General features: G+C 42.9%; 1 protein-coding gene and 1 long non-coding RNA gene across 3 annotated transcripts; both read right to left on the reverse strand.

Moving 5' to 3' along the window:
- Positions 1 to 26,782: 26,782 nt before the first annotated feature.
- On the reverse strand, positions 26,783 to 91,831 carry SNCG (synuclein gamma). 2 transcript variants are annotated; one of them, XM_030203352.1, is made up of 5 exons: positions 91,447 to 91,831; positions 69,113 to 69,154; positions 64,618 to 64,745; positions 32,478 to 32,558; positions 26,783 to 27,259 (listed from the first exon to the last, which is right to left on the reverse strand). In XM_030203352.1, the coding sequence occupies exons 1-5, from the start codon at positions 91,565 to 91,567 to the stop codon at positions 27,248 to 27,250; spliced, it is 384 nt and encodes a 127-aa protein (XP_030059212.1). In that variant the 5' UTR covers positions 91,568 to 91,831; the 3' UTR covers positions 26,783 to 27,247. The 2 variants fall into 2 exon arrangements, with proteins under 2 accessions (XP_030059212.1, XP_030059213.1); XM_030203353.1 differs by lacking the exon at positions 91,447 to 91,831 and adding an exon at positions 69,457 to 69,549.
- Positions 91,832 to 92,333: 502 nt separating this feature from the next.
- On the reverse strand, positions 92,334 to 115,254 carry LOC115470313. The gene is made up of 3 exons (XR_003942180.1): positions 115,127 to 115,254; positions 94,154 to 94,309; positions 92,334 to 92,500 (listed from the first exon to the last, which is right to left on the reverse strand). It is a non-coding gene; the product is annotated as an uncharacterized LOC115470313 (long non-coding RNA).
- Between the last annotated feature and the right edge of the window lie 6,642 nt (positions 115,255 to 121,896).

Raw genomic sequence — 121,896 nt, forward strand, 5'->3', positions numbered from 1 at the left:
CTTCTTATACCTCTTTCTTTCCTATTCTTAATGCGATGGTGTTCCTTTTTGCTTACTTTGTTGTTATTGTACATCACCTTGTTATCAAATGAGGAAAGGTGATTCATTATAAAAAAACATAAACTATATGTTTTGTTTTAATTGTAAACCATATGGGTACTTTTAGCATGACCTTAAAGTCTGGGACCTTTAGCTTGACTTTAAAGTCAGAGATCCAGGGGCGACCGGGTAGGACGCATGGATGGAACGCTCTCCTCTTGTACTAGCTAAATTACTTATTACCTGTTGAAATGCCTAAGAGAAAAGGTAAACCAAAGGGACCTCCCCTCCCGAGGCTACAACCTGTCTCTGCTGGTCAACCTTCCATCGTAGCGTATATGGTATCCACACCGACGGGCGAATCCTTAGCCGCGACTGGGAAGAGTCCTGGCTTGGAGGGCGAGACTTCGCTCAGCCCATTAGGCCCAGCTACTCCCCCACCGCCACAACCCGACGGCGTCAGAGTTCCGAGTGCGGAAAGCAATAACTCGAAGGGACGGCAGACCCCGTCGAGGGAAGTGGCGTCAGCTGCTATCGAAGAGGTGGGGGAAAGATCACCAACCGTGGCGGGAAGAGAAACATCAATGGAGGGGAGCCGGATTGCTGACTCCGGAGAGGAAACTTCATTGCAAACCATGAAAATACAACCTTTGGTGAAACCCCAAGAGGTAACGCTGGAGTCTATATGGTCAGCACTTGAGGCAATGCATAAGGTCTGTACTGTGTTTATTTCTGCCTCTTTGAACACTACAGCGCAAGTAAAAGAAATAAAAGATAAACTTGAAATTATTTCCTCTAAACATAAAACTTTGGAAGGAGATTTGGCTAAAATAAAGGAGCAACAATCACAGATGGCAGGAGATCGAATGTTATATAATAGAAAAATTGAAAACTTGGAGAACTCAGTGAGGAACCTAAATATCCGGATGTTAAATTTTCCCCAGACAAATTATATGTCCGCTAGAGAAATGTTTAATAAATTCCTGAAAGATATATTTAAATATCCAGAACAATCTCTTCCTCCGTTACAAAAAATATATTACCTGGGAGATAAAAAGAAGTCTCAGTTGACTTCTCCACAAGGAGTACTGGACCAACGGGAGGTTTCTTCTGAGACTTTGGACTTATCAGGTTTTTTAGAGCAATCCACAGAAAAAATTAAAACACGAGCAACTGTAATTGTTACATTCGTGTTTTTGCAAGATAAGGAAGCGATGCTCCGTTTATACTTTTAAAATATCAAACCTGAATTTCTGGGAAGTAAAGTCCTAATTTTCCCTGATATTTCCCGTTGGACACAGTATAGAAGGAAGAAATTTTTGGAAATGAGACGAAGAACTCTGTTGATTAGTACTTCCTTTCAGCTGAGATTTCCCTGCAAGTGTTTGATAACCTTTAAAGAAAATAGATATATATTCTATGAGCCAGAACAGTTGTGTGCCTTTCTAGATACATATGCAAGACACCAAGAAAGACTGACCAATAGAATTAGCTGGACTATAAGATATAGGATAACCACCTACTCATATTTCCTTGTTATATTTTGCTGTTAAAAATTCAACTTCCAGTGTTGAAACCTTGGATCTCTCATTTTTGTGGACTATAAAGATCCAATATTTTTTTTTTGTATAAATATGATATCTTTGTGTTTAAATAACATAGTAGATTTTATGTAATATTGGTATATCAGTCAAAGATTTATGTCTTTGTAATTATCAAAAAATTAATAAAGAAACTAAACATAAAGTCTGAGATCCAGGGCAATGCATGAATAATAGTTCCAATAGTTGGACTTGATAAGTTGAATGGTCCTCAATGGTTACCATTTTCTATGATTCTCTATGAAATATCATTCGACATCTACTTAAGGGGAATTTAGATCTCTTCACTTGTGAACTATGTGCAATTGGCTCTTTCCTTCAAGTTTTCTGTGTGTGCTCTGCCTTAACCAGGCTGTACTTTACAAGGTATTATTTTTGAATTTTTATGGCCAGTTTAATTTCAGAGAATGCCCATGCCTCAATAGAGTAAACAAGCACAAATGAGTGGTGACATAAGCACTGGGAGCTATTTAAAAAGAACATAGAGTGAGGCTAGTTGAATAGGAGAAGGGAAGTAAAGAAAAGATGGTAAAACATATTGTAGACAAGGTAGAGAAGAGGGGCATAGGATAGTCAGGTACAGGTTTGTAGAGCAATATGGTGTGGGGAGAGGACTGAGAGCAGGCACTAGTAATGGTATGAGAGGAGTAGTCATCTGCTAGTTGCTATAATCAGCTCATATCTTTGCCATTTTTCTCCTGTCCTGCCCACTCCCAATGAGCCTATTTAGTCCTGACAAGAGCATACCATATCACAGCATGGCAAACCAGAGGTAACCAAAAAATAGATGGCACCATGTTGTATTGCCAAAAGAATTTTGTGTACTCATTGAGAAAGGGCAGAATGGCTTCACACTCATGCAGAGTAGTGATAATGAATCCAGGGATTAGGTGGTCTTCATCTTATATGGAGGGGGCCAAAAGTACTGAGTAAGGAGAGAATAAGTAATAAGGAACAGTTGTTTATCCCCGACTTTGATAGAATGGTGGGCTGTTAGGACAGTAAAAGCTTGACTGAGGTTGAGCTATGTGCTTCTACAGAGACCCCAAAAGATAAGAGACTGAGGGTACTAGACACAGGGGTGTTAAAAGATTTGCAAAAGGTTCTGGTGTTAAATCTTCAGTTTTAAAATATTTGCAAGAGCATCAATAGCCAGTTTCTCAAAAGCTACCACTCCTGAGGAAGATAGGTATTTGGACATATGCAACTTTTGCATCTGTCATTGTAATTAACTTTATGTTAATGTTTGGGTTGATGCTATGGCCTTAATAATGGAGATGGAGAGATTGGTCTTTGAGCAATTGGTGCATTTTTTGGATATTAATAAAATATTGGATGTGAATCAGTTCAGTTTTCACTCATACCATGACACTGAGCCATTATTGTTATCATTGTTTGATATGATACGTACTGGACAACGTTCTTTACTGGTGATTCTTGATGTTTCAGCAGCGTTTGATACTATAAACCATACTATCTTAATAAACAGATTACAATCAGTTGGAATAAGTGGTACAGTTTTAAAATGGTTCCTGCATTTCAACATCTACATCTAGAACTCACAAAGATGGAGTCTTTTTCCATTCATGGACCCACTGAGTGGAACAATTTAACATTGTGGCTTAAGTGTAAGACCAGTGAGAGGACATTTAGGAAGCAATTCAAACACTTTTTATGGTTCAAGGCTTTTCATTGCCCTCCATGATTGATGTATTTGTAATCTGTTAATTTTTTGTATTCTGTTTGTTGTTTATTTTAATGGGACTTTTTATTGAAATTTGCTCCGAGATAATGGCGGACTAGAAAAAACAATAAATCTAAATCTTTTTTAGAAAGAAGAAGTTTTAGTGCTGTACAAGGGAATGATGTGTCAGAATCTCAGTTATTATTAACAGGCATTCCACAAGGTTCATGCTTGTCTGTTGTTCTTTTTAATGTTTTTCTAGTACCCCTTTATCAATTGTTAAACTGTTATGGAATTCAGATTAGGCTATAAGCAGACCATATACAATTTCTTGTTCCTTTTGAGAAGACTGTTTATGACACATTTCATAGATTGAAGTTAATTTTGTGGTCTATTAATTGATTAATGTTTACAAATGCCTGAAATTGAATATTAATAAGACCTAGATTTTATTGTTGGTCATTTATAATTTTGATGATATTCCGACAGTTTCAATTTGAGAATGATTTAATACGTATTGTGCAAAATCTGAGGGATTTGGGTGTGATGCTTGATGAAGGATTAACAATGAAAATTCATATAAACAAAATTATCAGAGATGTTTATTTTTAAACTGTGGTTCGTGAGGTGATTGAGGAATTAATTGAAGCCACTGATGTACAGAATCTAATCACTCTGTGTTTTGATTATGCTAATGCATTGTTATTAGGACTCCAGAGAACCCAGATAAAAGCACAGCAAATAGCACAGAATTCAGTGGCCAGGGTACTGACAAGGACCAGTTTTAAAGAGTTTGCAATGTTGCCTATTGAGCAAAAGTTCCAGTTTAAAATTCTTTGTCTAATCTCTCTATATAAAACACACCTCCAACGTTCTAATGAAGCCTCACTTTCCCAATGTTCTAAAAGTGAAGTGGCTGAGATCACTTTTCCTCCATGACTGTCTGCCCCACCCACGCGTCAAACGTGATGACGTCGAGGGCGGGTCATAATGACGACAACTACCCTGTAAGCAGGGAAGCCCATTGGTTAATCTCTGTTTCCACTCCCCAATGCAAACATCATTCCCATACACTCAAAACCAAGCAAAATCACCCCTGGACCCCGTCCCCCAGCCCCCAGTCCCCCTCACCCACCCTCCCGCGACCGCTCGCTCATCGTTCCGCCGCCCTCCCTCTCCTCCCCAACTCCGGCCATGCTGCAGGAAGATTACTACACACGAGTGGAAGTGACCCAATCAACTACACTGTAAGCAAGGAAGCCCACTGGTTAATCTCTGTTTCCACTCACCAACACAGCCGTCATTCCCATACACTCAAAACCAAGCACACCTAGGAAATGCTGATCCACATTGTCATTTTTTTTTTCCTTCTTCCATCTGAAACACACCCTGGAACTGGGAGAGTGGGAGGGAGGGAGGGAGGGAAGCTGACCCTGAAATTGGGAGGGTGGAGACCATGAAACTCTGAGGGAGGGTGGGGGGGGGACCCTGAAACTGGAAGGGACCCTGGAACTCGGAGGGAGAAGGGGATGACCCTGCAACTCGGAGTGAGGGAGGGCGGATGACCCTGGAACTTGGAGGGACAGAGGGAGGGATGGAGGGGGGACCCTGGAACTCGGAGGGAAGAGGGAGGGGCCCCTGGCACACACTCTGATTCTCACACACACACTCTCTCTCACGGGGACACTTGCACCCAATCTCACTCTCTCTCTCTGTCACACACACACACACTCACACATTCACTCTCTCTCACACAGTCAATCTCACACACACTCTCTCAAACATACAAACTCTGAGGAAAACCTTGCTAGCGCCCATTTCATTTCAGTCAGAAACGGGCCTTTTCACTAGTGTTTAAGATTTTAAAACAAGAAGTCTCAGAGATATTGGCAGCTAAGTTGCATATTTACCAACCGAATCGATTGTTGAAATCAGGAACCAAAAATTTACTAGATATTCCATATCATTCGGTCTTATGAATATAGTCATAAGATTTTTTTTTTTGTTACATTTGTACCCCACGCTTTCCCACTCATGGCAGCCTCAATGTAGCTTATATGGGGCATTGGAGAGTTAAGTGACTTGCCCAGAGCCACAAGGAGCTGCCTGTGCTTAAAGTGGGAATTGAACTCAGTTCCTCAGGACCAAAGTCCACCACCCTAACCACTAGGCCACTCCTCCACATTGCTGGTCCACTTCACTGGAATAGGCTACTTTTAAGACTTAGGAATATTACAGAGTTAAAAAATTTTAAAGGAAACTTAAAAAACATTGTTGGTTATGCAAGCATACAGCTGAACATAAGAGTATATAAGAACATAAAAGTAGCCATACTGGGTCATCGAGCCCAGTATTCTGTTTCCAACAGTGGCCAATCCAGGTCACAAGTACCTGTCAGAAATCCAAATCTTGGCAACATTCCATGCTAAAATTCCCAGGGCAAGCAGTTGCTTCCCCATGTCTGTCTCAATAGCAGACTATGGACTTTTCTTACAGGAACTTGTCCTAACATTTTTTTAAACCCAGATATGCTAACTGTTATTATCACATCCTCCGGCAAAGAGTTCCAGAGCTTAACTATTCGTTCAGTGAAAAAATATTTCCTCCTATTTGTTTTGAAAGTATTTCCATGTAACTTCCCTGAGTGTCCCTAAGTCTTTCTACTTTTGGAAACAGTAAAAAATCAATTTACTTCTACTCGTTCTACACCATTCAGGTTTTTGTAGACCTCAATCATATCTCCCCTCAACCGTCTCTTTTCCAAGCTAAAGAGCCCTAATCTCTTGCCTTTCCTCATACAAAAGGAGTTCCACCCCTTTTATCATTTTGGTCGCTCTTTTTTTAAGCTTTTCTAATTCTGCTATATCTTTTTTGAGATACGGAAACCAGAACTGAACGCAATACTCAAGGTGTGGGCACACCATGCAGCAATACAGAAGCATTATAGTATTTTTGGTCGTATTCATCATCCCTTTTCCTAATAACTCCTAGCATCCTATTTGCTTTTTTGGCTGGTGCCACACACTGAGCAGAAGATTTCATCGTATTATTTACAATGACACCTAGATATTTTTCTTGAGTGCTAAACCACAAGGTGGGCCCTAGCATCTGGTAACTATGATTCAGATTATTCTTTCTAATGTGCATTACATGACATTTGTAAACTTCATCTGCCATTTGGATGCCCAGTCTTCCAGTTTCCTAAGGTCTTCCTGCAATATTTCACAGTCTGCACCAGTGGCGTAACCAGACCTCGGAAGGAGAGGGAGCCAGAGCCCAAAGTGGGGGGGGGGCACATTTTAGCCCGCCTCCCCCAGCCGCCGCTGCTTCTGATCTCCCTTTGCTGCCGCCACCACCAGGTACCTTTGCTGGTGGGGGTCCCCAACCCCTGCTAGCTGAAGCATTTTTCTGTCCCACGTTGGTCTCGCACTTGCTTCCTCTCCTGTTTTCAGTGTGCCATGCACTGCAAGCTCGTTTTAATGAAACTGGGCTCTTCTTTTATTGTGAATTGAAACATATTTAGAGTCGCAGTAAGTTTTCTCTTGATTGCCATTAACCAACTCGGAGTGCCACTTATAGAATAGCACTCAGCGTTCATTTTTTTTGGACCCCAAATCTGGGCACCATTTACTGAAATTAGTCCATAATGTATAAGAAGAGTAAGACTGCTAGGTAATAATATTCTGATTAAAGGATACATTTTGAAATCTGACTATTTTTTTTACACAGTCCCTTGGAAATACCATTTATAATTTCTTTTTCTCTTAGTAGGTCATGAGTGGAGACCCATTTTTTTTCTGTTGTTTTGTGTCCCAGATACTATCCAGCTTATAATCGAACGAGAAAAACGCCCAAGTTCCGACCTAAATCGGGAGATGGGCGTTTATCTCACAAAAACGATTAAAGCGGTATAATCGAAAGCCGATTTTGGACGTTTTCAACTGCACTCCGTCGCGGATGCGGACAAAGTTGATGGGGGCGTGTCAGAGGTGTGGCGAAGGCGGAACTGGGGCGTGGTTATCTGCCGAACAGAGATGGGCGCATTTCACAGATAATGGGACAAAAGTATGCGTTTTTAGCTAGAATTTAGGGCACTTTTCCTGGACCCTGTTTTTTCACGAATAAGGCCCCAAAAAGTGCCCTAAATGACCAGATGACCACTGGAGGGAATCGGGGATGACCTCCCCTGACTCCCCCAGTGGTCATAAACCCCCTCCCACCACAAAAAATGATGTTTCACAACTTTTTATTTTGACCCTCAAATGTCATACCCACCTCCCTGGCAGCAGTATGCAGGTCCCTGGAGCAGTTGTTAGGGGGTGCAGTGGACTTCAGGCAGGTGGACCCAGGCCCATCCCCCCCCTACCTGTTACAATTGTGCTGCTTAATGCTTAGTCGTCCAACCCCCCCCCCCCCCGAACCCACTGTACCCACATGTAGGTGCCCCCCTTCACTCCTTAGGGCTATAGTAATGGTGTAGACTTGTGGGCAGTGGGTTTTGAGGGGGATTTGGGGGGCTCTACACACAAGGGAAGGGTGCTATGCACCTGGGAGCTCTTTTACCTTTTGTTCTGTTTTTGTAAAAGTGCCCCCTAGGGTGCCTGGTTGGTGTCCTGGCATGTTAGGGGGACCAGTGCACTACGACTCCTGGCCCCTCCCACGAACAAATGCCTTGGATTTATTCGTTTTTGAGCTGGGCGATTTCATTGTCCATTATCGCTGAAAAGCAAAATCGCCCAGCTCACAACTTGGCGAATAAAACATGGACGTCTAATTGTTTCGAAAATACGCTTGGGTCCGCCCCTTCACGGACCCGTTCTCGGAGATAAACGCCCATGGAGATAGGCGTTTCTGTTCGATTATGCCCCTCCATGTCATACCTTCATTTTGTTTTTTATTTTATATTGTAGAAGTACCTGGGTTAAAAGGTCTCTGCAAAGCACACCATTTCTGCTTGTGGTGTAAAATCTTATAACAGGGTGCGGTATGTACTCACTTGTTTTTATAAAATACTAGTGTATGAGGGAGAAAAAGTGTCCTTACACCTGCTCGACATCTGGTGCAAATGAAAGCATGTATTTTATGCATGTAAGCACGTAGATTAAGGTATTTCATAATGTACATGTGTGTGTGCTAATTCCACCAACACCTCTCCCAAACTCCACCCTTGTGCACACCCCCGGCACCATCATGACATGCAATGTACTTTTACGCCAGTCAATATTTTAAAAGATATCATGTAAGTGTGTATGTGGTCACATATGTACAGGAATGGCTTTATAAAATTAACTCCTTAAGGTACAATATGCAGTTGAAAGTCTGAGCCTCAGGGCTTGAGAAATGTTTTTTTCTCTTTAGTTGAACTTAAAATATAATGTGGCAATTTTAATACAGCCAAATATTTCCTCAAATGAAATGCTTTTTTACTCTAAAATGTGTACTCATAATTTCATACAGTGTTTAATATCTGAATAAGGACATTGCCAGAACTTGTCCAGATAGTGGCAATATTCAATCTGCTGTCCAGATAACTTATTCAGAGCCTTTTATCTGTCCTAAGTTTTCCAGATAAGCTACACAGATACCAGACTGAATATTGTCACTATCCAAATAAGGACCAGGATTGCCCTCGTTCAAGTTTCAAGTTTAATAAGGCTTGATATACTGCTCTTTAAATGAACTTTCTGAGTGGCTTACAAACTATCCATAGCCATCGGAACAGGGGGAGCCACAGATGCCATGGCACCCCCCAAAAAAAAATTTTCTTCCATCCTGCTTTCTCTCCTCTCCTGCAAGGTGTTTTTTTTAACCTTCTTCCCCAGAATGGCAACACTACTGCCAGCATAATGGCACAGAGCCTTGAGCATTGGCACATGCTCAAAGCCTGCTGGCTTGCATCTCCTATGAAACACAAAGTTCAGATGAGGTGGGACCTGAGAATGTTCCGACGCTCAAAGCCCCATGTTGCTGGAATCAATGCCTTTTCTCATTCTGACTGTAGCGTTGCCACCCCAGAGGAGGAAGTAAGCAAAACACTGCATGGGGGAACAGATAAAAAAGAAAAAAGGTGCAGCAGATGGGGGATGGAGGAAACAAGAGAAGAAAAGAAATGCTGAAGACCACGGGGGGAGGGAAGGAGAGAAATGCACAAGGGGGGCAGGGAAGGAGAGAAATGCACAATTGGGGAGGGAAAGAGAAAAGTCCTGGAGAGCCAGTGGAGGGAGAGAAGGATAGAAATGCTGGAGACAACGGGGGAAGAGCAGTAAGGAAGAAGAGAAATTCTGGACACCCTAGGTTGGAAGAGTGACAAGGAGAGAAATGCTGGAGATCATGGAGGGGGATGGAAGGGAGGTAAGGAAGAAGACGACGAGACATGATGGACACCATGGGGGGAAGGTTGGGTAAGAGAGGAAAGATGGACACCATGTTGGAGGAACTATGGGATGGTAGGAAAGGGAAGGGAAGATACTGGATCTGAGGTTGGGGTGGAGTTGGTGGCAGAGCTTGGGCATCCCCAAACAAAAAAGATGTTCCACTTCCCTTGAAAATATCAATACAACAGAGAGGAAAAGAGAAGGAAACTGGAACTACATTATACAGTAAGAAAGATAGAGAAGGAATATTGTATCACAGATCCCGCCTTGGAAGCCCAGGAAGATCCTTAAGGGGAATAGGAAAGAATTAAATACTGAAGTCATCATGAAAAGGAAACTTCTTTAAGTCAGTTTTAAACTTCTCAAAAGATGATTCTAGATGGAGATGTTGGGGTAGGGAGTTCCAAAGAGAGGGATCAACCACACTAAAGATCTTTGTTCTAAAGAAATCATGGCAAATATATCAAAGAGAGAGGACTGAAAGTGAATTAGATTGGGAGGATCTGAGATTATGAGTTGGTAAGTAAGGGATGAGTAGGCGAGATAGGTACTGCAGGAAGCCAGAGTTGTGAATTTTGTGAGCAACCATGAGAATTTTAAATGTGATTCTGGGGCTCATTTTCAAAAGAGAAAAATGTCTCAAAAATGGCATAAAGGGCTAGATTCTATATATGACACCAAAAACATCAGCGCCAAAAAAGCATTATTCTCGATGGAGAAGGGTAGTTAGTGGGGTCCCTCAGGGGTCTGTGCTGGGCCCGCTGCTTTTTAACATATTTATAAATGACCTTGAGATGGGAGTAACTAGTGAGGTAATTAAATTTGCAGATGACACAAAGTTACTCAGGGTCGTCTCGTCGCGGGAGGAGTGTGAAAGATTACAAGAGGACCTCGTGAGACTGGGGGATTGGGCGTCCAAATGGCAGATGAAGTTCAGGGTTGACAAGTGCAAAGTGATGCATGTGGGAAGGAGGAACCCGAATTACAGCTATGTTATGCAAGGTTCCACGTTAGGAGTTATGGATCGAGAAAGGGATCTGGGTGTCATCGTGGATAGGACGTTGAAATCTTCTGCTCAATGTGCTGCCGCGGCTAAGAATGTTGAGTATTATTAGAAAAGGGATGGAAAACAAGCATGAGGATGTTATAATGCCGTTATATCGCTCCATGGTGCGACCGCACCTGGAGTATTGTGTTCAGTTCTGGTCGCCTCATCTCAAAAAAGATATTAAGGAATTGGAGAAGGTGCAGAGAAGGGCGACGAAAATTATAAAAGGGATGGGACAACTACCTTATGAGGAGAGGTTAAGAAGGCTAGGACTCTTTAGCCTGGAGAAAAGGCGGCTGAGGGGTGATATGATAGAGGTGTACAAAATAATGAGTGGGGTAGAGCGGACAGATGTGAAGCGTTTGTTTACGCTGTCTAACAATAATAGAACCAGGGACACAAGATGAAATTAGAATGTGGTAGGTTTAAAACAAATTGGAGAAAGTTTTTCTTTACTCAGCACGTGGTTAGACTCTGGAACTCATTGCCAGAGAAGGTAGTGACGGCAGCTGGCCTTGCTGAGTTTAATGGGGGTCTGGACAGATTCCTGAAGAAAAAGTCCATTGATCGTTATTAAATTTTGGGGTTTTGCCAGGTTCTTGTGGCCTGGATTGGCCGCTGTCAGAGACGGAGTGCTGGGCTTGATGGACCTTTGGTCTTTTCCCAGTGTGGCAGTGCTTATGCTTATGTTATTCTATAAGCCATGCTTACAGTTAGCCACGGTTTATAGAATAGGGATTATGCCTGGAAATCATGCCCAACTTTAGGCATGGCCATTTACACCAACTGAAACATGGTGCAAATGTATGCGCCTACATTAGGTGTGTATTCATGTGATTCTATAACAATTCACGTTAATTTTAGGATCACCCCCATAACACCCATGACCCTCCCATTTCTGTGCCCCCTTTTTCATTTCACTCGTACATTTTAGGCGCAGATCCTACACAAAATGCCAATTAAATCTCATTAATGCCAATAATTGCTTGTTAAAAAGCCAATTATTCATTGGCATTAATTAAATTGCACATGCAAATTGGGCACACAACCAAATTTGTGCACACTACTTTTGGCAATTTTTCTAGAATTAGGGGGAAGTGGCATTTGGATGTTTTTTCAAAACTCGAATTTGAGTGCATGCAAATCACAAGGGGGCATGGTTGGGGGGGGGGGGGGAGAGAGATTTGGATGTTCCCAAAACTTGAATGTTTTTCTGCCATACTCCTGTCTATCCCAGATAATCCTAGCTCTTACTTTTTTTTCTCCATATTTCAATTATCTAGTTTAAATCACTAAGGGGGTCTTTTATTAAAGATTAGCTCGAATTATCTGCAGCAGGACCCATAGAAATAAATTGGGACCTGCTGCAGATAACTCGAACTAACCTTTAGTAAAAGACTTCCTAAAGGCCCTGTTTACTAAGCCACACTGTAGGAACGCTAGCATTTTTAGCGCGCTCTAACACTAGAGACACCCATATATTCCTATGAGTGTCTCTACCATTAACATGTGCTAATTTTTAGCCAATGCTAAAAATGCTAGCACACCTTAGTAAACAGGGCCCTAAGTAGTTAATTATATCTGCTCCTAACTCAAATTTTGCTGGTATAATTTCTGTTAATATATTTTGAACATGCTCATGCTTTTCTAATTGTTATTTTAGCCATACTAAACCTGAGTTCTACTGGAGGAAAGGCATGTGATGATCGTCACTAGTATATCCTTCCTGCTGTTTTTTTCAAGAACTCATTACGCTATCAAGAACCTAGCATTTCAAGGTTCATGTGAATAACATTTATTATGACGAATGATATCTCTGAGATTTTTGCCCCTGACGCAGCCCTTCTTGGGCGAAACACAGCCTGTGTCGGGCAATAAGTCTGGTATTTGACATCATCAATAAACTTTTAAACATTCTTCTGTTTTGTATCTGCTGTTTTGTTGTCTACAAAGTAAAAATGTCCAGGACTAAAAGTTAGATGGTTTAGTCTAGACCTGTTCCAATCATGACTAACAAAACACACCTGCAGCGAAAAAGTGTCTATATAAGATAAAGGGAAAAAGTCTCATCAAACTGCTGCATAAACACAGTAGTCAATTGCACACAGTATAAAAAGTAATCATTGACAAAACAAAAACCATTTTTTCTTGTTTTTTTTTTTCTTTTTTTATATAATTTAGTTCAATTCACTATTCAAACAAAACAAAAAAAGAAAAAAGAACTTATGCATCAACGTCCTTAAGAATCAAATAGATGAAATGGTAAGGACTTATCTTTGTATAGTAGAATCCAGCTTATGAGACTTTTCCCCTTATCTTATATAGACACTTTTTCGCTGCAGGTGTGTTTTAAGAGATTATCAATATCAGTGGCGTTCCTAGGGGGGCTGACACCCGGGACGGATCGCCGATGCGCCCCGCCCCCTGGGTGCAACACCCCCCCCCCCCAGTGCAGCGCGACCACCCCCCCCCCGGACGAAAGGACATCCCCCTCACCCTGGTGAAAGAAAACCCCCCCGGCTACCCACTACTGGGGGGGTGCCGCGTGCCGGTCAGCTTTGTTCGTTTCCATGCTCCCTCTGCCCCGGAACAGGTTACTTCCTGTTCCGGGGCAGAGGGAGCATGGAAATGAACTAAGCTGACCGGCACGTGGCACCCCCCCAGCGGCATGCACCCGGGGCAAACCGCCCCATTGCCCCCCCCCCCCTTGGTATGCCACTGATCAATATTAGCAAGCAGTAGAATTGATCTGTGTGGATTACCAATCATGACTAAGTCATAAAAAGGTGCCCTAAATGACCAGATGACTATTGGAGGGAGTACGGTATGACTCCCCCTTACTCCCCCAGTGTTCACCGACCCCCTCCTATCCTCAAAGTTGTGAAAAAAAACAGTACATACCAGCCTCTGTGACAGCTTCAGATGTTATGGCCAGTACTATTAGAGCAGCAAGCAAGTCCCTGGAGTAGCCTAGTGGTCGGTGCAGTACGCTATAGAGAAGGGCACCCACTTCCATATCCTACTCTAACTGGTACACTAGTGGTGGAATGTGTGAGCCTTCCAAAACTCACCAAAAACCTACTGTACGTTTTTCTGATTTGAAAATGGCCATATTTGCTACTAGATTTTTGGACGTTTTCCACAAAATGTCCAAAATTGGATTTAGACCTCATATCAAAAATGCCCCTCCACATGAGTTACCAGTATCCAATGTTCCTCACATAAGAGGGGAGAGACATGGTCAAATTGTTGTGATCCTGTGAATAGTTTTATAGCTGAATTTTAGATTCTTTGGAGATGATGGAGGTCGGTGACTCTTAGGCCTTGAAAAAGACTTACAGGCATCAGTGGCGTACCTAGGGTAGTTGACACCCGGGGCCGGTCATTTTTTAACACCCCCTCCCCCCCAAATCCAGTACTAGGCATGCCGAGAATACAAAACACTCAGGACCTATAGAGCAATTCTACCATACCATAAGCAGTCATTTCTACGAGTCACACAAGGAAAAGGAAAGCATCTTAAACACTACAGTGAGCACTAGAACATCAATTCACCTATTGTAAAACGAAACCAGACAGAATAGTACAGATCGTAGATCCTGCACAGTCAATGCCAACTGAAAGCCATGTCTTTTTCACAAACACAGATACACCCTAATCCACTAAAGAATAAGTAATCATAAACTTTCTATTTAGACAAAAATTAAACTGAACCCCCAATGCCAGACTCTGCATACAATGCAACACACCACAGAAACAGAAACTGTCCCCTAGTACTGTGCAAAATATAAAGACAGCAGATGTAAATTTGAAAAAAAAACCTAACAAGTACCAATCACCACTTTACAAATTAACAAATAGAAATAAAACAAATATAGAAAGTAAAATAATACCATTTTATTGGACTAATACATTTAGCTTTCAGAGGCCAAAACCTCCGTCCTCGGGTCAGTACAGTATAGTGCTGTTACAGTATCCTATCCTGACCTGAGGAAGGGGGTTTTGTTCTCTGAAAGTTAGTCAAAATGTATTAAAATTAGTCCAATAAAAAGATTACCTTATTTACATGTTCTATTATAAACATTTAACACATCTACAATACTTTATCCTAAAGCAAAAAAAATAAAAAAAATATATTTTATTTACAGTTTGTTGTCTCTGGTTTCTGCTTTCCTCATCTTCTTTTCACCGTCTTCCTTCCATCCAGCATCTGTCTTCACTCTCTCTCTCTCTCTCTCTCTCTGCCATCCAGTGTCTGCCCTCTCTGCGGTCCCTTCCATCCACTGCCTGCCCTTTCTCTCTGCCCCTTCAATCCACCATTTGCCCTCCCTCTCCCATCCATCCAGGGTCTGCCCTCCCTCTCGCTCCCCCTTCCATCTAGGATCTGTCCCCTCTCTCTGCCCCTTTTTTCAGCCCCCAGTTCCAGCCCCCTTCTCCCCTCTGAACACCCCCACCCCAGTCCCCTTCTCCCCTCCCCTTCTCCTGTCTGAGACCCCGACCCCAGTCCCCTTCTCTCCTCTGAACACCCCCATCCCAGTCCCCTTCTCCCCTCCCCTTCTCCGCTCTGAGATCCCCACCCCAGTCCCCTTCTCCCCTCCCCCTGTCTGAGATCCCCACCCCAGTCTCCTTCTCCCCTCCCCTTTTCCCCTCTGAGACCCCCACCCCAGTCCCCTTCTCCCCTCTGAACACCCCCACCCCAGTCCCCTTCTCTTCTCCCCTCTGAGATCCCCACCCCAGTCCCCTTCTCCCCTCTGAACACCCCCACCCCAGTCCCCTTCTCTTCTCCCCTCTGAGATCCCCACCCCAGTCCCCTTCTCCCCTCCCCTGTCTGAGACCCCCACCCCAGTCCCCTTCTCCCCTCTGAACACCCCCACCCCAGTCCCTTTCGCCCCTCTCCTTCCCCACCTCAGTCCTGTTAAAACCGGCGAAGCAGCGTCGCAGGCAGCGCCTCGTGCCCTGCTTGTAAAAAAATAAAATCAAATCTCCTTCCTTCTCCTCGTCTTGACGTCGACTCGGGCCTTCCAATCAAATTGGAAGGCCTGAGTCAACGTCAAGACGAGGAGGAGAAGGAGGAAGGAGATTTGATTTTTTTTTTACAAGCAGGGCACGAGGCGCTGCCTGCGACGCTGCTTCGCCGGTTTTTTTAATGTGCGGCACCGCGGGAACGGCCAGGGGAGGCGGCGGGAGCGGAGCACCCCCCACCCACTGGCACCCGGGGCGGACCGCCCCCACCGCCCCCCCCCCCCCTTGGTACGCCACTGACAGGCATCCAGGTTGGTGATGGTAAGCATAAGCGAGTAAATGAGGATTCTTAAGGCTGATTTGGTAAATAGCTTGCGGGCCGAGTAGATCAAATGAATCTTAGAGAAGCAGTGGCCCAGCATTATTTGCATTCTGCAAAGTTGAGCTGTAATGGTATTCAGAGGCATTATCTAGAGCAGCAATGTTTCTCAAGTCCAGTCCTGGAGTACCCCTTGCCAGTCAGGTTTTCAGGATATCCACAATGAATATGCATGAACTTGATTTGCGTACACTGCCTCCTGTCCCAGCTACTACTACTACTACTACTATTTAGCATTTCTATAGCGCTACAAGGCATACGCAGCACTGCACAAACATAGAAGAAAGACAGTCCCTGCTCAAAGAGCTTACAATCTAATAGACAAAAAATAAATAAAGTAAGCAAATCAAATCAATTAATGTGAACGGGAAGGAAGAGAGGAGGGTAGGTGGAGGCGAGTGGTTTCAAGTGGTTACGAGTCAAAAGCAATGTTAAAGAGGTGGGCTTTCAGTCTAGATTTAAAGGTAGCCAAGGATGGGGCAAGACGTAGGGGCTCAGGAAGTTTATCCCAGGCGTAGGGTGCAGCGAGACAGAAGGTGCAAAGTCTGGAGTTGGCAGTAGTGGAGAAGGGAACAGATAAGAAGGATTTATCCATGGAGCGGAGTGCACGGGAAGGGGTGTAGGGAAGGATGAGTGTGGAGAGATACTGGGGAGCAGCAGAGTGAGTACATTTATAGGTTAGTAGAAGAAGTTTGAACAGGATGCGAAAACGGATAGGGAGCCAGTGAAGGGTATTGAGGAGAGGGGTAGTATGAGTAAAGCGACCCTGGCGGAAGACGAGACGGGCAGCAGAGTTTTGAACCGACTGGAGAGGGGAGAGGTGACTAAGTGGGAGGCCAGCAAGAAGCAGATTGCAGTAGTCTAAACGAGAGGTGACAAGGGTGTGGATGAGGGTTTTGGTAGAGTGCTCGGAAAAAAGGGGCAGATTTTACGGATGTTGTAAAGAAAGAAATGACAGATCTTGGCAATCTGCTGGATATGAGCAGAGAAGGAGAGAGAAGAGTCAAAGATGACCCCAAGGTTTCGAGCTGAGGAGACAGGGAGAATGAGAGAGCCATCAACAGAAATAGAAAACGGGGGGAGCGGGGAGGTGGGTTTGCGGGGGGAAATGAGAAGCTCGGTTTTGGTCATATTTAATTTCAGGTGGCGTTGAGACATCCAGACAGCAATGTCAGACAAGCACGCTGAAACTTTGGTTTGGATGCAAGGTGAGATATATGGGGTAGAAAGGTAGATTTGGGAGTCATCAGCATAGAGATAGTAGGAAAAGCCATGGGATGAGATTAATGAACCAAGGGAAGAAGTGTAGATATAAAAGAGGAGGGGACCAAGAACAGAACCCTGAGGTACGCCGACAGGCAGAGGGATAGAAGTAGAAGAGGATCCACCAGAGTGAACACTAAAGGTGCGGAGGGAGAGGTAGGAAGAGAACCAGGAAAGGACAAAGCCCTGGAATCCAAGTGAGGACAGGGTATCGAGAAGTATGCTGTGATCGACAGTGTCAAAAGCAGCGGAAAGATCAAGAAGAATGAGGATAGAATATTGACCTCTGGATTTAGCCAGTAATAGGTCATTGGAGACTTTAGTAAGCGTAGTTTCGGTTGAGTGGAGAGGGCGAAAACCAGATTGTAGTGGGTCAAGAATAGCATGTGAGGAGAGAAAATCAAGGCAGCGGCGGTGAACAGCACGCTCAAGTAATTTGGAGAGAAAAGGAAGGAGGGAGATGGGTCGGTAATTAGTTTCCCTTTACTGGACAGTAGTAAAAGGGGGCCTTGGTGCATGGCAAACCTGCACACCAATGCCACAGCAGGGGTAAAAGGGGCCCTTAACCAACTATACCCAAGACTTAGTAAATTATAAACAGACATTAATTCTCTCAGCCCAATACAATACATACATACATTGAACTTGCAAATTGGTGGGAAAATGTGGGATACAAATGCAACAAATAAATAAATAAAAAAGTTTATAATTTGGCAAGGAAGCTAAGAAGAGAGATACCTCCTTCCAAACTTTGTTGCCTGAAAGGCCAATAGCTTTTCAAACAATTTTAATCTCCTTATACCTCTAGATGTTGGAAAAAGAAAAACATTAGGAATCCTATCCTGCTTATAATCGAAAGAAAAAAATGCCTATATTGTGACCCAAATCGGGAGATAGACGTTTATCTCACAAAAACGAATAAAGCGGTATAATCGAAAGCCGAATTTGGACTTTTTCAACTGCACTCCGTCGCGGATGCGGACAAAGTTGATGGGGGCGTGTCGAAGGCATGGTGAAAGCGGAACTGGGGCGTGGTTATTGGTTGATCAGAGATGGGCGCCTTTCGCCGATAATGGAAAAAAAATATGTTTTTTTAGCGAGAATTTAGGGCACTTTTCCTGGACCCTGTTTTTCCACGAATAAGGCCCCAAAAAGTGCCCTAAATGACCAGATGACCACTGGAGGGAATTGGGGATGACCTCCCCTGTCTCCCCCAGTGGTCACAAACCCCCTCACACCACAAAATATGCCGTTTCACAACTTTTTATTTTCACCCTCAAATGTCATACCCACCTCCCTGGCAGCAGTATGCAGGTCACTGGAGCAGTTATTAGGGGGTGCAGTGGACTTCAGGCAGGTGGACCCAGGCCCCCCCCCCGTTACACTTGTGCTGGTAAATAGGAGCCCTCCAAACCGCCCCCCAAACCCACTGTACCCACATGTAGGTGCCCCCCTTCACCCCTTAGGGCTATAGTAATGGTGTAGACTTGTGGGCAGTGGGTTTTGAGGGGGATTTGGGGGGCTCAACACCCAAGGGAAGGGTGCTATGCACCTGGGAGCTGTTTTACCCTTTTTATTTTTTAAAAGTACCCCCTAGGGTGCCTGGTTGGTGTCCTGGCATGTGAGGGGGACCAGTGCAGTACGAATCCTGGCCCCTCCCACGAATAAATGTCTTGGAGTTATTCGTTTTTGAGCTGGGCGCTTTCGGTTTCCATTATCGCTGAAAAACAAAAACGCCCAGCTCAAAAAAAGATAAACGTCCATGTTTTTCGAAAATACGGTTCGGTCCGCCCCTTCACGGACCCGTTCTCGGAGATAAACGCCCATGGAGATAGGCGTTTCCATTTGATTATGCCCCTCCACGTGATTTGTATATGTTGATGAATAAAAAGTTAGCATTCTAACAATAGAGAGCAGTTGTTGTCTCTATTGGAAGCCAATGTAGTTTAATATAAAATTGAGAAACTCTATCATACCTTTTTTTTTAATAAGTCATTTTGCAGCATTCTGAATAGACTGATGTTTTTTCAATGTATATTTTGGATTCCTAAGTAAAATATATTGCAGTAATCTAACAGGCTAAAAGGGGCATTTACAATATAATGTCTATGTCTGACTTTGGACATTTTGATCAAAATATCCAGAACCTAAATAGCAAATGTAACAATTTTCAAAATAGCAAAACATCTATCTTTTTTTTTTGAGAATGGCCATTTGCTAGATATTTTTGTGCTCTCTGCATTTATCTTTTTGGTCCATTTTCGAAAAACAATTGTCCAAGTGAAAATGCACAGAATCAAGCCATTAGAATGTAGGAGGAGCCAGCATTCTTAGTAGACTGGCCACACAGACATCCCAGGAGATCAATGGGGCACCCTAGGAAGCACTGCAATGCACAACAAGTAAAAGCTTCCAGATACACATCTCACCGTTGCTCCTTTAAATTGTATAGTGAGCCCTCCAAAACCCACCAAAAACCTATTGTACCCAACTATACACTACTATAATAGCCCTTATGGCTGCTGGTGTTACCTAGATGTGGATACAATAGGTTTATGGTGCGTTTCAGACAGTGAGATATTGTTGGCATCAGAATTGGTCTCAGAAAAAGCCAATAAATCTAGTTGAAGCCCTTTCAGTGCATAACAAATAGGCCAAGAATATGATAATTCAATGCTTTTAACAAAGAGAATAAATTCTTAATAATTGAATTGTCCTCTGGTTCCAAATGTAGGTGTATATCCCCTAAAATCAGATTATAGGGTCTCTCAAGGCAATTTTGTAAGCTCCCAGTTTATTGAACTGGTTGTATTTTAAATGTAATCCACTCTGAAACTCATTTTAGGTATGAGATAAAAATAACTTCGTGGTAATTAATTTCTAAAAACAACATAAAAAAACTGATCCTTTGCCTCTGACCATTTACTAGGGGGAGAGTAAAACAATATACATGTCAATGAATTATGTAAAGTGCCGTCTTTAAATCAGCAAGCTAAAATCTCAAGAGGAGGAACTAATAAAAATCTGTAACTTCTATCTCAAAAAAGCTCTTGTAAATTAAAGTAAGACCTCCTTCCCTTTTCTTATCTGTACACAAGACAGCTATTTTATAACCTAAAGGAAGATCTCATTAATGAGAGGATGTTCATCGGAGGTCAGCCAAGTTTCAGTTAAAGAGAAATAACCTGGTTGATTCTCCTCACTCCAATCTTTAATGATGTGTTTTATTCCCCACTGAACGGATATGAGTATTGGCTCATGGAATAGGAACTGTAGAAACATCTACAGCAATGCTACGAGACAACATTTTTTAAATTTCACAGTGTAATATGGAAACTTATCTGGTCTTGTAAAGAATGAAGTCAGAGACATGGCACCCAATATAATTTTTTTAAATTCATTATTTCACTTTTTTATATATTCATATTATACATCACATCAACATAATAGTAGTCCATTAAGCACATATTTTCAGATTATCTACAAAATCCTATGCCATTTTTGCCGTATTTTCACCCATACTAATTCTTCATCAGTTCAATCTATGTAGCTGTCAGCCAGTTCACGTTCTAAGTGATATCAATGATTATGTGCATCTATAAGTACATAAGTATTGCCATACTGGGACAGACCAAAGGTACATCAAGCCCTGCATCCTGTGTCCAACAGTGGCCAATCCAGGTCACAAATACCTAGTAAGATAACAAAAAAGTACTAAACATTTTATGCTGCTTATCCCAGAAATAAGCAGTGGATTTCCCCTAAGTCCATTTTAATAATGGTCTATAGTCTTTTCCTTTAGGAAACTGTCCAAACCTTTTTTAAACCCCACTAAGCTAATCGCCTTTACCACATTCTCTGGCAATGAATTCCAGAGTTTAAATACACGTTGAATTCCAGAGTTTAATTACACATTTAATTACAGAGGGGCTACACTACATGTAGCACCTCACCACTAATTTTCATTTTACATTTTTTATCTTTAGCCTGTCCCCTTCATTTTTATTTTGTTCAGTCAATTCACTCGTAGACCTTTGCAAGTATTATTGTCTGTGCACATTTTTTAATAATGTCAAACTTGGATCAATGGTGCACTATTCACCACTTACAGTAATTTTTAAAAAATTTTTATATTGGGTGCCATCATTTTCATATCCCCGACTTTATTCTTTACAAGATCAGATAAGTTTTAACATAGTAACATAGTAGATGACGGCAGAAAAGACCTGCACGGTCCATTCAGTCTGCCCAAGAAATGTGCCACTTTTTTGTGTATACCTTACCTTGATTTGTATCTGTCTTTTTCAGGGCACAGACCGTACAAGTCTGCCCAGCACTATCCCCGCCTCCCAACCACCAGCCCCGCCTCCAACTGTGCCACTTTTTTGTGTATACCTTGCCTTGATTTGTACCTGTCTTTTTCAGGGCACAGATCGTACAAGTCTGCCCAGCACTATCCCCGCCTCCCGCCATCGGCTCTGGCACAGACCGTATAAGTCTGCCCAGCACTATCCCCACCTCCCAACCACCAGCCCCGCCTCCCACTACCGGCTCTGTTATCCAATCTCGGCTAAGCTCCTGAGGATCCATTTCTTCTGAACAGGATTCCTTTATGTTTATCCCACGCATGTTTGAATTCCGTTACCGTTTTCATCTCCACAACCTCACGCGGGAGGACATTCCAAGCATCCACCACTCTCTCCGTGAAAAAATACTTCCTGACATTTTTCTTGAGTCTGCCCCCCTTCAATCTCATTTCATGTCCTCTCGTTCTACCGCCTTCGTATCTCCGGAAAAGGTTCGTTTGCGGATTAATACCTTTCAAATATTTGAATGTCTGTATCATATCACCCCTGTTTCTCCTTTCCTCCAGGGTATACATGTTCAGGTCAGCAAGTCTCTCCTCGTACATCTTGTAACGCAAATTCCATACCATTCTCGTAGCTTTTCTTTTGGTGCATTTTTTTTCTTTTTAATGAGGTCACGTGCATGTGCAAAGTTTTTGGCTGCATTGGAGCTGGGCATACTACTTATCACAGTGAGGACCCTGTTTAGTAAGCCGCGTTATAGGCGTGTTAACATTTTTAATGTGCATTAACCATGTACATGCCTATAATATCCCTTTAGGCGCCTACACAGTTAGCGCATGCGCTAATTGTAGGCACGTTAAAAATGCTAACACGCCTTAGTTAACAGGGCCCTAAGTTCCTTCTTTTACATTTTTTAGCCATTTTTTACTCATTCAGTTTCTGTAGCGAATTTGTACTTAATCCATCTTTATATGTGTTTTTAATACTTTTATTTTCTTCCTTCAGGACTCCTTTCATTTTACACAGCTGTTCTTATATTTAGCTGTTGACTAGACTCACAGAGTCCTTTGCATGATATGGTACATAACATTGACTTCACCTTCACACTAAAAACGTGGAGGAGCACCCAAATCAGCAAATTTAGGTCGACCTTAGAGATTGTCATCCCCAGGACTTGGTCATTTCTGATTTTCAGCGATAATAGAAAGTGAGGACGCCCATTTCAGAAACAACAAAATCCAAGCCATTTGGTTGTGGGAGGAGCCAGCAGCCAAGCGTTATGTGTGGCTGCTCTGTGAATGCTAAAGACGGCTTCATACATGCAGACAAGCTGCGTGTATAATAGCCGTCTATTACCATAGAAAAGCACAAGTCCAGGTGAAAATGTCCAAGTGCTCGTTAGGAATGTCTTTTTTTTTTTTAAGAGTATGGCTGAAGGATGTCCTTTGCTATGCCTCCACCCCTGCGGTTGAGGACATCCTTTTCTATGCCTCCGTCCCTGTGACAGCAGTTGAGAACATCCTTTCCTATGCCTCCGTCTGTTCAAAATGTGGATGTTTCTGGATGTCCATGCTTTTGCTATGCCTCCAACACCCCCTTTATTTATGTGGATTTTGGATCACAAGTAGCAGCAGTGGGATTTGAACCAGCCACCTCTGGATTACAAGACCAGTACTCTAGCCACTAGGCCACTCCTCTCTACTCTCTTGAAACTTGGCATCCCTGTGGGGGGGGGGGCAGTTGAGGATGTCCAAAATGTTTGAAAGAAGGACGTCCATGCCTTCGTTATGCCTCCGCTGACATACACATACCTCCTCCCCCCCCAGGGACCTGCATACTGCCCCCCTCACAGAGACGGCCAAATTTCAAGGGCACAAAGGGGAGGAGTGGTGCAGTGGCCTAGTGGTTAGAGCACTGCTCTTGCAATCCCAAGGTGGCTGGTTCAAATTCCACTACTGCTACTGGTGATCCAAAATCCACATAAACAAAGGGGATGTCAGAGGCATGGCATGGATGTCCTTCTCACAAAAACATGGACATCTGTTGCAGGGACAGAGGCATAGTAAAGAACATCCTTTACCCATACTCTAAAAAAAAGTTTTTAAAGTTGTTTTCTTCAGGGTGGGAGGTGGACAGGGGAGGTCATCCCCAATTCCCTCTGGTGGTCATCTAGGGCAACTTTTTGTGGCTTGGTCATAAAAAAAGAGACCAAGTAAAGTGAGCCAAGTGTTCATCAGGGACGCCCTTCTTTTTTCCATTATTGCTTGAGGACGCCCATCTGTTAGGCACACCCCATTCCCACCTTCGCTACGCCTCCAACACGCCCCCGGGAACTTTGGTCGACCCCGCGACAGGAAGCAATTGGGGACACTCAAAATCGGCTTTTGATTATGCCGATTTTGGTGACCCTGAGAGAAGGACATCCATCTCCCGATTTGTGTCGAAAGATGGGCGCCCTTCTCTTTCGAAAATAAGCCTGATAGTGTTCCACTTCTTTATGTATCTTACACATTTAGAACAAATTATAGGACCTTTTTATTAAGCTGCAGTAAAAGGGGCCATGCACTTCCTACTCACTGAGGCCACTTTTAGTGTGGCTGTAAAATGGTCACATTTCCATTTGTCCCATTAATGGCCAGGTACTAATTTCCATTAGCGACTCCTATTTAGTAGGTGGAAAGAAATCATACACTAAGAATGCGCTAATCAGTTAGCATGTAGCAATTTAGCTGCGCTGATTAGCACACACTTACTCTCCGCCCTCAAACATGCCCCGGCACAAAAAAAATACAAATACTGGTGCTGAGTGGGTTATGTAATTAGCCTAAATATTATCTGATTCCTTAATATGCACCCTACTGACCAACAGTAGAAGAAGCTTTGAATCAGACATCACCTCCTGCTGCTGTGTGAAGCCATCTCATGCTAAGAACATAAGAATAGCCATACTGGGTCAGACCAATGGTCCATCTAGCCCAGTATCCTGCTTCCAACAGTGGCCAATCCAGGTTACAAATGCCTGGCAGAAACCCAATTAGTAGCAACATTCCATGCTACCAATCCTGGGGCAAGCAGTGGCTTCCCCCATATCCATCTCAATAACAGAATATGGACTTTTCCTCCAGGAACTTGTCCAAACCTGTTTTAAACCCAGATATACTAACCGCTGTTACCATATCCTCCGCAGCGAGGTCCAGAGCTTAACTAAAAATATTTCCTCTGTTTTATAAGTATTTCCATGTAATTTCATTGAGTGTCCCCTGGTGTTTGTACTTTTTAAGAGTAAAAAATCGATTCACTTTTACCTAGTGTATTTTATAGACCTCAATCATATCCCACCTCAGCCATTTCTTTTCAAACTGAAGAGCCCTAACCTCTATAGCCTTTGCTCATATGGGAGGAGTTCCATCCCATTTATCAATTTGGTTGCTCTCTCTTAGGGGGGCCTTAGGAGCAGAGGAGTAGCCTTGTGGTTAGTGCAGTGGACCTTGATCGTAGAGAACTGAGTTCAATTCCTACTGCAGCTCCTTATGACTCTGGGTAAGTCACTTAACCCTCCATTGCCCCTGATACAAAATAAGTACCTGAATATATGTAAGCCACTTTGAATGTAGTTGCAAAAACCTCAGAAAAACAGTATATCAAGTCCCATTTCCATTTCCCTTTTACTAAGGTGTGCTAAAAAATGGCTTGCGGTAATGTAGGCACGGGCTTTGGGCACACGCCGATCCATTTTCTCATGCCTGTAAAAAAGGCTTTTTTAAATTTTTGCCAAAAATGGACATGCGGCAAAATCAAAATGGCTAAATGTCCATTTTGGGTCTGAGACCTTACCGCCAGCCATTGACCTAGCGGTAAAGACTCAAGCGGTAACCGAGCTGTAATGACCTATGCACATCAAGCGCCATGGGGTGCGTCCAATATGCACATCTGAAAATAAAAATTATTTTTCTGACGTACGTATTGGACACACACCAAAAATGAAATTACCGTAAGAGCCACGTGGTAGCCCTGCAGTAACTCCATTTTGGCACACGTTGGGCACGTGTTGACGCTTACGCGGCTTAGTAAAAGGGCCCCTTAATTGCTTAGATGTTGTATGAAATGTGTATGTGGAATAATTTCATTGGATGGCATTCTTTCTTTCATATTCTTATATTTTATTGATTGTACACCGCTCTGTGCCAAACTAAGTGGTATATCAAACACTAATAAATATAAACCTAAACAAATTCATTAAAAGCCATTTGTGGACAGCTGCGGGGGTGGGGGGGTTTGTACTCTTTAGATTTCTGATTCTCTGAAAGACATGCATCAGCTCTTCCCTCACTTCCAAGCCATTTTGTTTATTTAAAACAGCAGCCAATGAATGCCACCAAGTCGGATATAGTGGCAGCTTTGCTGGTTGCAACATCAAAGGTATGATATATATTTTTCTGTTAGTTTGCACAGATATCATGCCATCAGCATTCTTCCTTCACCCTACTTCAGATAGATGTCAACAGAGTAATTTTGCATGTCTGAAATAGATAATAAGCCTCATGCATATTATAATAAGCCTAACAGTGTATTACACACTGGAGAGGATTGGCTTGTCTAAGACCCTAATAAAAGAGTGTTATTTGACTTTTATAAGACACATGTAGCCTTCTGGCAACCTTTCTCAAACAGAGGATATGCATATTTCTAGTCATCTGACAAGATAAACAACTTTGGTTGTAAATATTTCAACATTCTGAGGGAAGATGAATCAAGCCATTATGACACTGAAAGATCTTTCTTAACTCATGATCAACAGATCATGATCCACAAGTAGGAATGCACCAGAAAATACCCAGATTGGATACCGTTTCCCTGGATCATAGTTGTTGCTATTTAAGTAGCTTCCCAACTCCAAAGCTCTACTGTGAATGAGAAGCATAAGGTAGGATTCCAGCCAAGAGTGGCTGACCTTTCCCACTGACAAGTCTAGATTAATCCTATAATGCATTTATATTAATTTGGCTGAAAACAAGAAATAAAGTATATTTACTTTCATGTGTAGTTCTTCCAGCTTTTGCTAATAATGCTGACAACAAAATCAATTAACGCAATATAAAATGATACACAACAAGACAAATGGTTAGCTCAAACCCATTTTTATTTTGTGTCATTAAAAAAGAAATCATTTCCAACTAAGGATTCAAAGTGCTGACATGGATAGACCTGAGCCATTAGTCAGTTATTCCAACTAGGAGCTGAATAAATCATCCACGAACAGAACAGACAGGACAACTAGACAAGTGAAAGTGACAGAGCCATGAGAGGGGAATGAAGCCATCACAAAGGGAAGGGAATGAGTGGTGAACAGCAGAGCCATGAAGGGAGAGCTGCTACAGCCACTGAGAGTTGGTGGTAAAACACAGGACGCAGTATAAGCTGTACATACAATAGGTCTGACATGAATACATATACAGTATTGTTAGATCTATAATAGATTATTGTATGGTAGGCTTAAAAGGCAAGTGAAAGGTGATAGCACTGAACACATTTTGTCTCTGGTTTGAATGGCTTCCCTGCAATGATTTCAGTCTTCTGCAGAGACCGACTAATTTCCATGCTGAAAGAAACAAAACAAGTTGGAGAAACGTTAGTGAGTTCTTTTTTAATTCTCTTGTGTCGTATTTTCACAAACGTAATCAAATATGTTAAGAGAAAGAGAGCAGAGTTAAGGAAATCACTTAGGGCTTCTTTTACAAAGCTGCGCTAGGAATTCCCGCACAGCAAATGAGAGGAAGCCCATTCAGTTCCTATGGGCTACCTCTCATTTACCACAGGAGAATCGCTAGGGTCCCTTTCACTAAGCTGCATTAGGTGCTAATGCGTGTCTAACACACCTTAAAATGGTGTAATGCAGAACGTGCTCAGGTGTACTGCAGTAAGTTCCAAATGTGCATACATTAAAAAATATTTTTTAAATTTTTTTGAGGGGGCATGTCTGGGGGCAGAGAGTGGGTATTCCTGCTCTAATCAGTTAGGGGTACTTTTACCAAGCTGCAGTAAAAAAGGGTCCCGCTGTAGCGGCAGGGGCCATTTTCCCACACGCCAGGGCCCTTTTTACCACAGCAGGTTAAAAAAAACCCCTAAAACAAATGCTTCCCGCATGGCCATGCAGCAGAGAGTACTTACTGCTACCCATTGAGGTGGCGGCAAGGGCTCTCGTGGTAACCCAACGGTAACCAGGCAGCGATTACTACTGGGTTAGCGTAGCGGTAAAAATTACAAAAATATTTTTTTGTTGTGCTGGAAATGGTGCCTGCTCAAGGCGGAACTACTGCCAGAGGCTGTGTGGGGCCAATGGTAGATCCGGTTTTCTGAACGGCAAGACTTTAGTAAAAGGGTACCTTAGTGCAGTTACATTAGCATGTGAGCCCTTACCACCTAGAAAATGGGCTAATTGTTTTTTAATGACCGCACGCTAATGGCAACATTAGTCCATGAAAAAGAGAAAATCCACCAGGGTGGAGGAGTGCTGAAATCCCACAAAGCGTACAAGGAGAAAAGGAACAGTGGGAAATAGGCCAGGCACTCCAGGGACAAATGAAATAGACTGCAAGTTCTCAATGAAAAAATATTTAATGATAGGAGACTCGACACAGCACTGTGTTTAGACCAAAGGCCTACCTCAGGAGTCTTTTTGTTTAATCTGCAAGAAAAACACCATCCAGTGGTAAATGTACCAGATGGCATTGAAAAGGAGTGTTCTTAAAAAAGACATTTATAAAAAAAACTACAGGAAGGCATGATCGTGCTTCTAATAGAGTTGGCAAACAACTACAACCCTAGACCACCAGGGATTATAAGATAGACCGAAAACACATGGCCATTTTCGGCCAAAACTGAAAACATAGCTGAAAATTTAAATGATCTTATGGCTGAAACTGAAACCAGGCACAAAAAGGATTTGGGGCCAGTTTCGGCGCCATAACTGAAACTGAAACCGAAATTTGGTCAGCCTTTACTGTGCATGTCCTGGCCTTTGTGTCCTATTTCCTACCTAATTGTACTATCAATATTTGAGATGTGTTTAAACACCACTCAATCACTCATGCAAACTCCAAGTCCAAACGGAAACTTAGCTGTCCCTTTTGGTTGTCTTGATGCAGATATGAATGCCAGTGTCTAGTTGTGTTTTTTTTAAGTGTGAATATTATACTATAAATGCAAAATCAGAAATATACACACACTTTTCTGGCCTGCCAAATCTTGCCCATAATAAATCTCTTGGAAGCTGTGAAATGTTGTGGATCTACATACCTAAGTAGCAGCTGTCGAAAACTGTTTTTTTTTAAAAGAAAATGCACCCAAGGTACTATACAGCAAGTATAACCCAGACATAGACAACAAACAATTAATGTTTTTGACAGCTGTTTATAAACCTTGGTTAGTTACATGAGTAAATGCTGCTATTTACATTTGTTAAAATCCATGCGTGCTTTAAATTATGTAAGTCGTTTCACCAACGATTGTGCTTTGCATCACCACATGTTGCAACGCTTTTTCCTTTTGATCTTCTAGCAGCTTTTTATATGAGCTTCTCATAGTACTCAGATCATTAGATACTTATATAGATGCCACAGATTGATTTGGACTCCTGATGCAGGCAAGAGTTGCCGAAACATGGCCAGTGTCTCGTCCCGTATAAGAGCAATGATCAGCACTATTTTAAATAAAGGACTTTTAAATGTAAAAAAAGAACCTTGATTGTGACACTGCTTCTCTCCATCACGTTAATTCTGACTGACAAAGGATGAATATTGACCCATCTATTTTTAAGTCCACATTCCTTATTTTCCAGATAAAGCTACTGGCACATAAAGCAGTTGCACAGGTACATGTGTACTTTATCTTTGAAACTTGGGGAAAAGCTTGCGGAGAAGACACACCTGAAGATTTTGTCATGAAGATGGCTGAAAATCACTCAAATAAGAGGTAATTTTATAAATCTTTTTTTGCCAGTAAAACATTGGTTTATGCACATATAGGGCCAGATTCTATATATGGCACCTAAAAAATCCATGTGTCACACATTTCCACCTATGCGCAGTACATAGTTGATATCCCAGCCCCTATAACTATGCACCTCCATTTACACCAAAATAAATGTGGCATAAATCCCTGCACGTGGTTTTACGCATGCTGGGCCATATTCTCTTAGCGAGTTGTGCACGTAAATTCTAATTATTGCAAATTAGTGGTCATTATTGCTTGCTAAATGCTGTTATCAATGCTGATTAGCTTTTTAAGCCAATTAAGTTACATGCATTGCTATAGAATACACTTGAATTTCAGCATAGAACACTAGGTACCATACATAGAATCCAGAGAATAAGGTCACACCTAAAAATACACACGGTGCAAGTAGGTGTCCTCGGCAAAGGCATTTGGGCAGAGCATGACTGGAGTTGCTATCATGTGTGTACTTTATGTGCTGACATTTACACCTGCTCCTATGCAGATATAAGAACATAAGAACAGCCATACTTGGTCAGACCAATGGTCAATCTAGCCCAGTATCCTGCTTCCAACAGTGGCCAATCCAGGTCACAAGTACCCAGCAGAAACCCAATTAGTAGCAATATTCCATGCTACCAATCCCGGGGCAAGCAGTGGCTTTTCCCATGTCTATATCAATAACATACTATGGACTATTCCTCCAGGAAATTGTCCAAACTCTTTTTTAAACCCAGATATGCTAACCGCTGTTACCACATTCTCCGGAAGTGAGTTCCAGAGCTTAACTTTTCTTTGAGTGCGAAAATATTTCCTCCTATTTCTTTTAAAAGTTTTTCCATGTAATTTTATTGAGTGTCTTTGTACATTTTTGAAAGTGGAAAATCGATTCATTTCTACCCGTTCTACACTACTCAGGATTTTACAGTCCTCAATCATATCCCCTCTCAGCCATCTCTTTTCCAAGCTGAACAGCGCACAGTCTAGGCACTAGTTCTGCAACATTTGTGCTATTATTTTACACAGACACATAGGCTGCCCAGAACACACATGTACTACAGAATGCCATAATTTACATGTGTATTTTCATGCTCTGCCCAAACTCTACCCAAGCGCATGCCCCCTGGCAAAGTATGCACCATCAAAGCATGTCATGTACTTTGACACTAGTTGGTATCGTATAAAAGGAACACTGTCTTTTGCATATGTTCCTGCTGCCTAAAACCAGGTGGTTCCTTACAGAATTGCCTTCATAATGCTTACAACTTAATTCGCAAAATAGAGTGAGGAGCACCCTCTGTGTAGTCAAACACCATAAAGGAATGGTGGAGGAAAAGACCTCAGATGACTGTGGTATCCTTACAGATGCCAAATAAAATAACATCACAGCATCCAAGCCACAGTTCACAACGTCTATCATCGGTCATAAAAAACCCCAACACCACAAATAGTCTATTTTTTGTGAAAAAAAATCCTTAATAGTGCAAAACAATCTATCAAAAATTGTACAGTGACATTTATGCAACCCAATCAAAACGGATTCATCTTGGTCAAGATGAATTGCCACCACAGCTGAGCAGTTGAACAGGCTGTATTACATCAAACAAGGCCTCACCGTATTCAGTCCCCTGAGGAAGCCAGATGGTGAAACAGGTCCCCGTTGGGACCAGGATCTTACTGCTTTAGACGGCCATACATGTGGAGTTCAACCTTTAGACTGCTACATAAGCTTAGTTCAATTTTTAGTTCCCTTTTCATCTGAGGTCTTTTCCCCCACCATTCCTTTATGGTATTTGACTACACAGAGGGTGCTCCTCACTCTGTTTTGTGAATTGAGTTGTTTGACATTTATTGAATGAGTTTCCTTTAGTTTTTTTTGTTACCTTCATAATGCTTAACCATCACTAGTCGAGAGTGACTGTCAGAGGTATATAAACAATGACATTTTAAAAAGCTAAAGAGAAAGGGAGGGGCAGTTCTATAAAATAGACGTTAGCATTTTATTTATGTATCATTTATTTATTAGGATTTATTTAGGGGGTCTTGTACTAAGCCGCAGTAGCGTGTTTAGCTAGCAGTAGAAATCAGCTGGTGGTAAACGTCGAGATGCCTATTATATTCCTATGGGCGTCTTGGCATTTACCACCAGCTGATTTCTACCACAAGCTAAAAACACTACCTCGGCTTTGTAAAAGACCCCCTAACTGTCATTTTGGAAAAGAAAATGCACCCAAGGCACTGTACAGCAAGTATAACCCAGACATAGGCAACAAACAATTACTGCAGTAAAAATATTAAAATAACAGTACAAACATAGAGACAGATTTTAGACAGAAAGTGGACAGGGGAATTCACATGTCTAAGTCAGGACATGGAGAATTCCCAGACTATGTTACAAGAGACTATGACAAACATAGAGCCTCTTGTAGTATATGTGTAGGAATGCATGTTTAAGTCCCTCTAAGTACAGAGGGAGCATCAGTTTTAGAAAGCTGCATGTGGGGGGAAAATATAAATCCCCCCACCCCCCCCCCCCCCCACACACAAACATATATGTGGGAGTTGCTCCATCTGCTAAGGACCTCAATCCCATCAGCAGCAGCCCTCCCTAACAAGCCCCACCCTGATGCCAACTTGCCTCCCCCCGATAGCACATCCAACCCCTAGCGGCTCAACAAATCCTTCAAAGCAACCCTCCTGCAGTAGGGTCTGGGGGGATCTATGGTGTCTAGTGGGTGGGAGCAATGCCCAGTCTCTCCCATCTCACATCTCAGTCCAATCCAAAATGGCTGCCAAGATCTCTAGCACTAGCACTGAGGTATTACCTGTACTGTGTCTTCCATAGCCTCTAGTCCATGTTCTTCTGCAGCTATTCCTTCTGGATGAGTTGGATTAGCAAGATCCTCCTATACAGTGTACCAATTTAAAAAAATACCTTTCATTAGCAGGAATGGCTATCCATATTTATAAAACTATAATAATAATGTCAATCATAGTTTCTAAACATCACTTCTATTATAGAAGAACCAAGCTGGCACATGTCCAATTTAAATGTGCATTTTAATTGAATAACAAGCTAATTAGTGCCAATAATTGACTTTTTAACAAGCAGTTATTGGCACTAATTAGATTCAATTAACATGTACTCATGTAAATTTAGACATGGGATCCATGCCTAAATTGTACGTACAAGTCGGGAAAAGGGGCATGGAAATGGAAGGGCCATGGGCAGATCAGGGCATGACTTTTAGTTACGCATGTAATTATAGAGTAACGGATCTCTGTGTCTAAATGTAGGTGTAGGTATTTGCACAACATTTTTGTTGGTGTAAATGGCCGCACCTCAATGCAGGCGTGATCCCTGGGCTTAAGCTCTATTCTATAAATCGTGCCTAATTTTAGGCACGGTTTATAGGATATCAATATGCGCTTTTTGGCGCCAAGTTATTTAGGCACCATTTAGAGAATTCCCCCCTTTGGGGCTAAGTTGAAGGGAGAACGTATGTGCCTACTGTAGCGCTATTTTAATCGTTTTCACGCATATGTGGCCTCTTATACAATACCAACCACTGTAAAAGTACAAGCTTTCACATGGCAGCTCATACTTTGTTAGTAGGTGTGCATAGAGGCAGAGTTTAGGTGGAGCCTAAACAGCACACAGACACACATTCATAGGATATAAAGTACTTAACATTGACATTCGCACCCCAGGCAGCTCTTAACACATACTTACAACTTAAATAACTCAAACAACATTTTCTTTTGGAATAAAATTTGGCTGCAGCTTTATTTTAAATATTAATAAAATTCATTTATTTAACATCAACTTAGTAACATATCATTCTTTCCACCAGGTTAACTTCCCAATGCGGTTAATAATGTTAAGCCCTTCGGTAACGAACTGGCTCACTTTCTCCCCACTTCACATTGTGATTAATAATAATGTTAAGCCCTTCGGTAACGAACTGGCTCACCTTCTCCCCACTTCACATTGTGATTAATAATAATGTTAAGCCCTTCGGTAACGAACTGGCTCACTTTCTTCCCACCTTACCCCCCTCCCCCCATGTGACTTACGGTACCGTCAAGCCACCTCTTACTCATGGCGAGTTCATTTCCATTTCATATATTTCATAATATTCATTTAACCGCTTCTGGTGCCTCTTAACCCCTCATCCAGGCCACAAGCGGTGACAGACTCCATCTTGTCACCGCTCCCCCATAGCCAAAGCTGCAGCCAAATCCTTCTTTAAGCACTCCTCCAACAAATCTTGGAGTGCACTCAAAAAGATATCAGTTCCAATAACAGACAGATGAACTCCATCCTGCCTATACAAACCTGCACAATCTGAAGAGATCAGGTCATGTGCTAACACCAAACCCCCCAATTCTCCCCATAAATTTTGACACTTCCCAATTCACCCTGCGCCTCAAACAATCAATGTTTCTGGAAAATAACTCATCACCTCCAATAATTCTGCTTTCATTACACGAATTAACTCAACTCCCTTTACCACACATAAATCATTTCCCCCCAAATGAATACAAATTAAAACTGGAGAAGAGAATCGCCGAGCTTGCAGTAATGCTGGCAACAACTGCTTCCAAGTCATTCCACGTATGGCCAACCAGCGGATTCGAATACCGAATTCCACCAATCCCAGGTTGGATCCCCACTTTGATTCCAAAGCATGCTTGTGTGCCCAAAAGACATATGAATGTCCGCAGATCCATACACATATGTCCGGAGGCAATACATCTGCAAAAGAAACTAGAAAAATTAGCATAAACATTTTCATTTCTCATCACGAATATATCCTTTATACCTATTAAACCGCCATCTCCCCACCCGCTGAATTAAGGCCACCGAACCCCCTTCCTGGGCTACAATGGAAGCAGCACCAATCCGAAATGAGTGTATCCCATATTCCTTCAGCTCCAAGCCCATATAACTCAAACCTTTCTTCATCCTGCTGCAAATTGATACCTCATTAAAGGCCTACCATTGCTATGGACCAACCAAACATCTCCACCCACCGGCCTTACACCATTGTAATCTAATGTACATTGCACTGGACAAAATTCCAAACTCTTAGCCGCTCGCAAACTAATCCAAATGCCTTTTCCCTCTTGGTCCGTTTTGGACTTGCGCAAATATATGCGCAACACCCCCTTATTAACAATCACATCATTTCTTCTCAAACCCTCCTCTTCCATAGCTCGTGTTGAGGAAACTACCAACTCCCCAACCCTGCAAGCTGCAAAAAAGGCTACCACAAAAGCCACCTGAAATAACAGTGTTTCATATTTTGAGAAACAAACTTTTGTTAAAACTTTGCACAACTGCACAACTTGTGCATAAAATAGCGGCTTCCTCACCCTCTTTATCCGTAATTTCTTGTGTACTCAGGAAAAACCACACAATAACTTCCGGATCAAATATTTCCCAGTTGGATCCGCCCAACCCAACAACTTTGAAACAAATGCTATTGCAGCCATCGTCCGAGATACCATCCCAAACGACCATTTACTATCCACTGCAAAAGCAATAAGCCGGACCATCCTCTCTACACAGATTGGGAAAACCAAATCCCAACCTCTGTCTACCCAGAATGCTAGGAATCTCCTCCATCCAACTCCATAAGCCTTCCAAGTATTTGGAGCCAATGCACTCATCAACAGCGCCTCACAACCTCCTGCAAATTGTGCCACAAATCTTCTGACATCCGTGTAGGCTCCCAATCTGCTGACGGAGCCAAAGCTCTGAAACGATGTAACTGTAAACGAGATAAAGCATCAGCAATCTCATTACCAACACCAGACACATGTCTTGCTGTTAGCCATAAATTTAATTGCAAACATTTTAAAACAATCAATCTCAACAGCTCAACTAACAGCGGACAACGTGAATACTGCTTATTGATTGCCCATACTACCGACATGTTGTCAGAATACCAGGCAATCCTCCTGTTACACAACCTCCGCTCCCATAAACACAAAGCCACCCAAATTGGAAATAATTCCAACAAAGCTATATTCTTACACAAACCCATCTCTCTCCATCATTGAGGCCACTCTTCTGCACACCATGCCCCTCCAAAATAAATTCCAAATCCAATTGCCCCCGACGCATCTGTGAATAATTGGCAAATCAACATTGGAGACCAATACCTCTTGCCACACACAAATTCCATTAAATACTGACAAAAATTATCTCCGAATTTGCAAATCCGCTCGTACTGCCTGTGTTAAACGCACTCTAAAATGCGCCTTCCTCAAACCCACTGTTAACAAAACCAAACGTCTCGAGAAAACTCGTCCCATAGGAATCACCCTTGTTGCAAAATTAAAATGCCCCAACAACGACTGAATCTCCTTCAACTTCAACTTTTTCTTAATGTATACCCTATCAATCTCCTGACGCAAGGCCACAATCTTTCCTCTAGGCAGCCGAGATTCCATTCTCACTGAATCCAATTCTATCCCCAAAACACCAACTTGGTAACTGGGCCCTCACTTTTTTCCATAGCCAAAGGCACCCAAACTGGCATATTGGACTGTACACAATTCTGGATCAATAAAACTATTTACACCAAAACCTTCCGGATATGACAAATTATGAATCAACCTGTACGTCCCCGGCTCTTTTTTCGGTATCACACCCAATGAAGACACACTAGATTTTCCATCGGCGGGTCAACAAACAGCCCCGCTATCCTCCCAAGATTCAACTCCTTCGTCAACTTCTTCCGAACCACTTCCGCATGCTGAATCACAGATACTGAATTCTTACACTTGTGATCCAACACCGGTCCATCAAATGGGATCGGAAAACCATCTAAAAAACCGATCCACAACAAATACGCATCCCCACCACACGGATACCGATCCAACCAATGTTTTAATAGGAGAAGGAGCCTTGCCAGCCCAAACCTGGGCCTCCCATATTTCCACCTTGCCCTGCTCTACCCCGCCCCCCCAACCCTCTGGGACATTTAAACACCGGGTGGAGTCCTTGACAGACACTGCAACAGTGCCGGAATCTACAGGCCGGCCTATTACATCGTCCTGCATTAAATTGGAAACAAGCATTACCTGGACCGCTCCCTTTTCCCCCCAATCCGCTTGTCCCAGCACTTCCTCCTCCTGCCATTCCAAAACTCCCTGCTCGTACCATGCCCATTCCCCCGGTATTTCCCACTGAGCCACTACCGTACCCAGGAAATCCGGCAGAGGCTCCCGAACGAAAGGGGGGGTTAACCGCAGGTGTAAAATTAGCAATCCATAAATCAACATCTCTCACACCCCAATTTTCAGATTTGTCCTGTGCCAAACTTCGTCTAAACTGCTCATCATAATTAACCCAGGCCCAACCTCCATACAATTTATAAGCTCTCAATATTAAATCACCATATCTCAATAAACCCGGATACAATGCTGGTTTCTGCGCCCCAAGAACACTTACAAATACATGAAAACTTAACAACCAATTCATAATTGTCTTTGGAACTCTCCCTCTTTTTTTCTTTCCCTCTTCTTTTCCTCCATCCTTTCCTGTATTACCCTCCTTATCCCGCGCCAATAAAGCAAATAAATCTATATATTTGCCCTTTAAAATTCTCTGCCTCCACTTTAATGTTATATAACAGTCTAAAGGTGCAATACTACATAACGTATGCCCCATCCTAGAACCCACCAACACACCAGGCAACTGAGTATCTCCCGAAACTTGTAAACCATTCCCTCCATCCTCTTCTTCAGAAGAAGATGAAGAAGACCCTGATGAATCCCACGAATCTGAAGATTCCCACACCTGCATCGGGTCTCCAGTCCCACCCCTTCTCTGCCGTTTTTCACTATCCAGCCGCCTAACTACATGGCACAAATTACGTAAAAATTTTTTATTCTTCAACTTCTTCCTCAAACACTTCCCCCTCACCCTTTTGGACCTGCTACTCCCATCTCTAGCACCCGCACCCCTTTCTCCTCCCTCCCACCCCTTTCTACCCCTTCGAGCACACAATCCCTCTAACTCACCCATTGCTCTCCTCGAGGAAGGCCCCTCCAAAGGATCCTCCACATCAGCATTCCGCACTGGAACATCATCTTGCATCTGAATACCACCAACCAGGTCACCAATTGAAGTATCACCTTCCACCCGATAAGCCCTCTCCTGTTCCATATTCAAACCCACCTGACATCCCATATCAACCCTTTGTCCACCACCCACGTCTTCCTCACCATCTACCACTCTCCCAACATTCCCCCTGTCCTCACCAACACTCACCCTTTCAGACAAATCCATACCATGTTTCTTCTTTTCCCTCGCTTTACCACCACCCTTACCAATCTTTTTGGACCCCATTCTCCACAGTTTTTTTTTTTTTTTTTAATTACCCCAGTTCACTCAGCCAAAACCCCCAGCCCAATTCCCCAAACAAACACGCTTTTAATTAATCTAATATCTCCACAACCTTCCACCCAAAAGAAAAAACCCAACCCCCTTGATAACCCACCCTTCAGCCACCCCCTTTGATAACCCAACCTTAAAACTTCACCAACTTCCAAAAGTCTGTCCAAAAATACTTCAATCCCTCCAAAATTCTTCTCACAAACTTTCTCCCCTATCACCTTCCGATTTCCCACTTTCCTTATTCTGTAAAAACACCTCACTGACCTCCTCAAACCATCCAGCCCCTCATATCTCCATTCCCCACTGACACCCCGCTCACACACGTGTCCTCACCCACCCCCCACCGTAACACACCCGTCACTGTTCCTTCCCAACAACCCCACACATGCAATTAAAACCGCCGCGTTACCCTTCAAAAACGCCACATAATATCTCAATTCACCTCCGATTTCTTCCCCCCCCACCTCCGCGAAACCGGAAGTGCACACAAAAACCCTCGTTTCACTCACCCGCCCCCTCCCTGTCACAACCACCTCACAAATCCCACTTCTCCGTCCCTCAGGCACCAAACCGCCAACCCATTAAAATAAAATAAAAGCGCTCCGTTTTCCAACCCCCTCACCTCCGCGAAACCGGAAGTGCCGTCGCGATGTTTTCTTCGACGCAGCTACAAAGCACCAGCCTCCCCCACCTCAGGTAACCAAGAAATTCTTTTGTTTTTTGCCACTTTTTCCCTCAAAATTCTCTTTAAACTACCTCCTATACACCCTAACCCTCTCCTACCTAACTAAAACTACTTCTGAGCTCCAAATCTTTACCCTATCCTAACACTTTTCCTTTCAGCCAATCCTATCCCTGTTTTCCTACCCAATCCCCTTCCTCCCTTTCTTGTTGCTAACCTAACCACTAACTACTTCTAAACTTACTCCCTCCTGCAACCCCCCCCCCCCCTTCCCTTACTTGTTCTGGCTGCCTTAGCTTCAGCCAATGTTAACACCCTCACAGCTTAACTGTGAGGGCTTCCATATATGCACAAGCATTTATAACTGTTTAGATACATTCTCTGCCACTTACACTAGTATTTTGTAATGAAACGTAGGCACCCCTTATAGAATTACCCTCAAATTGTTTGAAGTCATTGATATTAAACATTTTGTCATGACAAAACTCTTCTATATTTGGCATAACATTGTAGACAGCAGCCCTGAAGCAGTTTTTTTTTGTGATGAAACATGGTGTGTCAGACCAGGAATACTTTCTGCAATTTGATAACATTTGGAGGGTCATTGCAGTCAAGCTTTACCAATAGAAATCAAACAAAATAAAACATGGAAAAGAAAATAAAATGATACCTTTTTTATTGGACATAACTTTGAAAGTTTTGAAAGCTTTGAAAGCTAAGAGGTTCATAATCAAAGTGATCTAACCAAGCATGAGAGGCTCCTGCCTGGTCAAATTGAACTGGCCTGCCCAGGAATAGATATTCAGTGATATGTAACTGGACAGTACAGCTGAATATCCACTCTGACCATTGTGATACTTTTCGGTTAGCATCTGGGAAGTCCAGGGGTGGAGCCGGGAGTTATCCAGACACCACCAATATTCAATGTTGGTGCCTAGGTAGTTAACTAGGTGTGTTGGACGACATAAGAAACAGTCCTAACTAACACCCAGATATTGGCATTGAATATCTAAATTGGCCAATGGTGATCAATGTTTAAAGAAATGCTAACCACCAGTGGCTGAATATTGACTGGTAAGTCATTTCTATTTGCAAAATAATTGGAAAAGAATGATGTGTTACTGGTATAGTTATATAAAGGATATTGCTAGTGGGTATTGGGAAAAAAAAAGTGTCATGTTCAGTTTTTCAGTGAGTGAACTGTGATTACAATACACTGTGTAATATTGGTGAGGAGAAAATGTCACCATAGAATCTCAACAATATACAATAATCCTCTTAAATCTTTACAATTTTATGTTTTTGAAGTAAATGATATAGTGTGATCTGGGAGCTGATTTGTGTGTTTTGGTTAGATTTACCCTTACTTTTAGTGGACTTTGTTTTTTGAAGTGTAATATATCTCAAACATGTATTCTAAAAAAATACTCAGGATTTCCAAATGTATTTCAATCCTGCTGTAGTGATAGTTATATCATACTTTAGATCCTATAGTAGGGACACACTTTCATTTAGAACACAATAAGAAAGGTTAATTGCATTTCCCTTTTTGTTTTGAAACCAAAATTTCATTCATGAACAAAATTTCATTCATTCTTTGTTTTGTATGCCAAATGGACCTCCTCCTCCTCAACTTGTAACTGAACTCACCATCACATCAAGAGAGGAAAAAAATGTTACCCATGCTTGCCCCCATCACCCAATCCCCCCATACCTCACCTCCTCTTCACAACTTACCAAGATCAAAAAGAAGTATTTTAACTTGCCTCCACTAAATATACCAGTACCTCATATTTATGACAGAGAGTACATGCAAATTTGGATGGATGATTATAAAACATGATATTTATAAGCAAGTCAACTTTAGATTCTGATTTACTCCCAGTAGGGTAAAAACATGATTGCTTTGGAACTTATCATGTATTGTATTTCCTACTATAAACTGACTTTGTTGATGGCTGAAACAAAAACAATACTATTTCAAAAGTATAGAAAAAGAAGTATTCTGGTACATTTCATAAGACTTTTTTTTATTTTACATGTTAATAGCTGAAAAATATTTCATGAAAGATAGATTCTTTAGTAAGTGGAGAAAGATTTACAGTTTTGTAGCTTTTGACCATAAAAATCCTATTTGGTGAAAGTGAAGTGAAAGCTGATTATATTAGCACTTTTCACATGTCCTGCTTCCGCTGGTGTAAATACCTAGAGCAGGATTCGGCCTTTAGAAATTTCTTTGGTGAGGTTTGGTGCCCTGTGTCTATCTAACATGCCATGGTATGGGTGAACAGTCAGCAGCTAAACAGGGGCGTAGCCAGACTTCGGTGGGAGGGGGGTCCAGAGCCCGAGGTGAGGGGGCACAGTTTAGGCCCCCCCCCCCCGGCGCCACTGACCCCCCCCCCCCGCAATTGCTGACCCCCCCCATTGCTGACCCGCCGCCACTTTTCACGACTTCCCGCCCTCTTGACCCCCCCACCGCGAACCCTCCCCCGCCGTCGCCTACCTTCGGTTTTGCTGGCGGGCGACCCCAATCCCCGCCAGCCAACATCCTCTTCGTCCTGCAGGACGTCAGCATGCAACAGAACAAAGACTTTTTTGACTGCAGGACGAAGAGGATGTCGGCTGGCTGGGATTGGGGTCCCCCGCCAGCAAAAGCGAAGGTAGGCATCGGCGGGAGAGGGTTCGCGAGGGGGTCGAGAGGGTCATCGGGAGGGGGTCCAGGAGGAAATCTATGGGGTCCCAGGCCCCCTCAGGCCCCACATAGCTACGCCACTGCAGCTAAGTGCATTCTGCTGTATCAGACAGCTCCAGTACTTCCTGGGACCAATATTCGGACCACAAGAATTAGCTGGGCTGACTCCCGCAGTCGGCGCTGAGCCCAGATATTCAATGCTGAGCCATTTCCGGTGACCAATATCCAGTTTATTTTTGGCCAGTTTCCACTTAACTGGCCAAGTCAATATTCAGCACTGGCCAGTTAAGTTGAAACCAGACAAACATAGGCCTGCTATTTCAGGAGCCCAATTTGGCTGCCAAACTTAGCCAGTGATGCGCTGAATATTAGTGGATAGCCAGCTATATCGTACGATATAGCTGGTTATCCGCTACGTGCTGACAGCAAATATTCGGCAGGAGATAACCAGCTATCTCCCATTGAATATTCGCAGATAGCCGGTTAAGCACTATTTAACTGGCCAGGACTTGTTAAATAGCGCTGAATATTGGACGGACTATCTTTAATACATGTGATCCTTTGAGATTTCTACTAGAAGGAGGCCATGATGGTTCTGAGGATTACTTTTGGCCTTCAGAGAGGCTAGAGAGTATTCAGTTGGCTCCTGTATGAGTTAAGGTTGTGTCCATGACAGTCCAATAGCAAATCATCTCCACTGGGCTCTGCCTCTCTCCCTGTCTCTAGAAGCCTGCTTTTATAACAGACACCATTGTGAGAATTCCAAAAAGGTCCTCATTTTAAGGCAGTTTTATAAAGGCAACGTGAGGTATCTACGTGCTTTTCTAAACCAGCCCCAATAGCATGCAAATGCCAATGTGCACATTGACTCCTGCTCCAAGGCCAATGTAAATGTGTGTGTACTCATGTATTTTATAAAATACTTGCATACATTGCAACTTAGGCCATTCTTTATCCAAACAATGTCTCTGGGAACATCTACATTCGCACATGTATTAACACATACCATCTTGTCAGCAAATGTGCTTCTACCACCACACAGTTTTACAAAAGACCTTTTCCATGGCTTTACACACTACCTCCCAAGTCTCTCCTTATGGAATTTATTGCCTATTGGCCAATGGCTTCCTGTCTCTGTAAGGAAGATGCCTGGCCTCCTCCTGTTCCTCAGAAGCTGGTCTTGGAAAAGTATCCAAGTGATTCTTATCAGCTATAAGCAGGCTTCAGGTTCATCAGAACTATGTCCACAGTATGCTACAAAACAATTGAGTGCTCTTATGACATCTCAGAAGTCTGTCTCTTTTTTCCCTTTAGCTTTTGCAGCAATGCTTCAGACCTTGGTCTTTCACTGCATCCACTAAACTGCTTTCCAGTCATTTTGTTTCGTTTTCCTCTCTCCACTACTTCCTTCTTATTGCCATGCCCCCTGCTTGAGGTAGGTAAAACAACTGGAGCTCCAACCTTGCCTCTCCACATTGCTGCCCCAAAGGACCTTACTTTCTTATTTTGCTCTCATTTAACTTCCCCCCCTTGTTTTCACTTGCATTTGGCTGTCCTGTTTCTACAGTTTGTTTCCTCACCACCACTTTGCAAGACATAAATCCTGTCCAGCATCGGAACCAATTGTTGCAGCACCCATGACACTGTTGCAAGGAACAGCACAGCACTGAGCTCCCCTTCCTCCCCACAGATCAGTGTGCCCTAAGAAAAAGACAACACCCAGGACAGTGCCCTTGTCAGCCTACCATAGTTCCAGCCCTGATCCTGTCACAAGCTGGTCTTCTTTATTCTAAACTTTTTGAGTGAATCTTCTTTTCATACATGTTTTCTCACCCAACAGAAAAAGCAGAGAAGGGAATAAAGATCTGCCTAAAAAGGCATCCCAAACTATAGATAATCGGCTATCCCCCTGCTGAATATTGCTAGATAGTCGGTTATGTCCCATTTAACCGGCTATGTGCCATTCCTGGCCAGTTAAATGGTTCTGAATAGCCGGGGGACCCAAAACAAAAATGAGGTTTTAATGAATTATGATTGAGCAAACAATTTGTAATACAACAGTCTAAACTCCATTTATATGAAAAAAATACAAGTGTTACAGAAGTTCAAACATGTAAATTTTGCAGACTGCTTATGGACCCATGACATGAAGTCATTCTCAACATTTTGGATCCACTACTTTAGTCACCTTTTCCCAGAGGCAATCACATATATCCCTCTTTCCAAGGTCAGACTTTGCTGGGTAGAATAACTAGAAAATATACTATCCAAAGCATACAACATTTAGATCAAAAATGTATTATTCATTTTCATGATATCTCTGTTAAAGATATGGTTGACGTAGTCAGTATTAACTGGATGAAAATAATGCTGTAGCTCCTCAGGCAAATCATGAGTTCTGCAGCAGTGTTTAGTTTCATTTCATAGTTATTATAGTTGGATCACTGCCAAATCGACTATTTTTTTCTTTATAATCTTCACTTTCTTTAGTAATGAGGTGTTGAGATCTTGACATGAATAGATAAACAAGTGAGATGTCTGTGAAGAAAATAGGAAGGCATTCTAACAAATGGAGATAAAAATAAAGCCTTTGCTGACAGATTGTGATCTAATTTTGGTTAATCTTGATATAGTAACCATGATTGAAGTTTAGTGAAGAATGTTTGTTTACATTTCTAAAGATGACAAGAATGATTATGACAAGATGGTAATTCAGTTAGTCATGAGAACTGGATTATGATTTGCATAAACTTCAATTAATATTCATCATCTCCAGAAAAAAAAAGTAATACCAGAAAATTCCAAATAGATCAAAGCAAATTTTTCCCTTGCAAAAACTGTGATTACTGCTTTCAAGGACAATTCAAAGGTTATTACCCTGCAGATAGATTGTGAGAAGTTAGCTTCTTTAATCCATTTTTTAAAATGTGAGAATTCATTCAAATTTCAATTTTGAAAGTTTGCAAATCAGAAGAAATGGTGAAACTGAAGGAAAACATGACTTTGGTAAATAAATAAGAGGCCCTTTTACTAAGGCGTGTAGGCCTAACAGGGCCTACTGCTTGCTAAAAGAGCACTATTGTGCACTAATGTGTCCCATAGTAGATTTCCACTGTGAGGAGCCCAGGAGAAGGGGCAGGGTAGTCTATAGAGAGAAAAGCCGGAGAGGTAAACCTTACCAGAAACCCCAGGAAACTACAGGTCCCAGATGCCTCGGCATAGGTTGTTCTCCCCTCTCAGGAAGTGCAGTCTTTCCCCTCCCTCTGGGCAAGAAGACCACAGCTCCCAACAGTCCCAAGATAGAGCACATGACACGGCCAAGAAGAATGCACAGCACTACAATTCCCAGGCTCCTGAGGGGGAGGGGTATGATTGGCTAGGGAGGTTTAATCATGGGGATATGATGCAGCTGGGGGAGACACAGGAGGAGGAACCCATGGACTGGCAACCCTTAGAGGGAAGACAGGGGGTTCTTCAAGAGGCAGCTGTGGATCAGGAACCTATGGATGTCTCAGCTCTGGCCAAGGTGAAAGGGGAACAATTGAAAGGGCTCATAGCAGCCTTGCTCTCTAGCTTGGTGTAGGGAGGGAGAAGGTTCCTGGGGGGGAGGAAGAACCAGATAGAAGGCTCAGCCCTGACCCATGTGGGAGGATACCGGGAGTTGGTGCTGGTATAGATATGGGAGGGGGTCCCTTCAGCCTCTGCTATACGAGAGGAGGGGTGAAGGAATAGAGGGTTGAAGCTGAAAGCAGTAAAACTGTTCCATATACAAATGAACTCTGTTTGAAGATGAGAGCAGCAAAACTGCTCTGTATATCTATATTTTCCTGGACTCTGCTTAGTGTTAGAGCTGTGGAACTGGGAGCGCATATGGGAATGCGGGTTAGGTATGAACTTTGGGTTTTGTTATGAACAGTGCTTAAAATGAGAGGGATGAACTGACATCCGTGATGTTTATTTTGCTTTTTTTCTCAGCTTACTAGAGACTGAATTCCTCTAAGGACTGCATGGACTGATATGTGGACAAGAGGAAACCCTGGATAAAGGACACTGTATTGAGCTTGAGGGGGTGAGATGCTCTAGGCTGGGACCTATGTGAATGTGGAGATGGGGGTCTGGACTTAAGCAGAGAGCCCTGCCTGGGGGGGGGGGGGGTGAACTGTACGGGGTTAAGGACCCTCACTTTGGGGTACTAATACACGGAAGGACACCAAGGTGAGATGGAGTGAAGCTACTACTACTACTTATCATTTCTATAGCGCTACTAGATGTACGCAGCACTGTACACTTGAACATGAAGAGACAGTCCCTGCTCGACAGAGCTTACAATCTAATTAGGACAGACAAACAGGACAAACAAGAGATAAGGGAATATTAAAGTGAGGATGATAAAATAAGGGTTCTGAACAAGTGAATAAGGGTTAGGAGTTAAAAGCAGCATCAAAATAGTGGGCTTTTAGCTTAGATTTGAAGATGGCCAGAGATGGAGCTTGATGTACCGGCTCAGGAAGTCTATTCCAGGCATATGGTGCAGCAAGATAAAAGGAACGGAGTCTGGAGTTAGCAGTGGAGAAGAAGGGTGCAGATAAGAGAGATTTACCCAGTGAACGGAGTTCCCAGGGAGGATTGTAGGGAGAGATAAGAGTGGAGAGGTACTGAGGAGCTGCAGAGTGAATGCATTTATAGGTCAATAAGAGGAGTTTGAACTGTATGCGGAAACGGATAGGAAGCCAGTGAAGTGACTTAAGGAGAGGACTAATATGAGCATAATGAAACTGGCGGAATATTAGTCGTGCAGCATAATTTTGAACAGATTGAAGAGGAGAGAGATGGCTAAGTGGGAGACCTGTGAGAAGCAAGTTGCAATAGTCTAAATGAGAGGTGATAAGAGTGTGGATGAGGGTTCTGGTAGTGTGCTCAGAAAGGAAAGGGTGAATTTTGGTGATATTATAGACTAAAGAAAGAAAGACAGGCTTTAGCAGTCTGCTGAATATATGCTGTAACCAAATACCACCTAGGCCTGGTTGCTCTTCCTCCTTCCTATAGGAGAAAGGACTTCACCACTTAGCACATGCTAATCCCACGCTGGAAAATATTTTTTATTTTTCAGCACAGGAGGTGTGCTCATGGGCGGAGAGTAGGCATGCCTGCACTAATTGGGTAACACAGACACACTACTGCACTCTACCTGATTAGCATGGGAGTAGCAAAGGAGCCCATATGCTGACAACAGTACTGGCCACTTTTGAGCACGGCTTGGTAAAAGGACCCCTTAATGTGGTTGATATCTCTCTTTGAAGTCTTCACTTTTGAAATTTAGAAAAGTACCCTTCCACTTTGTTGATTGCAGTTGAAAAGACATTATAGCCAGTTTTTTCAGCTCATTTGTAAATAATTCGCTGAGGAAGGGGATTGTTCCACGTAGTTGGAAAACTGCAGCAGTGCATCCACTTCTGAAGAAACCCTCATTGGACCCTAGTAAACCTAAAAGTATTGACCAGTCTTGAATTTGCCTTTTATCCCCTCTGTTTACTGAGCCACGCGGCAATGCCGACATAGCCCATTCAAAATGAATAGGCTATGTTGGCATTAGAACGCAGCTTAGTAAACGGGGGGTATGTCAGTCATGGCAGATGCAACTTTAGGAGGGGACACTCGAAGTTACATGGAAATACTTTAAAAACAAATAGAAGAAAATATGTTTTTCAGTGAACGAATAGTTAAGTTCTGGAACGTTTGGGGAGCGTGCCAGGTGCCCTTGACCTGGATTGGCCACTGTCGGTGACAGGATGCTGGGCTAGATGGACCTTTGGTCTTTCCTAGTATGGCACTACTTATGTACTTATGTACTTATGTAACTCTTTGCTGGAGGTGGTAACAGCGGTTAGCGTATCTGGGTTTAAAAACGGTTTGGACAAATTCCTGGAGGAAAAGTCCATAGTCTGCTATTGAGAAAGACATGGGAAGCAACTGCTTGCCCTGGGATTTGTAGTGTGGAGTGTTGCCACGATTTGGGTTTCTGCCAGGTACTTGTGACCTGGCTTGGCCACTATTTGGAAAACAGGATACTGGGCTAGATGGACCCAGTATGGCTACTCTTATGTTCTTATGTAATATGTAGATGAGCAGAGAGTGTTAGCTCCATATCAATCCAGGTTCAGAAAGTTTCATGGTACTGAAACACATGAAGCTTTAAGGCAGTTTAGGTGATAGGCCTCTTCTGTGGGTCCCGGCTAATATTTACCTAGGCCATCAAAGCCAGCACCCAGATATGACCCTAATTCAACATATGGCTGTTGGCATTTAAAAATGCGCTGACTGCCACTGGCTGATTATTGACAACTAAACTATTATTCTTGAATTATAGTAAACTCTGGATTTTTGTTTTTAGATACTAGTGATTGTTTGTACTGAGTCCTAGATAAATTTTGATTACCAAGATAACTCTGAGGTCTCTCTCCTCCACATTTTGGGAACACAAGGATAATAATTGTTGGGTGAGCTCTGCCTCCTCTTTTTTTCTTTTCTATTTAATAATTGAAATAACTCATTATTATAGGGTTGCCAAATTTATTAGCTTCTCTAATTTTTGTCAACATATAATCATCTGTCTGTTCTAGGATGGTGATATAGCCCTTCACACCTGGAATTTCTTTCCATAAAGATTCCAGGTTGCTATTTCCTTCTGAAATTCTATTTTGCTTCACTCAATTCCCTCTAACATATAGCACCACCTCCTCCAATTTGATCCACCCTATCATTATATTATTTGTACCCTCCCTTACGATCCCATCTTCTTACTCCTTTAGACACCCTGTCCCCCTAAAGTATTACACTCAGTTTTTTGCTTAAGCAGGTAACTCCTCACTCCTCTCGGGGAAAAGGTTCACTCCTTGCTCTTCCCTTCTCTCATGGCCTCTGAGGAACAGGAGCAAGCTCTTCACTGGGCCTGCTAGGCAGGCAACCTACTACCTATCTTTGGACCATCCATGCATTCACATTCATATTTCTTTCCAACTGTGAAGAACGTGTTCTGCTAGGATCTACCAGAATAGCCCACCCCTCATTACTCCTAAGTGATAGTATTCTAAAGTAAGGACCTACTTTTTTTTTGTTACATTTGTACCCCGCGCTATCCCACTCATGGCAGGCTCAATGCAGCTTACATGGGGCAATGGAGGGTTAAGTGACTTGCCCAGAGTCACAAGGAGCTGCCTGTGCCGGGAATTGAACTCAGTTCCTCAGGACCAAAGTCCACCACCCTAACCACTAGGCCACTCCTCCACTCCACTTGTGCTCTCAACCTAGGTGGCTTCTTATAACTGTACCCTTTGTACTTGTAAATTCTGGTACTTATACATGTAGGTTGTGCCTTTTGCTACTTACTCATTTACAGGTTGCATTCTAGAAAATTCCATGCATAACAGTGGACAAATAGGAAGCTACGTTCCTAAAAAAACATTTTTTTTTTTTACATTATAGAGGTAATTCTATACAGTAACTTCTTACAGAATACTTACTGTACATACATACCTGTAGTGGCATTACAAAATTGGGATTTACACATGTATGGTATTTCTGGTGCTAGTTATTAAATAGCAAAATTTGCATTGTTTTTACCATAACACACAGTAGTGTAAGTTACTGCAAGCTGCATGCAAAATACCTCATATTAAGTAAATCAAATAGCACAAGCTGTGTAATTCATGGCAAAATAATGCCAGCTTTCCTACTTGGGAGTGTTGTGTCACTAAAATGTGGGGCCAAGCTTTTCAAAATTAGAACAGTGCTCCTCTCCCCCCTCCTCCGAAGGCCCCTGAAGGCCATCCTCTGGAGACCCCCATTTTCCCATAGACCCCCCCCCCCCCCCCGCAAACCAGGCCTACTTCTATCAATCCCTGTGATACAGGGAATCCGGGGCAAGAACAATGTTGCCAACACCAGGTTTGAAATGGTTCAAAAGGCCCTTATATGGCAGCTTGATTGGTGGAAGTACCACAAGACTTCTGCTAATGTTCACTGACACTACTTTGAACCTAGCACCGGCAGGGGCAGGAGTGATCGGGGATCCCGCCTATCCTAGACCACATAGGGATTAATAGAGGTAGGCCCTAAGGGCCTATGGGGGAGTCTTTGGCAGGGGTCTCTGTGGTGGTGAAGCCCTTTTGGGGAGGGGGGGGGAAAGGACTGTTAATTTTGAAAATCTCCAGCCTCTAAGAAAGCTCATGTGATGTATTTAGTGTATACAGCACAGCAGAGATAAACATATATTTCGGAGCCCTTTTTTCTAAAGCTGAATGTGTACTAATGGACATTAACACATGCTAGGAGTGGCCTAGTGGTTAGAGCACCAGCCTTGCAATCCAAAGGTGGCCAGTTCAACTCCCACTGCTGCTCCTTGTGATCTTGGGCAAGTCACTTAACCCTCCATAGCCTCAGGTACAAACCTAGATTGTGAGCCCTCCTAGGACAGAGAAATATCAAGTGTACCTGAATGTAACTCACCTTGAACTACTACTGAAAAAGTTGTGAGCAAAATCTAAATAAATAAATGTTGAACATCCTATTTTGTACCTATGGACCACCTGGCACTTAGCGCACATTAAAGTCTGTTAGTGAATGCTAAACTTTAGTAAAAAGGCCCCTTTCTAATTATGATTTATGCAGTGTCATCCCTAATAATTACAAATAAAATACTGGCTCAATCGCTTTTCTGTTCCCTGACATGTTTTGTAGTACTATTCATCTTAAATAATGTCAGACAGGGATGATTAACCAAAATTAGTTGCACATCAACCTTAATTACTGCTCATGTGACCTAATGAGGTGCTATTTAGTGAATTATCTCCATTGCATAGTTATGCTTCACTTAATAACTGTTTTTAAAAACATCATTTCCTTTTATGAGACTTGACTTAGCCAGGTGTTCTAAGCATTTTTCTCACACACGCAAAATGGGAACAAACATTTTGCATTTTTAAAAGCATTTGGGTGCAGCATTCCTGGGGGGGGGGGGGAGAAGAAGGATTAGCTGCAAGTTAATCAAGTTTATTTCATTTTAGATACCACACAAAAAAAGTGAGGATAGACAAATGGCCTTCTAGATATCAAAAGGGCATGCTTGGAAGTGGATGTAGTGTCAACTTTATTGGTGTCATCAAACGTATCAGGATTTTACATGCAAACAGACTCAATATGGACCTGTTTTTTTAGCATATATAAACCGTGAGGCTCTGGAGACACAGTTGTTTTCATCTTTTACTTCAACTTTGAAACAGTTATAGAATGGGATTTTCAAAAGGCTGAGAGACTCCTGATGCAGGCGCGTAGTCACCGAAACACAGGTCTATGTCGAGTCTGTTTGCTTGTAAAATCCTGATACGTTTGACAACATCAATAAGGTTGATATTATATCCATATCCAAGTGTGCCCTTTGAGTGTCTAGAAGGCCATTTGTCCATCCCCACTTTTTCTGTGTTGTCTTTTACCTGTGGGGTTGTTTTGTCTTTTTTTGCTTTTTGTTACTGATTTAACATACCACACCATAGACATATACCGTCTGAGGGGTTCACAATACAACAAAATTAGAAAAGGAGAAGAACTACAATATGGATAGAATAGAGAATTGTAGAAAAGATAAATAACAAGAGGATTAGGAGGTAGGGGGCAGATGAATTACTGCCCTGCAGCATCTGAACGCTGAAGCATGCACCAAAGAGCCAGAGCATGAAGGGAGGTAAAGTTACACAGCCTCAGAGCCATAGGTATCTCTAAATAGGAATGTCTTTATACCCAATTTAAATCTGTCAAGGTTATATTTCAATCGAAGATAAAGTGGTAGTGAGTTCCAGAGTTTGGGGCTATTAATACAAAATAGCTTCAACCAAATTGTATCAAAACAAATCTGCCTAAATGATGGCATGAGTAATACATTTTGAGCAGGGGAACGAAGGCTTCTAGTTGGTGCATACAATATTATTAACCTCGATACATAGGGTACTTGTCCAGAGTGCAGTAATTTAAAGGTCAAAAGAATGAGCTTATAGGTGATAAGGTGAGTAACCAGCTACCAGTGCTCATTCTTAAGAGGGGGTGATTTTGTCAGTAAAGTGTAGCAGAATTTTGTACAAGCTGAAGACAACGAGAGTCTTGGATTGTTATCCCATGGGGGCATTACAATCATCTAGGCATCAGAGAATAATGCCTATAGACTGCATTTTCAAATCTACACCACATCAAGAGCTGGTGGAAAAGTCTGCAGCCACTTTGTTCTTACAGCAATTTCCAAAGGAGAGGGCATTCACGAATATGTGCCCTAGTGCAGTGGTTTTCAACCTAATCTTCAGGGACCTCCTCGCCAGTTGGGTTTTCAAGATATCCACAATGAATATGCATGAGAGAGATTTCCATGCAGTCTTCATGGTATGCAAATTGACTCTAAGCGCTATTCTATAAACTGTGCTCAGCTCGCAAATGCATATTTTTTCCAGTGCCAAATTTTGAGCACCATTTATAGAATTTCCTCCATTGTGAATACCCTGAGAACAAAGCCTTTGTATTACTCTTGACAACCAGAGCTGAAATCTTCTGGAACAATACATATAAGTCACCCTAAGGTCTTAATTTAAATATATATCAGACCCCCTTATTCTACAATACTCTTCTCCCTTAATGAGTAATCTCGAACTGTTTCAAGTCCCTTCCTACTGTGGCGTATCAGAGTAGGAAAAGCAGCTGAACTTTTATTTAATCTGGAATTATTGAGGAGAAGAGAAATCTGACATATTTAATCTCAGAAATTCTAATAATCTAACTCGAAGCTTGACAGCCTCCTGGGTGCAAAGTTACAATGGAGGCTAGAAATTTCTCCCTAGCACCTGTGATTTTCAGGCCACTACTGATGGAAGAGTAGCAATGTTCTTGCCTGCACTATGCTGCTTTCAGTGAATTTGAACTCCATTGTTGGTCTTGTGAGACTTTGAGGGGCATAATCAAATGGGGCACCCAAGTTTTCCTGAGGGCGTCCTCGCAGGACATCCCCACGAAGGGGCAGGGAAACATGTATTATCGAAACAAGATGGGCGTCCATCTTTCGTTTCGATAATACGGTCGGGGACGCCCAAATCTCCACATTTAGGTCGACCTTAGAGATGGTCGTCCCTAGAGATGGTCATCCTCAATTTTTGGCGATAATGGAAACCGAGGACACCCATCTCAAAAATGACCAAATCCAACTCATTTGGTCATGGGAGGAGCCAGCATTCGTAGTGCACTGGTCCCCCTCACATGCCAGGACATCAACCGGGCACCCTAGGGGGCACTGCACTGGACTACCTGATGTACTAACTGAACGGAAAAAGCCCTTCCCTTACCAATCCCTTAGTGATTCGGAAAAGAACGGGCATGCATGAAGGAAATCGCATGCAAATGAGCTGCTCACTGTTAGCTCATTTGCACACGATTTCCTTCCTAAGGAGGGGAAGCCAGTGCAGAGCAGCCAAGCATTGTGCATGACTGCTCTGCGCATGCCAAAGACGGCTTCATACATGCAGACAAGCTGCGTGTATAATAGCCATCTACAACCTTAAATAAACTGCCATCTATAACCTTAGAAAAATACAAGCCCAAGTGCTTGTCAAGGATGTCTTTTTTTTTTTTAAGAGTATGAGTGAAGGATGTCCTTTGCTATGCCTCTGTTCCTGCAATGGCAGTTGAGGAAGGATGTCCATGCCTGGATATTTCTGTGAGAAGGACATACATGCTTGCTATGCCTCTGACACCCCCTTTATTTATTTGGATTTTGGATCACAAATAGCAGCAGTGGGATTTGAACCAGCCACTTCTAGATTGCAAGACCAGTGCTCTATCCACTAGGCCACTCCTCCACTCCAAGCCACACCCTTGAAATTTGGCTGTCCCTGTGGGGGGGCAGTTCAGGACGTCCAAAATGTTTGAAAGAAGGATGTCCACGCCTTTGCTATGCCTCCGCTGACACACACATACCTCCCCTCCCAGGGACCTGCATACTGCTACGATGGACCTGAGTATGACATTTCAGACTGGAAAAAAAGTTTTTAAAGTTGCTTTTTTCAGGGTGGGAGGGGGTTAGTCACCACTGGGAAATTCAGGGGAGGTCATCACTGATTCCCTCCGGTGGTCATCTGGTCAGTTTGCGCACCTTTTTGAGGGTTGGTCGTAAGAAAAAATGGAACAAGTAAAGTCGCCCAAGTGCTCATCAGGGACGCCCTTCTTTTTTCCATTCTCGCTCGAGGACGCCCATCTGTTAGGCACGCCCCAGTCCCGCTTTCGCTACGCCTCCGGCATGCCCCCGGGAACTTTGGTCATCCCCGCGATGGGAAGCAGTTGGGGACGCCCAAAATCGGCTTTCAATTATGCCAATTTGAGCGACCCTGAGAGAAGGACACTCATCTCCCAATTTGTGTCGAAATATGGGTGCCCTTCTCTTTCGAAAATAAGCCTGTTTGTACTCCCCAAGACTAGCACAGGAGTTCCTGCACTGCATGACTCAAAGTCAGTGAGAAATTCAGTGCAGAGGAGAAGCACACCATATGGTGAGGAGGAATGGGAGGAAGTATAAGGAGCTTTGCATGGTTGGCAACTTGGAAGGGTGACTGGAGGAGGAAGGAAATAGTGGAGTGAGGAGTGAGACTGCTATGGATGAGGGGGATCTAAGAGGTAAACTGGTGGGTAAAATGTGCCATGAGATAGAAACTTGAGAGAGAGAGCAAGGGAATTGAGAGAGGGACACTAATGAGCACCAGGGCTGGTGCAAGTGTATTGGATGCCTTAGGAGAGCCTTCACTTTACCCCCCCCCCCCCCCCTCCAACACACACACACATTTTTTCAGGTCTCTAACCCATCAGCTTCTCTATCAAAGATTCTGATTATTAAATTCGGCAATCATGATCGTCCTGCAACATTCTATTCAACAAAACATTATGGGACATCATCCCCCAGATTCTTTATAGCGTGCCTAGAGATCTGCACAGAAATCCAAGTGTATTGTATAACAATGTGCGTAACTTAACAAGCTAATGAGCACTGATAATAGCACTTAACAAGCAATAATGAGCACTAATTGGCACTAATTAGAATTTATACGCACAACTCGTTAAGCAAATTCTGCAGCAAGTTTGCCGAACTTCTAACATGCATAGGCAAAATGGGGCATGGTTATGAGCAGGGAAATGGGCGTTTCGTGGGCATTCTAAATTTACACACACAGTTATAGAATATGGTCATGTGCACATTTTCATTGGTGTAAATGGATGCGTGTAGTTTTTATGTGCTGAGATATCAGCTAAGCATATTCTAATCTAGGCACCACTTATAGAATATGCTTAGTCAGCACTGATTTCAGCACTGTTTTTCTTAGGCACCATATATATAATCTTCCCCTATACCTCTAATTCTATAAACTTGTGTGCACAATCATATGCTTAGTGCATAACGTTGTGCGTGCAAATTGTGCAAGTTATGGAATCCTGTCTCTTGTGCACGTAACTTTGGAATAATTAGCAGTTATGCACGCAACTGGTCGTAGCTGGAATTCTGCAAATTGTGCATGCAAAATCCATAGTATACAAGTGCAAAGGGGTATGGATCTGGGCATGCCTAGCACTTATACGTGCAGGTTATGGAATACTTTCATTTACATGCCCAACTACGTGTGAGCATTTACACCAGCCACTGAGTTGCAATAGGTGTTTGCTCCTAAAGTTAGGGGCACTGCTGCTATTCTATAACAAAATTAAAATACCAAAAATCTCTCAAATCCACTGGTATCCTCAATATCAAAATCAAAAAACCAGAGACAACAAATCCACCAAAATGCAAAATATCAGTATAATAACATGCAACAGATGGAAAAACCCTCAGATATGTAACTCACCCACTTTACGGCGTCTAAAAGTACTACCGTTTATTGGATATGTTCCTTTCTTACTCATTTATAGGGCAAACTCCCAAACACCAACACAAAATCATTCCTGCTATTATTTAGCTCTATTTAACTGGCTAGGAATGGCTCCTGGTCAGTTAAATAGCACTTAACTGGCTAAATACTAATATTCAGAGTGACATAACCAGTTATCTCTGCTGAATATTAGCTCTTAGCACATTGCGGCTAACTGGCTAAATCACGCAATATAACCAGCTAGCATGAATATTTAGCGCTTCACCAGCTAAGTTTAGTGTCCAAATCGGACCGCCTAAATAGCAGGCCTATCTTTGGCCATTATAAACTCAACCGGCCAGCGCTTAATATTAATTTGCCTATTAAATTTAAGCCAGCCAAAAAAAATGGATATTCATTGCGGTCACCAGAAATGGTCCAGCACTGAATATCCAGGCTCAGTGCCGATTGCGGCATTTAGCTGGCCTGCCTCTCACAGGCTTAATATCAGTCAGAGTGGGGGGAGGGGGTTGCGTTTAACTGTATTTCTCATTTGAAATATCCCGTGTCCATTACTTACTATATCATATACAGGGTGTTTAAGGGGAGCAATCTGAAACCATTGGAGTTTATTTGCCATATAGATTCAACAAAACATTATTGGACATCATCCCCCAGATTCTATATAGCGCGCCTAGAGATCTGTGCAGAAATCCAAGTGTATTGTATAATAATGCACGTAACTTAACAAACTAATGAGCACTGATAACAGCACTTAACAAGCAATAATGAGCACTAATTGGCACTAATTAGAATTTATACACACAACTCGTTAAGCATATTCTACAACAAAGTTTGCCAAACTTCTAACATGCGTAGGCAAAATATTCATATACATGTATATATCATATGCAGGGTGTTTAAGGGGAGCAATCTGAAACCATTCGAGTTTATTTGCCATATAGATTCTATTGCACAAGAATTACTGGCACATAAGTACATTTTCAATATATGGTAATAGTAAGTAATGGATACTTGGGCTATTTCAAATGAGAAACACAGGCACAAAAAAAAACCCAATTTTCTGTGGTGCTTGGGAGTTTGCCCTATGAATGAGTAAAAAAGGAATCCACCCAATAAACATTAATATTTTTACAAGCCGTAAAGGGGGAGATTCTATATATGGCACCTGGTAAATCCACACGGAAAACATTTCCGCCTAAGTATATTCTATAACATTTCCACGTGGATTATAGTATATGCTTATCAACATCTGCTTGAGTATATTTAGTCACGAAGAATTACGCCAAGTAAAACCTGGTGTAAATACAGGTGCCAAAGTTAGGTGCAGAGCAGGTATATTTTATGTGCGTGACAAAACAAAAAAAACAAAAAGGCACACAACTGCTTACAAAACAGTAGATGAAAAACAACAAAGCAGTGGAATCAAATGTATTTATTGGAACAATACCCGACGTGGCCACGTTTCACCCTCAGGCTGCGTCAAGGGTATAAACTATCAAAAGTGTATGTAAATATATCATACACATATCAGTTCAGTTGGAAGTAGCAGATAAATGGAACTAGATTTTTGGAACTACTAGTGTGTATGATATATTTACATACACTTTTGATAGTTTATACCCCTGACGCAGCCTGAGGGCGAAACGTGGCCACGTCGGGTATTGTTCCAATAAATACATTTGATTCCACTGCTTTGTTGTTTTTCATCTACTATTTTATGTGCGTGTAAATTTTCAGAACACCCACGATCTGCCCATTCTGTGCCCATGATCACACCCCCTTTTTCACAATGTGCATAAGAATTTATGAGGACTAGGTTATAGAATGCACTTAGCGAGTTGTGTGTATAAGTTCTAATTAAAGCCAATTAGTGATGATAATTGCTTGTTAACATCCAATTAACAGCACTGATTGGCTTGTTAACCAAGTAGGTTATGCCCATTGTTATAGAATACTCTTGGATTTCCACATGGATATGTAGAATCCTGGGGGAAATAGTATCTTGTATATTATTATACTCATTTTTTATATTTTGGTGGCTTTGTTGTCCTTGGTTTTGGTATTTTTATAACAGTCACTATGGAATTGGTGCTTAGAGGACATCATTGAGCTTTTGATCATTACCCCCTATACTTCTAAATATTAAATTTTGTTTTGCAGGTAAACGTAGGTGCTGATGGTTGGTTCTTTGAGTTAATGTAACTGTCAGGACTTACGATTTTGCTTTGACTATCGCAGCTTTTTGCTGGCCTGCTAGAGGTTGCTGTCCTAGGCAACTTCCTAGTGTTGCCTAAGGGTTAGGCTGGTCCTGCTGAGGACAAAGGAAGCATCGGAAAAAAATGAGTGAGGACAGTATGGAGGAGCTGAAAGAGAGACTGGAGATAGGGTGGGTAGATGAGAGGCTCAGTGAGGACAGGGTGGGGAACTGAAAGAGATACTAGAGAAAGATCAGTGACAGTGGTGTAGCCAGAAAACAATTTTTGGGTGGGACAACAGGTAGGTTAGGGACGCACACATTTCCTCTCCCCTCCCTTCACCCACTTATGAAATTAAAAAATTAAATAACTTAGCTGGCAGGGATTCCCAAGCCCTACCATCTGAAGACATTTGCAGCCCATTAACCCATGATTAGAAAAACCATGGCAATCAGTGGCAGCGCTCTGAGCCACCAAAACTGGCATCAAGGGGATGCTAAGTTCCAACATATGAACTGAGCATGTACAAGAATTAATGCCTGCAATGCCAGCATCAGCCACTCGTAGCGCTGCTGCTGACTGCCACAGTTTTCTGACTGGGGTTTGGCAAACTAAAATTGTCTTCAGCTGGTGGGACATAGAGATCCTCACCAGCTACATGAATGGTGCACCTAGGGTTGCCAACTTTTTGAAAGAGAAAACCTGACACCTACCATTGTCCTGCCCTGCCCTGAACAAATAACTGCAGTGAGGGCAGCAATGCAGGATTCAGTACCTGTAGGGGTCAGACAACAAACAGAAGAAAGCTAAGGGTAGGCAGGTGTAGACGGATCTGCGGCACCAGCGGCCTGGGAGCAGGAGAGGGTGAGAGACTCCGGCACCGGGCCCTCCTTGGTGGCCCGGGGAATTTTGCCCCCCTGCTCCCCCCTCTCAGCGGCCCTGGCAGTGATCAGTTTTCTGCACTGCCTGCTGCCAACCTCTGGACCAGGCCCACCCATGGCTACATCTCTGGTCAGTGAATAAGACTGGTCACATGATTAGGGTTCTGAAAAGAAGAGATGGAAGGATGGTGGCTGCTGGCTCTGGGCTTTTGTTAGCATAGTGTAATGGTGCATTAAAGGCATGGCTTACTAAACTCTTAAACAAAAAATGGGAAACAGCTTTAGTAAATTAGGTCCTAAAAAAGCCACTCCTGGCTCTTCAGCTGTAGCGGAGGGTAAAAGAGGTCTCATCCTTTTGCTTTTCAACTGGTTCCTTAGATTCAGAGAAATATTTGAAGTCAAGAAACTTTTATGTAAGAGCATTAATGATTCCAGCTGTCAGCAAAACTCAGTATTGAATCCTATTCATTTGGACTAATGGGCCAGAATCAGCCCATAAGGTGCAAATAAGGTAGGAAGCACAAAATCTGCTTATACATGAATTGTCTGGCACCTTTCAACTTTGACCCAAATTAAGAATGAACTTACCCTTACCAGACTGATGTCTCTTTTAATAGGGTAGGTGCCAAGCCCAAGTTCTACATTCCCCCCAAATTTGGACTTGATTGGTGAATATTTGGGGAGAGATCATGACCCCCAGAATGAATCACTGTTATAACCCTTTAAGGCTGGTCGAAAAGTGCTAAAAAAAATACTGTGAATACCTTTAAAGAGTGTGGACTTTACCTGTTGAACAGAGGTCTTCAACATTAAAACAATGAACTTCATTCATGTGTATGTTTTTTTAAATTTAAATATGTTAGAATGAGTTATATTCTGTATTGTTACAGCTATTCATTGATTAAAAGAGCAGCTGGGGAAGGGGGTTAAACATTATTGTGAATTGTGAAAAGACAGAAATCAGGGAAGGAAATCCTGGTGTCAACAATATAACTCAGTCATGTTTAAAAAAAAAAAGGAAAAACAGCAGACAGCTTCAGGGAATACAATGTCTGGAGTTGAAGTAAACAGCACTGGAGATAAGGATGCTGGTCCCAAAGGACCGTTGATAGGGGCGTGTTTCTCTGATCACATGTTAACTGACTGCAATGCAGCAAACTCTGCTATGTCACTTCAAGGAGACTAACATGAAAGCAAAGTGAAGAGACAGACCACTGCAGACAGAAATGCACAGAAACATGCAGTGAAATGCTGATTGATCCATCACCCTTTTTTTTCCATAAAAAACATAATGATACCATAAAAAAAACTTGAAATACACCATTTTCAATTATTGTCCTCCCTAGCAAAATCTCTCTAATTTCACTCTCATTCAGGAGTGATAAAGTAGCCAGAGCTACTTCAGAAATCCTTTGCCATGGACTGTAAATCTACCCATTAGAGGTAACTCTTAAAAACAACCATGTTTCTTATTCTACCCACCCCCCACCCCACACACACACACACACATACATAGCAGGACCAGGGAGCCTCTAGATAGCCTATACCATTGTCATTTCCTTTAATTTATGACCTTAAACAGGGAGGGGTAGAGAGGAATAATAGTTTCCATTCTGCTTTGCAAGAAAGTGTAATGTTCATTCTTTCTAAAAATCCTTCTATTTAAAGCATGGTTTTTATTCCAGTGGCATAAAATAGGTCTCCAGTGCCTGGGAGCCAGTGGCTATGTTTGTGGCCCATCCCAGCATAATGCCACATCAGAAAGGCCTCGTGCTTTCAAGTGTACAGCGCTGCGTACGTCTAGTAGCGCTGTAGAAATGATAAGTAGTAGTAGGTTTTTTTTACTTTTTACTTCCTCCTCCTGCACCCCCCCCCCATCCTCCTTGCGTTAACGATGTCAGGATTCATGACCCCCTTCCCAACTCCCACCCTCATAATGCCACTTTTAATGCCCTTTTTCTTTACAAGAAAAGACATCATGGAACACATTTAGTATATGTCAATCTAAAATAGATACTTTGCATGCACTTTCTGTGGTGCTTTCCACCCACAGAGCTGTCTACAAACCACAATATAACATATGGGGTAAAGTCAGCCCCACCTAATTTTGATATAATTTTTCTTACAGTTAAATAACATTAATCAGAAAATTGAACACTGAAAGTATTGTTGAGTTCAACCTGGCTTTTCTTATACCTCTTATGAAAAGGAGGGGGTTCCAGTGTGCTCAGGACATCTGCAGTTCTATATCAGGAGGATGTCAGAGGCAACTGGAAGCAGACAAGAAGCCACTACACTGTCCATATGGAGGTAGGTTTTCCAAATCGTTACTTACGAAGAGAAAAAGCAAAGTGGTCTCTGGTATTACCCCCTACATCTATAGATTTATTATCCCTTTCTTACAGAATACAGATCGACAGGTCAATAGATGAAATGAGCAAAACCAAAATCGACTCAACCTATACCTGAAAATTTTGAGTTTCTCTGTGAGCTCTCAATGTATCACTCCAAAGTGCATCCTCTCAAAACAAACTGCAACAGTGGATAGAACCTATGGAGAAAAGTTAAACTACTGCATGCAAATAATAATAATAATAATAATAAGAAGAAGAAGAACCTTAATTCAGCTTTCTTAGAAAGGGGAATAAAACCACTAGCATGTGTGCATCAAGGGAGCCTTAGTAGATGGCTCTAGGTTTATTAAATAACCTACAGAGAGGTAGTTGGAATGTTGGCTTCTCAGGGCCGCAGCTATCTTGAATTCTACCCTATTTAATCTCTACCCTTCAAGTCGATGCTTTATCCTGGATTCCTATGCAGGTTTAGCTATTTGTTGTATAATAAGTTGCTTATTTTTATAGCCGTGACGGTGAGCCTGAGAAGATGTAATGAAAAATCACTACCATATCTAGGAAAATCGAGACAATGCAGACTGAGATAGCGAGGAGTTAAATTCTAAATGGTGCCACCTTAATACAGCTCTGTTTCATCTTCTAACCCTATTACTACCAAGTGTTTTTCCACAGTATCTCAGTTCTATATTTAGGCGCTGTGAAAGCAGGATAAAGTGATGGTACAAGTTCTTTCTTCCTTTCTGAGCTGTGTGATTATAGGGCTATTTATGCGCATTGCTAAATCCTATGCCGATAGCTATGAGATGAATCTACATTTATTTATTTTTTATTTATTGACATTTATAGCCCACATTATTCCGAAGCAAACTCGAGTTCAATGTGGCTTACAAAGAGTAATTGAACCAAGTGTATAAAGTAATTCATACTACATACGCTGGTATTCTTGGCTTAACCCTGCATCATGAATTTGTGTAATAATGGCAATGATTCTGGAGGATAATTTGCAGAAATGTCAAAAATCTTTTTGCATGTGGGCAACAAGAAACATGCAGGTAGATATTTAAATCAGTAGCGAGCCATTACAGAAAAGACTCTCCCCGTATGCCAAAAAGGAGGCATCTGAAGTTCTGCTAGTATTTTAGAGCAGGATCTGCTGGTATAGAGCTGGTTTTAAAATACATAATGAAATGGACATTCATGTGCCAGTGATGTGCAGCATGAACATCCATTATAGAAAATAAATATCTACAATAACATACTTTTTTCCAGGACAACATATGAACATCTATGTTATGAAATGATAATATAGGGGCCCTTTTACTAAGGCGTGCGGAAAAGTGGCCTACGCTGGTGTAGGCACGTGTTATGGACATGCGCTGGTCCTTTTTTCAGCGCACCTGGAAAAAAGGGCCTTTTGGGGGCTGAAAATGGACACACGGCAAAATTAAAACCAGCACGCATCCATTTTCGGCCTGAGACCTTACCACCACCCATTGACTTGGCGGCAAGGTCTCACACGCTAACCGGGTGGTAAACATCAGCGCACATAAACTGCCAATTATCGTCGGGTAGAAAGTATTTTCTACCGTGTGTTTTGGACGTGCGTCAAAAATGGAATTACCACTCAGGGCACATGGTAGCCGGGAGGTATTTCCAATTTGGCGTGCATTGGACACACAGAAGCGCCTAGAAAAAAGGACCCATAGACATTTATGTACTAGAATATAAAATGTTATGTCAGCCATTTTAGAAACATGGACATCTATTTCTCCCAAAACTGAGAGCCCAGTATCCCTCACCTGGTTTGCTTTCAGAGGTAACCTTCTCTAATCCCTCCACTACAGCACTGCTCAATAGGAGTTAGGGCTGTACCAAATATTCATATTTGATTTGGCCCCGGAGTGTGCCCCAAATACATTATTTGTATTCAGACCAATAGTGATTTAAATTTCAATATGAATAATCCGGGGCTCTACTGTGCTAAATCCTACTGAAATAAACACTTGCTGCTCGATATTTAAAACCATTTAACCGGCCAGGAATAGATCCTGCAGGTTAAACGGCTATCCGGCAATATTCAGTGCATCACCAGCTAAGTTTGGTGGCCAAATTAGGCCGCTGAAATAGCAGGTATATCTTTGGCCGGTTTAAATTTAACCAGCCAGTGCTGAATATCGCCTTAGCCGGTTATGTTTAAACCGGCCAAAAATAAACTGGATATTCAATGCTGGTCACCGGAAATGGCCCGGAATTGAATATCCAGTCTCAGCACCAACCCGCGGGAGGCAGCCCTGCTAACTCCCGTGGTCTGAATATCAGGCCCTTGATCTCTGATTTCATGTTGTTTCTTTTATTATTTGTTATGTTAAAGCTCAATGCCCATTATTTGTATTCAGTATTTGTGTTTCAGAGATTTTCAAGTCTCATGGCACATTTATATGGCATTAAAATTGTCAAGGCACACCCCCTCACAAAGAGTCTAGCATTTACCTTCCCTCCCCCCCCCCCCACCCTCACAAAAATAGTACAGCATTTACCTTCTGTTCCCCCCACCCCTATAAAAATAGTCCAGCATCACTCCCTCCTGTCCCTTTTGCCAGCCAGCAACTAGGCATCTCCCCTTGTCTCTCTTGACCCCCCCCCCCCCCCCAGTGTACCTTTTAAAAGTTTTCTTGTCTCTAGCGGTTCCTTGGCAGGGAACAGCAATTCAAACAGCCTGCTTGCACCAATGCCGAGCCTTCTGTCCGATGTAACTTCCTGCTTCCACATAGGCGAGAAGCGTCAGATAGAAGGCTCCAGGGTTGGTGTGAGTAGGCTGCATGAATCACTGCTCCCTGCCGCCAACAGCTATAGAAAAGAAAACGTACTCCATTCTGGCACAAATTAAGCTGGCCCAACTCCCGCAACACACATGGGGATCAGCTGTGGCACACTGGTTGAAAAAACTGTCATATTTGGTCAAATAATATTTTTCATTATTCGTATTCGGCCAAATTGTAAAATATGCTATTCGATACAGCTTTAATAGGAGCACTTTTCTGAAACCTGGCTGTCCCAGTAGCATGTCTAACTCCTGATATCCATCTTTTTGGACATAGATGTTCATTCCCCTTCTGAAATGGGAAATAAACATCTCTTTTTCAGCCTGCCCTAGTTCTGCCCAAAATACACCCAGGCCACACCACCTCGCTATTTAGACTTTCTTCAGTTTTAGACTTCTATATTCCTGCTTGGTAAAATCAGAACTTAGATATCTATGCACGATAGATGTCTACGTGCCAGTTCACGGACATTCAAAATGCAAAGGGTGCTTCTAAAACAAGCACCATAGTTAGGCAGAATACCCTTGCTACACTCTGGCACTATCTAGATCAGGTGTGTCCAACATCAGCCTTCACCAGGTCAGGTTTTCAGGATTTACCCAATGAATATGCATGAGCTCTATTTGCATACATTGGAGGAAGTGCATGCGGATAGATCTCATGCATACTTTATTGGGGAAATTCTGAGAACCTGACTGAATTGTGGCCCTTGAGAACCAAGGCTGGACAACCCTGATGTAGATGGTCTGGAGCAATTTGAGGGGAATTTTCAATGGCACTAGTCCTACCCATATAATACTGATAAAAAATTCATGGCTAGGGGTTTAGTAGCTGTCAGTATCCATTTTCAGGAAGCTTTGTTTAGTACATGGTTCAGTTGCTACTGATGCAGACTTAAACATCTACCTGCTTGTATTCAGTGCTTATGAGAAGAAAACTGTTATATAAGTATCTGCTCTCAAATGAATCCCAGACAACAGACTGACCTGTTTTACTAATCCAGTGGTGGTTACAATGGTCTCGGCTCCTTCTACAGTTTTAGATGCTACTTGGTTCGCACCGGACACCATGGCTCCTCCCACTGCACTGGCCTGCTCTTTTGTTTTCTCAGCAACTGCAATTTCAATATGAAAATAAGATAAACAAAACAAGCTTATGATGTAGTAACAACAGAAACAACTTCAAAACTCAAGTATTTCAACTGCTTTTTTGCTACTGGTTCTACCTTCAAACTCAAAAGACAGGGGATTAGTTCTCTGTTAAACAAAAGCTTCTTTCCTATTCTTGGCCTGTCAGATGGGCCTCATTGTCACTATATATCTTCTAGCAGGAGTTATTGATTGGTCTTCCATTAACACTACTGTATGCAATAGAACAATGGAAAAACATTGCTATGTAAGACAAGTTGTTGAGGTCTCCACTCTGCAAAATTTGAACTAGTTTAGGGGATGTTCTTCATCATTTCTCCGAGATTGCTTTCAGACATAATTTTTTGCAGAAGGCTAGAAGTCAAAGAGAGTTGAGCAGTGATATAAATATACCTTCCATAGTTTTTTATTTTGTTTTTCTGTTTGGCTAATATCTCATCTGGGTTTTACGTTCTCTTCAGTTCAAAACAAACCCGGTGTGCAGTTTCACCAAACCTTAAATGTCATTTTTGTCCCAGCTCTTCTATGCACTTTGGGGGCAGTTCTGTAAGTGGGCACTCCCCCCCTTATAGGCACCCTGATGCCACAAGGTGAGACCCTATTTCATAACAGCATCTGTTACAGAATACTAGCATGACCTGGCGTCAGTGTGCTTTATATTAATTCATCCACAGTTACACCAGCCATAGACCTGGAGTAATCATGTAAATGTGACAAGGGAACACATAACTTACAGTATTCTGTAAGATGCATATGTAAGTGGCAACCCCTTCCATGCTCCATCCATGTGCTCCCATACTCCACCCGTGCGCCTCCTATACTCCTTCCATGCTCCACCCATGTTCCTCCTATACTCCTCCCATGCTCCGCTCATTCACCTCCCATACTCCGAATATGAACCTTCCATACTTCGCCCATGCACCTCCCAAACTCTGCCCATGTACCTCCCATGCTCCACCCATGATCCTCCCCTGCACCACCTATGTGAATAGCCACCTTGCATTAACATACTGTGCAGATTACATGCACCCTTTCAGAATAGCGTTTAGTTGCTTTGCTACAACTCATGTGCATAATTGTACACTTCCTCATAAGTGCTAATATTCTGTATATTTACGAGTGCAACTGGGGTATAAATGCAGACACTCAGTTATAGACTTGCACTTCATGTTTGTTAATTATAACATTAGTAACAACAATGATGACATTCATATGGGTTGTTTTCTCTCTGACCTTGTATTTTCCCCTCACTGAGGTTGCAGGTGAACACATGAGCAAATGGACATAGCATCTTCTCAACATAAGGTTGAGTAGATGGGAGTAAAAAGAAGTTTGACTAGGGTTGCCATGCTGTATAATATAATTCTACTCAGTATACCTGGTATATTTTCCAGGATCTACCTAATTTTTGGGTCCTTTTACAAAACAGCAGTAAGCCCAACGTGGGCTTACTGTACACTATCCGTGAACTACTGCTGGCCCAACACAGTTCCAGCTCCAGCACGCACTATTTCCAGCACGCTGTTAAAAACTTTTCTTATAGCACGGCACTAACCTGGCAATATTCGGGCAGCAGCACGTTGTCTGGTTACCACCATGTTACTGCGGAAGCCTTTACCACCACCTCAATGGGTGGTAGTAAGTACTCCCCTTAAGCATAGTCACGTTGTAAGAGTTTTCTTACCACATGGCCATTTTGGGGGGGGGGAGCATTTTATCCACTGCGGTAAAAAGGGCCCTGGTGCACAGGAAAAACAGACCCTGTTGCTACCGTAGGGCCTTTTTCCTGCAGCTTAGTAAAAAGACCCCTTTGCCTTTAGGTTTGCTGACATTGAGGCATATTTTCAAAGCACTTTGGGAGGCTAAGTTCCATAGGTTTCTATGGAACTTTGGGAGGCTAAGGGCTTTGAAAATATGCCTCCCTTTAAGGGTCTCCTAATTTGGTTCTTGGAACGGTGAACTTATATGTTTTTAATGTGATTTTTCAAAGTGTTCAGCCAAGTTATTCCACTACACAACCCAGTGACAAGCAGTATGTAATGGTTGCTTATAGCTTAGCTTTTAGCCACTACAACACTCATTGAGTTCTTCTTGCTCCGAAATACCACCAAGATAAATGTAGTAAATGAAGGTTTCAGTCAGAAAAAAACAAAGGACATACGCCGAGATGCATGTGTTGTAGTACAATTTAAAAAGAAGTGCAGCCATGGCAATGCAGGAAGTTAGATGTGTGTGTGTGGGGGGGGGGGGGGGGGAGGTTATTTTATAACAATGCATCTGTGGTATCTATTCTATAACAGGTGAAAAAAAAGTGCCTATAATTTCACTGAACATGTAATTAAACTCTGGAATTAATTGCCAGAGAATGTGGTAAAAGCAGTTAGCTTAGCAGGGTTTAATAAAGGTTTGGATTATTTCCAAAAAGAAAAGTCCATAAGCCATTACTAAGATGGACTTGGGATCTTGTCAGGTACGTGTGACCAGGATTTGCCACTGTTTGAAACAGGATACTGGGCTTGACGTTCTTCTTAGGATCATCTCTGGGAAAAGGTGACTAAAGTCAACAGAAATAAAAAAAATGAGGGTTTTACAAAATCTGTTAGATGAAACAAGTTGTAATAAAACAGTTCAAACACCATCCTTTTCATGTGAAAAAAAATGAAAATGTTACAGAAGTTTAAACATGTAACTTTTTCAGACTGCTTAAAGACCCGTGACATGAAAAATGAGGATTTTGGATCTGAGACTTTAGTAAGCTTTTCCCAAAGGCAGTCACATTTAGATACATACAGCTGGTGTAAGTGCTCTTACCTAATTGTCAGAGATACACACATGTAACTTATAATATTCTATAAACTGTGTGCATGTGTGAATCCTGCTCACATTCTGCCATATAGGATGTGCACATATATACAGAAGAGTACTTGGGCAGAATTTCTGAATTTACACACATATGTGCATATATATATATATTTGATATACTGCCTCTTTTGAGCACAAATTCAGGTGATTTACATGGGCTCACGATCTAAGTGCTATATTGTACCTGGGGCAATGGAGGACTTAGGGGCCCTTTTACAGAGCGGTGGTAAGCCCAATGCGGGCTTACCACTCGCTCTTCCGAGACTACCACCAGCCCAGGGCAGCCGCCAGCAGTAGTCCTGCCACTAGCACTCGCCATTTACGAAGGAAAAAGAAAACCCCCAGAAATGGCTTGCATGGCAGTAACCTGGTAGTAATTGGGCATCATTCACTGCCCGGTTACCATTGGGTTAGCATGGGAGCCCTTATCGCCACCTCAGTGGGTGGCGGTAAGGGCTCCCCATCGCATGGCCATGCGGTAAGAATTCTCTTACTACATGGCCATGTGTCTCTGGGGACTTTTTACCTGCTGCTAGCACAGGGCTCTTTTTCCCATAGCTTGGCAAAAGGACCCCTATGTGACTTGCCCAGGGTCACATGGAGCTACAGAGAGAATTGAACTTGGTTTCCCAAGATCTCAACTCACTACTGACCGTTAGGCAGCAGTAACAACTGAACCCTGTTCCAATCCATTAGACCACTCTTCCACTCCAATATATAATTGTTCTAATCATTTATACACATATTCAGAATATAAATATTAGCACCCACTATATAAAACCATCCCCTTGAAGGATAATTTGTGTCATCACTATGTGCTTTTGAGTGATTTTTATTGGTCTGCACAGTCATTTTTAGACCCATGCCTGCTAGAGAGCCTTTGTAATAACAGAAGTTCAACATTCTCCTTAGTTTGGTCAGACTTCCCATATCTCTGATTTTCCTTGAGAGAGAGAATAGATATTTAGAATTTGTTGGGGGAGTTTGGTTGGTATTATCCTTTCAAAAAAGGGGGGGGGGGAGGTCAGTGTGCTTAGTTGTTCAGTCAGACCTATATGGAAAGGAGCAAGGAACCCTTCCTTTTCTCGACAGCTTATTAATTTTAACTCTGCCTATCTACTTTCAAATTTTTTTAAGCCAAGATTTACTGACATGTAAGAAATAGCACAAGTTAGCCTTTTTTGAGGGGGTACTTGGGGGTACTGAGTACCGGCACCTTTTCCACTGGTCTGCTAAAATTGACCCATGGTCCCCAAGTTTTAATGAAAGAGCTCATGTTCAACACACCAATTCTGCCTTGTCTTAGATTCTGTGACTGCTTGCAGAGGGCCCGGCTATTGTGGGGTGGGTCCCTCAGTGATCATCCCACTCCCGAAGGGTGGCCTTGCGTTTGCGTACCGGCACCTTTTTCGTTAGAAAAAATGCAATGAATGCACAAGTGATTTATTTCAAGAGGAAGTTGATACTTTACCTGTGTTCACACTGTGCACCACACCTTCTTTGGTTTTGGTACCTGTAAAACAAAAGAGAGCAGGTGTTACAAGTCCTGCGTTCCCCAGTGCATTTATTCTGCCCTTCATAGAAGCTGCAGGCAATAGGCGGAAGAAAAGCTTCTGTGACACATGTTTGAGTTCTCTCTGTTCCACACACCCCCAATCAGTTTTGCATTCCTCATCCTTCAAACATTACACAACAGAAGTATTCAAAATAAAATCAATACAGCAGATGGGTCAGGCAGGGCTGAGCTGATGGCAAGAGAAGGGAGGAAATTCATTTAGTAATATGGCAGAAGTGAAGCTCCCATTTGGCGCTTACATTTTCTTTTCTGGAAACTTGCAGCGAAGGGGAATTTATAGCATAATATCCATGGCATAGAGGATTTCCATTATATGTGCGGAGAGAATCGGCATATGCAGATTTACTGCTCATAAGGGAGGCAGCAAGGGTGTTCACCAGTAAACTGCCTGTCTGATTCAAAATTTAATTAGCAAGAATTAAAACTGGAAAAGTACCGTGAGTTTTCATTTGGAAAGAAGAGCATCAAGCCAAATATTTTCCTCGGCCAAAGTAAAATGAAAGAAAAGTCAGTGGAAAATCATGTTACAGTTTTGAAAAGCATGTTTAAACTAGCAGTGGTAACTTTTCTGTCCATTTAAGGACATGAATATGTGCAGATATGGAGGTTACTGTTGGAAGGTAAATTTCTTACATTAAATGTAGTGCATTAATTCTGACATTCCTGCAAAAAAATAACTAACTACAGGGCCCTTTTACTAAGCCACGTAAGCATCTACGTGCCGCCAACATATGCCAAAATGGAGTTACTGCCTGACTACCACATGGCTCTTGCAGGAATTTCATTTTTGGCACACGTCCGATACGTGTGTCTGAAAAATAAATTTTATTTTCTGGTGCGCATCCGTGTGTTATGGGAGTACGCAGAATCATTTTTCAGCGCACCTGTAAAAAATGCCTTTTTTTATTTTTGCCGAAAATGGACGTGCGGCACGTCCATTTTGGGTCTGAGACCTTACTACCAGCCATTGACCTAGCAATAAAGTCTCACATGGTAACCGTGCGGTAATGACCTACACGCGTCAAATGCCACTTGGCACGTGTCTGATAAGCACGTCCAAAAATAAAAATTACTTTTTAGACGCGCAACAAAAACTTACTGCAAGAGCCACACAGTAGCCAGGAGTTAACTCCATTTTAGTACCCATTGGGCACGCATAGACGCTTACGTGGTTTAGTAAAAGGGCCCCTAAATTATGAAGGTTTACTTTTCTTTAGCCAGTGGTGTATCAAAAAGATACAAAATGATGACATTATTTCCGATAGCTCCTAGCACACACATTTGATTTTTGCAGCTCATGAAATCTTTGATTTTATTTAGGTGATCATTTCAGAAACTCCGTTTACATGTTGGATAAACCAGCATTCAGATGTATATATGTAGGTAAAATACCAATTTTAGAAAGCAGGGATATAAACATCCAAAACACGAATATGGCATGGGGATGTGGTCTGGGTGTGTTTTCAGTGGGCCTAAGGCAGGACAAAATGATATGCATTCCCTATCTCAGAAAGGGAATGCATGTTTAGGTCTGTTGACATCAACTTTGAGATTTACACCTTGCTCAAGGTAAGCGCTTTTTTTTCTTTTCGTCTCCTGTAATTTGGGTTGATTTCTGTCATTTCTTAGCCTCAAGGTGAGCACTGACATTGTGTTCACATACCTAGTAATGAATCCAAGTCTGCAGTTTAGCAGGGAGTGGAGAGGGATACGTAATCTTTCTACCTTCAAAGCTATGCTGGCTCTAAATATTTAATCCTCTTATATGACACTTCTTTTCCCCTCCCTTGTAGCAGATATTATGCTGTACTCCCCTCTGTTGGAATTTAGATAGCAGAGCCTTCTCTGTTGTATATTTTCCTGCTGGCCTGTAGATCCTAACTCTGAGCATAAGTGTGAGACCACACCAGTCTTGTTGCCTTCTCATTCCAATCTTCCCATGAGGAAATAAGTTCTTCTGAATCAAATGAGTAGTACAAAATGATGCAAAATTATGTGTTTGGTGGTCTACATATTTTAATAAATATAATAAATTAATACTAAAAAGGTAATGGAGGGCATGGCAGGAGGAAAAGGCCAAATTGGCTCATCTATCCATTTCTAAACCAAAAATCATCTATTCGTTTGATATTGTATTAGTTAGATAATTGTACAACACTTTTATGCATCCTGCTCCATGTTTTTTACCCTTTCCTACCTCTGCCCTTTATCATTCCCAAGTTTGTCCAAAATTTGCACTGACTTCTACCACCTCTGCAGGTAAGCCTCAATTTGAGAAGGCAAATTTATAAAATCTGTTTGTTTGACATCTTTCTCTTGAATACTCACCTTAGCCAATACATTCAAGGCAAAGTACAATGAAACAATAAAACTCAATAGAATGCAACCCAGCAGTACCCAATCCCACAATAACAGTCCACCATTAAGCTTAGCTAAAAAGCCAAGCCTTCAGTTCCTTTCTAAATAAAATTCTATTTCTGCTCATAAACACTACTGAAGTTAGTTTTATAATGCCCCTGGAGTTAAACCCTCAATGCCACATCTAATAAATTCTTGCTCAATATTCAGTTGCACCATTTAAGTAGTACCACTGAATACATGTTTCTGCAGTGGCCAAGGTCTCCACTTCCCCATTTTGAACTAGCCCTGCTACTTCATGAACTCACATAAATGGATAAGTTATCCAGAGTGCAAATGAATTTCACTACTCTCCAGCTAATGTACAGCCCTAGTCTGCCACTTTCCCCACCTCCATACATACAGATAACTTTTATCCATATAGCTCACCATAGTACTATAAATATGTAAAAGTTATCCATAAGAGCTATAGAAATAAGAAAAAATGTATGCAGTCACCGCTGGAGCTTACCACATGTCTGTTTCAATATCAAACAGGCTCAATTCAAATCCAATAAATGTTTCATAAGCTCAAAGACTATACTATCAGCCAACAGCAAATATCAAGCTTATATATAAATATGTTTTTGAGGACCTCAGTGGAGAATTACTGATGGAAATATTGTCTCATACCATCAGACCAAGTTTCTCCAATACCATCACTGGTCCAATTTTTTATATAAACATAATGTTACTTGTCAACGTTCCTTCATGATTGTTCAAAGATTAGTTTAACCAATGCAATTTGCAATCAGCCTACAAAGTTATAGATTAAGGTCTTAGTTTAATGAAGCAATAACTTAGCTTAAGATGTTGGCTTTGAGGATTCATATAGTTGTACTGACACAACAAGATGGGCAGAGAACAAAGATAAGTGGAAAAATATTTGCTTCATTAAAACGAGAATACGAATGGTTGAAGGAGAATGATAAAATCATACTGGGTTTTTTGAGAATGAAGAGCAGTGACCCAACGTATCTGCTAAGTAAAAATATACAGATCGCTGACATTCAGAGGCATTTTCCCGTAAAGAAATTCCATTCTGTAGAGTAGTCCATCTCAAAGAATAATTTAATAATTTATCACCCTGAATTATGATGTACATTCAATAAAAAGTGATAAAAGTTCTACTGTGGTGAGAAGTAAGATTCATATAGTCCGACATGAACTCATGCTTCGCCTACTGGCTATATTTCAATATCAGGCCATATATATTTTGTAGTTATATATTTGAAGCTTAGAGGGTAATTCCACAAGCAGGCACTTAGATTCAGGCACTAAGAAAGAGCCTATTTGAAACCTATTCTATAAGGATAAACAGACACCTACTTTTCTTTACAGGATACTAGCCTAAGACGCGTTATGTGGGCTACTTTGCAGTTGTGGGCATTTACATCAGCCACAGAGGTGGTGTAAGGGATCACAGTTAGACTGCAAATGAACGCACATGGATCAGAAAATTTTCTGATCTACATGCTTAAGGGTGTGCCTTGCCCATGCCCCACCATACTCTGACCATGTGAATGCCCACCTGCAAAGTGCATGCCATTGCATCTTGGCATGTACTTCCAGAAAATTGTGTAGCTGGGAAGTGGTTATATACACACACATGTGCCCACATACCAATGAAAATGACCAGAATACCAGCACTGATGGGCATTCGTGCTGCATACAACTAGGTGGCCCCTTATAGGATTACCCCTTAGAAGGCTATTCTATAAAATGTATCTATATTTAGGTACCAAGGCCCAGATTTTATATATGGCGGCTAAAGTTGCATGCACAAATTTATCAGTGCATCCAAATTGCACATGCAACTTAACTGATTAATAAGCCAATCAGTGCTGATAATTGGCCAAGCAATTATCGGCACTAATTTTTTTTGTCACATTTGTACCCCACACTTTCCCACTCATGGCAGGCTCAATGCGGCTTACATGGGGCAATGGAGGGTTAAGTGACTTGCCCAGAGTCACAAGGAGCTGCCTGTGCCTGAAGTGGGCATCAAACTCAGTTCCTCAGTTCCCCAGGACCAAAGTCCACCACCCTAACCACTAGGCCACTCCTCCACAGAAATTAGAATTTACGCATGTAACTTTCTAAGCATACTCTGTAAAGTGGTCCGCATAAATTCTAATGCATGGATCTCAAAAGGGGGTATGGCCATGGAAGGGGCATGGGTGGGTCATGGGCATTCCTAAAAATTACACTCACTGTTATAGAATATGCCTGATCTGTGTCTAAGTTAGGCATGGGTATTTATATCAGGTTTTAGTTGGTGAATTGGTCACACCTAAATTGTAGTTGTGGAGACGGGCACTATGTATATTCTATAAACTACGCCTAACTTTAGGCAAGGTTTACAGAATAATGCTAAGCGCCGACTTTTTTGGCACCATATATAGAATCTGGATCCTAGAGGATGCCCGATAGAAGCCTATTCTATAAAGAAATTAGCTGCCTACTTTCCTTTATAGAAGAGTAGCTTAACTGGGCATATGCCCATGTAGCCAGATAGGCACAATCAATTACTCTAGCCATAGATCAAGTGTAAATATTCACACCTAAATGGCAAAGATACGTATGTAACTTATTGTATTCTATAAATTATGCATATGAGAGTCCCGTCCATACTATGCCCACCTGCCGAATGTGTGCTCTGCGGAATATGCATGTATTTATAGAATGGCGCTTAGGCAGATTTTTTGCATTTATGTGCATATATGCATAAATATGCGCATAAATGCCAGTATTTTTAAACATTTATGCATACAATCAGCACATGAATGTTAGTGTCTTTTTTATGGAATTACCTACTTAGTGTCAAAAAAATACACTCAGCCTATAAGCAAATAAAATGGTTGTAGTATGTCAGTATCTACCATATATTTGCATACAAATGTAGGGTAGATACTACCACTATTAGTCTCAAGGTCTGAAATCTTGTTTTAAACTGAATTTAATTTACCAAATTTAGGGGCCCTTTTACCAAGCTGCTGTAAAAGGGGCCCCGCACTAGTGGCAGCACGGTTTTGCCGCACACCGAGGCCCCTTTCACCACAGAGGATATAAAGGCTAAAAAAAGAAATGGCCTTGCAGTAAGTTCACACTTGCCATGCGGCCATTTTGGGGGAGGGGAGCACTTACCACCACTCATTGAGGTGGTGGTAAGGGCTCCAGCGCTAACCCGGTAGTAACCCCATGCAGAAATATTTTTTCAATATTTCCACTAGCGCCAGAAATGGTGCATGCTGAGGGAGGAACTACTGCCAGCACCCGCATTGGGCTGGCGTTAGTTCCGGGTTGCCAATGGCAACCCTTTAGTAAAAGGGCCCCTTAAGGATCAAGCTTATACTTAAAAAGTGCCTTAGTTTGAAATTGTGTGAGGAAACCGACCTGAAGGCTTTTTACACATCGTAGTGCTATTCTTAAATCTGGCCCTCAGTTTCTAGGTGGAAGCATACGGTACAAATCCTGATGTTGAAAGAAGATCTCAGGGAGGACATGCCTCCCTTTTCTGGCAGTTTAGGGAGTGACTGCTGTAGTAGCTAATTAAAATGAGGGAATAGGATAAAAAAAATGTAGGTGCTGGAATTTTACTGCTTAATCATCAACAATCATTATGTGACAGTTGCAGGTTGATATGTTCCATAAAAAATACTGTTTCAAATTATGAGGAAGAAATCTAATCCTGTAAGCAAGTCCTGAACATTTGCTTATATTCCAAAGAAATATGAGAAGCTTTACAGAGGGAGCTAAGGTAAAAGTCTTCCAGGTACCTGGATTGGCCTTTGTTAGAAACAGGATACTGGTGGGGCGTGATGGACCTTTTGGCTGACCCACAATGCAATTCTTGTTTTCTTATATTCTTAAAAGCACATCTAAGAAGGGAGCAGGTGAAAAAAATGTCCCTTTTGTTTTCTGTTAGTAATTGGTGCCTGCTATGGGTTTTTAAGAGTCCTTTTTCTAATAACACGTAGTAACGATTAGAGCGCGCTAAATGCTAAGAAGCCCATAGGAATAAAATGGGCTTAGCATTTAGAGCATACTAATTCTTAGTGCAGGCTAAATCCATTAGCGCACATTAATAAAAGGAGCCCTATCTAAGACCATCTCTGGGAAAAGTTCATGCAAGTCACCTGAAACGAAAAATGAGGTTTTAATGAATTCTGTTTGCACAAACAATTTGTAATGCAACAGTCCAAACTATATCCTTTTATGTGAAAAAAAACTAAAAAGTTACAGAAGTTCAAGCATGTAACTTTTTCAGACTGCTTATGGGCCCATGACATGAAAAATCGGCTATTCTCAACATTTTGGATCTGCTACTTTAGTCACCTTTTCCCAGAGACAGTCACATAAGTGTGTATTTGCAGAATAACAATTAAGCAGAAATTTGATGTGTAATTGGTGTATAAATTATGACATTCGCTTTATACAATTACCCTCTTATGGTGCACTATGAAGATGACATTCTACAGGGGGGAGGCAAAAAAGAAACGTAACCCCCTAGAGTTTTTTGCCATTTTCTCAGCAACCACTTTGAGATTTCAACGAGAAATGTCATGTATTTATTTAGTCATCATACTTACGTGTTACTATTAAACAAAATTAAATTATCTTGAGCTGCATTGATGTTACTGACATTTTTGGTTTATTACCTAGTGATTTTTTTCTCATTAAAAATGTTCAAGCTAAAACACAGTTAACAATGTGTCAGAGGCTTCAGTCGCTTTGGGAAGTTCTTAACAGCCTTGTTGATGAGATTATGTGACCTATGTCATCATCATGGCTAAACTACTGTAATGCCCTGTATATTTATTTGTTTATCATATTTGATATACCCTACACTGTCAATTAAAATGTTCTATTATGTATTGTGTTGATATTGTAAGTAGTATACTATGCTATACTTTGTATTGTTATTTGAATATTTTTACTGTTGTAATTGTCAATTGCTCATGTTTGATTTATTCTTACTGTAAACCACCTTGAGTGAATTCCTTCAAAAGGGGGTAAATAAATCCTAACAAATAAAAAATATAGGACAGCGTTTTCCAACCAGTGTGCCGTGGCACATTGGTGTGCCACAGTGGCTCCCCAGGTGTGCCACGGTGGAAAGGGGATCCCTTGGGGATCTCCTCTGACTTCCCTTCCTTGGCTCTGCAGCTGTGTGCACTCTCAAGAAACTGCAGCCAGCTCTCAGTAACAATTTAGCCCGGGTTCAGCAGCACTTCCCACTCCATGTCCTGTGGGAGTGTACAAGCCTCTTGGTGACCACCTGCATACCCAGAATCCTCCAAAACATCCAAGTACCACCTCCTCCTCCTCCCTCCAATAATTCAGTGCAGCTGCACTTGCTCTCTGCCTGGGCTGATGCAGCAAGGTTCACATTGACACACGCATGGGCCAGCAGTGTCAGAGATCACCTGATCTACTGGTGCATGTGTATGGCGACCTCCACATGCAGATGGCCCATGCATGTGTCAGTTGGAGCCTTGCTGTAACAGCCCAGGCAAAGAGTAAGTGTGGTGCTGAATTACTGAAGGGAGGACTCAGTGGCAGTTAACTGTGATTTGTCACCAAATTGGTAAATGTTTGTTTGATATTATGAGTCTTAGAAAAGGACTGATAGGGGGGCTGGAGTGTGGTTGCAGAGAGGGTGGCTGTAAAAAATATCACCAAGCACAAATTTTCATAGATTTATTTTTTAAAGATGAGGGCGATGGGTGGGTGGGGAGATTCGCTTTAAAATTGTTGATTTTGAATGCATGCTATTTGTGGCTATAAAGATAATACAATGTTAAAATTTTTAATTATTGAGCTTTAAACACAATCTTAATACTAGTTTGTTGATAAATAGATAGATAGATAGATAGATAGATAGATAGATAAGTAATGCCACACTGGGAAAAGACCAAGGGTCCATCAAGCCCAGCATCCTATCAATGACAGCGGCCAATCCAGGCCAAGGGCACCTGGCAAGCTTCCCAAATGTACAAACATTCTATACATGTTATTTCTGGAATTGTGGATTTTTCCCAAGTCCATTTAGTAGCGGTTTATGGACTTGTCCTTTAGGAAACCATCTAACCCCTTTTTAAATTCTGCCAAGCTAACTGCCTTCACCACGTTCTCCGGCAACGAATTCCAGAGTTTACTTACACGTGGGGTGAAGAAACCTTTTCTCCGATTTGTTTTAAATTTACTACACTGTAGTTTCATCGCATGCCTCCTAGTCCTAGTATTTTTGGAAAGTGTGAACAGACGTTTCACATCCACCTGTTCCACTCCACTCATTATTTTATATACCTCTATCATGTCTCCCCTCAGCCGTCTCTTCTCCAAGCTGAAAAGCCCTAGCTTCCTTAGTCTTTCTTCATAGGGAAGATAGATAGATAGATATCCTTAAAAAACTGATTGTGTGCCTTGACATTTTTTACACCTTGTAAGTGTGCCATGAGATGAAAAAGGTTGAAAATCATTAGTATAAAAGGTGGTAAGTGCTTTATTTCAAAGTAATACTATGGAACATGCAAGGAATGCCCTCAACAGTTACCACACAGCACATTGATTTGGACACTTACTACATAGCAAGTGCAGAACTTTACTGCAGTTCGATTAAAAGAGCCGTTAATCTTTACGTTATGTTCCAACTGCAAAGGAATCCAGCTGTGAAAAGTAGCAGGCTGGGCTGATGAGGTCAGGCACCAGTTTGTGCTGTATCCTAAAGGTAATAAATAGATCTAAAACAAGCTAAGATGATACCTTTTTTATTGGACTAACAATACATTTTTAATGAGCTATTATTATTTTCTGTTTATCTTCGGCACTTGATATATTGCACATGATCCCTGCGATGACTATATGGTTTACAACCTCTATAACAGGTACTTTGCACTGTCCCTAATGGGCTCACACTCTGTTATATATTGTAACCATTCTTCAGATCAGAAATTCAGAATTGAGCAAATAATTACATATATCAGAATATATCTGTGAAACATAAAAGCATTCCAATGACAGTCTCAAGGGGAAAGTAGGGGTGGGTGGAGAGAGGGGTTGAGATACAGGGAGAGCTGGGTGGGAGATTAGAGGTTAATGAAGCAGTATAATTTTATGGTTTATATTGTGATAAGAAATCCAGATCTTTGTTAAGTCCTGTCTGGGAGGAGTCAAAATATTTCACCTTTTTAACATGAAAGGTTTTATGTTCCTGGATGGTTTTGAAGGTGGGTGCCAAAATATTTCATCATTTTAACGTCAAAGGTTTTACATTCCTAGATGGTTTTGAAATTTCCTTTTAGTATTCTCACCATAAATTCAATGCTGCCCTACAGAAGTGTCATCCTGGTTAGCACTATAGTTTTTTGATGTGGTCTCTGTGTAGATTCAATCTCATCTTAAGCATTTGAATTTCTGATCTGAAGAAGAAAGGTTACCTTCAAAAGCTCATCAAAACATGTATTACATCATCTTATTTTATTTTGTCTTATTTTATTTCTCTTTATTACCTTAAAAAGTGGACTAACACAGCTACCCTACCACTTCACCCAAGATGCTCTATCCTAGTAAGCAGGAGATCCGCTCTATAGGCCCAGGCAGCCAATGAAGTAGAACTCAGAATGATGAGAATTTTGAAGGAGGCAAACACTGGTAAAGATATGGAAAACAGAAGCAATTTTATTGCATAAATAGATTCACAAATATTCCTCAAAATGGTCACCACATACCATAATGGGAAAATTTTCAAAGGGATGCAAAATAAGACCAGGAATATTATAATGCCTTTCTATCGCTCCATGGTGCGACCTCACCTTGAGTGTTGCATTCAATTCTGGTCACCGTATCTCAAAAAAGATATAGCGGAATTAGAAAAGGATCAAAGAAGAGCAACCAAAATGGTAATGGGGATGGAACTGCTCTCATATGAGGAAAGGCTAAAGAGGTTAGGGCTCTTCAGCTTGGAAAAGAGATGGCTGGGGGAGCGGGGTATGATTGAGGTCTATAAAATCCTGAGTGGTGTAGAACAGGTAAAAGTGAATCGATTTTTCACACTTTCAAAAAGTACAAAGAGCAGGGGGACACTCAATGAAATTACATGGAAATACTTTTAAAACAAATAGGAGGAAATATTTTTTCACTCGAAGAATAGTTAAGCTCTGGAACTCACTGCTGAAGTATGTGGTAACAGCAGTTAGCGTATCTTGAATTTAAAAAGGTTTGGACAAGTTACTGGAGGAAAAGTCCATAGTCTGTTAGATGGACCATTGGTCTGACCCAGTATGGCTATTCTTATGTTCTTAAAAAATGTTTTGTTGTGGAATTTAAGTTCTACAGCATTTCACCAATTTAAAAAAAAACCAACAAAGGAGCCCTTTTACTAAAGTGCAGTAAGTTTTTGTACTTTAGTAAAAAAAAAAAAAAAAGAGGTGCTAGGGTCCAGCATCTCTTTTCTTTCTTCTCCCAACGCTGCTATTACTAATCATTTCTACAGTGCTACTAGACATATGCAGTGTTGTACATGTCATATGCAGGTACTTTCTTTGTCCCCAGAGGGTTCACAATCTAAGTTTTTGTACCTGGAGCAATGGAGAGTTGGGTGACTTGTCCAGGTTCACAAGGAGCTGCAGTGAGAGTTGAGCCCAGGTTGCTAGGCTGAAGGCTCACTGCACTAACCATTAGGCTAGTCCTCCACTCACCCCCCCCCCCTCATCTAACATTCCCCTTCTCTCAACCCTCCCCTCCCTCAGGGGCAGTGGAACCCTTGTTTTTGGGGGGTGAAACCTGAGCTCCACCCCCAGTTCCAGTTCCCGCACAGATTTACATTCAGTTTTATGTAAATCATATACCCCTATAACATAGAATGCTAACACTTACGTGCGCACACACCCTAAATTATATGCGTAAATTTAGGTTTCTGCCCAATTTGCACAAGCAATTTAATTGAATAATGAGCCAATTAGTGCCAATAATTAAATACTATCAATTATCAGTGCTAATTGGCATTAATTAACATTTATGTGCAGGTCCAAAAATGGGGCACGGCCGTGGGAGGGTCATGGGCATATCAGGGGCGTTCCCACAATTTATGTGCACTGTTATAGAATAAAGGGGGATCTGCACCTAATTTAGGTGCAGGGATTTACACCAGGGTTTTGTTGGTGTAAATGATTGTGCCTAAAAGTAGTCAGGGATCCCAGCACTAAGTACTATTCCATAAACAGCACCTAACTTTGAGCACCGTTTATACAATAGCACTAAGCGCTATTTTTTGTGCTGATTTTTCAGGCCCCATTTATTTAATTTAGTCCATAATGCGCACTTACGTGTAGAAATGCTAGAGCAATGTATTATAATTTACTGTAAGTTACATGCTAAAGTGCCACATTTAGGCACAAACAATTTGCCTGCCATAGACCTGCCATAACTGTTCATGAGTGGAGGAGTGGCCTAGTGGTTAGAGCACTGGTCTTGCAATCCAGAGGTGGCTGGTTCGAATCCCACTGCTGCTCCTTGTGATCTTGGGCAAGTCACTTAACCCTCCCTTGCCTCAGGTACAAACTTAGATTGTGAGCCCTCCTGGGACAGAGAAATATCCAGAGTACCTGTATGTAATTCACCTTGAGCTACTACTGAAGAAGGTGTGAGCAAAATCTAAATAAATGCCTACAATTAGGCACATCAATGGTGCTTACCACATGGCATTGGCACACCTAAATTGTGGCACCCAGTACATGCTCCCATAGAGTATATTTATTCATTTACGTGGGACATTCCCAAATCAAAAATAATTGCCAGCGACAGATACAGAAGTTGAATTAAAATAACATTCCCTTCAAACTCTGGTGTCCCATCAAGGAGAGCAACAGAAACTCCCTCCTCTGCACTGAGAAGAAACGCAAAACCGTGCAAATAGACGTTCAATCTGCACTAACCCTACCTATGAAAAGTCAGCACTGCAAATATTGTAGAACAGCAGAACACCTCCTGCTGGACAAAGAGAACAATCGTACATGGAATCTTTGGTACAAGAATCCTTCTCTGCAGCAACAAAAGGAAAACACAAACTATCATCTGGTTAAAAAAGAGAGAGAGAGAGAGAGAGAGACTACAGATTAGAAACAACTGGCTGATTTTCAAAGTGATTTAAATCGCTTCCCACTGCCTAAGTGTGGATATTCAGTGACACGTAATCAGAGAGTGCTGCTGAATATCCCCACAGACCACCTGACCAAAACGTGGGCAGGGGCGGTGCTGGGGAGGAGCCCCGGGTTATGCAGGTGCTGGTAATATTCAGTGCTGGCACCCGAATAGCTAAGTAACCTAACTTAGGACAGCTCAAAAGGTGTCCTAAATTAGACCACTTAGCTATGCAGGTGCTGGCACTGAATATAAGGCTGCTACCCACAGAACTATCTTTTTTTTTCTAAAACCCTCCCGATTCTTCTCCCGGCCACTCTAATACCCCCTCCTACCCCCAGACCGCAATGCCCTAAGTTCCTCTCCTCTCCCCTGAATGAACACCCGCCCCCTCCACCCTGAAAGAACACCTTTCCCCACCCTCTGATGTCTAGGTAGGCTCCTCCAGGGTACTTCTCTCCCTGGTGGTCCAGTGGGGGTCTTTAAGGGCAGGAGCACAGCCCCCCCCCCTCGCTCCTGCCCCCTCGTGGCTGCCTGTCAAAATGGCTGCCACAACCTCTCACAGCAGCTCGTGGTACTTTACTGCGAGCTGCCATGAGAGATTGAGCAGCCATTTTGAAATGTAGCCATGAGGGAGCTGGAGTAGGGGGGCTGCACTCCTGCCTACAATGACCCCCGCTGGACCAACAGGGAGACAGGAAGGCCCACAGGGCCTACCTAGACATCGGGGAGGAGGGGGTTCATTCAGTGGGAAGAGGACGGACTAAGGGCATCGCAGCCAATGGGGTAGAAGGGAGAGGGGTATTAGAAAAGCCAGAGGGGCATTGGGAAGGTTTTAGAAAAAAAATAGTTATCTGGGTGCCAGCCTGATATTCAGTGCCAGTGCCAACATAACTCTTTTATGCTGCTCCAGCTGAATATCGGCCGGGCTCGCATAAGCTGCAGCACCCAGCCTGCCCATATTTAACACTCAATATTCAGTGCCGGTGCCCAGACATGGCCTGGCACTAAATACTGGGGGCTAATTTAGCTGGCAACAGTTAGCATTTAAAAAAACACTGACCAGCACCAGCTGAATATCTGATGGAAATACCTAGACAAAAAATGAAGCTGAAAGCCCAAGAAACCAGACTATAAGCAACAGAGGGCTAGAAAGATTTGCTCTTGTACAGAACAAAAATAATAAAAATCAAAATTTTGTGTACATTTGTTGTCTGAGCATTTTATTTTTCTGTGTGGGTTGGTCCTGAGCTCTGTTTACTACATCCTCTTGTTGATTTTCAGTCCTTTTCCAATGTTTAATTTCCATCTTCTGCTTTTCACTGTCCATCTTCTTCCCTTATATCTAGCTCTGACTCTGATCATTCTATTTCTTTTTTTCTCTATTTCTCTATCTGCATATTTTCTATGTACCTCAATCTGTATTTCATTCTTCCTTCTCCTCCTCCCCCCCCCCCCCCCCCCGCAATCCTGTCTCTCTCATTCTACTTCTCATTTGCTTTTTACTCTTACCTCCCTAGTTCTCCTATTCCTATCTGTATTATTCTTCCCCCAGTCCCCTATTTCCTATCTTTCACCCATTTTCTAGTCTCCCATTTCCATCCTTTGTATTAATTACATCCCCAGCTTATCTGGCTCTGCTTCTCATCTCCTTACCAATCCCAGTTACTTCCCTGTCACTCATTCTCTCTCCAGCTTCAGCCCTTTTGAACTAGATTCTATATATGGTGCCAAAAAAAAACGGCACTGAAAAAGGCACTGTTCTATAAGCCAAGCTTAAAGTTAGGCGTAGTTTATAGAATAGTGCACCCAGGAATTGTGCCTAACTGTAGGTGCGGCCATTTGCACCAACTAAAATGTGGTACAAATTTACGCACCTACATTAGGCATATATCCCCATTATTCTATAACAATGTATATTAGTTTTAGGAACACCACCATACCACTCATGACCGTCCCATTTCTACATCCCCTATTTCAAATTGTGCATAAAATATAGGCACAGAGCCCATCCCATGGGAAGTTCAATTAAATTTAATTAGTGCCAATAATTGCTTGTTAAAAGCCCATTTTATTTATTATTTATTTTATTTATTTATTAGGATTTATCTACTGCCTTTTTGAAGGAATTCACTCAAGGCAGTCTACAATAAGAATAAATCAAACATGAGCAATAGACAATTACAGCGGTAAAAACATTTAAGTAACAATACAAAATATGGCATAGTATACTACTTTGTGTTAAGCCACAAAATGCTCTAAATAGGGACCACTGTTAGGACAGCAAGGTTTCGTTTTCATTTTTGAAATTGCTGTAGAGCATATTGTTAGGCTAGACAATCACAATAATGTTATTGGGTAGATTATCTTATAAAATGTGTCATGTTATCACAAGCAATTTCTAATCTGACTTATACTATGTAATGAGTCAGGCTAATAAAATAACATCGACATTGGTCATTTCTACAACCGACTACAAAGCACAATGCTTTGGATAACTTAGGGTGATCTATTTACACTGTATTACTGTGCTAAGTTTCTGTCACAATTGTTATGTGAAATTTTCAGACTGAGACTCTCTGGAGCTCAGACCACACCCAACATTTGCCACAGCCCTGGAGGGCAAACAGTCACAAAGATGCTGCTATTATCATGTTTCGTCTTGTTTGATTGAAACTTCAGCTGCATGAACTCTACAAATATTACCAGATTGTAACAGCAATAAATATCCACTCCAACATGCAAATCTTTTCATTTGATTTATTCAGTATGAAATATCTAATGAAGCGCTGAAGGTTTGACACAGCATGCTCCACCCTCAATTGTCTTTTGATGGGAGACAAAAATAATGCATTTCGCTAGTACTGTATAATGATGCTATGGGTTTCTATTAACTTAACTTTTTTCCTATTTTCTTTATACATGACTTATCTTTCAGCAGTGTCACTATACTCGCATAGCCCCTCTTCTCCAGTAACTTCAATGGCTCCCTTTCCATTACCACATACAGTTCAATCTTCTGTTACCAACCTCCAAGTGCATTCATTCTGCAGCAACTCTGTATCTCTCCTCTCTTATCTCTCCCTACCCCCCACCCTGAGAACTCTGTTCATTGGGTAAGTCACTCTTATTTGTACCCTTCTCCTCCACCGTCAACTCCAGACTCTCTTCTTTCCATCTTGCTGCATCATATGCCTGGAATAGACTTCTTGACTGGATATGTCATACTCCATCTCTGTCCATATTCAAATCCAGGCTAAAAGCCCACCTTTTGAGGCTGCTTTAACTATTAACCCCTTACCTGTCCAACACCCAAGATGTTTTAATCATTACAAGCACCGTGAAGCAGGAATGGACTCATGTGTTTGTGTAAATTGATGTATACGTCTAGTGGCACTATAGAAATGACAAGTAGTTGTATTAGTAGTGATGGTAATAAATATCTACCAGGGGAAGACTGACCATTCGGGCAACTGGGCAGTGCCCGAGGACCCAGAGGCTCTAGTGGGCCCAGAGGCTCTGCCCGGATGCCCGGAGTGCTGCTGGTAATCTAGTGGCCTTAGCGGGGGGGGGGGGGGAACATGTTCTTTCCTGCTCGGCCCACTGGGCTGCCGCTATTTCCCCCCACTCAGCACCAACATATTTTTAAAATGGTGACCAAGACGCCCTTCGGCTGCGGTGGCAGGGCAGCAAGGGGTGTGTCGGACAGCGGCCAAGTGGGGGGGCCTAGACCACCCTCAGTGCCCGGGGGCCCAAACCACTCTCAGTCCACCCCTGATATCCACTGGACTAAATTCAGTAAATGGACTAAATTCAGTAAATGGCACCCACATTTGGGCACTGAAAGAAATGTGCGCTGAGTTCTATTCTATAAAAGGTGCTCCGAGTATGGAGTCATTTTAGCTGTTTTATTAAAGACTTCCTTACATCCTCCCTTCAACTGTCCTCACTTTTATTTTTATTGCCTTCCTTGCATGCGAGGGTTTCTTCCTCCTTTTTGTTTTCTTTTGTCATTTCTAGAACAACATGTAATACCGGGATTCACGCCCAACTTTCAGACGTAAGGATTTACACCAACTGAACCCTGTCATAAATCCCCGCACCTAAATTAGGTGTAGATCCCCCAAATTCTATAATAATGTGCGCATCTTAAGTGATTGTCCCTGACCCCACCCTGCCCCTCCCATGGCTATGCCCCCTTTTCAGTTGCACGTTTATGGATTTACGTGAGCATCTTTATAGAATAGCGCTTAGCACAATGCATGTGTAGATCCAAATTGTTGCCAATTAGCACTAATAATTGATTGTCAGTACCCAATTATTGGCATTAAAAGGCTCATTACTTAAATTGCACATGCAAATTGGGCACATGGCCAAATTTGCATGTGTAATTTTAAATGCTGGTTATAGAATTCCCCTGTATATCAGACAATTCCCTATGCCAAGTAATACAGTATATTATACCAAGAAACTGAGTGCTGTTTTTAGGTTAGGACCATAAACTCTCATTCACAACTACTTGCAGATTTTCCCCCTATTCCAAATCCCCCTTAACTCAAAGGCCAATGCAATGAAATGCAGTAGGTTTGCGCACAGGTAAGCTTGGTGCTTGCACACAATTTTGTGTTTTGTGAGTTTTGTGCATGAGCTAACTGTGCACCAACATTTGACCTCTGCTACTGAAGCTATTAACTGTTTTGCACAGATGCAGAGAAGTGTGCAGAAGACAAGAAGGCTGTGTGCAATGCCAGGACTTTAACACAAAGTCTGAGGAGGAGTAAAGGTGAGCTGGTTCTTCTGTGGTAGCATTAGTAGAGATTGCATACCTGCTTTTTCCCTTTACTGCAAGCAACAGGGCCCACAACTTTTTCTTGGCTTTGATGAGGAGCATGGGATGCAAAAAAGGATAGAGCTGAGGGGAGATGTGCTGAACAAAAGAGTAAAGTGCTGAACTGTTGACAAATGGGTATTAACACTCATCAGACTGCATGCGCTTACATCCGTACCACTGTTCCCTCTAAACTGAGCGGGAGCCCGCCATCTACAGTCCTGTCAGTGGGTAGCACTGTTTCACTGTCACATTTCCAATAGTGAGGGACAGGGAAGCTCTGCAGAACTCCAGGGAACCTGTTTGTCCCTAGTGATTGAAACCACAATATTGAAGCATCACCCCCTACTGGTAGCAATGCAGTTGGCGGACACCCGCTCAGCTTAGAGGGAATAATGATCCACACATGTGCTGGAATGTTACACTGTGCCAGTGGCGTAGCTACGGGTGGGCCTGGGTGGGCACAGGCCCACCCATTCTGGGCTCAGGCCCATCCAGCGGCAGAACCCCATATCAACGTCTCTCCTTCTCCGTGGCACCCAGAGGCGTAGCCAGACAACAGATTTTGAGTGGGCCTAGGCAAGAAGTGGGTGGGCACCAAGTGTTCTTCCCCCCCCCCCCCCCCCCCCACAACCACCACCAAAATAATATCTCAACTGATGGGAAAACGTTTCTTTCCATCTTGGCAGTCTGCAGCAGGCATGCCCTGAAAAATGAGCATGCACAGGTGCCGGTATCATGGAGAGTAGCTGGCCAAGCTTGGGATCCCCACCAGCAACCGCTAAACATGTGCTACTTTTGGGTGGGCCTGAGCTCTAAATGGGTGGGCCCCGGCCCACCCAGACCCACTTGTGGCTACGCCACTGGTGGCACATTGATGTCTGCCCGCCCATCACTGAACCCCATCTCTCCCCGGTGTACCTTACAGGCGTCCCCAGTGCCTGCAGTGATCCATTATTGCTGCCTGTGCCGGCCCCGCAGGCTTCCATCGGCCAGGTCCAGCCCTTGCTGATGTCATTTCCTGCTTCTGTCTGGTAGGATCTGGCCGGTGGAAGCCTGCGGGGCCAGCACAGTCAGCAATAATGGATCACTACAGGCACCGGGGATGCCTGTAAGGTACACTGGGGAAGGACGGGGTTCAGCGAGGGGCAGGCAGATGCCAAGACACTGCGGAGGAGGAGAGATAGATGTTGATGAGGTAGATGGAAAAAAAACATACTTTTATTTAGATCTCTGGGGCGGGAGGGTGTCATGGTGTGGAAGAGCCCATCTGAGTTAACTCTGGGCCCATCCAAAATACTGGGTCTGAATACGCCACTGCTCTGTGCATAAATATTGGTATTTTATACACAGAATAGCATTCGGATATATGCACATTATATGCGCAAGCCATCCAATGAGTGCTGACACAATTTTTTGTATGCGAGTCAGTTGCCACTAGTGCAGACATGTATGTGCGTGTGTGCAGTGTGCACTCCCACATTAGCACACATTTTTTGCACTGTGCCTGTGTGCATGTTATTTCCTTACAGAACTGGGGGGCAAAACTTTTGTGCTTCAGGTGTGTTAGGAAACCATACACTCAGCTTTAACATACAACTTTACTGCAAGATAACTACATCAGCCTCTCAGCTCAATCATTTTCTAAGCATTAGAAAATTATTGATCACTGTCTATGCACCAAGGCTCTCTCTGGAATCCTACAATTATCCCTAGCATCTAGTACAAAGCTACACAGTGTCCTGAATCTTTGTTCTTAATTATTATTTACCATGTCAGCTGAATTTATTTTTGGGAGAAAAAAAAACAATTTTAGGAAACAACTTCTAAAAATAAAAGGCCTGATGGAAGTGACATGCAAAAACAGATATTCCTTTCTAGGTTTGGCATTGTCGTATGAGAGGGATTTAAAAAAAAAAAAGCAGAAGAATGCCTTCAAATGGGAATACAGTTAATTTCTGACTTAAGGCCAAATGCTCAAAACTCTGGCGCTGTACAAAAACAGCACCAGAAAATACCACCTTTCCAGCGTGGCAAAAGAACTTCCCAATGCACAACACTCGTGGCATGCAAATTTTATGCACGCTGTTAGTGATTTGAGAAGTAAGAAGGGGAGAACGTGGCCAGCTCTTGTTCGCATGCCTAGTTGAACATGCCTGGCTGGACAGGGTCCCGGACTGGTGCAAGTGAAGGAGTTCTCGGCTGTGGCTGATGGAGCCCCCAAGCTTGCATACTGGAGCTGCCAGCCACATCAACTCCCAACGGGGCGACCCCTTGCTGCATTGGCCTTGTCGCAACAATGTGCTGGCTCGAGCGGGTGGGTCTGGGGAAACAGAACCTCATCCATTCCGCTCCTCAAGCCTGACTCCTGCCTTTCACTGCGTGCGAAGAGAATGCTTTCCACAGAGGGGTGGACACTGCCTTCCCCTCTCCACCCCCCTCCCTCACCAGCTGAAGCCTGAGTCCTCAGCTGGTGAGTTGCCACTACTTTGCATTAAACCCTAACGCCAGCTCCGAGCTGGCATAGCATTTAAAGCGGTAGGAACGCCCTTGCGAGACATGCTATTTTTTGAGCCTCTCATCTGCATATTTTTAGTATGCTTTGCATGTCATTTGTGGTGTTCCTGCCTGTGCTCATTGTTTGCCGTGGTAGGGCCTTTTGTGCTTGCGGCGCTAGTCTGGTGCTTGCGGCCTCTAGCGCCATGTTTACCTCTGAGCATCGAGGCCTTAGAAAGTTTAGAACTGGGCTGAACTCAGGTCCATTTCTAATCCCCAGAACAAACAATGGTTTCAATCAGCAATTGCTAAGCCACACAGGTGCAAAGGACTTGGATAAACCTGAAAACGATCTGAAGGGTGTGCTCAAAATTCTGTTTGTATAAATTGCTTCATCCCCAAATTAATGCTGCGGATACCAGATACGTTCTTTTTCTCTATTTAATTAATAAAATTACTAGCAGAATGATAAAGAAAATAATGTGGAATCTAAAAGCAGCTCAATACACCAGTGAGCAGCATCTGCTACTGTGCCAAAATGAAGGCTTGTCTGATGACCCGGACCACACCCAATGATTCAGCAAAACGTCTTTTATCCCAGCAGTGCAGGTAACCCCAGGAAAGCTCATATGTCCAAGTCATTGTTTGCCAGACTGTGAGCTTTGAGATTCAAAGCCCTAAAAGAAGTTTGTTTGTTCCTATTTCAAAAAAATAGTCCAAATATTTGAGACACAGTCTTACTCCGCTAGAATATACGGTTACAGTAGTATTTCCATACTACAAACATTGATCAGTTCAAACTCTTTGAAGCACAAGAATTTTATATGTATATATATTCCGTCCAGAGACATCCCAGGATTTGTAATTCTGAATGCTCTCTTGAAATAAACTCGTTTTGACAAGACAGAGGTACCGAGGCCAGTTTGCATCACATATGATTTATATATCTCTGAAGCCTCATTTGAAAGTGTTTTCTATTCTAAAGTTGAAATATCTTGCCTTTAATGTCCTTATAACCTTATCATCATTTCCTTTCGAGTCTTGCTATAAAGGGCAGGCAGCAAATGGTGCAGCACCTGCTGTATGACACAGAGCTGAGCTTTAAACAGTTTAAACAGGTGCAATGCAGCTATAAATTACAGGTATCAATACCCTAGCAGTCTATGGTATGATGAAGATGATTTCTATATGGTTCTGGCCAGTAAACATGTCACAGCTCACAATGTTTTATAATAAGGCACAATGTTAAATTAGCCCCAAAATGATTTTACACGGGGCTTTAAATCTTCCTGGCAGACACTTCTGTATTGTTTATAGTTTAAAAATGTGGAAAAATTGACATCACAGACATTCCTGAATAATAATTCATGTGTTCCACTGGCTTCAGACCATTCTACTAGAATAAAATTTTGTTTCTTTCAGATTGTAAAATCCATGTTAGTCTGTCACTTTTTGTTGGAGGAGGGGGGGTAGAAGTTCACGATGCGTGCAAGAAACATTTTGAACAGAATACTGGCAACATCAGAGGCAAAATGTTTGTTTTACCAAATGTATTCTCTTTCATCAAACATAGGTAAAGAAATGAAAAAACAAGGGTACCTCAAGGGATCTGAGAAAAAAAAAACAGAGCTAGACCAATGTCGAAAGAATCTGGTGAATATCACTTGGAAATACCTGCACCTCTTATGGGTACCAACAAATTTATTAAAGGCAGTGAGCTTGGGGAGCAAACACAATACAGAAAGGGAAAGGGGCAAGTTTGGATTTAGTGTAGGGTAAAAAAGGAGCTGGACCTTTAAAAACTGAAACAGAGAACTCAGCAGAGCAGAAAACCTTAGGCAGAATGGCAGCTGCACCACACTCCATCCAGTTATGTTTGACAAGAGTGAGCTTCCTCCTGGGGAACAAAAAATAAGGGATGTATGCCTAAGTACCAGGGAAAATATTAAGGGGAACAGGAGGAAGAAAGGTAGCTATAAACTAACCCAGAGCAGGAAGTAAAACTGCAACTGAACTGGTTTATATATTTGTACTGAATGCAGAAACAAAATCTGTATTTTGGGCTCCTAAGAGATAAAACACCTTGATAGACTGATCTGATGATGGCCCTAAAAATATCTGTAAATTGTAAGGCATAATTCTATACTTTCATTCTCCCTCAGCTTTTCATCCCCACTAGCACAAATTTGTTAGGGTGTCTTCTGATTTAATAACCTTAAATCTCTACATCCCAAAGCTCACTTTGCATACAACCTTTGGCTGGATAGCACGCAGGTGGGCAGAGAGTATTTAAGATGTCCTGGGCAGGGTCCCCCGCCCCAGTGATAGGCAATAAAGAAGATTAAAGAGCTTTGGTGTGTCTTACCTACATACATCACACCCTCCTTAGTCTTTTCTGCAGCTTCTGTCACTCCCTGTTTGGTCTTCTCAGCAGCAGCTACCACACCTTCCTTAGCGATGGAGAAACCTTTCTTAAAGACATCCATGTTGTTGGCTGCTTTGCTTTGGTACTTTACTCTGGTTCTGGGGGGCTACAGACTGAAGCGGCACTGCCCTTTGCAATTTTAGCCCTCTGCAGCTCTTAATTCTCTCTCTCCCTGTTTCTCATTTGCTTGCCCTGCTGGTATTCCTCTGCAGGATGAAGGCAGTGTGATAAATTTTGCAGCCCTTGCCAGCTCTTATTTATGAGGCGCACTGCAGTCTGGCCAATACCCAGGAATATCCTGCACTCAAATATTAATGATATGGGTTTGCTTGGTTGGGACGGAATGGAAGAGCTGACTGGAAGGAGAGGGAGGGTAAAAGCCAGAGACAGCACAGGTGGGGGGGGGGGGGGGGGGGAAGAGAAGAGGGACTCATCAGAGATGTGAAGGGACCTTTGGAACATTTCCAGCTTGTTAAAGCTTTTAAGACAGACCTGCTTTGCTGCAGTGTTCTCATTCAAGGACAAGCTGCAGATGCTCTCAGCTAGAGAAAAGAAAGCTCTGGGGAACCTGGATTCTGAAAGCATAAACCATTAAGGGATGGAGTGTACTACAGAAGGCTGCAGTCCCTGGCCAAGAATAAAAGCCCTGCAACTACTATCCTCAACTCACAGCAATCAGCCACTAACAAAAACATCCCTAGCTAGCCCAGCCCCAAAATCATCTATAAGGAAGGACTTCACACAGAAAAAAATGACCCCCCTCGCTGTGTGCTATAGATGTAAGATGTTAGGTCTAATACATTACTGGTTTCTGTATTTACAGTTCTGGTATTAACCAAGTCTCCAGGTCATTTTCATGTCCCGCTGCTCATCACGTTCAGGAGAGCTTTGTGGTACAAGGTGATGTGTTATATGACAGATCTCCCAGGAGCTCTGCAGCCATAGGGAGCAATTGATTTTAACCAAGAGCTGATCTCTCAAAGTCCAGAATAAACTGCCAGACAAATAAAAAAAAAAAAGGAATGCACAAGCATTAGTAGCTATATGTATGTATGTGTGTGTATATATATATATATATATATATATATATATATATATATATATATAAGTTTGTTAGCTAAAACAAATAAAATCATTAGGAACTTTGTTTTAGATATTCAGACAGCAGTTGTACATTCTGAATCATGATAAATGTACAGGGTGAGGTTAAAAAAAAAAAATGTAACCCCCTAGAGAATTGGAATTTCAATGTGAAATTTTACAGCAAGTGGAATGAGATTAGTTTTAAACACGGCAAAGTTACAGACCTTTTAGTGTGACCACCTGACGATTTTCACTTTGCACTATAAAACTACTATTATTGGAAACAAAAATGGTGTACATCTTACTGTTAATGATGTCACAGTGGTGTAGGCTTTTGTATGGGGAGCAATGTTGGAGGTCTATCACAAGCTCCACCCAAAGCTGCAAAGAATCGCCAAACTCAAGGAAGCGCTGCCTGCCAGAGGAACTGATTGACAAGGCTGTTAAGAACTTCTCAAATCGACTGCAAGCCTGTGTTAAAGCTGGGGGTGGACACTTAAGCATTTACAGTAACTGCAAAATTCTGACACATGCCGGCCGATATCTAAAACCATTTAATGAGCCAGGGACAGCTCCTGGCCAGTTAGATGGTACTTAATCAGCTATTCGGTGATATTCAGCGGGAGATAGCTGGCTATCTACTGCTGAATATTACTGGTTAACAGTTCGCCGGTTATATCATGCGATACAACTGGCTATTTGCTGATATTCAGTGCATCGCTAGCTACATTTGGCAGGCAAAATAGGCCACCGAAATAGCAGGCCTATCTTTGACTAGATTCAACTTAACCGGCAATGCTGAATATCAACTTGGCCGGTTAAGTTGAAACTGGCCAAAGAACACCTGGATACTCAAGGGCCCTTTTACCAAGCTGTGTAAGCGTCTACGCGCAGCCAACGTGTGCCAAAATGGAGTTACCGCCCTGCTACCTCGTGGCTCTTGCAGTAATTACATTTTTTGGATGCACGTATTGGACATGCACCAAGTGGCATTTGACCAGGGCTTTTTTTGAGGGGGTACTGAGTACTGGCACCTTTTCCATTGTCTGCTAAAATTGACCCATGGACCCCAAATTTTAATGAAAGTGTTCAGGCTCTACACACCAATTCTGCCTTGTCATAGATTCTGTGACTGGTTGTAGGGGTTCTGGCTATTGTGGGATGAGTCCCTCAGTGATAACCCCACCCTTGAAGGGTTGCCCAGCATTTGAGTACCGGCACCTTTTTTAAAAGAATAAACACACTGCATTTGACGCATGTAGGTCATTAGCGCCCGGTTACTGTGTGAGACTTTACCACTAGGGTCAATGGCTGGCGGTAAGGTCTCAGACCGAAAATGGATACACGGCAATTTTCATTTTGCCACACGTACATTTCCAGCAAAAATTTTAAAAAGGCATTTTTTACAGTTGTGCTGCAAAAATGGTTCTGCGCGGACCCAAAACACACATCTCCACTACCACAGGCCATTTTTCAGCGTGCCTTTGTGAAAGGGCCCCTCAATGTCTTCACAAGCTGGGTTTTGAATAAAAGAAAGACTGCATGTCAGTGTTGGTATGGTTACCTTTATTTCCAGATGAGTCCCATAGCTAAATTTCTGGGGGCAGTTTGTTATGGCTCTCATTTGCACATGTAGAAAACATTTGCCGGACATGGACTTCTAACTCAAGAGAATTCCAAAACATGAAGATAGGATTATAGCAAAAGGTTTGCACCACATCTATACAAAGAAAAAGCAAAAACATAAGATTAGATTTGAAGGGAAAAGTATGGAGATGTAGGAATAAAAACCAAAGGGAAGGAGTAAGAGTTTATGATTTGAGGATGCCAGCCTAGCAGTGGTTAGTTCCATTCCATGCTTTCCTAATAAGCCTGCAAGTAACTGATGCAATAGGAGTCCCATGATGCTAAAAGTCTCATGATACTAAATCGGAGCCATAAAGAAGTCTGGTTAGAACTGTGAATTTAATTAAACAGATTAGAGTCATGCAGTAAGACTTTATGACAAATCATTCAGTTCAGCTTCAGGCTTTATATAGTATTAGGTGGGAGAGACTGGAAGTGTAACTAGAATCAAACTAAAACAGGAGAAAAGTGACACTGTAGAAAACGAAAGAGAGTAAAAAAAAAAAACCTTTTTGATTTATTTTAAGCTCTTTACAAAGCAATCTTTTAAGGCCCTCTTGTTGTCAACTGGAGTGCCAAATTTACACATTTAGTAGAGGAAAATAGGAGCCATTAATCATTATTTTGATGTCACAAAAGGAAGAACACACCATGATGCAGTAACAAAAAGGATATAGACATGATCACAACTGAACCTCCAGCATATCCCTCACATGAACTGGTCCAAATTTCTGATTTCCCAAAGAGACCAATGAATTAAGCTACGCTGAACGTCACAAACGCAGGTGCCGATTCATTTTTCCATGCATATTATTTCATGCACTAGTGTTATATATTTAAAAATGCACCCAGTGGGACAATAATGCATATGCATTGCCTACAGATCTTATTGCAAAAACCTTAACCCTTGGAGCAGGGACCCATTCAACCAGGCATGCCCCTCCCCCTCCCACTTACTTTGCTTCCCCCCCCCCCCCCCCCATACGTCATCAATCAATAACTCTTCTGCACACAATTGTGGATTAACCATAGGCCGCAGCTTGATTTATTAACAATTTAAAACTTTCAATTAACATCAGTAAAGGATAACCCCAGCCCCGAGCTATAGTTGTCAAAGCATAACATCAACAGCTGCCCCCCTCCGCCGTTCGCCTTGATAGCTAAAGCAGCACCTTCCACTTCTGGCTGTCACCACAACTCTTACTCTTCCCGGCTCCGCCCTAACAGCAAGAGCCCTGGCCTGTATGGACCTCCACACATTTATTCCAGGTCACCCGACCCACCTTTAATGCCCTGGCTCATCCCCATGAGCCATTGCTCATGTAGCTCGGGATTTTGCCGCTGCGACAAATCCAACACCATTCACCTGAAAAACAGAATTCTACAACACAACAAAGGAAGCCTCACCCCCTCAATTAAATGTGAGGGTGGGTGGGAGGGAGGGCAAAGCCACCTCCGAGAATCAGGAAACACCCTGAGCCTCGGAGAAAGCCCAGCTTTTATTCCCTCCCCTACTACCCCGCCCCCTGCAACATCTCCTCCAATCGAAAGCAAGAATCAGGCTCAAGGGCTGGCTGGCTTCTTTTAAGCCAACCAATCCTTCCAGCCTCCGAGCCCTCCGGCCGAGAACACTAACCCCCCACCCCTCACCCCTCACCCTCATGCACTCTCTTCTTTCTGCCCAGAATCTTCCCGAACGGGCCCAGCCCTCGTTTATCTGGGCCTGTTGAGACAAGCTCTCGGGCAGGGGTGTGCTGGTAAATTTTTAACAACGGGCTCTCTCTCTGGACATAGCCAGCCCTGAAATTTGGGGGGAGGGGGGAATACATGCCTCTCTCTCCCCTCCCTTGTGCAGGAACACTAGACATACCTTTGCCGAGCCCCACCAGCCAATAAATGGACTGCCACCATTCTCTGCTGCTTGTTTCTGGCTCTGAGCAGCATGATGGAACCTTCTTGCGCTTGCAAGAAAAGTCCCAGCCTGATGCTCAGAGCCAGAAACAAGGAGCAGGGAGCAGCAGCAGTCTATTTACTTGGCTGGTGGGGCCAGCATCACTGCCAGCAAAGTAAAAGAGAATTCAGGAGGGGGCCCAAGCCTACATTTTGGGAGTCAGTTGTTGGAATAGCCATGGGGAGGCCTACTTTAACAACCGGCTCCCAAAATTCTTAAAAACTTAACAAACGGCTCTTGCGAGCTGTGAGAGCCCGCTCCAGCACACCACTGCTCTCGGGCCTTTCTTAAGTGTGCTTCCAGGAAATGCAGTTTGGGGCCCTTTTACTAAAATGCATTAAGCACTTATCCCTACATTCAATAATTGGCATTAAAAATTCGGTGCTGAATAGTATTCTATAATGGGTGCTCCGGAATCAGTGCCCTTTATAGAACAGCACGTAGTGCCATGATCCATGCACAACTCTGGGCACGAAAATTTACACGAACTGAAACCGGTATAAATCATGGTGCGCAAGATAAGCGCAGATTCATACTATTCTGTTCTATTTATTTATTTCCCCTGCTTGATATACTGTGTGGGGCCTAGCCAAGGCTTCAATGCGGTTTACAAAAACAAATTAAACACTAGGGCATAGAAGAAAAAGAGGAATGGAAAAGAGGGGGAAAAAAGAATAAAAATGGAAAAGGAATGGGGGGGGGTCACCATGGAGTGAGAAGGGGGAGGGGAGGAGACAGAGAAAAGTGGGAGTAAATCAGAAAAATCGAGCGAAAGGGAAGGGATATGAAGGAGGGTCAAATGCAAAGGTGAGTTTTTAGTGCCAGTTTGAAAGATGCAATAGTGGATTGATCCCGAATCTGATGTGGAAGCTCATTCCGGAGTTTAAGACCTAAATAGCTAAAAGCAGAATCTCGAGTACTGGTGAGATGGATAGAAGAGGGTGGTGGTAAGGAAATAAGATTATTATCAGCCGATCTAAGGCAACGTAAAGAAGAGTAGGGAATAAGATACCTGTTCAGATAGAGAGGGGTAGAAAGGGACCTAGATTTATATTTCAACAGTAGAATCTTGAATTTTATTCAGGAGGAAATAGGAAGCCAGTGTTTAGAAATCAGAAGAGGAGTGACATGATCAAAACCTTGTGCACGGTGAAGTAATTTGATTGCTGTTAATTGGATGAGTTGTAAGCGTTTTATATTCTGTAAAATTAGGCCTGCAAGAAGGGAGTTACAATCAGGGGCGGCCCAAGGTAAGATGCCACCTGAGGTGAGCTAAGATGCTGCTGCCCCCCCCCCCCCCCCAGGCCAAGATGCCACTGCTACCCATTTTCTTCCTCCACCCCACTCGTGGCGTTTACTTTGTTTTATCATGTTTCAAAAGCCGACTGCTGCAGCAATTCCCATATGCTGCTCTGCCGCCAGCACTGTCTATTCCCTTTACTGTGGCCGCCTCTGACAAAACAGGAAGTTAAATCAGAGAGGCAGCCACAGTAAAGGGAAGAGGCAGGTGCTGGCAGCAGGGCAGTGTATGGGAATCGCTGCTAATGCTGGTCATTGAAATATGATGAAACAAGGTAGAACGCAGCGAGCAGGGTGGAGGAAGGAAGGGGGAGATGCTGCTCCCCGAAGAGTGCTGCCTGAGGGCCAGATGCACTAAACGAGCCAGCAACGTGGTTTTTAAACTGGTTCTAGCCAGTTCAACGAGCAAGTAGTAAACCGTGACATGCACAAAAGGATTCTCCGAGCCATTTTCCTATCACGGTAGCAACTAACGAAAATTGAATGCAGATGACCAAATTAGTATTATAATGTGTATAAATCGTATTGTAATGAGATGCACTACCATTTTCCGATTGCCTAACCGTGGAAAACCTAACGGGAGGTCTACACCCCTCGTTGGGGCTGTTCACCTCTAAAGACGTCTATAAATTTAATCCCCCCCAAAAAAATCGGGGAAAAGTGCTCGTCAGGGACGTCCTTTACTCAAAACAACAAAAAAAGGATGTCGTACTTCTTAACTCTGGATTCAAAAGCTTCGATAGACACTTCTTCCATACAGTTTATTCCATTAGTGAAGCCAAATGGAAAGGGATTTAAACGTTCTCTTTCCCCGGTGATTTTTAAAAGCTGATTGTAGTTTTGTACGGAAGGGGAGGGGGAAGTAAATCTAAAATTCAGATGTGAGCAGTGTCAGCATTTCTCCTGGTCCCCGGTGTATGTTTAATGTCTTTTTTTTCAACAAGCTTTCTGTTATAACCTGTTTTTTGTTTAACAGTCCTGCTGACTCGCAGCCAGTGAAAGCCATCCCTTTCCCAGCTTGCCTGCTTCGGGGGTGGGGGGAGGCTTGGGAGTCCCAGCAGCATGTGAACACAGCTCTGCTTGATGCCACCCACGGCCTCTCAGCCAATCACAGTGCATTTAGCTGACACCAGTGACAGCTAAATGCGCTGTGATTGGCCGAGAGAGATCTGGAGGAGCTTTTTTTCTTGTCTCATCCAAGTGTTCGTCAGGGACGTCTTTTTTGGTTTTGTGAATGAAGGACGTCCATGTTAGGCACTTTAGAAGGACGTCCCTGACGAGCACTTGGATTCCCTCACAGCAGCCCCGAGAGAGTATTGCTAACCTGTGAAATACGCCTAGACTTGAGTGAAGGACGTCCATAAAGGACGTCCTTGGCATGCGCAGAGCAGCCAGCATAACGCTTGGTGCTCTGCGCATGCTCAGCTGGCCGACCGGCTTGGAAGGAAATCCCATGCAAATGAGCTAGCAGCGACCAGCTCATTTGCATGTGATTTTCTTGATGCATGCCCGTTTCTTACCGATTCACTAAGGAATCAGTAAGGGAAGGGCTTTAACGATTGTTGTAGTGCATCTTCCCCTGAGGCCCCCGCCTCAGGTGGCCTAATGGTTAGGCCGCCCCTGGTTACAATAGTCCAACCGGGAAATAACCAGTGCATGTATAAGTGAACGTAAAAATGTGGTAGGAAGGATGGGGTGGGCACGTGGAAGATGAAGAGCAAAAAAGGAAGCACGAAGAATCGAATTTATGTGAGGATTGAAGGATAGAGCAGTCAAATGTGACACCCAGAATCTTGACTGAGTCTTTGAAATCTAAGCTAATGCACGAGGAGTTACACCAACTGAAACCTGGTGTAAATCACGGCAGGGGCGTATCTGCGTGGGGCCTCAGGGGCCTGGGCCCCCGCAGATATTGCCCTGGACCCCCCTACCGCCATCAACCCTCCCCCGCTGCCGTTGCTTACTTTTGCTGGCGGGGGACCCCAACCCCCGCCAGCCGAGGTCCGCTTCCACCTGCCGCTGCCTTAAAAACTACTTCTTCAGCTGGCGGGGGACCCCAAACCCCCGCCAGCCGCCCTGAGGTGTTTAAAATTCATCTTCGGCCTCCGTGGCCGTGCTGCTGTTGATAGGAGCTGTTGAATCCACTTCGGAGTCTGACGTCGCAGCACGTACAACGTACAACGATGTCAGACTCCGAAGTGGATTCAACAGCTCCTATCAACAGCAGCACGGCCACGGAGGCCGAAGATGAATTTTAAACACCTCGGGGCGGCTGGCGGGGGCTTGGGGTCTCCCGCCGGCTGAAGAAGTAGTTTTTAAGGCAGCGGCAGGTGGAAGCAGACCTCGGCTGGCGGGGGTTGGGGCCCCCCGCCAGCAAAGGTAAGCAACGGCAGCGGGGGAGGGTTGGCGGCGGGAGGGGGGTGGAGAGAGTCATTAGTGGCGGTGGGGGCTCTGACAATGGCGGGGGGGGGGGTCGGTGGCAGCGGGGGGGGGGGCTAAAATGTGCCCCCTCCCTCTGGCTCTGGCCCCCCCTACCGCCGGAGTCCAGATACGCCCCTGAATCACGGTGTGCAAGATAAGCGCAGATCCATACTATTCTATTCTATTTATTTCAGGGGAACACTGCTGATCCTTTCATGCACCTCCCATGGCCATGCGTTCTTAGCAGGTCTACGCCGAAACACTTACGCACCCATTTATAGAATAGTGCCTAAGTATGTTTTCATGCAAATCTGTCATTTCTGTCCCGTTTCAGCGCCTTACATGTGTTAGATCGCCTTCCCACTCTGAAAATTCAGCACAAAAATAGTGCCTAATGTTCAGCACCGTCTATAGAATTTCCCTGTTAATATGTGAAGTAGCAATCATTAAAAGATACCGCACAAGCACACCAGCTATTACCTACCATGCTGGGTTTGCAGTTTGCATGTGGTAATTTTTCACATTAAGGACCAAATTCTATAAATAGCGCCAAAAAATCAGAGCCGAAAAAAGCGTTAATCGCTGTTCTATGAGGCACTATTTATAGAATATGCTTAGCTCCGGGATCAGTGCCTAACTTTAGACGCCAGGATTTCCACCAAATGAACCCTGGTGTAAATCCTCATGCCTAAATTAGGCACAAATCCCCCTTATTCTATAATAGCATGTATAAATTATAATGCCCCTGATCTGCCCATGACCCTCCCACAGATGCACCCCCTTTTTGGAGCCACGTGTCATTTTTTAATATAATTTTAATGAAATTTACACAAGCATATTACTTGTTACAGAAACACAGAAAGAAATATTCAACATAAAAAAACTTCAAGCTCAAAAAGGAAAAAACAATTAAATCTATACAAATTATTCAAACTTCCTTAGACCACTAGAATATAGGGGAGTGGTACAAAAGGGAGAAGGAAATCCCATTAAGGAAACAAAAAAAATGGAAGCAAAGGCTATAACACCATACATAGCAACAATAGTATAGTCCAGTGTTCAATTCTGGTTCACCGCACCTCAAAAAAGATATAGTGGAATAAGAAAAGGTACAGAGAAGGGCGACGAAATTGATAAAGGGGATGGGATGACTTCCCTATTAGGAAATGCTAAAGCGGTTAGGGATCTTCTGCTTGGAGATATGATAGAGGTCTATAAAATAAAGAGTGGAGTGGAAAAGGTAGACGTGAATCGCTTGTTTATGCTTTCCAAAAATACTAGGACTAGGGGGCACACGTTGAATCTACAAAGTAGTAAATTTAAAATGAATCGGAGAAACTTTTTCTTCACTCAACGTGTAATTACAGTCTGGAATTTGTTGCCAGAGAATGTTGTAAAAGCAGTTAGTTTAGTGGGGTTTAAAAAAGGTTTGGATGGTTTCATAAAGGAAAAGTCCATAGACTATTATTAAAATGGACTTGGGGAAAATCCACTGCTTATTTCTAGGATAAGCAGCATAAAATGTATTGTACTTTTTTGGGATCTTGCCAGCTACTTGTGACCTGGATTGGTCATTGTTGGAAACAGGATGCTGGGCTTGATGGGCCTTCAATCTGTCCCAGTATGGCAATACTTATGTACTTATACACTTAAGTACTTAGTTATTTAACAACCTTCTTGAGTTCCAGGAAGGATTTCAAATGTTGAGGGGCAAAAAAAAAACAAAAACATACTTCAAACCGAGCCACATGAAAAATTTATGCATGAATCCCTGCAACTAAAATGCACCCATAAATTTTAATTGCCAATTAGCACCAATAATTGATCATTAGCACTCAATGGTCTGTGTTAATTGGCTTGCTATTCAATTAAATTGTGCGTGCAAATTTAAGCGCCATTTATAGAATTTCATGGTAAGTGCTTTGTGTTAGGAACTAGGTGGGGAATGAGTGATGAATGGGTATGGATAGCATCAGCAGCGTAGCAAGGGCAGGGCAGTGGGGGCGGTCCGCCGTGGGTGCACACTGCTGGAGCACGCCGCTGGAGAGGTGCAGAGAGCAGCCGCATACCTGTTGGCTCCGCTATTTCCCTGCTCCCTGTGCCCCGGAACAGGTTACTTCCTGTTCCGGGGCAGAGGGAGCAGGGAGCCAGCGGAGCCGATAGTCGCGCGGCTGCTCCCAGCAGCCAAGGATGAACCCGGGGGGTATCATTGCGCCAGGAGGGGTGCGCATCGGCGATCCGCCCAGGGTGGCAGCCAACCTAGGATCGTTACTGGATAGCATACAGTGGTTAGTGCAGGGTAAATACTGCATGCTGTCAGTTGTGTGCCTAGCTCAGCTTCACTAGTTCAGCTGTGCTACTTGTGACCAGGTTCTACACACACTAATGCATATATCCATGCTTTAATTGTAGAGAATATGCTGGGCACACCTCCAATAATTTGCGACATTCATACCTATGCATTAAGGAGTTCTTTTACAAAGGCGCGCTAGTGTTTTTAGCGCATGCTAAAAAAGCATGCGCTAAATGATAGAGAGGTCCAAATATTCCTATGGGCATCTGTAGGATTTAGTGCGCATTAATCATTAGCACACACTAAAAATGCTACCACACCTTTGTAAAAGACCCCCTCAGTGAAAAAATTAACACAATTTAGTAAAAAAAAACCTTAAATTTATTTATTTTTCCATTTTTTTCTTTTCCCTGTCAAGGATCGTATAACATTTAAAATTTGCACCCTGGTGCATAAAATCCTCTACGGCGAAGCTCCAGCTTATATGGATAATCTTATCATCTTACCACCCAGGAATTCTTACAAATCTTCTCGTTCTTACATCTTCACTACCCCACATGTAGTGGCCTCACGTATAAAACCAGCTACGCATCTACCTTTCCCTATATGAGCGCACGATTGTGGAATGGTTTACCCAAATCAGTTAAAACTACTTCCGAACAACAGGCTTTCAGAAGACCACCTTATTTAGAAAAGTTTACACTACAGTCCCGCATTGCATTAGTGACTCCTGAACTGTTACTGTTATGCGGCCGTATTGAATTCTTCTGCATCTTTCTCCTTTCTTCCCCTCTGTCATTACTCACCAACTACTTCACACTTAATGTATCTGATTGTTTGTTACTAGATTGATGTAAGCCTTTTTACACTGATGTTAGCCTTTTTGAACTAATGTAAGCCACATTGAGCCTGCCCATGGGTGGGAAAGTGTGGGATATAAATGCTATAAATAAATAAATTATATCATTTGTTTGTTTTCATTGTTTATATATTTCATAAGGGTTTTGCAAAGTCGTTTTCACAAAGTACTTTAACATTGTGTCCCTAACTAATGCACTGTTTTACATCATTTTGGTTTGAAGTCACATATTAGTGTACAGAGAAGGGCAACCAAATGACAAACATAAATATAACAGCTCCCCTATGAGGAAAAGCTAAAGAGGTTAGGGCTCTTCCAGTGCAGAGAAGAGATGACTGAAGGGAGATATGATAGAAGTGTGTAAAGTATAATGAATGGAATAGAATGGGTTAACATGAATCACTTATTTCCTCTTTTCAAAAGTACAAGGACTAGGGGGCACCCAATGAAGTCACTGTAGTACATTTAAAAACAATCAAAGAAAATATTTCTTCACTCAACATATAATCATGTTCTGGAATTCATTACCAGAGATTGTGGTAAAAGCCATTAGTGCAGCAAGAGTGAAAAAAGGTTTGGACAAGTTCCTAAAAGAAAAGTCCATAAACTATTATTAAGGTGGACTTGGGGAAAATCCACTGCTTATTCCTGCGATAAGCAACACGAAACCTATTATGGAAAAGGCCGCCGCAGCATTGCGCATGGCCGAAGATTAACGTGGCAGTGGCCACATGGAAGGTTGTCACTGCCATTATCCTCCTCCTTCTCTCCCCATGGCTGGCCTGGGCCCTTTTCGTCAGCGGTGACATGGAGGGGCGGAGCCAGGCAATTGGTGGGCCATGGGTTAAGGGGCGGGACCGAGGAGAATGCCCGCAAATTTTGAATGCAGCAAGGGAAGCTGGGTTCTTAGCTTCTCTTGCTGCTGGCGCTTGGGTTTTGCTATGGTGTTCACCGCAGTTTTTTTCTTCTCCAGAGTCATGGTTTTTTTGCTGAGGTTTTCACTGCTTTTCTTTTATCTCCGCTGTCTTCTCTTGCTCTCACATGTCCCTTCACATGTCCCTTGAGCCAGATCACCCGGGCACTTGCAGCTTGCCATCCACAGTGGGGAAATGCCGAACAGGGCCCTGTGGTGAGTCATATTATGCAGAGGAACAAGGGCCAGACTGTACGGCTGCCCAAGAGGGCCATGGGATGGAGGGAATCCAACTGCAGCTTGCACTGTTCCACTAAGATGATGAAACTTGAGGCTTAGGGGCTCTGTTTGGACCAACTTAGTAACCTTTGCAGAGAGCAGTGGTGTCGACATCAACTCTACTTTTCCCTGATGGGGTAACAATTCAGCAGTGGACTCAACTCCTCTCCATAACAACTTCTGTCTCTGCTACCAGAAATCACATCATATTAAAATAAAGATGAGGGAGCTCCTGCCACATGTTGCCACCCCTGCAGCTACAGTTTCCTTACTGAGGGTTCCCCCTTGGGGCTCCGGTCTCCTGCTGCATACAACCATGCCACGTGGTACAAAGAAGCAACCCAAAAAGACTAGTAATAAAAAATATACACCTCATCTACACTGATATTGCAGCCCCAGTACCTGTTCTGTACCCAGACCCAGATCCTGACCCTTCCCCTGCATCAAAACATCTGAGAAGACCACCCAAACAGTACATCAACTCAGCGGACCTGTCTCTCCCATGGTCATTGCTTCAGCCTGCTTCACCTGTGCCTCAAGAGGCACCAGTATCTCTCGCATAGCAACAGAAATTCACACTTCTCCTGAGATATCTGCGGTGGAGATGATCACAAGCTCAGAAACTGGCCACAGATTCTTCTCCCCCCCATCTGCCACACATGAGTCCAGTTTGCATAACCCGGAATAGCAACCTAATCTACCAGGCCACTCCCATGTTGCCTCTCCTAGACCACACAGAAAAGTTTTTCTGTCTCACGAGCAGTGCACTGCCTCTCCTCCATATTTCCACTACCACACTGAAGAATATCAATGGAGGATAAAGAGTCCATCCTACAGATCACATAGGCACAATACTTACTACTGGTACTCTCCAAGTTACCAGGAGTCACCTCAGAACCAGCCCCCGGTGATACACCCCCGACTACCACCAGTTACCACGTGCTAGCTGGGATCACCACTCAGACCTTGAGCTTATTTACCACTCATCTCCTCATCTGCCTTGCACCCAGGGCACCTCCAGAAGATGCTCACCAACCACACCTCCACTAAGCGAAAAACAGCAATACATAGGACCGCCAACACTGAGCTGCATGCCTCCAGCCGCTGCAACTATATCCACATCTGTTCCAGCTAAGGTGGATTCTCAATTGGCATTGCCATCTCAACAATCTGAACTTCCAAGTCTATCAGCTATCCCATCAGTTTCCTGTGTGGCAGCAACAACCTCTTCAAATACTGTTATTGAGCCCAATGCCAGAACTACACAAAGAGCAAAAAATGGTAGGAAGGGCAAGCACTCCAGGAGGTCCTCTTCCTATTCATCCAGCTCTAGCACTTCCTCCTGTACTCCCTCCCCATCCAGAGAGTTAGTGCCGCAAACTGCACACAGTTGTTCACATGGATCCAAAACAGCAGAACTTTGGGAAAGCGTACACAGGTCTCTCATAAAGAAAGTACTGCGTATGGAGTACTTCCATATATTCAAGCTGCTCAAGAACTGCAAACAATGGAACAGAAGAAGAGGGCTAAGCAATGTGACATGTTTCAAGGCAACAAGCCAGTAGCAGGTAACCTCCTCAACTGAGTGCTTTCATTTGTCCAAATGATTAGCATCATCACCAGGAAGCAACCGCAGCAGATAGGGCCCATGCTTTATTATTTGTACCACATCCTTGGCATTTACAAGTTTCATGATGGCTCGGCTTGGCTGGCATACAATGAGCACTTTTGCGATAAGATGCATGCAAGGTCCTACTTGACCTAGGACAAAGAAGATGGCAATCTATGGCATAAGAACGTGTTAGTGGGTGCCGTTCTAGACACATCCAGATGTCCCTTTCTTATTTTACCCCCTATGCGGCAACAAGGAGGCCCTTCTTCATGCCTAGGGACATGTGCTGGCACTACAACAAAGAACACTACTGTGCTACATGCCTCGCAGCATGCCCATGGTAGTTCTTTGTGTGTTAGTAAAAGGGCCCCATAATGAGTAGTTGCAAAGCTCACTGATACGTTTCCCCATGAACTTTCCACTAGTTTTTATATACTTGTTTCAATTCTCACCCTAACTTTGCCCCCAGAGGATAAATGCACATGCATTATAGAAACATAGCAGCAGAGAAAAGTGAATGCAGATAAAGACAATATGGCCTTTCCAGTCTGCCCAGCCATGCCATCTACTCTCTGCTTCCCCCCCCCCCCCCCCCCCCTTGGAGATCCTATGTACTTATCCTGAACTTTCTTGAATTCAGACACACTTTTCACCTCCACCAGGAGGCTATTCCATGCATTCAGCACCGTTTCCATGAAGAAGTATTTCCTCAGGTTACTTCCGAGTCTATCCCCTTTCACCTTCATCTCATTCCCCCTCAATCCACAGCTTCCTTTTGTGGATAGGGTGAGCAGTTTTGCAAGAATTCATTTTCACAGGTAAAACGCTACTTCATCTGGCTTCACAACTGTGCTTTAATCCAAAAAGAACAAATCAGGAGTGGACTGACCATTTGGGCAACCAGGGAGTGCCCAAACCTAGATGCTCTCCCACTCCCCCCCCCCCCCCCCCCCCCACACACACACTACATCCTCAGTGGGCCCTCCCCGGTACCACCTCGAAGAGCCCTGGTGGTCTAGTGGCTTCTGCGGGGGGGCAGGAAAGAACAAAAATCTTTCCTGCCCGCTACCACTATTCTGCCTGGTGCCTCCGTGTTTTAAAAATGGCTTCCAAGACTCCCTGCATAAATCTCGCGAGACTATCAAGACACCGCAGGAAGTCTCGGCACCCATTTTGAAAACACAGCAGCACCAGGCAGAATAGCAGTAGTAAGCATGAAAGAGTGGGGTTCTTTTCTGCCCCTGAAGATACCACTTTACCACCAGGGCCCTTCAAGGTAGGACCGGGAACTCAGAAAGGGCCCACTGAGGCTTAGGGGAGTAGTGTGTAGGAGAGGGGTGGCGGCTGCGGTGGTAGGGGGGGGCTGTAGTGTGGTGAGGGGGGCTGTGGCGATGGAGGGCGGTGGCAGTGCAGACCCAATGATCCTTACTGCCCGGGAGACCAGGTCATTGTCAGTCCACCCTGGTACAAATCGAGAATTGGGAATGCGAAAGGCCAAAGGTCACCTACCCTTTAGAAAGGGGTGAACTGATAACTATCAATGAGGAGAGGGGCCCAAGGGTCATCATCTATAATAAAAAGAAGGACCCTAAGAGTACAGGGCCTTTTGCAACATCTCCTATCGACCCTGCTTAAGGCCAGCCTTGGTCAACTCTTACATCCACAGTCTTGAACAGTGGTAGTACCCACCAGTTAGTCTGGTTTTCAGATTGCCTCAATGAATATGCATGAGAGAGATTTGCATGTTCTGAGTCCATGGAATGCAAATCTCTTTCTTGTATAGTCATTGCAGACATCCTGAAATGCAGAATGGCTGGGGGGTACTCAAAGAACAGCTTGAGAAACTGTGATCTAGGATGTTGTCTAGAAATAAAAGGATGTTTTTGTGCTGGTCAAAAACTGGCTGTGTTTATGGCTAATGTCACTAATCTTTTAAATGAAGGAGAGGTTTCAACATCCCTTTTCTCTGAGAAATAACCATCTACATCAAAGACATGAAATCTAAGTTCACGCTCTTTCCTTCACTGCTAAGCTTTCAAACTTAAAGGATAACAATGACTAATTATTATTTAGTCTGATTCTGATGGAACAGTGACCCAAATGCCTACAAATTACAGGACATGGATTTCCAATATGTACCACACCATAAATGGCCAGTATTGGTCTTCTATGAAGTCTTGATTAGTTAGATTTCTGCTGCTAAGCCCAGTTTCAATCTCATTCATCTTTGTACTATAGCCACCTTCAAAACCAGGGGCACAGCCATATAGCCAATTTTCAGTGGACCTGGGCCTAAGGTGGGTGGACAGAAGAACCTCACACCCGCCCCCACCCCACAGGCAATATGGGCTCTCTCTCTCCTGCCTGCCCACATGTCATACAGTCTCTCAAACACACACACTCCCCCCTACCCATGTACCTTTAAAATAGCAGACCTTCACCAGCAGCAAGCACCAGCTGCCGACCCAACAACCTTCCCTCTGATGTAACTTCCTGTTTCCGCATAGGTAGAAGTATGTCAGATAGAAGGTTAAGGAGCCGAAGGGAGCAGTTAGTACCAGTTGCTGTTCACTGCCAGGGAAGAAACATCAAAACATAGAAAAATGTAGACAGATAAAGACCATATGGCCTATCTAGTCTGCCCATCTGTGCATCTACTCACCCTATCCCTTAGAGATCTTATGTACTGGTCCCAAGCTCTCTTGAATTTAGATACTGTTTTCATCTCCATCACTTCCACCGGGAGACCGTTCCACAAATTCACAACCCTTTCCATTAAGAAGTATTTCCTCAGGTTACTTCTGAGTCTATCCCATTTCACCTTCATCTTGGGACCCCTTGATCCAGAGCTTCCTTTCAATTGAAAGAGGCTCACTTCCTCAGCATTTGTGCTGCATATGTATTTAAATGTCTATCATATCTCCCCTCTCCCACCTTTCTTCCAAAGTATACATTGAGATCTTTAAGTCTGTCCCCATACACTTTATGACAAAAACCACTGACCATTTTAGTAGCCACCCTCTGGATCGACTCCATCCTGTTTATATATTTTTGAAGGTGTGGTCTGCAGAATTGTACACAATATTCTAAACTAGTAATCACCTTCTGCCATTAATGTTTTTAAGGGAAGTTCCAGCGTCCCCTTCCCTCCCTCCCTCCCAGTTCCAGGGCCCCCCTCCCTTCTTCACATTTCCAGGGTCCCCCCTCCCTTCTTCCCAGTTCCAGGGTCGTCGTCCCTCCCTCCCTTCCAGTTCCAGGCCCCCTCCCTCCGAATTTTAAAAGTCATCCTGACTTACCTCGTCGGGGTTACGGCAGCTGGCAGCAGTGGTAAAAGGATTGCAGGCTCGGCACTTACTTCAGTTTTCTCTTCTCTGTCTCTCAGCTCTGGTCCTGCCCTCATTTCCTTTTTCCGCAAGGGCGGGACCAGAGCTGAGAGACAGAGAAGGGAAAACTGAAGTAAGTGCCGAGCCTGCATGCTTGTTACCACGCGAGGTAAGTCAGGATGACTTTTAAAATTCGGAGGGAGGGGGCCTGGAACTGGAAGGGAGGGAGGGAGGGACAATGACCCTGGAACTGGGAGGGAGGGGGGACCCTGGAATTGGGAGGGAGGGAGGGGGGACACTGGAACTGGGAGGGAGGGGGGACGGATGACGACCCTGGAACTCGGAGGGAGGGAACGAACTTCCGGTGGGTGAATATGCAGCCTTCCCTTCCCTCCGAGGGCGGGGCACTGAGAGAGAGTACGAGGCATGTGGTTGGTCCCTTCTCATTCTGACATCGCGTTTCTTTCCCTGGCAACTATACAGCGTTCCCTTGAGGGCGGGGCGATTACGGACACTACATAGCTTCACTGCCACACTGCCACGGAGTCAGCTTCAGAACGTTGGAGGTGCAAATTATTGTATTAGATGAGGTCTCACCACAGTCATATACAGGGGCATCATCACCTCCTTTGTCCTATTGGCCATTCCTCTGCCTATGCACCCAAGCATCCTTCTAGCTTTTACCGTTGCCTTTTCTACCTGTTTGGCCACCTTAAGATCATCATATACAATTCCATTCAAGTCCCGCTCCTCTTTCATGCACAAAAGTTCTTCACTCCTTAAACTATTCCATTCCCTTGGTTTTTTGCAGCCCAATTGCATGGCCCTGCATTTTTAGCATTAAGTATGACAAATTCCAGACCATTTATCTAGCTTTCCTAAGTTCTTCCTTATGCTATCCACACCATCAGGGGTGTCTACCCTATTCCAGGTTTTGGTATCCATCTGCAAAGAGGCAAACCTTACCAGATAGCCCTTCAGCAATATCGCTTAAAAAATGTTTAAAAGAACCGACCTAAGAAATGAACCTTGTGGCACACCTTTGGTACCATCCTTTTCCTCAGAAAGAGCTCCATTTACCACTAGTCTCTTTCACTCAACCAGTTCCTAACTCAATTAGTCACTTTAGGGCCCATACCGAGAGCACTCAGTTTATTTATTAGTTGTTCATGCAGAACCAAGTTAAAGGCTTTGCTAGAATCTAAATATACCACACCTAGCATTTTCCTCTTGATCCAACTCTCTGGTTACCCAGTCAAAAAAATGAATTAGAGTTGTCTGACAAGACCTGCCTCTAGTGAAACTTTACTATTCTTTGTTTTGAAAGTGTTTCCGTTAATTTATTTACCACAGAAGTCAGACTTAACCAGCCTATAGTTCCTAACCTCTTCCTTACTTCCACTTTTGTGGAAAGGGACCACATCTACTCTTCTCCAGTCCACTGGGACCACTCCCAACTCTAGAAAAGCATTGAAAAGGTCAGCCAGCATAGCCGCTAGAGCTTTCCAAAGTTCCTTCAATACCCTCATTTGTATGCCATCCGGCCCCATCACTTTTTATCCACCTTTCATTTAGCCAGCTCCTCATGAACACAGTCCTCTGAAAATCATTCAGGAACTACAAATCCTCCATTCTGATTTCTGTTTGTCTTCTGTGGTCCTTCCCCTTTGAGTCTCACAATGCCACTTTTGCACTTCCTCCTATCACTAACAAATCTACAAAATGTCTTGTCCCCTCATTTTACCGTATTGACTATTTTTTCTTCCATTTACGTCTTTGCTTTCCTGACTACTCTACCAGCTTCTCTTAGCTTTTCCAGATATTGTTGTCCATTTTTCTCTTTCTGCGATCTCTTTTAGTTTATAAAGGCTAACCCCTTTTCTTTAACTTTTCAGCTACTACATTTGAGAACCAAAACAGCCTCCTTTTCCTCTTACTTTTATTTACTTTTCTTAAAGAAGATCTGTTGCCCTTAGAATAGCTCCTTTCAGTTTAGCCAAGTGCTTTCCAACTTCCTCTAGATGTCCCCATCCATACAGCAGTTCCTAGAGGTAATCCCCCATCTGAATAAAGTTAGATATTTTTAAGTCTAGAATCATCACTTTTGAATGAACCCTCTCCACACCTATCGTAATATTAAACCACACCATCTGGTGATCACTGAATGCCAGATGATCACATACTGTTAGTAAGTCTCCCTGTTAGTAAGTCTCTAGTATGGTCCCATCCCACATGGGTTCCATTACCAACTGTTGGAATAGTTCCCTCTGTACAGAATCCAGGATCTCCTTGCTTCTAAAAGACCCCACAATAGGGATACCCCAATCAACATCTATATTTTGAATATCCTCAATTAAATCTCTGTTCACGTCTTCTGTCTGTGAAGGAGGCCTATGTATCACACCAATTTATTTATTAGGATTTATTTACCACCTTTTTGAAGGAATTCACTCAAGGCGGTGTACAGTAAAAATAGATCAAACATGAGCAATAGACAATTACAGTAGTAAAAATATTCAAAAACAATACAAAGTATGGCACGGTATACTATTTATAATACCTTAACACACTAAAAACTCCAGTGATGTACCAAAAATGAAGGCTTTGTTCTGTTTCTGTGAGTCTGATGTCCTGCACGTACAACTTGCAGGACGTCAGACTAGAATGAAGCCTTGTGCGGGATTGGGAAGAAAAGGACATCAGCTCGACTGGCGAGGGTTGGGGTCCCCCACCAGCAAAGGTAGGCAACGGCGGGTTGGGGGCAGGAGGGGGGTCAATAGGGTCATCAGCAGGGGGGTCCAGGGGCAAATCTACGGGGGCCCAGGCCCCCGTGGCCCCATACTGACTACGCCACTGATACATTCAGAGGGGTACCTAGCAGTATCATTTGTACCAACATGAATAAGCAGCATTGGATAACAGTCATTAGACTTGATGAGACTCAGCAAACTCTCTGTAACATCTTGAATTTTGGCACCTGGAAACAGCACACCTCCCGAGACGACATGTCTGGTATGCAGATGGACGCCTCTGTACAATTCAGAAAAGAATCGCCAACCATCACTACCTTTCGCCTCTTAATAGTCACTGATCTAGCAACTTTGGGGATTTTGAGCTCCGTTTCCTTCTCTCTCTGGGATGGTCTCACCTCCTCCACTTCCAGGACTGTATATTGGTTCTTCAGTTCGAGGGCAGGTAAAGTCATAGTATTGATCCTGCAGGGTCTCGTGATCTTGCAATAAAAGTACACGGGAGGGATAGTTAGGAATTTTTAGATGGCTGGGGCTTGGGGATCCCCACCAGCCACATCATATGTGTGCTGCTACTGGGTGGACCTGGGCCCACCCAGGCCCACCCATAGCTATGCCATTGCAGTGATTCATCATTTCATTCAGAGGTGTAGTTATCAATGTGACAACCATTACGATGTATTATTTTACCACTAACCTGTGCTATTATAGCACAGATCCCATTTTATGCAATGTGACCTAATTACTAGTAACTGGGGTTAGCAGTAAAATAGCATGTCTTAGCAGTAGCTAACAAAACATTTTGTCCAGCAGATTTATGTGCTGAGACACAAATAAACTCTCTTATTAGGAAGGCTGACCCTATAGAGAGCTACCATTTTCAAAGAAGGCAATGCAGATGCTTGTGTCTAAAACTATTCTCTCTCTCACTATCCACACCCTGCTTATTGTTAGCAGCTGGTTCAATAATCAGGGCTGTCTTTGAGCAAAGTGGGGGTCACCTGGGACTCCACCACCTTTCCATCTTATATTACTGTATAAACTGAACTCTCACAAAAAAAAAAAAAATTCAATCCTCAAAAGTGGGAAGACATTGTTTAGAAAAGTCTTACTCTATAGGACAAAAAAACCCAAACATCATTATCTTTGATACACAGAGACACCCTTGTTTCAAGCCAAATGTATTGCTCAAGCATCAAGTGTTCACTATATTAACAGGTGGAGACAGGACTCTAAGGGGTGTAACTGTTCTCCTATCCTGATAATACAATCATCTTAAGTAGGGCTTGTGCAATTGTTATGCATTGAAGTAGGCAGGGCTGTTGGCTTAACCCATTATTCTTTTAAAAACTGTCCCTATTTTAAAGGAACAGTTGTTATCAATGCCAAATTGCATTTCTATGTGCTTATTGAAGGGAATTTGTATGAGATAAATATGGTTCATGTTTCTAAAGCAGAGTCAACAGACATTACCAGAATGGTTAGCCCAATATCCATATCAATCGTTCATTTTGATTGTTTTTGTTCTTTTTCTTTCTGCTTTTTTTTTTAATGAAGAGTAGTGGCTGTTTGGGCTTGAATATAAAATATGAAAATAAAAAATGATAGACTGACAAAGAACAGTAATGATGCACATGTAGATGCCTTCCTGTCACAGTGACATCAGTATTATGTCCTGTTACAATATCCCGGGTTTTCTTTTGCTAAACGTTTGGTGAACAGAGAATAAGTAAAGAAATATTCTCCATGTTTTTATACATGATTGTCTTTATTCTTCTTTTTCCAGGGACAAAAATGGAAAGAACTTCATTTTACTTTCATTTTATGTTTTTATTACACTTCCTATTTATTTCAGGATTATTTACCACCTTTTTGAAGGAATTCACTCATAGTAGATGATGACGGCAGAAAAAGACCTGCACGGTCCATCCAGTCTGCCCAACAAGATAACTCATATGTGCTACTTTTTGTGTATACCCTACTTTGATTTGTACCTGTGTTCTTCAGGGCATAGACCGTATAAGTCTGCCCAGCACTATCCCCGCCTCCCAACCACCAGCCCCGCCTCCCACCACCGGCTCTGGCACAGACCGTATAAGTCTGCCCAGCACTATCCCTGCCTCCCACCACCGGCTCTGGCACAGACCATATAAGTCTGCCCAGCACTATTCCTGCCTCCCAACCACCAGTCCCGCTTCCCACCACCGGCTCTGGCACAGACCGTATAAGTTTGCCCAGCACTATCCCCGCCTCCCAACCACCAGCCCCTCCTCCCGATCTTGACTAAGCTCCTGAGGATCCATTCCATACCACTCAAGGTGGTATACAGCAGGAATAAGTGAAACATAAGTAACAGACAATTACAGCAATAAAAATATTCAAACAACAATACAAAATATGGCATGGTATGCTGCATTACAATGCCAACACAATACACAATAAAACATTTTAATAGACAGCATAGGGTGTAAGCAAAGAGGGAACATATGGATAGATAAGATAGAATAACAGGAGTAAGAAAATAAGGGACTAGTTAAAGAGAGTTGCAAATGAGGTCAGAATGGTGCTTGAATATTATCTTGGCTAGGGTATTTTGCTTCTGTTATCTTATTGCATACTAAAATTATGTCGTGTGTTAACATTAAAAACAAAATGAAATGACATTTCTTTTTTTGTATCATTTCAGGCAGAAAACAACATAGAATAAAATAATGTTATTTGCCTGTTTTAAAATGACAGCACATCCCTATCTTCTGGTTTTCAGCATTTTTCTCTCTGTAGCATCTCCCAGTGTCGGGAGAAACTTAAAGCAGAATATGAAAGCAATCACTTTAGGTGGACCAATACTGAAATTGTATAGTACTCCTAGTAGGTGATAGGGAACTGTGCCAAAACTTACTGACTCACAAACTGTTTGCACAGCTTTAATCAACGTCCTCAGCCCACGATCAATTCAGGACATGAGAACATTCAACTACACCTCATGAACGCAAGAGGAAAAGATGATTGTATTTCCTAAAGAAAAAAACAGATTTTAGTGTTCTGTTCCTTTACCACTAATATCCAAGATTCATCTGTGTGGAACAGAGGGAGGTCGTTTTAACACGTTTGGCATTAATTGCAAGAATTGTTTTATAATTCTGACATCTTGGCTGTACGAATCAGTACTACACTAAAAAGAAATACGTATTGTACCCGAGATGTAACTCACCTTGAACGTGAATTTAGCAAAAGAAGGTAAAGGAGTTCATTTGTAGCAGAGACTCAGTGTTCCTTGCAGTGGAGCAAAAAGTGTTCTTGCATCTACCAGTAGCTCTGTCTAAATTACTCAAACATTGATCCACACCTCCTGTCAAGTTTAAGACAGTTCAAAAGAAGCAAAACAATCACAATTGCAAATAAAAGAAATACTTTCACTTAACATATAGCTGCTGTTTATGTTAAAAGTGTAAGCAGGTGATAAATAGCATTCACAATTCAAATGTGCCTTTACCCCCAAATTATATAACTGGCGCTCAAAATTGCATGTGCAAATTTGGGCACGTGACCAATTTATGTGTGCAGTTTAATTAACAAGCCAATTAGCGTCAATAATTGGTCACTAATAATCAATTATTGCATTAAATGGTACCAATTAGAATTTACACGTGCTTCTTGCTAGGTGCTATTCTATAAAGATATGCATGTAAATTCTTTAGGGGCCCTTTAACTACGCTGCGGTAGTCTGGATGTATGAAATTGGCATGCGCTGGGCCATTTTTTACCACACCTGGGAAAAGGGCTTTTTATGGCAAGGTAAATGGCCATGCACTAAAATTAAAAGTAGTACGTAGCTATTTACTGCCTGAGCCCTTACTGCCACCCATTGACTTAGCGGCAAGGGCTCATGTGCGGTAATCAGGCAGTGCACACAAATGTGACCGCACTGCCGATTACTGCCAGGAACGTCCCACACTAGCCCAGCAGTAGTGCCAATTTGGGGCACACTACCTGTGCGTTAGCCCTACCGCTGCTTAGTAAAAGGGCCCGTTAAGGGTCTTTTTGCTAAGGTGCACCGAGAAATTCCCTGTGCTGGTGTTGGCAGGTGTATTGGATGTGTGCAGGTTCATTTTTCTGCACGTCTGCAAAAAAGGTCTTTTTTTAGCAAAAAATGGATGTGCGGCAAAATAAAAATTGGCGCATGTCTATTTTGGGCCTGAGACCTTACTGCCACCCATTGACTTAGCGGTAAGGCCTCACACATTAACCAGGCAGTAATCATCAGCTCACATACACTGCCGATTACTGCCTGGTTAGTGCCACACAGTAGAAAATACAAAATATTTTCTGACGGGCGTAATAAATGGAACTACCACCCGGGGCATGCGGTAGCCAGGCGCTAGTTCCAAATTGGCACACGTTGGACGCACGTAGGTGCCTACGTGCCTTAGTAAAATGGCCCCTTAGTGTGTAACTGAAAAGGAGGTGTGGCCATGGGCAGGGTCTCTGAGAGACTGGGCTGAGCTCAGGGCAATGCTGCCCCCGGGTGCCCGGGGGCCCGGGGCCCTGCCCCTGCCACCCCCCGAGGTCACTGCTGCTGCTCTCCCCTCCACTCCCCCTGAGGTTGCCGCTGCTCCCCCCTCTGTCCATCAGTGGGCCGGGCCCCCTGCATTAAAATCAAAGTGCCTCTCACCTCTGTGTGAAAGCGCTGCAGGCAGCAGGGCAGCAGATTGCCTCCCTTCGGCACTCCTTCCCTCCTTGTGTCCCGCCCTCATGGAACTTACATCAGATGAGGGTGGGACACAGGGAAGAAAGGAGGCCTGAAAGGAGGCAATCTGCTGCCCTGCTGCCTGCAGCGCTTTCACACAGAGGCGAGAGGTGTTGTGATTTGAATGCAGGGGGCCCGGCCCAGTGGCAGACGGTTGACGACGGAGGGAGGGTGGGACTGCGGCGCCGGGCCCAGAGAATTTTGTCACCCTGCCCCCCCCTCTCGGCGGCTATGGCCATGGGAGAAATATAGGTGGGTCAGGGGCGTTCACTAAAGATGTGTGAAGTATTACATAATTCAGGAGATCTGCACCTAATTTAGGCCCGAAGATTTACACCAAGTTTCAGTTGGGGTAAATCCTAGCACCCAAAATTGGGTGCTGATTCCAGTGCTAATCTATAAACATCATCCAACTTGGAGTGCCATTTATAGAATAGCACTTACTGCTCATTTTTTTCAGCACCCAAATTTGGGTGCCATTTACTGAATTTAGTCCTTAATGTACAATACCCCTCGTGCTTTTCATTCAAACCTATAGCCAATAAGAGTTTCCCTTATTGCTGTTTTACCCAAACTACTAATCAGTATGAGATATCCAATTACGTTGCACCCAAAGCAGATTTAACTTGCATCAAGGATACCCAAAGATCACTAATGTTTCCATTTTATAGGAACAGGGTCATTTTATTGAGAAGTTCCATAAACAAGCTTCTGGTGAAGAATATTACAGCAAAAGATAATCCAGAAGTTGCCCTTGACACAGGCTTTGGATTAAGCTAAAATATAGTCCACCAGGGTCCATATTTGAAAGTTTATGGTTACAGCCTCTTTGGACTTTGCCATTATGATATTATCCTGGTTTTGACAAGATTATTTTGAATTTGATTGGATTTATTAATTTGATATTCTGCTGTTTGCAAAGCATCAAAGCAGATTACAATAATAACATCAGTAATCATAAAACAATTAAAATCAATCGCTTATAATGCAAAACTGTCTTGAAATAATGTTTTTAGAGGCTTCCTAAATAAAATATTAGTCTCCTCCTTCAGATCCAGTGGAAGCTTATTCCAAATATAAGGGCCTGCAAATGGAAAAATCCTTTCCCGATTTGTAGTGAATGACCTATGAGAGAGGAGAGAGAGCGTGATGTTTAAAAAAACAAAAAGCCCTGTTGAGATGCTTTCAATGAGAGTTCTCTGCTTTAATCTGGATGAGTTTTAATGGGTTGATATCTTGATTTGAGGTCTTTGCCTGGTGTGCAAAATACTCATTTTCTTCCAATAATTCCAACATTGACCTTCAGTTACATCATTCAATGATGTTATTTGAAGTCCTAATATAACTTAAGGGTGTTCAGTGCATGTTAACAGCATTCTTAACTACACATGGAAGAGACAGCCCAGCTGGTTCGCATCTTTGTCTATAATTTTATGTCAATAGTTTCCAGCAGTGAAGATAGTAAGATTAGTTTCAGAGCAAGAAGCAGCACATGAACAGTACCCAGCACTGTTTGAGGTTTAAGTTGCTATATTGTGGACCTGATTATTTTTATCAATTTTTCCGGCTCACTCTAACTCAATTTGCAATCATAATCCAATAAACTCCCAGATGCTGGGCAGAAGTGTATGTTTATGATGAGAAATAGTGAACTTCTCATGTCCCTCTTGTCTTTAGCTTTGCATTATGCAGTGTCTCTTTAAATCAAGTGCTTGCTTCTTGGACAACAGCTTGAATAGTTGTAAGAAATGTATGACCCTGTTCTCAATGCATAAATCTAAGCACTATGAAACACCTGATGGTACAGAGCAAATGTGCTGTATAAGCATTTGCTCTACAAATTAGAGTTATTGCCACACTGTAAATTGATCCGGTACTCCTCTGTCCTAACAATTAAAGCATTATGCTTCTTTTCTCTGCATGGTCTCCACCCTAATGCAAGCAAGAAACTGCATATTCCTTCCCCATGAGCTGCTGATCTGAGAATGTGTGTAGGAGCTTGGGAGAAAGGGCAGAGAGACACAAATTTGCACACACATGCACATGAACTCACAGACACCCACAGACCGAAACAGCACTTTGATGGCTCAGAAATCAATAGCTGATAAAGTCAAGCCCATTGGACGTTCTGGTATCAGCAAAAATGTTCTGTCTATCCTCATTACTAGCATCAAACCTTTTTCAATTATTCACCAAACAGGAGCCCAAACACGTCATGGATGAGATAACCATTATAAACTGCAATCAAGAGAGCAGCAATTTGCATTTAGTATGCACTACAATAACCGTTTCACTCCATACTGAGAGTTTCTCAAGGTTCATACACAGCTCATCTAGTCTAATGCACAGAGAGACCCACTGCAGTAAATGGATTAACCGATCTATGCATCACAAGGACCAATTATCTGTTCTGAGCTTCACTGCTGCATGTGTGTTTGATTTTTGCACAGTTCTGGTACAAAATCGTAAGGGAATGAAAAGTGCACCAGTCAATTGTTCATTTCTGCCTCTTGCTGTCAATCTTACCATGACATTCTGAAGCAAAGAGCTTCCCAGGAGAAATGAATACAATAATAATTGGACTATCATGGTAAAGTTTCTCTATCAAAAAAAATGCTGCAGTATTTGATAATATATAATAGGCAAACTTCAAAAGAGTAGGAAAAGGGTTAACTCTTGATTCTGGTGAAAGGACAAGAAAGGATGCCATGGCTTCAGAGAAAACCTTCGTCCCTATGGACTTCTCAACAGTGGGGCCTGCTGTAAGGCTGTGAACAGTCAGGTCTCAGTCTCGGAGGTTCCTGCTTCTGTATCCCTCCATACTAAGCTTTTGTGTTGTTCAGATCCTCTTTTCCTCTGCCAGAAAAGCAGCAGTGACTGCAGGAATAAGGTGAGAGTGGGTAGGAGTGGGATGTTTTTGCTGGTACTCCCAGTTTCTGAGACTGAAGGCATGGAGACAGGTATGTTGGGAAAATGAAACAAAGGGGGAAGATGATAGAATGAGAGAACAGAGGGGGAGGGTAAAATAACGGAGTAAGATTCTGTGGAACAGGGAGAGAAGCAAGGGTGCATAGGAGGTTTAAGAGTGAAGGAGTATATCACATACACACACACATATATATACCGCACAACACCATTCACCCACCCTTGCTTCCCTCAGAAAGCAGATGCTAGAGAAAGGCAGTAGTCAGCCAGAGCATTATCTGCCACACCTCTGGGTATCCTATCCCCTACATTCCCCATTCTCCAGCATTTCAAAGTTTAAAAGGGCCATTACAGATATGCTCAGTACTCAGGAGACTAGATCGCTGTCTGGATTTTTTCCAGGATTCTACAGATCTGTCTGAAAGCTAGAAGGATGGCTACAGTATTTGGATGTTTTTCAGAGTTTAGCCCTCTATAGCTCTCTGATCCTCTCCCTTCACAGTGCAAACACTGTGGTAGGATCCAACCAAAGGGAAGGCTGTTCTAGTCACAGAAGAAGAAGGGGCTGGGCTGCAAGTGCTGTTGGGAAGAATGAGTTTTGCATGGATCCTTGGCAAGAACAAGCAGAACCATTGAGTATCCTGGAGGGAAGAGGGGAGATTGAGAAGGGGTAGAAGTATAAGAGAAAAAAATGAAAGTGTGAGTGGTCTGCTTCTGCAAGCTGAGAAAAAGAGCTGGTAACAAATGCAAGAACTTGACTTGATGGTGACAGAGCTGTTTGGGGGGGCATCCACTATGGGCTTGATTTAGTAAACGGAGCCAAACAATAGGTGCCAAGAAAAATCCAAACCCGGCACTGTTCTATAAAGACTGCACCAGGCTGAGCACTATTTAAAGAAAAATGCTTAGGACTCAATTCTGAAAATGGTGCCCAAATTTGGATGCCAAACAAAATGTGCAGTAAGCGCTATTCTATAAATGGCACTCAAAGTTGGGTGCCATTTCTAGATTAGCACCTAGCTCCAAGATCCATGCCCAATTTTGGGCACAAGGATTTACACCAACTGAACCCTGGTGTAAATCCCCACGCACAAATCCCAGAAATGCCCTGACCTACCCATGTCCCCTTTTGGATCCAATTTTGAGCGCTATATATAGAATTAGGGGGTCAGAGTGGATTTCTGCATCCAACTTTGGTTGCGATGACTTACGCCAACTGAAATCCAATATAAATCCTGATGCACGTTGGGCGCACAACCCCCAAATTCAGTAGCACTACACATAACTTTCTGGAATGCCCCTGACCCACCCATACCCCTCCCATGCCCACACCACCTTTAGGGTTATGCACGAGAAGACTTAGGTGCAATTCTTTATAGAATCGCCCATAGGCAGTTGCATGCACAACTCCAAATTAGTGCCAGTTAATGCCAATAATTGATCAATAGCAGGCAATTATTGAGTGTTAATTGCTCATTAACTAATTTAGTTGCACATGTAACTTAGGACTGAGCCCAAATTTGGGCAACCTTTATAGAATCCAGGGGTATATAACCCATGATCAGCAGAAGCAGCACAGTATCTGAAGAGAGAGAGAGAAAGTGTGAAGCATATATGCAGGGGCGGCACGACCATTAGTCCACCTAAGGCAGAAGCCTCAGGCAGCACTCTTCAGGGAGCGGCATCTGCCCACTCTTTGGGGAGCGGCATCTCCCCCTTCCTTCCTCCACCCTGTTCATGGCATTTACCTGTTTCATCATGTTCCAAACTCAGCAGTGGCAGCGATTCCCATAAGCTGCCCTGCCGCCGGCAACCACCTCTTCCCTTTACTGCGGCTGCCTCTCTGATCTGCCGCTGATGGGTTTGGAAAGTGGGGGGTGGCATCTTCGCCTGGGGAGGGGCGGCATCTTAGCTCTGCCTCAGGTGGCATCTTGCCTTGGACTGGCACTGCGTGTATTTGTCGGTAAAGTGACAGAATGTGTGTATGGGCATGCATGTGTCTGAAGAGTGAAAGTGCATGCATGTATGTGTGTGCGACTGAGGACTGAGAGAGTACATATGTGTGTGTATATATGTGTGTACACATGTGTCTGAAGAGCAAAAGTGAATGTGTATGTTTCTGTGCTTCTGGTGGGGGCAGTCTCATAAACAGAGTTTCCTTTGCGACATCATGTCTTCTGGTGCTAAGCCATGTAATATTTTTAAAATAATTATGCAAACTTTAAAATAAACTCTAGCTTAAATGGTAAGCCAATGGTCTCTAACCAATAATGGGGTTACTTTATCATACTTTTTTGCCGAATAAGCCA

This window comes from Microcaecilia unicolor, chromosome 5, assembly GCF_901765095.1.
Source record: "Microcaecilia unicolor chromosome 5, aMicUni1.1, whole genome shotgun sequence".
Taxonomy (NCBI): Eukaryota; Metazoa; Chordata; class Amphibia; order Gymnophiona; family Siphonopidae; genus Microcaecilia; species Microcaecilia unicolor.

Bases quoted from the DNA above. Each gene is read 5' to 3' on its own strand.
- SNCG (XM_030203352.1), bottom strand. From the start codon at position 91,567: ATGGATGTCTTTAAGAAAGGTTTCTCCATCGCTAAGGAAGGTGTGGTA. The intron at 69,155-91,446 runs GTAAGACACACC...TTTGTTTTACAG, and splicing joins GGAGGGTGTGATGTATGTAG to GTACCAAAACCAAAGAAGGT. The intron at 64,746-69,112 runs GTAAAGTATCAA...TTGAAATTGCAG, and splicing joins GGTGCACAGTGTGAACACAG to TTGCTGAGAAAACAAAAGAG.